This window comes from Taudactylus pleione, unplaced genomic scaffold, assembly GCF_031769625.1.
Source record: "Taudactylus pleione unplaced genomic scaffold, aTauple2 ptg000136l, whole genome shotgun sequence".
Classification (NCBI taxonomy): domain Eukaryota; kingdom Metazoa; phylum Chordata; class Amphibia; order Anura; family Myobatrachidae; genus Taudactylus; species Taudactylus pleione.
Genome location: NW_028284538.1, coordinates 347,522 through 491,700, shown reverse-complemented (window position 1 = coordinate 491,700; position 144,179 = coordinate 347,522). Strand labels below are relative to the sequence as shown.

Genomic DNA, 144,179 nt, shown 5'->3' with positions numbered 1-144,179 from the left:
TGGCACTGAGCATGTGCAGAACACCTAACAGTGGCCATCTTGGTAAAGGTCAGATGCTTCAAGAAATCAAACTTCATTGAGGTAGTGTATAGCGCACTCCATATACCAACTCTGGTGGAGAATAAGACCAAATGATTCCGGGGGCCGGCCTGAGGTTCCCCATCCCTGAAATAGAAAAGCAGAATCACATATCCCAATATAAAACGATATAGTTTATTATTATTATAACTAGGAGAAATTAAAATTATAATTTTATACTGTACGTACACTTTGTATATGATATATATTTTTCCCTCTGTGTAGTATCTGAGAGGTAATAATAACTTGACAACTCAGTGTCTGTGACAGCTGTAATATTATTCATTAAAATCCTATTTTAATATTTAGCATTAGAATTCTACATTTTGTAAAAATTATTATTTCGCGCACCGCAGATTCCTAAAAAGTGTTTTTTTTTAAAACTTAGGAGGCAAATTTATCAAATCTTGGAGAGAGATAAAGTGCCAACCAATCAACTTCTGTCATCAAACACAGCCTGGAAAATGACAGCTAGAAGCTGATTGGTTGATACTTTGGGGTCTATTTACTAAGCAGTGTTAGGAGACAGAGTGAAAAGTGATAAGTCAGTGATAAGGTGCCAGCCAATCAGCTCCCAACTGTCATTTTTCACACACAGCCTGTGAGATGGCAGTTGGGAGCTGATTGGCTGATACCTTATCACTTTTCACTCTGCCCCCTAACACTGCTTAGTAAATAGACCCCTTTATCTCCGAGCTTCGATAAATCCCCTCCCTAATTTCCCTCACACAAAGACCCCCATTTATTAATGATCGTAATTGCAATGCGTTCTGGGCATGACATTATCACCCACGATCGCATTGCAATATGCGATCATAGTGCCTGGATGTATGGCACGTGCAGGAATACGGGCTCTGAAAAGAGCCTGTCCCTGCGATTTGCGCAGAGAACTACCGGGGCTGCTGCGCATGCGCAATCCCGCTGACTGCACATGTACGTCGGCCACCATTGCCGGGGGCGGTTCTGGAGGAAAAATTACTATTAGACTACACCATAACCACCTGAAGAAAGTGCTCTGGAATACAGAAGTGTATTACATCTACAGCAATTTCCTACCACAATATACACTGAAACTGGGGCCACACTCGATTTTCGGAATGCTAAATAGGCTTTGAAATTCTATGATAACAAAAAATAACAGTGATCACTGAACGCTGTAGTGATATTAAGGGGGGTATAAAATTAGCCACAATAACCCATTTTTCGTCAAAAAGTTTTCACTTGTGAAAACTTTTCTCCAAAATTGGTTATCGTGCTATCCAATCAGCTGCGGTTTTCGCAGGTCCGAAGTCTTCCATAGCAATTATCGAGAATTAGTTTTCACCATCTCTGAGAAGGTGAAAACTTGTGCAAAATCCCCATTTTTGGACTAAAATGTCAGGACTTGGTGCAGAACCCCTGGGACACCCCCTTAATGACTAATTAGTCCAAAAAGTTTACGCCGGCTAATTGGATACCCCCTGAGTAGAGTGGCTACATGTCTATGCAAGACTAGTGCAATACTCTTTACCAGCTTAACAACTGACAGGAGGGATCCTGGTATTCCAAATTGCATATCCCTCTATAACTACTAATACCCCTTTCAGACTGATGACCCATAAAATACATGGGTTTATCAACCCGTGACTCTCCCGGGTCTTTTCTCCCTGACCCTAGAACAAAGCAGGGTCATGAACTCGGGACTTCAGCCCAGGTCGTTTGCATTCACAGTCACACATAGCAAAAAAAAGGGTCAATGCATGTTCACGTGAAAGGGTCTGCAAGCAAAAGCTTATACACTCAGGATTGTTTCCTATAAACTGCAGTGCTAATATAGTCTCTGTGTTGAAATACCAGTATATATGCTTGGAAACGTCCCTGGAAGCTGAGTGACCAGCTGGCAGTAGAAGAATGTGGAGAGGCAAAATAAAGTATGAGGTATTAGGTCATATTATGACTTAAATACGTAACCATGCAAGAATGTGGGATGTTTCCTTCTGAGGACATATCTATGTTGGAAATCTCTCACAGCTAGAAATGAAAAGGTTGGTTTATATATCCCACCAGTGGCAGATTATAACAGGGGCACATTGGGTGGCAGCTGAGGCAGTAAAGGACCCTAGTTCTGTGGGTTTCAGTTGATCTACAGTTAATATAACTGTTTTGTACAAAACTGGCAATTGTTTATACAGTTTATATTTGACTGTACCCTCACGTTTTGCCTTTGTGTGAGTGTGATAGTGTTATCTGAATGCTGTGGTATTGTAAAATAAAACTCAATATTCAATATATATATAATCAAGTATTATTATCACCCCCTCCCCTCATTCCATTGAACACAGCAGAAGCTCATCCTTCATCTTTAGAACAAGGTCTTAATGGGATTCGATACAGATCAAAAAGCTGAGATTACAGTCACCTGAGCTACTGTGACATCACAGGCCCCACCCCTGTGAATGAATCCACCAGTTCTGTAATACAAGACTGGCAATGTGTTGCCATGCATAATGAGCTTATGAAGTATGTTCCTCTTATTGGGCAAAATGTACTAAGTGGCAGGTTCTTAACCCCCAGCGGTTTGATGGTGGTTTGACGGCGGTTTCTAGATGACACCAAAACCGCTGACTAGTAATTTTAGCCCTAGCCCTGTTCTATTCTAAAATATGTTTTGACGGCAGTTTTGCAGCGGTTTTGCGGCAGTTTCACAGTGGGTTTGGCCTTGGTAAATCTGCAGATAGCAAAACCACCGACAAACCGTCAAGGTTTAGAATCCGCCATTTAGTAAATTTTGCCCAACAAGTCATAAGTTGTAAGGGATGAAACAGAGCACCATGAACATATTTAGTTATGCTCAGTATTACAAACCCTTTGACATAGATTCATTTTAAATCATGGCTTTACTTAAGCTGGCACCACATCTAAAGATTATCTGTCCAACCAGCCAACTAGTTGATTGGTTGGAATGAAAATCTGGTAAGGTATGAAAGCAAATGACAATCAGTAATTTGCTCCAAAATGCCAGAAAATGGACAAAAACTGTTGTTTGAACAAATTGTTTAGATCAAACATTTAACAAACTTGCCTGAACGACCATTTTCATCTGTTTTCTGGCATTTAGGAGCAAATTGCTGATCATCAGTTATTCCCATATGTTACCAGATTTTTATTCCAACCAATCAACTAGTTGGATGGTTGGACAGAAAATCTTTACGTGTGTATGCAGCCTAAAGCTGCATACACACACAACGATTTTGTTACCAACGATTTTATGAACGATTTTCTGTCAGTGTATCTGTCAGTTATCTGTCAGATTTTTTAAAGTGTAATGAACGATTGTTTTGAACTACAAACGATTTTTGCATATTCCCTTAATGAAAATCGTTCAGTTTTCAGTCTGAAAAACAAACGTGAACGTGCATGAACGATAATCGTTCACCATTTTACTCAGAAAGTGAACGATTTTTACAACGATTGAACGATAAACTATATCGTTAACGATAATCGTTTAAAAAAATCATTGTGTGTGTATGCAGCTTAACTCTTTAAGAATACTGATGCAATGTTTTTTTTATACACCTCACCTAACTTGTTAATCTATGATTGATGCAGCAATCATCATATGCTCAACCCATCATTATCCTGAGGTTACAGCTGTTCAGCTATGTTAAGGGGCCCTGTTATATCCCTTATTAAACCTTCGTACAATCCTGCCTATACCTTATAAATCCTGCCTATACCTTCTAGAATTGTCGCAATTTAGCGTAATGAGTCGCACAGTAAATAAATGCCTTCAGACTTTGAATGTGTTTCCAAAGCACAAAAAGTTATTATTCAAGAAAAGTACAGATAGTTGCACGCTGTGATCTAATATAATAAGCGCCCTTCTTGCACTTCTGCTCCACGGGAGGTTTCTGTCCTCCCTGAGCTCGCCTTGGAGCCAGAAGCGAGAGCCCGCTCGGGGTTCGCTCCCCATCATACAGACCCAAGGTACAGTTGTTATATACGCACGCGCTCTGGGCCCAGATACCGACATCAGCATTAGAAACCTCCGTCAACAGCACAGCAAGAAGACTCAAGACTGGGGTCAGAGAGCGCACATATATACTCTTACAGGAATTGGCAATACAATGGACATGAGCTGGTATTGTTTCATTGGTTCTTCTTCTTTGGTCTTCTGTTACGACATAGGCCCTCATTCAGAGCCGTACGCTCTGAGCAGAGCGCACGCTCTGAATGAGGGCCGGGCTCCATTTTCATGGAGCGTCCTCCTGGACGCTCGTATAGCTGTGGGTCACCACCCACAGGCTATACGAGCGTGCTTTGTGATGGCCGCGATGGTCGAGACCATCGCGACCATCGAAATTGCGAGCCGGAGCCTGCGGTTGAGGTTTTCAACCGCAAGCTCCGGAGTGATTTTGGCTCTATCAGAGCCAAAATCACTCCCACTGACATCACTAGTGATGTCAGTGGGCCGGCTTCTGACGGGAGGCGTTCCCGTGGGAACGCCCCCGTCAGGGAGGCACGCCCCCGGCACGCCCACCAAGGGGGGCGTGCTGTCAATCAACATTGACAGCACGCCCCCTTTGATCGGACACAACGAGCGAAGGACTTTCCTTCGCTCGTCGCGTCTGGCGCATGCGCACGACGGAGCTCCCTCCGTCGTGCGCATGCTCAGTCCATAACATCGACCCACTTGCGAGCGGACAGCCGCTCGCGAGTGGGTCTGAATCAGGCCCATAGTTCATTGTTCTGTTTGTACTTGAGAAGTTCAGCCTCCCAGTGGCTCTCTGTGTACTTTTTCCTGCCGCATAACTAAGCAATGAACACTTCATACATTGTACATTCTATCACCTAATTCCCTATAGTTCATAACTTGCAGATGCTTGTAGCAATTTCCCCACCGATAGAACCGGAGATCTGCAAATACACAGCGGATCAGAATGGCACCAAACATGATCTACTTATTATGTACTAAACCATAAATATCATATAACATGCACTTCACATCATTGCAAATATAAATAACACTTTGGTAAATAACCTTTATTAATGCAGAACCTTTTTTTATGTAATTGTGTAATATGTGAGCATTAGGAATATGAGGAAAGGACGCTAGTTAGTGCTGTGCGGGTATGCGTTCGTGTGTATGAAATAGCAACTGTATATATATCTCTATGAATTTCTTGGTTTTGACATTATTTGTCTGGATTTACAAAAATGACAGGCAATGGGGTTTACACAGATGATCAAACGATGTCTAATGAAATCACAAAGGCAAGGCTAATTCGTTTAAGCCTCAGACATAAATACACTGGTTTATTTAGCTTAAACCACATCAGATACTAACGGCCTACAATGGCTATCGATAGCTTAAATGCCTAACAATGGTTTCCTAATTCACTCTGTCTGAGTATATCAATGTCTGTATTGTGGTTCAATTTTCATAGGCATACTGTTCTGTGTTCAGAGCAAATTCTCACTGTATCTTTGTTTATTCTTCACTTGTCACAGACAAATCCACAAAACCTGTCTTGTCAACCCGAATGTTTAATGTAAGGATTTTATTTTAGTTATAGCTAAAAATGGCGTTTTGCGACTAGTTGTAAAATGGCGTCTAGTTTGCCATTCGCAAGATGGCATAGTGCAGATTCCCATTGTAAACAGATTCTGTCTTAGCCAATTATCTGGCTTCGACAGTCCACCCTTTGATAGCCAATCAAACGCTATCACAACCTATTTTGAATCTTTTTAGCCATGCATGAGAATATACCGTTTAATGTTATTATGGTATGACACAGTTTGGTCATTTGAACAATTAGATAATGCGTCTCAAGGAGGGTAAAACAACCCTTATACGCCATCTGCGGATCCTCAAGGGATCATTGGCAGGATGTGGGAACTCATCTTGCTTATAAGGGAAGTTTGGAAAGGGAGATTGGGACTGCGTTACCTAAGATGACTTAAAATAACATAAATGATATATTTATGCACAACCACACATATTCAGATTACATTGTCATACAGTACATTCTAACTCAGGATTGTAATACAGTTCTTCCTTAATACTGGTATCCATATCTCTTAACAATTTACTGTACTAAAATTGGTCAGACACTCCCCTGATTTGGTGTAACACTCCTCCTCTCGATTCCACTCCATTAACACCATCATCAGCTCCCATCTCCTCTATCTGTCCTCCATCACAGAAACCGGAGATCCCCAGACAAACCAAGATGATGGATACTCTGGAAGAAAAATACAAAAATGAACACAGCAGAACAATCCCTTGCTGCAACACTGATCTACAATTTTTTTTTTCAGCTCAGATATCTCACTGCCACCTTTTTAATCCTCCCGGAACAGGTTTGCAATTGCCAGATCCTCATTATCTGCCTCGACTCCGCCCTGTATCTCCACCGGTTGGTTAACCTTCCTGCAGTGAGTGGAATGGACCCAGGTATCTCTCTCGGCCACCTTCAAGGATGTGGTACTCGTCAACAACACCTGGTACGGACCTTCCCATCAATCTATCAGACAACCTGAGCGTAAAAAATTTCGGATCATAACAATTTCTCCAGGTTTGACATCATGACAGTTTGTCTCTGGCATATCGGGTGCCAATAATTTCAGTTTCTGCTGCTGCTGCTGCTGCTGCTGCTGCTGCTGCTGCTTCAACTGTTTACTGATTGTTATAAGATACTTTACAGTGACTTCGTTGTTACTTTTCAGGTCTTCCTGTGGACTTACAATTAAATGAGGTTGTCTACCAAACAGTATTTCAAAGGGGGACAGATTAAGAGGAGGCCTAGTAGTGGTTCTTATGCTATGTAGGACCAACGGTAGTGCTTCTGGCCATCCTAGTCCAGTTTCAGCCATGATCTTACTTCATTTATTTTTAATAGTGCCGTTCACGCTCTCCACCTTGGCACTGGCCTGGGATCGATATGGGGTGTGAAGTTTACTATTAATACCCATCAACTTACACATACTCTGGAAGACGTCACCGGTGAAATGGGTACCCCTATCACTTTCAATAATTCTGGGGATACCGTATCTGCGAACAAATTCATGTACAATCTTTTTAGCAGTAAACACAGCAGTATTAGTGGCAGCTGGATAGGCCTCTGCCCAATTAGAGAATACATATGTACAAACTAATACATACTTGAGATTCCTGCAGGGTGGTAATTGGATGAAATCAATTTGTATCATCTGGAAAGGTCCATCTGTCGGGGGGATGTGGGATGGCTAAGTTGGTATAGTTTTTCCAACATTCTTCCTTAAGCATGTCAAACAGGACATCACTCTCTTCTCATCCTCTCAGCTTGAGAAGAGAAGCCCGGTGCACACCAATATGCCCTGACCAACTTACACATACCTTGTTTTCCTAAGTGAGTCTGACCGTGTGCTGCCTCACCCAAGCTTGGGTAGTATGCCTTGGGTGCCATCGGCTTACCTTGTCCATCTCTCCAAAGTCCAGAGGACTCCTGTCCACATCCCTTCAACCTCCAGACTGCTTTCTCCTGGATGGAACACAAATTTTGCATCTCAATTAATTTAATCATGTCAATCGTTTGGAACATCATTATTTGTTCAATTGTTACATTCATTTTTAAACCTGCTGCCCATTTGGCAGCTTCGTCTGTCCTGTTGTTGCCCAGTGACACCGGATCTTCCTCACATGTATGGGCTTTACACTTAATTACTGCCACTGTTTTGGGCAGTTGAATTGCTTTTAGTAATCCTTTTATATGTCTGGAATGTGCAACTCGTGTGCCTGCTGCTGTCATAAAATGTCTCAGACGCCATAGAGCTCCGAAATCATGTACCACTCCGAACGCATACCTGGAGTCAGTGTAAATGTTAGCAGATTTGCCTGCTGCCAATTCACATGCTCTTCTTAGTGCTACTAACTCCGCCACCTGGGCTGAGTGAGGAGGACCAAAGGGTTCAGCTTCTATGATGTCCTTGTCATTTACAACAGCATAACCTGTACATAATTCGCCTGTGTCTGTTTGTCTATGACAACTCCCGTCCATGTAAAATGTCACATCCACATTCTCTAAAGGTGTGTCACGTATGTCAAGTCTTGCAGTAAAGGTCTGGTTCAGATATTCCATACAATCATGTGCATCACTATGTCCGCTGAACTCACTTTTTTCCGCCAGCAACTCGTCTCCCTCCACCCTTTGTGCATCACGTTGCACATATGGTAAATACGTTGCTGGGTTTAACATATTGCATTGTTTAATGGTGATGTTTGCAGGTGCTATTAGAGCTAGTTCCCATTTGGTGAATCTAGCTGAAGAGACGTGTCTGGTTTGGGCAGAGTTCAGCAGAGCAGATACAGAATGTGGAGTATAGACAATCATATCATGGCCCAATACCACGTCCTCACTTTTACTGACCAATAGAGCAGTTGCTGCTACACTTCTTAAACACGTTGGGAGTGATCTTGCCACAGTGTCCAATTGGGAACTGTAGTATGCTACGGGCCTACTGGCATCACCATGTTTTTGTGTGAGAACACCCGCTGCGCATCCATCAGCTTCCGTACAATATAAATAAAAAGGTTTCTCATAGTCAGGTATTCCCAATGCAGGAGCTTCTGTTAGACTATCCTTAAGATTAAGGAAAGCCTGCTCTGTTTCCTCTGTGTGTATGACACAATCGGGTTTTGAGGAAGAAATTAAGTCCTGTAAAGGCAAGGCCAAAATAGAGAAACCTGGGATACACATTCTGCAGTATCCACACATTCCCAAGAAGGTACGGATTTGCTGCTGGTTGCGTGGCAGTGTCATGTTTTGTATGGCTTGTATTCGATCAGTAGTTAGATGTCGTAACCCCTGGGTTAGACAATGTCCCAAGTATTTAACTCTGGATTGGCACGGCTGTAGTTTGTCCTTAGCAACCTTATGTCCTGTTTGCGAGAGATGAAGCAACAAAGTTTAGTATCATTTAAACATGACATAAACGAATCAGAACATAGCAATAAATCGTCTACATATTGTATTAGAACAGATCAATTGGCAGGTTGAAAAGATTGTAAATAGTCATGTAAGGCCTGGGAAAAGATACTGGGGCTGTCTATGAAACCTTGGGGTAATCGTGTCCAAGTATATTGTACACCCCTGTATGTAAAGACAAATAAGTACTGACAGTCAGGATGAAGAGGTACAGAGAAGAAAGCAGAACAGAGATCACTGACAGTGAAATGGGTTGCGTTTGGTGGGATCTGCATAAGAATGACAGCTGGATTTGGCACTACGGGAAATTGGCTCTCTACCACCTTATGAACCCCTCTAAGGTCTTGTACCAGCCTATAATCCCTCCCACCAGCCTTCTTTACTGGAAAAATGGGACTGTTGGCTATACTTGCTGTACGGACTAAAATTCCCTCCTTTAATAAACGCTCATTTATGGGATAAACCCCTAATTCTACCTCCTGTTTTAGTGGGTATTGGGGAATTTTTGGAACTTGCATACTGCTTTTTAGATTGACCATTACGGGAGATACGTTTGCCATTAATCCAGTGTCCTGTCCATCCTTAGTCCAAAGTGAATCTGGTATTTGGGATAACATTTGATCTACCTGAGATAGATTTTTACCTGTAACAGTAGAGTGAAATATTAGCCTTTGGGGAGTGTCCAATACATCTGTCACCTCATGTGCAAATCTCTCTGGGATATCTAAAAATACACCATCAGGGGTACAATATATGACACATCCCATCTTACATAACAAATCCCTTCCCAGTAGGTTAGTAGGAGCCGCTGCTGCCAGGAGAAAAGAATGTCTGGTATGCAATGGCCCGATAGTGACCTCTGTGGATTTTGTTAAAGGATAATGTTGCACTTTACCCATTACGCCCATTGCTGGTACTGTCTCGTTGGTTACCTGTAAATTAATGGGAGATTTTATCACTGACCTGGTCGCCCTTGTGTCTACAAGAAAAGGATATTTAGTACCAGCTACAGTACATCAACCATCATTACCGGTTCTTCCCTAGTACTTCCCGTTAACCTGACTATCTGTAGACTACAGGTATGACCTGACCCCTAGCGTTGACTCCCACTCTCCAATAAAGCATTAACGGCCACAATTGAAGCTGGTTGCTGTTGGACATTTGCTGGTCTCTGTGTATATCCCTTATGGGGATATCCAGGTACTCCCTGGTTAGGGGGTCCTACCCTCTTTGCTGTACAGTTCCTACTCACATGTCCTGGTTGGTTGCAATTAAAGCACTTTCGTGAGAGGGGTGGATGAAAGGATTGCTGTGTGGGTTGAGCAGGAGGGAAAGGTGGTGGGCATGGGTAAGGATATTGAGGGAGATATGGTGGTTGTGGATAGTATGGGAATTGTGGTTGTGTGTGATAAGTGGGGTAGGGATGTTTTTGCAGTGGTGTAGGATTAGTGAGGACGTGTAGCTGTGTAGGTGCAGGTGTGGGTGCAGGTGTGTCTGCTGGCTGTGATGTTACAGTCATTCCTTCTAGAGCTTGGATACTAACAGCCATTAGTTTCTCGCTCTGGGTCTCTCTCTTTTTAGAGATGTTCTTATCATGTTCAATAGCGGATTCTATGAGGGTGTCTACAGTGACTCCCCTCCAGCCAGGCCGTGAGGTCTGAACCCGGGTCTTTAGGTTCTCTTTAAGACCATCCATGAGTACAGTGACAATCATTCCCTGTGGTGAGTGCTATCTTTAATATCTTCTAACCCAGTGTACTGGGTGATAGCCTGCAGAGCACGGTTACAATAATCTTCTGCAGATTCACTCTCGTTCTGTTTTATGGTGAAAATTTTGCTCCAGTTAACTACTACTGGAAAATATACACCCAATTGAGTTACAATGCTGGAAATGTTACCTTGGTTAATTTCGTCTGTTAAGGGAACATCTCCATCCAATACACAATCCGTGATAAATTTTGTCACGTCAGTATTAAATGGAGTATACGGGAAAATTTCTGGACTGCACACCCTGAATATATATATTATATATAGTGGGAGGTGCTACCTGATGAGACTAATTGCAGGCACAAAAACAGACAAATCTCAGGTGCACAACTCCAAATTATTAATAATATATAAATGCAATTAAATTTTTGCAATCAATAGAGGTTTTTAGCATAATCTTGGCCAAGGTTATGGGCCTACCCACCATATCCAGGTAACCTCTGTAGGGTAGGTCCCTAACAAACTACGATTCAAATTCAGAGCGCAGGACACCCCCAAACTAGCCCAGCTAAGCCGCCCCAGGGCATCGCCATAGTGAGAAAAGTGCAGTGTGAAAGAGATAGTTAAGAGCAGCCACAGCTGCATATAAAGAATGAAAATTAAAAAGTGAAGTACATGTATAATAAACAAACAGTGAAGGGTTAAAGTGTGTTATAAAAGAAAAATGTGTTATAATGCGGTGCCCTGAAACAGATCAACCAAGGCAATTCAGGGTGACCCACGCCCCAAAAATCTATCTCTTTCACACTGCACTTTTCTCACTATGGCGGTGCCCTGGGGCGGCTTAGCTGGGCTAGTTTGGGGGTGTCCTGCGCTCTGGATTTGAATCGTAGTATGTTAGGGACCTACCCTACAGAGGATACCTGGATATGGTGGGTAGACCCGTAACCTTGGCCAAGATTATGCTAAAAACCTCTATTGGTCACGTCAGTATTGCATGGAAGACAAGCCCTTAACACCACTCGCCAATCTTTGTTGGTTGGCTCGTGAGAACTACCCAAATTTTTCAAAAATCTTTGACAATTGGCTAAGTCCTTTTTGGGATCAGGGAAATCATTCATTATGGAATTTAGCTCCGCTCTTGTCCAAGGACACTGCATTGCTACTTCCCTTGTGGGCACTACACTGTTTGCATTCGCATTCCCATTTGGAACAGTTATTGTCCGCATGGGATGCAGACCGGCCACACTGCTACTTTTGACCTTATTACCTGGCTGGAGGTTTAGTCTATTACTGCTACGTATAGGGTTAACAAATTCCTCTATGGGTGCAGTGGATGTTAACACTTCCTGTACTATCACTGATGAAGATGGCGGCACCACTTGTGCTTGCCGTGGTGGAGCATCTAATATGTGTACAACATGGGAAATGGCAGACATAACAACAGGTTCATCATCCACATCATAAACATTTTCCTTATGGTTACTTAAGAGAGGGTACAAATTACTTGTTACATTTTTATGGGTTTTTTCAACAACTGTACCTGCACCCCCATCCGCATAGGGCGGCGGTGGTACGCGTGAACCACTGGCAATACCTTCCACAACGCTACCTTGCTGCACGTGCGTGCCATCTCGCGGCTTGCACGCATTGCAATTTAGCGCTGCGGGTGTACTTTCCGGTAACGTGCTCGTGACGCTAGTTTGCGTCGCTTGCACACCTTTAAGCCACACATCTCCCTCATGCTGCCATAATTTTAAACATTCGTTATATTTTACTTTTTTCACTTGAGAATGCACCAGACTGATGTGATCTCGGACATTGTTCAATACATCCTTATCAAAGCTACCAATTCTGGGAAACGGTCTAACACTCTTCATCGTCATCTTAAACCATACATCACAGTACCTAATTGCATAAGCACCGTACTTAGTATGCATAATACGGCGTGCCAACCCAAGCGGTGCCTCCATTAGCAGCACATCATTGTCCACACAGGGGTCTTCAAACTTGGCCCTCCAGATGCTGTGGAACTACACATCCCAGCATGCACTGCACATAGTTTTAGCATGCTGTTATATCAAAAAGGTGGCAGTGCATGCTGGGATGTGTAGTTCCACAGCAGCTGGAGGGCCAAGTTTGAAGACCCCTGGTCTAACATCTCTACTGTTTGCATGGCTCCCATCCTGGGACAACCCCTACATTTTTCAATAAAGATTTAAACCAGTGAAAGACGCTCAAGACACTTTCACTTACCTGTGGACGTCTTTGAAAAAGGGCGTATCCACAAACCCTATAGTAGACCTCTAGACGCCTCCACTCACCTATGGAAGAAAAGCTGCTTCCACGGAGAAATCCTTTTTTGTTTTGACTACCTCTCAACTGCTAGGGGGTAATACTTACCCTTTGTTTTCCAGTTGATTTCATCCACCCTCTCATCAGTTCACAATCACAATTTAGCCAAAACTATGCGGTTCAATTACAGTGCTCAAATAAGCCTAACCGATTACTGAATACTGTAATCACACTGAGAGCCGAACCCTAACAAAAATGACAACCCATACACCTGCTCTGTGTATAGTAAATGGTATGCTGCTACCGAGTCACTGGGCCGCTCCTTACGCCTAGCACTTAAGGGTCCTACGATACCCTTAACATTTAGGAACCGTGTTACACCCTAAACAAATACTCACTGTTACACACTTCTTTCATGCGCAGAAAATACACGTTAACCCAGCTATTGGCAACACTTGAAAATGCAATTCAACGGCTTTGTTTAAAACACGTGGCAGCAAGACTGGAAATACGTATACGATATTGTGCGACTAGTCACATACACAATAAAGCGACTACTACACAACACGTATTATGACTCTTACGCTATAATGCGACTTAGCCACATACACAATAATGCGACTTCCCCTTTTAACACACAAAACAAAATACAAAGAAAAACCTATCGATGAAGGAAAACAAACTTTTTCCTCCCTCGTCCCCGGATTCTAATCAGCACTCCTTTTACACAATAACCGGCAGTGCACTCTCAGCAACAAAATGGTAACAGGCAACGGCTAAATGCGTCTCCTGTCATGGCGCCTCCACCCTTTTGCTGAGAGACAACTGACCGAGTGTTACCGTGTATCAGATAGTGTGATTCACTCAGCAGAGCCCCCAACTTTTATATCCCTTATTAAACCTTGGTACAATCCTGCCTATACCTTATAAATCCTGCCTATACCTTCTAGAATTGTCGCAATTTAGCGTAATGAGTCGCACAGTAAATAAATGCCTTCAGACTTTGAATGTGTTTCCAAAGCACAAAAAGTTATTATTCAAGAAAAGTACAGATAGTTACACGCTGTGATCTAATATAATAAGCGCAAATAAATCATACAGACCCAAGGTACAGTTGTTAAATACGCACGCGCTCTGGGCCCAGATACCGGCATCAGCATTAGAAACCTCCGTCAACAGCACAGCAAGAAGACTCAAGACTGGGGTCAGAGAGTGCACATATATACTCTTTCAGGAATTGGCAATACAATGGACATGAGCTGGTATTGTTTCATTGGTTCTTCTTCTTTGGTCTTCTGTTACGACATAGTTCATTGGTCTGTTTGTGTCACGGCCAGGGTATTTCAGCATGGCGCTAGGCGAGTGTTACCTGTGAGGTCATTGTGGCGCGGGCTGTCTGGTGGCGGAGCTGGTGTCTGGCGGGGGGCTTTGGCTGCACGCGTTGTTGTGCGGGCCTGTTGTCACTCTGCGCTGGTAAGGCCTGGCGGCGTCTCCATTCCGTTTGGCATGGGCGCTGCCATCTTGCCTTCTGGCCATGTGATGCGGCTGGCCAATCCTGGTGAGTCACATGTTCCCTCCAGCCAGTAACAGCACGGCATGGGGTATTTAGGAAGGGTTAGTGCCTTCCTTCTTTGCCAGTGCAACGTGTATCTCAGCCTAGCTGAGAGGGAGTTCTCTGTGCTTTCCTGTTCCTGTGAATCCGCTGTCTGCCAGTCTGCCTGTCAGCTCCTAGTTCCCACTGGACTACCCCGCTACCTCCATCACCCTTGCCCATACCTGAGTGCCTGAGCCTGCTGACATCCTGCACTTCAGTTCACTATCTGAAAACCTGGCTTGTTTATTTTCAGTTTCACTATCTGCAAACCTGGCTTGTTTATTTTCAGTTTCACTACCTGCACACCTGGACTGCTCTAATTGTTTCTACCTGGACATTAACCCTTTTGCTCCCACCACAGAACTCTTGTGCACATTTATATTTTCCTGGACTTTTATTTACTGCCACATTATATGTCCACTCGAGCACTTATTAAAAATCCTAGTTTTATTTACAAATCTGCTTCTGTGATCGCTCCTGCTACCACCCCGGGTCCACAAATAACCCAGAACGTAACAGTTTGCACTGGCCCCATGGAGCCGGCCACGGATCAGGAGTCAGGAGTGGATTTGTTCAGGTGCATTTCTGGTCGATTAGAAAATCTGGAAAACATGCAGCATCAGATGGCTAAATTTCTGCAAGAGATGTCCAAGCGACAGGATAGTTTGCAAACTTCCTTTTCTACCCCTGAAATACCAGCAACTACATCCGCATCAGCGTCTGGGAATACAGGAGGCAGATCATCTCCCCGCTTACGTCTTCCTTTACCAAATAAATTTGACGGCAATCCTAAACTCTGCCGAGGATTCCTAAATCAGTGTGACATACATTTTACCCTGCAGCCTGACAACTTTCCAACTGCAAGAACTAAAGTGGCTTATATAGTCTCTCTGTTATCCGGCCAGGCCTTGGAATGGGCTTCCCCACTCTGGGAGCGCTCAGATCCACTGCTGGCTAATTACGCAGGCTTTGTGTCATCCTTCAGGAGGATTTTCGATGAACCTGGGCGTACTGTATCAGCATCATCAAACATCATGACACTGAGGCAAGGGGTTCGTCCTGTCAGTCAATATGCCGTGCAATTTCAAATTTTAGCATCAGAGCTCAAATGGAATGAGGAAGCCCTCACCTCAGCCTTCTGGCATGGGTTGTCAGACCGACTAAAGGATGATCTAGTCACTCGAGAGCTTCCTACTAATCTGAACGACATGATTTCATTGTGTATCAAAGTTGACCTACGCTTCAGGGAACGTCAGGCTGAAAAAAACAGAACTGACCGGCAAAGGTCATTTACCCCCTCCATTTCTACCCGTCCCATTCCTTCTCCCACTGAAGAGGAGCCTATGCAGGTGAATCATACACACCTCTCCAAAGAAGAACGGCAGAGAAGAATGCAAAAGAACCTCTGTCTGTACTGCGGAGAGTCTGGTCACCTGCTGATCTCCTGTCCCCGTAAACCGGGAAATGCCAAATCCTAACTGACCCTGGAGACATCAAGTTAGGAGTTATGAACCCGTCTCCAAAAATTAAAGATTTCACGATTACCCTAGCCTTGGATCTTAAACCCTTTGTCTTTGCTACTGCTCTAATCGACTCAGGAGCAGCCGGAAATTTCATAACGTCTAGTTTCATTGATAAATTTCAGATACCTTGTTTGACTCTCAACCATGCTATCTCTCTGACCTCGATAGACGGACGCCCTCTGACTAACGGGATAGTCACCAAAGAGACTCAACCTGTATTGGTCCGAATTGGGGCACTTCATTCTGAGTCCTTAAAATTCCTGGTGATATCAGAGGCCTCTCAAGAAATTGTTCTTGGTCTACCCTGGTTACGTAAACATAATCCCAGGATTGATTGGAGTTCTATGCAGATTCTGTCATGGGGTATGGACTGTCAGAAATCCTGTCTTCCAAAAATTCGACCTGTGAGAAAGACTGTTTCATTAGTTTCTTCTGCCATTCCCAAGGAATATCAGATGTTTGCCGACGTTTTTTCTGAACAACAAGCAAATATCTTACCCCCTCATAGGGAGTGGGACTGTCCAATTGAATTGATACCTGATAAGATGCCACCTCGTGGTCGTACCTATCCGCTGTCCTTGCCTGAGACTCAAGCCATGACCGAGTACATCCGGGACAACCTGGCAAAGGGGTTCATCCGCCCCTCTACTTCACCTGCCGGAGCTGGGTTTTTCTTCGTTGGCAAGAAGGACGGTGGTCTAAGACCATGTATCGATTATCGAGGCCTTAATGACATTACTGTAAAAAATTGATACCCTCTTCCCCTGATTACTGAGTTGTTTGATAGGGTCAAGGGCTCTGTCATTTTTTCTAAATTAGATCTAAGAGGGGCTTACAACCTCATTCGTATCCGAGCTGGCGATGAATGGAAGACCGCTTTTAATACCAGAGATGGACATTTCGAGTATTTGGTAATGCCTTTTGGATTATGTAACGCCCCTGCTGTCTTTCAAAGTTTCGTTAATGAGATTTTCCGGGATCTGTTATATGTTTCGACTGTTGTCTATCTGGATGACATACTGATTTTTTCACCCTCTGTGGCTAAACATCAAGAACATGTTAAGGAGGTCCTGACCCGTTTGAGAGAAAACCACCTTTACTGCAAACTGGAGAAGTGCGTCTTTGGAGTGCCCAGTGTACCTTTTCTCGGCTATGTAATATCTGGCTCCAGTTTAGAAATGGACCCCAAGAAGGTACAAGCAATTCTGGTTTGGACCCGACCTCAGACACTGAAGGCCATCCAGAGATTGTTGGGCTTCGCCAATTATTATAGACGCTTCATTAAGGGATTTTCTACACTGCTGGCTCCCATTACAGCCTTGACCCGCAAAGGTGCTAATCCTGCCCAATGGTCACGTGAGGCAGAGTCTGCCTTACATCTTCTAAAACAGGCCTTCATCTCAGCACCAGTCCTTCGACAACCAGATCTGGACAGGCCTTTTTTGTTGGAAGTAGATGCATCATCTGAAGCTGTGGGAGCAGTCTTGTCTCAACGTTATGAGGACAACCGAGTCCATCCGTGTGGGCTCTTTTCTAAAAAATTCTCTCCTGCCGAAAGGAACTACGCCATAGGTGAGCAAGAACTACTAGCTGTAAAGTTGGCGTTGGAAGAATGGAGATATTTGCTAGAAGGCGCCAAGTTTCCATTTACTGTATTTACGGACCATAGAAATCTCCTATTTCTCAAAAACCTCCAATGTGTGAGTCCTCGTTTGGCCCGCTGGGCAATATTCTTTGCCAGGTTTCAGTTCACCCTGACCTTTCGGTCTGGAGCACTTAATCAGAAGGCTGATGCCCTATCGAGATCTCTCCTCTGTGATGATCAATCTGAAAATCAAAGCAATACCCCTGTCTTGGAATCAAGAGTTTTCGCCGCATTACAAATTCAGCCTCCTACGGGAAAATCATTTGTGGCCCCGGAATTAAGGAAGCAGCTTCTCACTTGGGCACATTCCTCTCGCTTCGCAGGGCACTCAGGCACTCGGAAGACCTTGGAGTTCCTGAAAAGACACTATTGGTGGCCTTCTATGAAGACAGACATAATGGAGTTTATCTCTTCCTGCTCCTCCTGTGCCCAGCATAAATCATCACGACAAGCTCCAGCTGGGGAATTGCTTCCATTACCTACTCCATCACGTCCATGGACGCATCTCTCCATGGATTTCGTCACAGACCTGCCAGTCTCTCAAGGTTTCAACACTATCTGGGTTGTAATAGACCGATTTTCTAAGATGGTCCACTATATACCGTTGAAGAAGTTACCTTCTGCCCCTGACCTGGCACAGTTGTTTGTCCAACACATATTTCGTCTACACGGCCTTCCTGCTGAAATTGTCTCTGACCGTGGTGTGCAGTTTACTGCAAAATTCTGGAGGGCTTTGTGTTCTGTTCTTCAAGTGAAGTTAAACTTTTCCACGGCCTACCATCCGCAAAGCAACGGCTCCATCGAGAGAGTTAGTCAAGATCTAGAGACTTTCTTAAGAATTTTTATGTCATCTTCCCAGGACAATTGGGCTGCCTTGCTGCCGTGGGCTGAGTTTGCACATAATGCTTCCTACCACTCGTCAACTAACCAAACGCCATTTCAGGTTGTATATGGCCTTCATCCTCGTGTTCCCGAATTCCGAAGCCTGCCTGTTTTCGATGTTCCGGCCGTGGAGGACACGGTGCGGAATTTTGCTGCCATCTGGACTCAAGTACGGTCTGATTTGTTGAAGGCATCCTCTCGCTATAAGACCCAGGCCGATAAGAAGCGTAGAATAGTTCCACGCATGCAAGTTGGAAGCCAGGTTTGGTTATCCACCCGGAATCTTCGTCTGAGGGTTCCTTCTATGAAATTTGCACCACGCTTCATCGGTCCCTTCTCCATAACAGAAGTCATTAATCCAGTGGCCTATCGTCTACAGTTACCCCCATTCCTAAAAATCCCTAATTCCTTCCATATTTCCTTATTGAAGCCCCTGGTCCTGGATAAATTCCATAGTGCTCTACCTGCTTCTCCTCGAGTCCAGACGGAGAGAGGAGTTGAGTTTGAGGTCGCCCATATCTTGGACTCTCGTCTACGCAGAGGTCATCTACAGTATTTGCTGGACTGGAAAGGTTACGGTCCAGAGGAACGTTGCTGGACCGATGCTCGTGATGTCCACGCTCCCACGCTCATCAGGAGATTCCATTCTGCCCATCCAGAGAAGCCTGGTGAGTGTCCTGAGGCCACCCCAAAAGGGGGGGGTACTGTCACGGCCAGGGTATTTCAGCATGGCGCTAGGCGAGTGTTACCTGTGAGGTCATTGTGGCGCGGGCTGTCTGGTGGCGGAGCTGGCGTCTGGCGGGGGGCTTTGGCTGCACGCGTTGTTGTGCGGGCCTGTTGTCACTCTGCGCTGGTAAGGCCTGGCGGCGTCCCCATTCCGTTTGGCATGGGCGCTGCCATCTTGCCTTCTGGCCATGTGATGCGGCTGGCCAATCCTGGTGAGTCACATGTTCCCTCCAGCCAGTAACAGCACGGCATGGGGTATTTAGGAAGGGTTAGTGCCTTCCTTCTTTGCCAGTGCAACGTGTATCTCAGCCTAGCTGAGAGGGAGTTCTCTGTGCTTTCCTGTTCCTGTGAATCCGCTGTCTGCCAGTCTGCCTGTCAGCTCCTAGCTCCCACTGGACTACCCCGCTACCTCCATCACCCTTGCCCATACCTGAGTGCCTGAGCCTGCTGACATCCTGCACTTCAGTTCACTATCTGAAAACCTGGCTTGTTTATTTTCAGTTTCACTATCTGCAAACCTGGCTTGTTTATTTTCAGTTTCACTACCTGCACACCTGGACTGCTCTAATTGTTTCTACCTGGACATTAACCCTTTTGCTCCCACCACAGAACTCTTGTGCACATTTATATTTTCCTGGACTTTTATTTACTGCCACATTATATGTCCACTCGAGCACTTATTAAAAATCCTAGTTTTATTTACAAATCTGCTTCTGTGATCGCTCCTGCTACCACCCCGGGTCCACAAATAACCCAGAACGTAACAGTTTGTACTTGAGAAGTTCAGCCTCCCAGTGGCTCTTTGTGTACTTTTTCCTGCCGCATAACTAAGCAAAGAACACTTCATACATTTTACATTCTATCACCTAATTCCCTATAGTTCATAACTTGCAGATGCTTGTAGCGATTTCCCCACCGATAGTACCGGAGATCTGCAAATACACAGCGGATCAGAATGGCACCAAACATTAGGAATATGAGGAAAGGACGCTAGTTAGCGCTGTGCGGGTATGCGTTCGTGTGTATGAAATAGCAACTGTATATATATATATATATATATATATATATATATATATATATATATATATATATATATATCTCTATGAATTTCTTGGTTTTGACATTATTTGTCTGGATTTACAAAAATGACAAGGCTAATTCGTTTAAGCCTCAGACATAAATACACTGGTTTATTTAGCTTAAACCACATCAGATACTAACGGCCTACAATGGCTATCGATAGCTTAAATGCCTAATTCACTCTGTCTGAGTATATCAATGTCTGTATTGTGGTTCAGTTTTCATAGGCATACTGTTCTGTGGCCCTGATTCAGAGCCGGACGCTCTGACAGAGCGCTCGCTCTGAATCAGGGCCGGGCTTTTTTTTTTTCGAGCGGCCTCCTGGCCGCTCGCATAGCTGTGGGTGACCACCCACAGCTATTGCGAGCGGCCATGATGATGGTCGCAATGGTCAAGACCATCGTGACCATCGGGCTTGCGATGAGACCCTTGTGGTAGGGTCTCATGGCCACAAGCCCCAGAGAGCTTTCCGCTCAAATTGAGCCAGAAGCTCTCCCACTGACATCGCTTGTGATGTCAGTGGGGCCGCCCCAAACGGTAGGCGTTCTCGTGGGAACGCCTCCGTTTGGGCAGCCACCCCCCCGGCCCGCACACCAAAGGGGGCAAGCTGTCACTCAACATCGACAGCTCGCCCCCTTTGTTGTGAGACCCGGAGCGACGGAGTGCGCATGTGCTCTGGGCTCAGCGCTCGCGACCGGGTCTGAATCAGGCCCTGTATTCAAAGCAAATGCTCACTGTATCTTTGTTTATTCTTCAATCACTTGTCACAGACAAATCCACAAAACCCGTCTTGTCAACCCTGAATGTTTAATGTAAGGATTTTATTTTAGTTATAGCTAAAAATGGTGTTTTTGAGACTAGTTGTAAAATGGCGTCTAGTTTGCCATTTGCAAGATGGCGTCGTGCAGATTCCAATTGTAAACAGATTCTGTCTTAGCCAATTATCTGGCTTCAACAGCCCATACACCAGTGATGGATTGCCGCGATGGTGCGTTCCTGCGATGCCGGGTTGGAGGAGTGGTAAATCCAACATGCTGGATTTCATAGATTTTCCAAACACGATCAAAATATAATCGTGATTTGCAAATTTGTGAAATTTAACATGTATACTTTCACAGATCCTCCGACAGATCGGAAAACATCGATGGCCACCAGTCAGCATTTTCGACCGGCAGATCAGCATTTCCGATCCCATCAGAGGATCGGACAATACGTCGCTTGATGCATGGGGGCATTCATTTGGATTTTATCTTTTATGTCAGAATAACTGAATCTATAGATGGGAAATTTAACTGGGTGCAATATGGTACAGAAAATCACAAAGGTGCCCAAATCTCATACCTATAGAAAATAACCATGTTGTATATAAAGCAGGAGTTTATTTGGGATGAAGTCAGGATACCGGCGGGCGCTATCCCGCCCGCCGATATCCTGACACTTACACCCCAACAGGGGACTAAAGATAGGCATCGAAAACCCGACTCCTATCATTAGCCCCACTACGGAATCCCGACACCCGGCATACTGAACAAAGGTATGCCGGGTGTCTTAGCGTCTAGCCACGGATGGGGGAGGGTTAGGCTTAGGCACCCCCCAGGAGGGTTAGGGTAGGGGAAGGGGGGGTTAGGCTTAGGCACCACTAGTGGGGGTAAGGGTTAGGCAGTCCCCCGGGAGGGTTTGGTTTAGGGTGCGGGGAGGGGGTGTTAGGTTTAGGGTGCGAGGAGGGGGGGTTAGGTTTAGGCACTAATGGGGGGAGGTTAGGGTTAGGCAACCCTAAGGGAGGGTTAGGGGGGGGAGAGGGGAGGGTTAGGGTACTTACTTCGAGCTGTCAGGATTTTGACCCGCCGGGCTGCCGCTGTCTGTGTTTGATCCAGCGGCTAAACAGCCACGGGCATTACATACCGAGTCCGTTTATTTCTGTTATTAACTTTTATATTATATCATGCCAACATATTACAAAGCACTTAACATGAAACGTTTACCCATGTGCCTCATTCTACAGGTTTGTTTTTAGTCTTTTAGTTTAAAACTACATTAAAATTACAGAAATCTGAGTCATCATGTACACCAGTGTTACTCAACCTCAACCTTCAAGTTTTCCCAAAAGGCCATGTGTTGAGGATTTCTATCTGTGGTAGCAGGTGAGATAATTACTGACCCAGGAAAATAGATGAACTCACATGCATGCATGTACAGCAGATCAGAATATGGGACGAACGACGCACAGGAGCGTGCAACCTATTGTTGTGATACGCATCGGAATGATATGTCGTCCAATATATTGCTTACTGTAGACCTGTTTCAGCAGTGCACGCTAATACACTGCTGAACGCAGATTCCCGATGTTTGGGAATCTGCGCAGGCACCAGACCCGTTCTGTCAGTGATGAACAGTCTGCTGCTGTTTGGGGGCGGGGAGGGGTCGGCTACAGCCTCTGTTACCTGAAACGGAAGCGTGTCACCACCATTGGGGGGGAGGGAACAGGCCAGGATCTCTGTTGGGTGACGGAGATTTCCTGGTCTCTTCCTCTAAACTGCGGCTGCCGGCTGTGAGACCCTATGGGTCACCGCAGCCGGCCAATGTTACGCAGATTAACCGATGCTGCGTTGAACAATTCACCTCGGATAAGTAATGCACAGGGGGTGTGATGCCTCCTGCTGCATTACCATATCTGCAAAGGATCGCAATTGCCTGAGTGCAGCTTTGCAATTACATTCCTTACAGAATTAGGCCCTGTGTATGCAGCATTACATTCACATTAGGAAGAAATAATCAACAGGTTAAATAAAAGGCAGATATTCTAGCAGGTATAATTGTGAAGATCGGATTACTGATCGGGTTTCTGAACTACTGTTGGCTTCCTGATGGCAAACAATGCAGTGCAGGTTACTATTACATTAGGATATGCAGCATTTGAAAACTCTTTTATTCCATGTGAAATGAAAGTCGGTCAATGTTAAAGAATGTTTATTAAAATCCAAAAAGCAACACTGGAGACTAGCAATCACACTGATGTACACGAGAGCTATCAAACCTGCATGTTATCTGAGTGTTTGCCACCCTAGACTCAGAGAGATTTTGATAACCATGAATATTGGCAACCTCGGAATATCAACTTTGTCAATGTTGCATCATTAAGTGGAGTGTGAGACCCAGTCCCTGCCAGCTCTGAGTCAGTACATAATTCTTTTTAGAGGCGGGATGAAAGTGCAGTTGAATTTGCACCCTCTCCACACTTTTGTCTCATCACAATATTTTTAGGTTACAAAATGATGAGTATTGATACTTTCCTAGGAATGTACGCCACATAATTTCTCCCCTTTGTACATACTGATGCTTCACCCCATTGCAGCCATAAGTCTATGCAATCCGGCAGAAACTGCATTTTATCCAAATCGAACTTACATTGTGTCCATGGGGTATATTTATGAATTGACGGCTTTTGCACTCCTTGGCAGGTTTGACCTTAAAGTGGCACTAATAATAAATGCAAAGAATGCCAGACTCTGCACTTAATATTAGTGCCACTTTAAATTTTGAGGTCAAACCAACAGAGAAGTGATGGCTTGCAAAAGTTGGTGGTCATGATTTGATGAGCTCCGCTTCTACTCACATCTAATCTGTTAAAATCAAGGCTGGAATAGAAAATTCCTAGTTGGAACATCCACTGATCTGCTACTTATTAAGTGTGCAGCTGTTAACTGTACATTTGGGCTTCATGGCCACTTTTTCCTGAGAGTGGAGAACTGCATGAGGCATACACGAGGGCCTTCATACTTCCATGCAGGGCCGAACTGGGAATAAAAATAGGCCCTGGCATTTAAAGAGCGCACAGGCCCAACTTGCAACAGCATCTGGCTCCTGGCATAGACTCCTCCCCTTACTATTACTGGCCCCTCCCACTTCTTAGTCTATGCTATTACAAATATAATTAATATTAGAACAACATACAAGTACACATCATTCTCTGTATTAAAAATGTAATATCTACAACAGAGCTCATCCTGCATTCAAACATGTGCCATAGTCAGACATTACTGGTGTAGGTCACACACAAAGAAAAGGGAAGGCATTTTCCCAAATGACCAATCCCTAGTAGTTGTACAGGATTAGATAGTGTTCACTACAGGAATATTTTAGAGCACAGGTGCTGAACGCAGAGGACACATCTGTGCACACCAAAGCAGAGCTGTACTACACATTTTAACAAAAGAGCGTTTGTGCCGCAACCCACAGGTGAAGCAGGGAGAGCGCGTGCCTCAGGCACGCGCAAAAAAATCCGGTTGTGGTCTCGCTGGGAAGGCGCGTAACCACATGGTAGTACCCTCAATTCAAATTATGCTACACAGTAGTGCCTATTATTGTCCTCTATTTCTATGGCACCATAAGTGTTCCACAGCACCTTACAAAGTACATAAACAAATAAGTGCACAAGAAACCAGTGACTTACAGTACAATACAATATAGGACAAGAATATGCTGCATTAGCGATCATAGCGCTCAAAATAAGCAGTAGGGAGTCTGCAATCAATTGTTAGAGCTCTTTTGAGGAGTAAGACGTAAAAGAAAGTATAAGGAGAAGCACATGAGGGAAGAGGGCCCTGCTCGTGAGAGTTTACAATCTAAAGACATTATTACGCCACACAGTAGTGCCCCTTATTCACACTAAGTCACACAGAAGTGCCCCTTTTTCACGTTATGTCACACAGTAGTGTCCCTTATTCACATTACACCACACAGTAGAGCCCATTCACGTTATGCCATGCAGTAGTAGTGCCCCTTATACATTATGCTACACAGTAATGCCCCTTATACATTATGACACACACACAATAATGCCCCTTATAACACATTATGCCATTCACAGTAATACCCTGGCATCTGCAGATGGCGTCTGTCAGCAGAGGTGTCCGAAGATGGCATCCAGTCCATCCAGTCAGCTTCTCGCCCGCCCTTGCCACGCTTTTCATCCATAGGCCGGCAGCGTCAGGACATCACCGCGGCCGCACGTGACACTCCAGTGCCGGGCAATCCTGCTGGCAGCTCGCAGGAGCTGTCAAAATGTCGTCCAGCCATTCCTCCAAGATTACTCCTGGGCCCGGAACCCCACCGCACATCTCATACCCGGCCGTGTCACTGGGGCAAGTAAGTTGTGGGGGCCCCATCAATAAAATTGCCAGGAAGAAGAAAGGGGTAAGGGAGAGAGGAGGGACAGGGAGAGAGAGAGAGAGAGAGAGAGAGAGAGGGACAGGGAGTGAGATATATAGGGGGCCTATTCATCGTCACTTAATTTTTACAAAAGCAGAGGAAAATGAAAATTTTCACCTGCAATTGTAGAAATTAGGTTTTTGGGCCAGTCATCAAAAAAGTAAAGCAAGAAATATCACAGACATCTCCTACTTACCTTCCTCTCTCGGAATGGCCCGCTGTCCCCATACGCTCTTGTGCGCATGCGTGACTGGTAGGTCACACATGCGCACTTGTCTCCTCTGATAGGAACAGTGAAACACTTTGGGGAGACAGCTGATCTTTGGATAAGCTGTCTCCGCGCTGGAGCAGTGATGAATTGCTGCGGCGCTCGCGTAGCGTTAGAATCTTAATTATCAGGGTCCGTTCGGACCCAAATAATTAACATCAAATAGACCTCTAAGAGAGGGAAAGGGGGGAGGGGGATAGAGAGAGAGGGAGGAAATGACAGGGAGGGAGACAAGGGTAATGGTGTGTACACACGTAGCTATTTAAAAGAACGATTTGAACGATAGCGATATCGTTACCATAATCTTTCAAATCGTTCTCTTAAATGGTCCCTACCAACTTACCGTCGACCAGCGATGCGCTGGCACATATGGACGATAGCGATATCGTCCATCGGGCGTGCATGCCGGTCAACTTGCTTGATTTTGAGCAAGTTACTATAGGGACCTGCGATCTACGATCGTGGATCGCTATAGTCGTCTGTGAGTTGGTGGTGTGCTGGATGATTGATATTGATCATCCAGCATACCAAGGAGGGTGCATAACGATCTGCCAGCGATATTGTTTCGCTGGCAGATCGCTACGTTACTGTTAATTTATGTGCTGCATTATACTATATACAGACCGCGTCCTGCAGAACAGTGTGGACAGAAACTCTATATTATGCATGCTACAGTGGTCAGTGTGGTGAAAAGGGATTGTGTGAGATAAGAAAAGGGGACTTGGTTGAAATAATTTAAACCTACTGGTTAAAATGTGGCACATTTATTTAAATCATTACTAATGCCCTGGCTGTGCATCATATGTATCAGAAAATAAATATTCCTGTAGCCATGTTATACATGGTACCAGCTGCATGAAACAAAAATAATGACATATAGGGATACAAAGCAAAAAGACAATTGTCAGTGCTTGTCAGCAACACTACACATCTGTGTGTATCTAGCAAAATGAAAACTTGAGGGATTTTGTGATGTAGGACCATAAGAGAGGGGGGAGAAAGTGAAAGAGGTGGAGAGAGACATAGAGCGAGATAAAGGAAGAGAGAGGTAGGGGGAAGGGAGGGGGACAGAGAGATAAGTGGAGGGAGTGAGGAAGAGAGAAAGATTGAGAGGGAGGAAAGGAGTGTGTGCAGGCTATCTCGATAGCACACTTACCAGCTTTTCGGGGGCAGGCACTTCGCGGCATTAGGCCCCGCCCCCTACTCACCCGCGAATCGCGGCATTTCATCAAGGGGGCGGGGCTTCCTCAGTCAGTTGCGGTCATTATTGGATGCTGCAGCCGGGAGGTTCGCTTATGATCTGGCCCTGATGTGGCCACACATAGGAACTGCCAGGCAGCTCTGCACCGTTGACAGCTGTCTAAAGGCCCCCATACACCTATGCGATTTCGGCACGATTACATAATTTTCGACTCGCCGTACGATCAAACTTGTAAGAAACGTGTGTATTTTTACTATGAAATGATCCGATGCGCGCTCCCGCTGTTCGTACAGTCGTCTCTTCTGATCATATGTGCAGCACATCTTGCCCGTCGTATCCGTATGAGGATCGTGCCGTTTATTTTGTTCATGCGATCCATCGTGTGGCATTTCAAGTCATTTCATTGACTGTTTCCCTGATGAGCCTGTGAGACAAAGGATAGATCTTACGACTGATCCTGTGCTAGAAAAACCACAAACATGCTGCAGGGACTGCCAGGGAGCTCCGGGAGAATCGTAGGGAAAACGTATCATTCATCTGATCTTATGCTGGTCGCTTAGGTGTATGGGCCCTATAACTAACATCCACCTGCCTGGGTGAGGCTTGGCATCATGACGTCATTACGCAATGACGCGGCCGCGCATTTCAGAGGGATGCGCCACCCGGGAGCTTGTGCTCTGTCAAATCGGCCCTTGTGGCCATCGGCACTTCTGGAATTTGCCAGAAGAGCCCGATGGCCAGTCCGGCCCTGCTTCCATGGCTTCTACACCTGATCTGGTGGAAATTTAACACAGCTGGGGACTTTTGATGCCTACCTCTTCTACCCTGAATATATCCTACACTGCCCTGCTAGTCTGCAGGGCTCTGTGAGCGGCACCATTGCTGCCCCACTGCTTTTGCTTCTGGCTAGTAGGATTCCATACAACCAGTATCGCTGCGGCAGTGCAGCCTATAGCGTCCTTTGTTTAGACGCTACAGACAGCACCCTGCCATAGTTACAGCTGCCCAGAGTGTCTTCAAGACTCTCCGGACACTGCCGCAGTTCCAGGTGCCGGCGGCCCCGCCTATTATGCGTGAAGTCATGACTTCAAACGCAAAGGGGGCGGGACTGGCACTGTTACGGCTCTGCTGGAAATCCCTGTGAAAGTGTGGACAGAGGATCCATTTTCTAATATGTTTACCTATTGCTCAAAAAAAGTTTGTCTGCCTAGGGATGGGCATTGGAAACCTATGGTTGGCAACCGTCGATGTTCTTGATTCAAAGGAAATGTTTTTTCCATTCAATGAGCTGTATCCATTTAGCTCCGAACATTGTTTGGGCGCTAAATGATCCCCGTGATAATCGAAAAGCGCTCACAAAGACCCTGCGCACGATTATGCACACGGCTCAGATCAGCAGTGACTGCTTTTCAGCTTCTGGTGCCAGGGTTCTCGCCCTTGAACATGGCTCTGGTAGAAGTCATGTCTACGTTGGGGATACAGCAGCTTACACCACTTGGACTCTCCTTGATTATTAGCAAGAATATGTTTTTCATCTCTACAAGATTTTATACTCATGTCCTAACAGTGTAAAAAGGAAGCTTTCCCCTCTTTGGGGTGAGTGAGGAGAGAAATATGGCACACATTTTTATGCCATTCACCATTATAAGCTCGCTTTCCACCATATCAGTCCGTCACTGCTATCAGTTCTTCTATTACACTGCTGCCATCTAGTGGCTAAACAGTAATACTCACAGAGAGCTTTGAGCTATATATATATATATATATATATATATATATATATATATAATCTATAGTGTTTGGCCATATTTATAATCACTTAATTTCTACAAAAGCAGTATGGGGACCTAAATTCATCAAGCTCCAAAAAATACAATATTTTCGGAGTTTGACTGTGGGAGCATTCGCCATTTTCAGATGGCGTTTGCTCCCGCACAGCCATGGGAAGGAGCAGGGCCGTACCTAGTGTAGTGCGGCCGGTGCCATCACACAGGGCACCACAGGTCAGGGGGTGCTGTTTGGGCCTGTCAAATTTCTGTTTATTATCATTCTCACTTGTAGCTTCCTCTTATTTCATTCCCAGCATCTCCTGGCCTCTTATATCTCTTCCCTTGCACTTCCCCATGAGGCCATTCCCCTTTTTTGGGTGCATCATGTCCCTTTGAAAAATGAGGGGGGCGCCAATGCTCTTTCTTTCACAGGGCACCAAAAAGTCTAGTTAAGGCTCTGGGAAGGAGCCCCGGGTTGCGAAGAGGGATACTTTAGGATCCCTTTGCCCCTGTCCGGCCTCCTTCCGCCAAACGCCGGGACTTTGGGCCTGATTCAGATCTGCTCGCAAGGGCTTGAGTGCTCGCAAGCGGGTCAATGGTGGGCTCTGCGCACACGCAGCGGCCGCACTGCGCGTTCGCAAGCCCCTGAGCGAGAGAGAAATTCTCTCGCTCCGTGGCTCACTACAAAAGGGGCAGCGAACGCCTGCCGTTTGTGGGCGGCCCCACTGACATCACCAGTGATGTCAGTGGGAGAGCTTCCGGCTCTATTAGAGCCGGAAGCTCTCTGGGGCTTGCGGCCACGAGACCCTACCACAAGAGTCTCATCGCGAGCCCCAATGGTCTTGACCATCGCGACCATCATCCTGGCCGCTCACACACACAAAAAAACGCCCTGATTCAGAGCGTCCGTCTCTGAATCAGGCCCTTTGTCTTTACATACAGTTTTCGTTAGGGCAAAGTGGCACTTTTGGTTGCCTATGAGAGTGTAGCCTCATAAGAAATGGTGTGGCCTCACACCACTACCCCCCCCCCCCCCCATTTCCATTACTCTGGGAGCAAGCCCATGCTGCTAGGCTGCCTCCATGCTCACCCCAAAGCACTGTTTAGATGTGTACGGCACCTGTTCGCCCGCTGCTCTGCACAGTTGGAAGAGTAACGTGAGAGAGTGCTCCCCCAACCCCACTCCCACATGGGACACTGCCAACCGCTGGTGGGACTGCGGGATAGAGCCAGAAAAACAGAAGTGTCTCACCAAAAGCGGGACGGTTGGGGGTATGTGGTTATCCAAGTGCCATCTTGTCTTGGCAACCATGTCTGGCAACTGGGCCATGCTGGGACTTGCTATTCACTAAAGACAAAGTGTTTCAAATATATTTTTAATCATTTATTACCTTCATACTCACTGGCATGGGGTATGAACAAGAGCCCTGGTGCTATAAGTATGGCTCATTATGCCAAGGAGAGAGGACACACATGCATTACTGTGTGACCGACTAGCCTGGAGAAACCAGCCTTGGTACCAGCTGGCCTGGTGCTGGTTTCAAACCATACGGGTACCCCGCCTGTGGTCTCACCAGCCCAGGCTGACAAAGCCAAGTGCTGACTATCCTAAAATCAGCAAAGACCCCCACATTGTTTTTTCTCTTGATTTTGGGGGTTCCTACACACATTTTTATTTAATTAAATTCCTTATTTTTCAACATATGTAGCGTCCATCTTTCCCCCTACACTGAATGATTATCGGCTGGTTGAGTTGGTTAAATGAAACCATTTTTGGACTTTTTTTTGTGTATTTCGGCAACCAGTCAAAAATTGTTTGCTCCCACATACTGCACAATTTCATTCAACTATTGTGTAATGTGTGCCCAGCTTCAGGCCTACAATGTGCAATTAGTATAGAGGAAACTACCTCTATTACCATCTAGCCACTAGATGGCAGCAAAGTATAATAGAAGAACTTGAGCAGTCAAGGATATGGAGGAAAGTGAACAAATAATGGTGTAGGAAAGGTATGGCTATAAATGTGTGCCAGAGACAAAATGTTTGAAATCTATTACCCTGGCATCAGGTATGGGGGAGAGCCCTGGTCCCAATAGCCAGGTGTTATGCCCAGGAGGTGGGGTCCACATGCATTTTTGCTGGCCCAACTCCCCTGTGGAAATAGCCCGGATGTCACTACCCTGAGGCTTGTATGGAGCCATAAAGGGGGGAGTGGGTGGCCACCACTGCAGGTACACACTACACTCTGTGGTTCCAAAACCCGATATTGGTTTTTCTGAAATCAGGGGGAACATGAATGTCGATTTTCATGATTTTAGGGTAACCAGCACTGGGCTAAAAGCACCAGTGTTGATTATAAAATGGAGTGGGACCCGCACATGTTTTTTTTTATGGATGTAGTTGACAATGCGGGGGTCGGAATGTCTGTGCTCAGAACACTAGCAGTCGGAATCCCTGGCAGTAAGTATTAGCTAATGGTACAGGGGTAGGGTTAGGCACTAGGGGAAAGGTTAGGGTTAAACTGCAGGAGCAGGGGGTTAGCATACCTCCCAACTGTTCTGCATTCAGCGGGACAGTCCCCGCAGTGGGGAGGGAGGGGAGTTGGGGAGAGCACATACCACTGCTCTGCATAGCAGTGGGTGTGGAGAAGGAGAACAGACGGTGTGTGTATGAGCACGGCATCTGTTCACCAGTGTAGGGAGAGCCTGGGGCTGCCCAGCATCTCGAAGAGTGCTGGGAATGCCCCCTATAGTGATATAAACGGGGTTTACGCTAGGCTTCGCCCCATTTTCAAGAGGCTTCGTCCCTTCCCACTAAGCCCCACCCCTTTCCGGATGCGCGCGCCTGCTGCACGCAAAGTGTTCCTCTTCAGGAAGTATAATAGTTGGAAGGTATGGGTTAGGGTTAGGCTGCAGGGGGGGTTAGGGTTAGGCTACGGAGGGAGGGTTAGGCTGCGGGAATGGTGGTTTAGGGGAGGGTTAGGCAACTTACCATTGGGCAACGGGATTCTGACTGTTGGGATGCCACTGTCTGTATTCTGACTGCCAGCATCCTGACCGCTGGGATCCTGTACCCAACCCTTATTATTATTTTTGCATGCAGAAATAGGCAGACACTTCTGTGACATAAGAAAATTGTACCGTTGGAGGAAAAGGTGTTTAGTCGGCTGGTCTGATGGAAACGTTGGATAGTGTAGGGATTAGGGAGCCACAATTTAGTTTTTCAATGGTTAGATAAATTGTTCGGTTGTTTAGTTGGTTGAAAAGTTGAATAATGTTTGGCCAGCTTTAGGCAGCATTTTAATACAAATTCTTTGCTTCCATTTTACTTAATAGTAACAGTTTGCAAGATGGGAGTTCTCCAGGGATAATTATCTCCTAAACCCACCCAACTATCTTTCAGGGCAAAGAGGTTAATCGGTAACTCTTTTTATCTGAGACCAGGTGTGTCACATGTAAATATACCTCATTGTTTTGATAACAAATGAACTAATCATCATCCCTCATGACCAGCCCAGTGAGCCGACTCCAACTACATATTGCTCATTCCCGAATTCTCCTCTGCAGAATGAACGATGATTCCAGCAAGGTCTTAGCATCTTAACACAATACAGACAGAACAGGGCTTCCCAGATCTCCAGTTGACAATTCTGGACAGTATGAAATCAACAAACCAGCAAGCAGAGAGAAGTTCAACACCACCAGGACAGTCCTGGTCACTATAATAGAGTCCCAGCAGGGTTATACTGACCCACAGGGTTACAGGGGAAATCCTTGGTGGCCCCCACTGCCTAAAGGGGTCAGGTTCCAGACTGTGCACTTTATTATACATCATTACTCTATTAGATGGTCAGTTACATGGTGGAGTAGGACCACTGATGGACATGGGTACTTGGTTTGCTTCTATAGAACCTAAACCAAGATTCGCCCTCCTCAAAGTGATTGTTTACGACACAACCCTCTCCAGTCCTCTTGTTGGCTGTGGGCTTTAACATAATTAACATAGTTCCTGCCAGCGACTGGAATGGCATTGTAGTTCTCCATTCATTCACTTACCAACAATGAGGTCATCCCAGTAAGAGCTTAGTTGATTCTATTATTTTTTTTATTTATTTTTTTTACAATTGCATGTATTTTGCCTTTACTAGACCTAATGCAGTTCTAATGTACAGTGCATTAATGTGGTATGTATAAAAAGGATCACCGTCATGTGCTTAATTATACATAGGTTTCATTATACTGCATTCCCAAGACTATGGTTTATTCACTATTGATGTTATTAATATGGTATATTATCATGCATGCACTATCAGTATTTAGTATTTACCATATATATTTATAAAAGGGCCCAGACCATGCACTCTCTAATGGTTAGCCAAGCCTTTAGGGTGGCTGACCGTACCCCTTAAGCACGGACCACTACCACTGTATTTTGCTGGTGGGTCCTTTATTCCCCAGTCCAACACTGAGCCTGAGGCTTACCTGAGAATGACATTCCACCACAAGGAATCACTGATGCACTCACAGAGATCTTCAACTAGCTGCTGGTGACAGATTCCTACAACCAAATATTGTTCGACAGTACACCCTGGGCTCTAAGGGATTCTTTGAGATATGATTTATTGCTTGCACTTTAAAAAAAAAAGCAATTCTACAGAAAGCAAGAATGCTCAAAATATTTAATATAATAGCCACAAAACATCATTGGCTGAGACCCTTAACAGAAGGAGTCACAAAATAAACAATTAAGTTCCGCTGAGGTTTCCTGTTTAGCATACAGGTTCTTTATGAGGATAAGATAGTTACTAAAAATAAAGTGTACAAAATGTGCAATAGCACCTCAACGTTCTTAGGACTTCATCAGGGTCAGGGGGAATAAAATAAAAAAAACTAGATAATTTTAGGGCAAGTGATGGCATCATTGTGGATATTGTTTATTGCGCATACACCAATTCATCCACACTAGCAGAGCAACATATCTGCTGGGTTTTACTGATGTAGTCACCTTTTCTCTAGGATCATTGACTCCTGCTCGTGTGGAATGATTTCCTCCCTTCTATGAAGAGGGTGGGTCAAGTATAAGATCTCCTTGCTCCAAAATCGGGATATACAGTACACAATAAACAATGTGAACGATATATCAATCCAATCTGCGCCATTATGAACTATCTTACGATAGATTGTATATTGTGCACCAAGCTTTAGACATGACACCCCTCAGAGATTAACAACTGGGATAAGGGACTGTTTCTGTAATGACCTTTTAAACAGGGCCCGCTACAGTTAATAGGGGCTTCCTGGTAGGACAAGATACTGCAGGACTTGTAGGTCATGTGATCGGGAAGTATAATTAACCATAACTCCTCCGAGGCCTAATAATAATGATTTAAATAACCACGACAATTAATTCATTAAACACACTTACAAAGCCCACCACAGTTGCATCATATATACACTAAAAACATGGGGTAACATTACTCTCAAGTAATGGAACAATGGCCCCTCTTTGGCCCTGGAGTTCTGGCGATCACTAAAGCTCTAGAAAAATATCTTGTTCCTAGTTCATACTCATAATACAGGGCTTCTTAGGGTCAGGGAAAAAGTTGCCCTTTGTTTTATTATATTCCTCCACAATTTTTAATCCTTGGTCCCCCATGGCTCAGCTGACCCTTAGCCACCATGTCTGCCCAAGACCACAGTTTGCTCAGCATTGCCCTGTTATGGAATCCATCAGTTCCCAACTCCTGGATCTACCACTGGGATTGCATGAGTGCAGGCATACAATTGTGGTTGGCACCCTTTACTGAGGTGCTGGTGATAAAAAAAAAAGACATGATCATCAGCTGTCATGGGGCAGTGAAGTGTTGGTGCTCTTGGGTATTGGGCCCATCTGGTGTGTTTTTAAATGGGATCTAGCAACTTGGTGAGGTCCAATTGGGTTAATAGCTGAATCAGTTGAGTCACCAAGTCCATGCTCCTCTTGGGACCTATTCCACACAATTGGGGTACATGTAGGTCCCCTACCTGCTACCACATACAACTGTTACACTAAAACCCTTGCTCTTGGTGCAATATAACTATTACTCTTTACTCCATACAATTACTCTTGATGTTTGCCAACTATTATAGACGATTTATTTGTGCAATTTCTATTTTGGTGGTTCCTATCACTGCATTGGCTAAGAAAGGAGTTGAACCTACTTCATGGTTCCCATCAGCCTTGCAAGCTTTCGCATCCCTCATAGAAGCGTTTGTGTCACCACAGTAATTACATCCATATGCTTTCTTTTACACAATATTTTCTGCCGTGTAGGAATCTGTAAACTCCTTGCAGTCAAGTGGGCATTTGACATGCCATGAATTAAATGCCATATATCGGATTGCTCTTTCAAGGTTCTTAATGACTCAGGAGCTAGCATAATAAGAACTCTGTGGGCCACATAACAAGATCTTAAAAGCACCCCCCCCCCCCCCAAGTTAAAAAAATAAATAAGTAAATTTGTTGGCACAGATACATAGTTTATTCATGTTATGCCACACAGACCCCATTCAGGTTATGCCACACGTCTCATTCAGGTTATGATACACAGACCCCATTCAGGCTATGCCACACAGACTCCATTCAGGTTATGCCACATGGCTCATTCAGGTTATGCCACACAGTAGTACCCTTTATACGCATTATGCCATGTGGTAGTAGTGCCACACAGTAATGCCCCTTACTCTACACAGTAATGCCCCTTACACATTATACCACACAGCAATGCCCTTTACAGATTATGGGGTCTATTTACTAAGCCTTGGATGGAGATAAAGCTAATGGAGATTGGATACAAACCAATCAGCTCCTAATTACCATGTCACTTGCTGTGTTTAAAAAATTAGTTAGGAGCTGGTTGGCTGGTAATTTATCTCCATCCACTTTATCTCCATCCAAGGCTTAGTAAATAGACTCCTATGCCACTCAGTAATAGTTGCTGATATAACACATTATTTCACACAGTAGTAGTGCTCCTTACACATTAGGCCCCCCAGCAACTCACCTCCTTGTGTCCCTCCAGCAGCCTCTCGCCTCCCTGTGTGCCACCAGCAACAGCTAGCAGGTGTGGATTTGGGGCCGGTTCACTAGCTAATTACAGCTGGCCCACTGGCAGGCAGTGGCAGACATGGACATACAGCGCCGGCACAATTTAAATCAGGAGCCGCCACTGCTGATTGGCTGCCAGTCTACGAGCTGTAATTGCCTCCAACCGGTGGCTCTGACTCTCCATGTCTGACTGCCAGGGCGCCAGCTGTAATCAGCTGGTGGACCAGCACCAAATCAACATCGCTGACACCCGGGCCCCAAATTGACGGCCCTGACTGGACCGGCCCACCTTGTGTGCGTTACTGGATGCAGAGGAAGAGGCAGCTCGGGCACCATAGCAACCGCACCCCTTGCACCCATGGTAGTTACACCACTGGTTGCATGCATGTTAGCAAACAGTGGGGTCCTTTTCAGGATGAATGGAATGGGGTCATAGGTGAGGACAATGTAAACAAATAAAGGCTGCAGGTGTACTTAAGGGTCCAGTCTTCAACCCGGGCAATGACAGGTATCCCAGCTAGTGAAATATAAAAGAATACAATGCGTCTTATTCTGAGTCACGCGCAAACCACACCCATTCAATATTCATGTAATTGAGTGATTATTTGCTATTGCACGTGTGAAAATTATTATAATAATAACTTGGATATCAGCAGCAAGAGCGATGAAGAATAAAGTAACACGCTGAGCATATGCGCTGATTCTCTGATAACTATGGGGATTATTGCCTATTTATTCTCAACGAGGTCCTGATTGGATTGACATTTATATGAAACATAACTTCTATAGAATCTGACTACTAATCAAATCTATTTTGTTCTTTATGCTTGATCCTCTTAGATATAGTTTAATTATATGAAATGCATGGCTAATTGTATACAAAATCTTTTTTAGCACGGTTCTCATTTTGGAGTTTATATGGGTCTATTTATCAGATAATATTTGCACAAATTCCCCTGAAAACACCCGCCATCCTCAGATTGTGTTAGTCCCTGTAGTCTATGAGTAACACTGTGCAGAAAATACCAGGTGTGGGTCCATTAGCAACAGTCCCTGGCAATGGCCGCCGCCGCACATGTACAGAAGCGCTGCGGGGTCACAATAGAGGAGTTAGGTGATCACTTCTTTCGGAAGCACTGTCCCAGCATGTGTATTTTATTTAATACATCCTTGCAAATTTTAATTTTCTCATTGCTGCAAATAACGGCAATAAGAAATAATTGACGGGTCTAGGACCCATTAATAAATATGCGCCATAATGTTTTATTAATTTTGTTGTATTGTGTTGACTGTGAAATGATTGTATGCTTTCCTGTATCTAGAAGAGATAGATGTTTGTACATACGCTATTGTCTTCTATTATCCTTTCATTACACCCTGCAGATAGGCCTGCCGTCAGTGAATGCTATTTACTCCCTGTATCAGTCAGAAATGACTACTAGGTAATATATGCTAACATTGTAGCAGTAGAAATGGAGAAGGGGGATGGCCAATGACCCTGGAGATAAGTGTTCTCTTTACTGGATGTTATGATTTACCCCTATCCAATCACTAATATCACATGTTAAGCAGGGAAATAAATATAGGTGGCTCTGGTGTGCACAATAAATCCGTGGTGATTTGGGAGGAGGTAGCGATGTTTGGGGGTGGGCTAGGACTTTTGAAGAACAATGCGGCATGACCACGACACTTTTTGCATGAGCACTGCAATAAAATAAATTTGTTCCTCCCTATCTCCTGGACAATGGTGACTAAAATCATTTTCGACACAGATTTGGTTCACACGTGTTTATTTGATAACAAAACAATTGTGTCACTTGTATGGTTTCCAGTTAGTGCCAATAATCACTGCTAACATTGGCTTTTGAAATTCTAATTTAATTAGGATTTGTTTTGTACAATAGAAAAAAATATATAATAGACAATATAAAAAAAAAGTAAAGTATATTGTGAGGTTCTGAATTTGTTGTGGACCCGGGGTGGTGATAGGAGCAGACACAGAAGCAGACTTAAATGAAAAAGTGGAGTTAGAAGACATGGGAATGGCAAATGAAAAAGTCGAGTTATAACACTAAAGTGCACTTGATAACTGTAGTGGGGGTTAATGGGAAGATGTCCAGATAGTGACGGGCAGGAACAGTCTAGTATACAAGTATGATGAGCTGTAACTAAATGCAGGTATGATGAGCTGTAATTAAATGCAGGTATGATGAGCTGTAACTAATGCAGGCAGAGGTAGTGAAGTCCAGCTGGGAGTGAAATGAAGCAAGGTGCAGGGAAACAGCAGGTTCAGGTACTCAGGCAGGTAAGAAGGTATATGGAGGGTGCAGGGTAAGTCCAGCAGGTTGGAGCAGGCAAGGTTCAGGCTAGGAGCGTATACAAGCAGGCAGATAAGGAACAGGTACTCTCTCTCAGCCGCAGTTGAGAAACACGTTGCACTGGCAAAGGAAGGAAGGCTCTGGACCTTCCTAAATACTCAGTGCCGCGCTGTGACTGGCTGGAATGAGCACATGGCCTACCAGGATTGGATGGCCACAGGCAAGATGGCGGGGCCCATGCCAACAGAACGGAAACACTGCCAGACCTCACCAGGCCTAGTGACAATGTGCCCGCACAGAACCACGCGCAGCCAATGCCCCCCGCCAAACACCAGCACCACTGCCAGAGACCCCCTGCCATAATGAACTCACAGGTAATACCCGGTGACTACCAAGCCGAGAAACCCTGGCCGTGACATATATGGGTTATGCTATCAAAAACTGCATTCCTCTCCATACCCTGATATTGGGGCAGATTTAGTTCATAAAACGATGGCATCATATCCAATACCCTCTTCATCCAGGACATCCGGCACCTTTTAGTATTTCCTGGGCAAAGTAAAAATATACAATCGGCCAGGGAACATCATTAACATTAAACACACTGCACATGAGGGGTCCATGTGAAAATGTAATATAAAATATTTTTATAAAAATAGCTGAACTTTTGTATTTCATTAGAATGAAGACAGCATTGTAAATTTCAGGACCTTTTTATTGAAGTTTAGTAGATTACATGCTCTCTGGACACATCAACTAAAGGCATACATGCCTACTCTCCCGATTTGGCCGGGAGCCTCCCGAAAATCGGGTGCCGCTCCCGGCCCCCCGGAAAAGTAGGCAGGTCTCCCGACTTCTCCAGTCCCCCCGCAATATAGCGCTAAACCCCCGCTGTGGAGGGGCTAATGATGCGATTCGCGTCATCATAACCCCGCCCCCTGCCTCGCAATGCCGGAAATATCGGCATTGTGTAGCGGGGGCGGAGCCTAGTTGACGCGATTGTGTGGCTCCGCCTCCAAACTCCGCCCCTAAACACTGGTAACGTGTCTGGGCACGCCCCTCTATACAGGCCCCGCCCCCTGCTAAACCGACCTGGCTGCTTCCTCCCGGAGGAAGCAGCCAGGATGTAGGCAAGTATGACTAAAGGATGAATCCTATTGATATCCTAGAATTCTAGCTACTGTACCAAAGTGCAATAGTTCAAATGCTACTTTCACGGGCGGTGCAAGGTTTCTGGGTGCCCTAGGCAACATTTCACCCACCGTCCCTGCTCCTTCCAATTCATACCATGCCACATATTAATGACACTAATTTATAATATGCCACACAGTAGAGCCCTAAAATCATACAGTGCCTCATAACCCTGCCCCAATTCATAATGTTATGTTCCACAAATCATTTTATGCCACATAGCTGTATCCCCAATTCATAATTATGCTTCTCATCAATGCCTCCAATACATTATATGCCACACATTTATGCTCCCAATACATAATATGCCACACATTTGTGCCCCCAATACATATGCCACACAACTGTGCAAGAATTATGCCACATAGCAATGAATTATGCCAAACAATGCCCCTAGTACATATGCCACACGTGCCACAAATTCTTTACATGCCATATATCTGTGCCCCAATACATTATGCCAACCATCCATGAACCAATATATTTATGCCACACATCTGTGACCAATATATGTCAGTACCCATTACCCTCCACATACACACTCACCCTGCCAGCACTCAGTATACCCACACACACATACACTAACTCAGTCAGTACTCAATAAAACCACCCCCACACACAGTAAACCAACCTGTCTGGGACTGAAAGAGACATCCTTTTATTTTTTGTGGACTAAGCGGCGCCCTCCAGTGGTCAGTGACCCTAGGCAGCCGCCTAAAGCTGCCTAATGGTAGCACCAGCCCTGGCTACTTTTATGTTGTGATTGATAAATACATTTTGCTGCTCAATACATGTCAAGTGTTTGTTTCTACATTGTACTCTAAACCTTTCTAATCATTTCTAATTAGGTGGACTTTGTGCACTGTACTAATTTAACACATCAATTACATTCCTATCTTATGCTTATGTAAAACAGTGGCCAATAGTAGGTTTGTAATGCAGACTAAACAAAATATAGATGGTATGCTCATACTTCACCCACTTGAGGTCCCAAGAATCTCTTGTGGCTCTATTGATATGCAATACAGTAGATTCTTTTGTGACCTACCTAGTTTCAGCCCAATAGTACTCACCCCATAATTGGAGTCAGGGGCGTTTTAGGAGAGGAGTGGACCTGTGTGCAGACTCCGTGCGCACCCTTTCCTCTCTCTGGTGGTGCTGCAGATTCTGGCTTAGTGCCAGAATCTACTGCACATGCGCGGGTCTCTGGGAAAATAGAGCTGCCGAACAGCAGTCAGGTAAGTATAAGGTTATATGAGTGCAGGGTGTGCAGTGTGGGCCCCCAGGGGCCCATGTGCACCGCACATCCTGCACCCAATATACTGTAGATACACCCGATTGGGGTTACAGAACATTGGCACACTGATACTTGGGTTACAGAATAACGGCACACTGACACCGGCCCTGCACTGCAGAGCAGCAGTCTGGAGACTACAGACATGTATGGATAGGGCTATATGGGTGCAGAGTGTGTGGTGTGGGCACCCAGGGGCCCGTGTGCACAGCACATCCTGCATCAATATAGATACACCCCTGATTGGGGTTTCAGAACAATGGCACACTGATACTTGGGTTCCAGAAAAATGGCACTCTGACACTTGGGATCCAGAACAATGGCACTCTGATACTTGGGTTCCAGAACAATGGCACACTGACACTTGGGGTTACAGAACAATGGCACACAGACACTTGGGGTTATAGACCAATAGCACACTGACACTTTGGGTTCTAGAACAATGGTACACTGACACTTGGTGTTACAGAACAATGGCACACTGACACTTGGGGTTCCAGAACAATGGCACACTGATACTTGGGGTTCCAGAACAATGGTACACTGACATTTGGGATTCCAGGACAATAGCACACTGAGACTTGGGTTCCAGAAAAATAACACACTGACACTTGGGGTTCCATAACTATGGCATACTGACACTTGGGGTTACAGAACAATAGCACACTGACACTTGGGGTTCCAGAGAAATGCTACATTGACACTTGGTTCCGAGAACAATGGCACACTAACACTTGGGGTTCCAGAATTATAGTACATTGACAGTTGGGGTTACTGAACAATGGCACATTAACAGCTGGGATTCCAATCAATAGCACACTGATGCTTAGGGTTGCAGAACAGTAGTACACTAATACTTGGGGTTACATAACAATGACACATTTGGGGTCAAACATGGTACACTTGGGGTTACAGAACAATGGTACACTAACACTTGGGGTTCCAGAGAAATGCTACATTGACACTTGGTTCCGAGAACAATGGCACACTAACACTTGGGGTTACAGAACAATGGCACACTGACACTTGGGGTTCCAGAACAATGGTACACTGACTCTTGGGGTTCCAGAACAATGGTACACTGACTCTTGACTTTGAGAACAACGGTACATTGACATTTGGGATTCCAGAACAACACCCTACTAACACTTAAGGTGAGTATCCACTAGCAGATAGCGGAACGACAGTACGATTACAACAATGCAATCATACAATCGTTCCTCTTCCCCTGCAGTGCCTACACCGAACGACATGTCATTCAGTGTAGGCACCCTCCCTCATCCCTGAACATGGTCAAACTGTCCTATTATCGTCAGATTGACCAGCATGTTCAGGCGATGATTGATGTAAAAAACGATCAGCGGGAGCACGCATCACTGGTCGTCTTCGACATTTTTATGCCCGATTTGTGTTCGACAATGATATCATTATCGCTCACTCTCATATTTTAATCCGCAAGTGGATATGCGGCATTAGGGTTACTGAACAATGGCACACTGACATTTGGGGTTCCAGAACTATATTACATTGACACTTGGGGTTACTGAACAATGGCACATTGACAGCTGAGATTCAAATCAATAGCACCCTGACACTTAGGGATACAGAGCAATAGTACACTGATACTTGGGGTTACATAACAATGACACATTTGGGGTCAACAATGGTACACTTGGAGTTCCAGAACAATGGTACACTGACACTTGGGGTTACAGCAATGACACACTGACACTTGGGGTTACAGCAATGACACACCGACACTTGGGGTTACAGAACAATGGCACACTGACACTTGGGGTTCCAGAACTATATTACATTGACACTTGGGGTTACTGAACAATGGCACATTGACAGCTGAGATTCCAATCAATAGCACACTGACACTTAAGGTGCCCACACACATAGCGACATTTTACACGATTTGGCTGATTTCAACGAATCGTGACGACGAATCGGGTAAAAAAAAGTACAAATTGTGAGTTTATACTCACAAGCACAATGCCGATGCGCGTCCCCGCTCGTCGTACATCGCATCTTCTGATCTGCCGTGCTGTAGGGCAGATTAGCCAATCTGGGATACAATGCATTGGATGCAAGATAGATCTTTAGTCAGATTGGACATTTTTAACTCCAAATCGTGATCAAGACGGCAAGGGAGCTCCCGTGAAAGTTCATGAGGAAATTGGCCATAAAATCGGATCGTGAGGACATCGGTATGTGTGTGGGCATATTTAGGGTTGCAGAACAATAGCACACTGACACTTGGGGATACAGCAATGGCACAGTGACACTTGGGGATACAGCAATGGCACAGTGACACTTGGGGTTACAGAACAATGACACACTGACACTTGGGGTTACAGCAATGACACACTGACACTTGGGGTTACAGCAATGACACACTGACACTTGGGGTTACAGAACAATGGCACATTGACACTTGGGGTTACAGAACAATGGCACAGTGACACTTGGGGTTACAGAACAATGGCACATTGACACTTGGGGATACAGCAATGGCACAGTGACACTTGGGGTTACAGAACAATGACACACTGACACTTGGGGTTACAGAACAATGGCACATTGACACTTGGGGTTACAGCAATGACACACTGACACTTGGGGTTACAGAACAATGGCACATTGACACTTGGGGTTACAGCAATGACACACTGACACTTGGGGTTACAGAACAATGGCACATTGACACTTGGGGATACAGCAATGGCACAGTGACACTTGGGGATACAAGACAATTATATACTGACATTTGGGTTCAAAAAAAGGTTGAGCAACACCTCATTTCCCAAATACTTTTTTGGAGGAATTGATCTGGTCCCCTAAACAGTCTCAATCAGTTAATAACTATAAATGTACTATCTCAGTTTCTGATACACTATGTATATGAAAGCTATCCCTTAAAACCCTAACAACTGATTCCCAAACAAAAAATGTCCAGCTGGTACTCTGAGGGGCTATCCATCCTTACCCATCTCTATTCCCTAGATTTCCTCCTTCTCTTTAACTAGCTACGAGAGTAATCTGATTTAGCGCCAAATGATTTTCATAATTACCTCCAAAATTAGGCATTTACCCCCATTCTGATGCAAAACAGACACATGAAAGGGTAATTCCAGAGGGGAAATAAAATTTTGGCGAAGACAATAAAATGCACATTTTTGGAATTGCCAACAGAAGCCGTTAACATGATCTCCACATTTCTACAGGGTTGGTGCTCCTCTACTTATATATGTCCTCCATCCCAAAACACAGCTGGCAGTGGCGTAAGGGGTGCGATTGCTATGGGGCCGACGGCTTAGCGGGGCCCTGCTGGCCCAGCAACTAACCTATTGCACCACACTGCACCTACTGTCCGTCCACTGTTACCCTCTTAAGCAGCTCTGCGGAGACAGATTCCAAAATGCTGATTAGCTAACGCCAGCTCCTCTATCATTCTCTTCAGAGACGCTGACATCAAGATGCTAACGTGATAATCATCACTCCACCAGCGCCGTTTATTAAAGCCTATATTAAAGCGCACTCCGTGCTGCCTCTTACTGTACCCTTTACTAGAGGAGCCCCAGTTCAGACTAGAGATAGCTAGTGAGTTAGTGTCTCAACACACTGGGCTCTATATACTACAATCCACATATTGAATGCGTATTGTAGTGTGATATTACCGAGTGAATTCGCATTGCGAATTCAGGCAATATCACAGGGATTAACTACAAATCCCTTGCAGGGACAGAGCTTGCGATAAAGCTCTGTCCCTGCAAATCCCCTTCGGAGCCTTATCACTGTATTTTCGCAAAAAATACTGTGATTAAGTGCCCGCGCATGCGCCGACCGGTCGCCGCTGCTACCCCCACGCTAAGCCCTGCCCCCGGCACTAAGCTCTCCCTTAATAGCACTTACCTGCATGCTCCGGGCCTCCGGTGATGTTCTCCATTCCTCCGGTCAGGTGATCTCCCATACTGCACTGGGACCCGATCACTTGATGACCGAGCAGCAGTGCACTATGGGAGACCAGTTGACCGGAGGAGAGTCATCACCGGAGGCCCGATCTCCGGTCCCTGGAATCAGGTAAGTGAATTTTTTTTTTATTTTTTTTACAGTAATCAGCTTGCGGTCTGTTTAGACCACACAGCTGATTACTGGGACCGACTCCCGGCTCTGCTCTCCCCGTTAGAGCGGAGCAGGAGTCCGGTAACTGGGGGAGACCCTGGATAACGCCACCTCCAGGTGGCGTTATTATCACAGGGCTTTCCCCGGTATTTTTTCACATTTTATTTTTAGTAACTCTGGTCGGATCACATTTCCCATTACAATTATGGGAAATGCGATCTGCTTTACTAAAAATAAGTGATACTTAGGGGTTGGAGTAGAATTTTATGAATTCTACTCCAATTGCCCTGTAATAACTATAGGTGATACTAAAATAACATGAAAAGGGTGTGAAAACACCCTTTTTCACATTATTTTAGTAAAAATGTTGATAAATAGAGCCCACTGACTCAAATCATTCAGATGTTTGAATGATTCGAGTCAATCAGCGTTTGGTGTGTCGAGACACCCACCTCTCTGTCAGTGGGAGCCTAAGTGAGTGGTAGCTCCGTCCCCTACACTGCTGATCCGACCTGATCATATTTCTCCACTGAGTCAGATCAGCAGTGTAGGGGGTGGAGCTGTCAGTGACTCACTGAGTCGTGCAGCTACTGCCAGGGCTCAGGGGAGTGCACTCACTTAGGAGTCAGTGCAGAAGCTTGAGCTGGGCTGCGGGAGGCGGAGCTGTCAGCGACTCACTGAGTACTGCCAGGGCTCGGGGGGAGTGCTCTGACTCAGGAGAGTCAGTGCAGAACCTTGAGCTGTAGTGCTGGGCGGAGCTGTCAGTGACTCACTCAGAGTCGCCGGCACCTCTGCTTCCTACAGCTCTAAAGAGCTGTGTCCTGAGCCACAACACTGAGTTGAGCCATGTGGCTCAAACTCAGTGCAGTGAATCATTCAGCCCATCCCTAGTTCAGAGCTGGCTGCTGGAGACTGCTGCTGAGGACTGTCCCCGCCCGGCTCTCCAACTTCCCAGAGCCCTCAAAGGAACTGTAGTTTCCCTCCCACCACTGGAGACCCCTTCCCCGCCTCCACTTCTCCCTGGGGATGCTGCCTTGGAGTCAGCAACTATTGCAGCCGTGGTGAATATGTCCTCTGTTAGTAATTGTCAGTGTGGTGGGTGTGGGGGGAGGGGACGGGACGGCAGTTAGAGGAGTGGTTCCAGGATGGGGCAGGGAAGGTAATCTACCCAGTGCAGCTTGGGGCACATACATTATGTATAGATGGGGGCACATATAGCTGGGGGTTGGATGGGTGTGTGATCAGTGAAATGCCTGGGTATAGCTGAGAGTACATACATAGGCAACTGTGTATATCTCCAGTCCTGGCACCACGTATCCACCTACCACCCCTCGCCCCATCCCTTTGCTACCCCAGATGCTGCCTTCAGACTGCTCTATTGCCCTTCATGGGCATCTGTCCCCATGTTACTGTTGCATTCCTTCGGTCTCTTGCTGCTCATCTAACCTATTACCATAGAACCTCCTGTAACCATTCCCCAGACCCCTGTAAATCTGATTTAATTCTAATACACAGCGTCCCTGCCTGCAGCACAGTACCATGGACCTTTCCCTTGGGTTCTGCCGCCCTGCTTTTTTAGGGTAATTATTTTGTAAAGTGGGGTTGGGCTAAAGGAAATTTTTCGCCCCAGACATCCATCATGCCTCTACCACCTCCCTCTTTGTCAAATGGTTTATCTGCCATGAATATGTCACTGATCGGGAGGCTAAAAACTGTTCAACCTAGTTTATCCCATGACCCAGCACTATTCAACTTGAATGAACTCTCCCTCAGTTGAACCATTTTAGCATTGCATGATTGTGCCATCTTCCATTTTACATTAACAATTGTGCACCTAGTGGTTGAAAGGATGCAAAATTGTGTCCTGCCTTGTCCTCTTGTCCTGTAAACCCTCCCCATTCTTTCTTTTCTGTACTCCTTCATTTCCAGAAAATATTGCAATAAGAATTAATGGAGGACAAAAAGTTGAGCACCACTATACTAGACCTCCATCCATTCACATAGCTATGATGATAATGATACCTATAGGCCAGATGGTCAAAAACTCGGTCCTCAAGGCACACAAACAATCCAGATTTAATCATCTCTGCTCAAGCATTGATATCCTTAAAACCTGGACTGTTAGGGTGCCTTGAGGGCCGAGTTTGGGAACCAGTGCTGTAGGCTATAAAATACAGTAAAAAATGTGTGTGTGTGTGTGTGTGTGTGTATATATATATATATATATATATATATACATATATATATATATATATATATATATACACACACACACACACTTTACAAATTTGAACTTTTCATTAATATAGCTCAAATATAGTGGTTCTAATTAGTGAGAACGGACATTTAAAAAAAATAAAACCTTTAAAGTAGAATGTTCAAGTAAAAATATATATTTTACATTGTCCAGGCAAAATAAGTTCAGCCAGTGCCATGCATATAAAATCATTTAACATAATAATCATTGTGTACATATAGTTTCCCTGTGTGCATAGTAAACATAAAAATAGACAGACTGCAACAACTAATTCTAGCAAGTAAACAAATCACACAGATACGAAGAAGCATTATAGAATGTGAAAAGATACACAGATTTACAGCCATAGCAAAAAGAACAACAAAATGATCAATCTCCATTATCTATGGTGCTGCAGGTGTTTATTTCCCATAATGCATCATTGGAACTGTAGGTCATCATCGGCTGGGAGAGTTGATACTTGTCATTCATAAGCAGGATATGTAAAGTGTGGTATGCGTACCCCTAGAGGTACCTCAGGAAAATTCTAGGGGTACTTCGAGCATGTTATTTTTCATTTAAAATAACAGTTTATTATACTGGTAAATATTAAAATATATACAAATCAAATTGGATGGGTTACTTTGTAAATATTTAAGTACACAAGAGCATGATTGGTATTTATACATATTGGTGGCTACATGGCGCGTGGAATAAACTGGCAAACATCAGGGAGTGACTGGTAATCATCTGCCGTTATAAGTGAGTAGGTGATGCGAGAAGCTTGTAAATGCTGAGCTAGAGATAGCCCAACCATCCATACATTCCTGCTCTGTTGTCTACATAGACGGCGGTCACTTTGGTTGCTTTTTCTTCTTCTTCTTCAGTGCATGTAGCCAGTTCAAAGAATGGCTGAAATAGACAACGAAAATGAATAAATAAGGAGATTAGTGTGGTTAAAAGACTGTATTGTACCTCTATGTAATGTTTGTCTGCTTTAGAGATGGCTATGATGCATATTGCATAACTAAAGAAATACCATCTACTGCTATATAAATTAATAATATACTTATTCCCAGTAGCTGCAAAATATATAGCAGAAACATACTTAAAAAGTTATATATTTATTAAAATTACAAATGCAAGAATTCTACACCATTAAACATAAGCTACAGTACAAGATGGCTCAATATAGAGGCTGAATAAATGTACATCTATATGAATAGGTGGGGCTGATAATGTATTGGAAATCGAGAGTGTGAATGAACCGACCAAATCCGCAGTGTAGGAGCACCGTCCACATAAGGAGTGAAGAAGGATACTTTAGACAGTCCACCACTAAATGATGTTAGTCCAATGTAGCTAAACTCACCAGGGATCAACAGTTGGTTGTTAAAAACCATTAGAGGTTATTTGATTTTCTAAACTCAAACTGCCCTTGTAGTCCTTTAGTTTCTAAACACTGACCCCGCCATAAAACCCCTTCAGTTAGATGTGCATGGAATTCTAGGATTGTTTCTAGAGAAAGAAAGTATATCTGCACACTCCAATAGATAACGAGTTACGGTCATATATGAGGCCCCATAATAATTAGCAACTAATAATGTTCAATTTATGGGGGTGCAGCTCTATTCCAACCAAGTTAGATATATTAAACAAAAGAGGCTAGGGGTTGTTAGAGAATCAATACATTAAAACTTGACTTTTATTAGTTATTATACAAAAAATTCCATTCACTGGGAATGGTACAGTGAAAATCTGAGGTAAAAAAATAATTTGTTAAACATAGTCAGGTGCATAAATATTGAGACATTGACAGAATTTTCATATTTTGGCCTCTATTCACCACCACAATGGCTTTGAAATGAAACAAACAAGATGTGCTTTAACTGCAGACTTTCAGATTTAATTTGAGGGTAATTACATCCAAATCAGGTGAATGGTGTAGGAATTACAACAGTTTCTATATATGCCTCACACTTTTTAAGGGGCCAAAAGTAATGGGACAAACTAAACAATCCTAAATCTAATTTTCACTTTTTAATACTTGTTGCAAATCCTTTGCAGGCAAATACAGCCTGAAGTCTGGAACGCATAGACATCACCAGACGCTGGGTTTCATCCCTGGTGATTCTCTGCCAGGCCTCTACTGCAAATGTCTTCAGTTCCTGCTTGTTCTTGGGGCATTTTCCCTTCAGTTTTGTCTTCATCAAGTGAAATGCATGCTCAATCACATTCAGGTCATGGGATTGACTTGGCCATTGCATAACATTCCACTTTTTAGCCTTAAAAAACTCTTTGGTTGCTTTTGCAGTATGTTTTGGGTCATTGTCCATCTGCACTGTGAAGCGCCGTCCAATGAGTTCTGAAGCATTTGACTGAATATGAGCATATAATATTGCCCGAAACACTTCAGAATTCATTCTGCTGCTTTTGTCAGCAGTCACATCATCCATAAATACAAGGGAACCAGTTCCATTGGCAGCCATACATGCCCACGCCATGACACTACCACCACCATGCTTCACTGATGAGGTGGTATGTTTTGGATCATGAGCAGTTCCTTTCCTTCCCCATACTCTTCTCTTCCCATCACTCTGGTACAAGTTGATCTTTGTCTCATCTGTCCATAGAATATTGTTCCAGAACTGTAATGGCTTTTTTAGATGTTGTTTGGCAAACTCTAATCTGGTCTTCCTGTTTTTGTGGCTCACCAATGGTTTACATCTTGTGGTGAACCCTCTATATTCACTCTTGTGAAGTCTTCTCTTGATTGTTGACTTTGACACATATACACCTACCTCCTGGAGAGTGTTCTTGATTTGGCCAACTGTTGTGAAGGGGTTTTTCTTCACCAGGGAAATAATTATTCTGTCATCCACCACAGTTGTTTTACGTGGTCTTCTGGATCTTTTGGTGTTGCTGAGGTCTCCGATGCATTTTTTCTTTTTAAGCATGTTTCAAACAGGTGATTTGGCCACACCTAATGTTTTTGCTATCTCTCTGATGGGTTTGTTTTGATTTTTCAGCCTAATGATGGCTTGCTTCACTGATAGTGACAGCTCTTTGGATCTCATATTGAGAGTCGACAGCAACTGATTCCAAATGCAAATGTCACACCTAGAATCAACTGCAGACCTTTTACCTGCTTAATTGATAATGAAATAACGAGGAAATAGACCACACCTGTCCATGAAATAGCTTTTGAGATGATAGTCCCATTACTTTTGGCCCCTTAAAAAGTGGGAGGCACATTTATACCCCTTTTCCACCTAAATTCCGGGTCTGACCCGGATTTGGAACAAAGTTCCTATCCAGATCAGACCCGGAATTTTGCCGGCGCCGACTCTGGATATTCCCGAGTCAGCGCCGCTCACACCGCAGTCGGGTCTGCATAGACCCGGCTTTTGCGGAGTGAAAGTGGTCGCTTGGAGATGACGTGGTGAATAGAGGCCAAAATATGAAAATTCTGTCAATGTCCCAATATTTCTGCACCTGACTGTACATATAGATTAGTGTATAAAGATAGAAAAATGTGAACAAATAGTGTATAAAAAAGCAGGGTCCACCATTTCAATTTCCCAGTACAGTATTATGAAAGCAATGTACTATGTTGAAGCGGAGCAAAATTATATGAAATATGTATATTCAATATATCTAATAACCTACATATAAATGGTCCTTGTTGGTCATAAAGCTAAATTAATAAAGGAATTCACTAATATTGGTGGTAATAATATCACATCTACTTGAGTGGCTTGTGAAATCTTCAGCAATAATGTCCTCCTTTAATATAAGGCATGACTGCTGGTTCAATCCTTTATAGGTCAGACAATCACATCACAATACTTATTATCTTTTGCTGTCCCATGTGTCACAATTTATTCACTTTATATAATACACATTGGTTTGTGAGCATAGAATAGCGTCACACTAATACTGCTGTATAATATCAGTTTTATTCTGACTGATCAATTCATATACATCTCACAAATCACTTTAAGCTGTGCTGGCATAAATAGTGTTGTTGCAATGTTAACATCATCCCTAATCAGGTAACGTTATTACCACAGCTCAGATAATCACAGATAGATAGTAATTATCTATATGTTTTTCTGGCAGATTTTATTATTATTGTTGTTACTTAGTATTTATAAGCACTCCTAAAAAATGAATGCATTAAATCACAGAATAAACTATATGTGCCTTACTGCAGCTTTCAGCAAGGCTCAAAAAGGAATCAATCTGTGTGGTAAATCACACTTCTATAAGTCACATTTAGCTGTCTCATGTGTCACAATTTATTCAGTTAATATAATACACATTGGTTTGTGAGCATAGAATAGCGTCACACTAATGCTGCTATATAATGTCAGTTTTATTCTGACTGATCAATTCCTATAAAGCTCACAAATCACTTTAAGCTGTGCTGCTAATAATTGTTACTGCAATGTTAACATTATCCCTACTCAAGTAGCATTATTACCACACCATATATTTATAGTATTATCACTTCTAATCTAGTACATGCATGATATATACATTTTCATGGGACCATGTGGTGGACCCACCGGAAACACCAACATGCACATTTCACTGTGTAAACAGCTTTATCAAGGCTGAACCAGATTGTCCCCCTCAGGTGCATATTTAACAGATATAGGCGACCAATCAAAATGCTTCTTCGGGTCACATGCATGTGGCAGCCAATGAGAGCCATAGTTCCAGCAAGCTGCATCAGAGATCACATGATCTACCTTAATACAACAGCTCATTCATGCCATTTGTAAACAAAACTCCAGATCACATTATCGGATCTCATCTCCTCCTAAAGAAGGAGAAGAACATACAAATACTATTATAACAAAATAAGTAGTGTCAGAATGATAAACTAGAACAAAATAATACATGTAATATAAAATAATATGATAATACTAAAGGAAACAGTTATAAAATAATAAACTCAATGACCATAATATCATGAAAAAATCCATCTCACAACCATTGGTTAATTGGGTAGTGACTCTATATTAAATCAACAATTAGATTATCCACTTGGAAAATTGTTTATTTATATATATGTGTATATATATATATATATATATATATATATATGTATATATGTTTAGATTTGATATAATGGGGGTTTTATTACCTCTGTCTACTTCAGGGTAAATAGGGTATTCACAGGATTCCTTGGGGTATAGGTGATGACGGCAGGCATCGGACACTACAGAGTTAATTTCCAGCCTCCCAGGATGCACCGGGGTCCCTCTTCTATACCCCGCCCCTGAGCCAAGGCAAATCAGTTTCGTAACAAGCCATAGGCCGGAGGAAGAGAACAAAGAGAGAGAAGAAAGTCTGAAACACACAAAAATCACATTCTCACCAGAAGGAGACGGAAAAACCGGTGACCAGATCAAAGCCCATCTGCAGTACAGGTGCGACAGGGCGGGAGTCCTGTGGAACCCTATGGACTTCGTAGAAATAGAGATAACAAAGGTAAGTTCTTACCATATCTCTTATTTTCTACTTCAGGGTCCATAGGGTATCCACAGGATACCTTGGGGATGTCCCAAAGCAGTATCCTTTAAGGGTGGGGACCCTCCTGTGCTGTAAGGAGAATCCGCGGCCCGAAGGAAGCATCCTGAGAGGCGAAGGTATCAAATGTATAATACCTCACAAAGGTATGGACAGAAGACCACGTGGCTGCCTTGCACAGCTGAACTGCAGAGGCACCACGGCGAGCTGCCCATGAAGGACCCACAGATCGAGTAGAGTGAGCTTTAAGAGAGGAGGTACAGACAGGCCCTCATGAATGTAAGCCTCAGAAATTGGCATGCGAATCCATCCTGCCAAAGTTTGCTTAGTGGCAGGCCAACCCTTCTTATGGAAACCATAGAGGACAAACAGAGAGTTCCGATTTCCTAAATTAACTGGTACGGTCAACATAAATCCTTAAGGCCTGTACCACATCAAAGGAGGCCTAACCAGCTGGTAGGTCTGGGGAATTGAAGGCTGGTACCATAATTTCCTCATTAATGTGGAAACTAATATCACCTTAGGTAGGAACCCAGGACGAGCACTGCCCTGTCCCTAAGAAAAATTAGAAATGGGGGGCGACATGAGAGAGCCCCCAAGTCTGACACTCTTCTGGCCGAAGCAATGGCCAGAAGAAACACAATCTTAGTTGTGAGCCATTTTAGATCCACTGAGCCAAGTGGTTCAAATGGCGGTCCTTGGATACCCTATTTACCCTGAAGTAGACAGAGGTAATAAAACCCCCATTATATCAAATCTAAACATATATACACACATATATATATATATATATATATATATATATATAAACAATTTGCCAAGTGAATAATCTAATTGTTGATTTAATATAGAGTCACTACCCAATTAACCAATGGTTGTGAGATGGATTTTTTTTCATGATATTATGGTCATTGAGTTTATTATTTTATAACTGTTTCCTTTAGTATTATTATATTATTATATATTACATGTATTATTCTGCTCTAGTTTATCATTCTGACACTACTTATTTTGTTATAATAGTATTTGTATGTTCTTCTCCTTCTTTAATAGATGAGATCTGATCATGTGATCTGGAGTTTTGTTTACAAATGGCATGAATGAGCTGTAGTATTAAGGTAGATCATGTGATCTCTGATGCAGCTAGCTGGAATTATGGCTCTTATTGGCTGCCACATGCATGTGACCCGAAGAAGCATTTTGATTGGTCGCCTATATCTGTTAAATATGCACCTGAGGGGCACAATTTGGTTCAGCCTTGATAAAGCTGTTTACACAGTGACATGTGCATGTTGGTGTTTCCAGTGGGTCTACCACATGGTCCCATGAAAATGTATATATCATGCATGTACTAGTTTAGAAGTGATAACACTATAAATATATGGTGTAGGGATAATGTTAACATTGCAGTAACATTTATTAGCAGCACAGCTTAAAGTGATTTATGAGCTTCATAGGAATTGATCAGTCAGAATAAAACTGATATTATACAGCAGTATTAGTGTGATGCACAAACCAATGTGTATTAAAGTGAATAAATTGTGACACATGAGACAGCAAAAGATAATAAGTATTGTGATGTGATTGTCTGACCTTTAAAGGATTGAACCAGCAGTCATGCCTTATATTAAAGGAGGACATTATTGCTGAAGATTTCACAAGCCACTCAAGTAGATGTGATATTATTACCACCAATATTAGTGAATTCCTTTATTAATTTAGCTTTATGACCAACAAGGAGCAATTATATGTAGGTTATTAGATATATTGAATGTACATATTTCATATAATTTTGCTCCGCTTCAACATACTGTAGTACATTTCTGTCATAATACTGGGAAACTGAAATGGTGGACCCTGCTTTTTTATACACTATTTGTTCACATTTTTCTATCTTTATACACTAATCTATATGTATGTTTATCAATTCAATAAATTTATATTTTACCTCTAATTTTCACTGTACCATTCCCAGTGAATGGAATTTTTAGTATAACTAATAAAATACCCCTAGCCTCTTTTGTTTAATATAGTCCTAGGATTGTGCAACCTTCTCTTTATGAAATTGGTAAAAAAAACTATATCTAACAAAGTAATACGTCTTGGGCCCCAATCCAAATCATAACCAGCAGAAGGCCTTTTAGCCTAGGCCGTGAAATGGTAGGGGAGGGGGGGGGGGGGGGGGGAGATAAAGAGTGTGGGGTCAGCTGAATTTCCACTAATCAGCATTGGCTTTACCAGTCTGGGTTGGTGGTGCTACAGCAGTCAGCAGACATGGTGTGAGGCCCCCTGACATATTGGTTTCTCTGCATTTTTGCAGTTTTGAGTTCATCCCATAGACAAAAAAATGCCACAATCCCTGTTTAGAAGGGTTCTGTATATTAAGTCAGCAGTGACCATGTGAGAATGTTTTCAGGTAATACATTGACATGTTCATCATGTTGACATTCACCATGTCGGCAGTGATGAAATATACCCCTAACAATACCCTAATGTCGGCAATTTGATTATGTCGACTTTTTGTCCATGTCAATATTTTAGCCATCTTGACATCATAACTGTCAACATTCTTGTGTCAACATAATGAATGCTGGCAGTATGCCGACATACCGTTTACTAAATTTCCCCACTTAGCCTCTAAATTTAACTTATATTGCTTCAGCAGAGTACCCGGACTCCTGATAAGGCAACAGCAGGAAGGAGGAAACCACCGGCACAAGCTTCATTCATACAAATATGACTGCAGCAATGCCAACACAGTAAATTGGAAGCAGCCACACTAACAGGAATCCCCCTACCAGCTGAATACCAGGGAAAAACTGCATAACCAGCAGTGGCAGCTCCAGAGGTGGGGCTGCACTGCAGTCCAAAATTCAAATAGGGAAGCCACACCAACTGCCAGTGATGATTGGCAGCGTTTAGGGTGGCAGTTGGTGTGGCTCCCCTCTTTGAATTTTGGACTGCGCTGCAGCCCCACCTCTGGAGCCGCCACTGGTAGCCAGTATGTTAATGATGCACACTTCATTAGCGCTTTAAAGTTTAAATAGCATTTGCAGCTGTCGTTGCTTGGAAGGCGCTGCGCCCATATCACACTAACTGCAGTGTGACTCAAGAGGCTATTGCAATAAAACTCAGCCTAGATTTTGACCACACTATCTGCTGATTTCTATGGGACACAAATATATATATATATATATATATATATATATATATATATATATAATGGACACTGGTCATTTGCTTTTTAAGGAATCACAGATATTTGGACATTTCCCATGTACATGCCAATGCAATGCGATTCACCCATTCCACTCCCATTTACAACTCTGATCTCATCTCCCTTCACTCCTCTGTCCGCCCTCTTCGTTCACTTAATGCACGCCGCCTTTCATGCCAATTGATTACTTCCTCCCACTCCCGCCTCCCCACCTTTGGAACTCCCTCCCTCTCCCCATCAGACTCTGCACCTCTCTACAATCATAAAAACGAGCTCTTAAAACCCACTACTTCACTAAAGCCTTCCAGCTCTCATCCTAACTTGCTGCTACATCTTCCTTCCTCCCCGCCTACCCCATCTGTGTCACTCCTCTTTGTCTGCCCCTCCCTTAAAGAATGTAAGCTCTTTCGAGCAGGGCCCACTACCCTCTTGTGCTTCTCCCTACTGTAATTTAATTTATCTTTTACTCCCCACTAGGGTAACTAACACTTGGCAGCTTATGTGGGTGCAAAGGTCGCTAATATAACAACGTTTATTATGCATGTCCGTGTCCTGCTTTGTATTTTATTGTAAGTCGCTGGTTACTTATTTGTTTATGTACTATGTAAGGCGCTGCGGAACCCTAATGGCGCCATATAAATCAATGATAATAATAATAATGTGATTGATTTACTCATTACAAAAGTTGGTTTACAATCCTCTTGAATCCATAACCATATCAACTACCGTTTGGTGCATGAATGCAATTTTATATATTTTCGTAGATATACTGTGACGTCATAGATTTTTATATTGTTTACATATTTTTTTATACTATGTACATCTATATGACTGCTTATAATTAATAAATGTTTACTGAAGTACATTGATATCATCAGAGCATTATATCGAGCTTTGCATTATGCATGGTCCATAAGGACACCATATTTTTATTATATAGACAAAAGAGGCAGACCATTGATTTAGATTTAATCTTTGATATCTTTATTCTTCTCTACTTAGCTATTATTTCTGCTTCCCTTTTATTCCATTATTGCACCAAGGGACATTTCATCATAAATATGGATTATGGGGGAGATGTATCAAACCTTGGAAAGGGATAAAATGGAGAGAGGTAAAGTACCAACCAATCAGGTTCTAACTGTCAGTGTTTGAACACAGTCTGTAAAATGGCAGTTAGAAGCTGATTGGTTGGTACTTTCTCTCTCTTCAAGATTTGATAAATCTCTCCCAAAGTCTAATGCGGTCTAACTTTTTACTGCCAGTGATTATATCTAATGGTGTATAATTCTTGTATATTTAACTTTAATTTAATAAATCTATCATATTTTTAGTAAACTTCTGTGATATTTTATATATTTCTTAAGAATATTTTGATTATTATATATCAGAAGTTGGAAGAACAGCCATTCTTCCTTTTCTATATGTGATCCCCTAGAGACCCCATAATCTCATGTGACAGCTGTACCCTTCCCCTTCCCCGTGCTAATCATTGTATATTTATTTTGCATGTACATTTAAATTCTTAAGTGCCAATGGTTTTTTTTTTTGCTTGTGCTCTTCGTATGATGCATATTACCTTGGAGAATCTGCTTTTTCTTTTCCAGGCGATCTTGGCTCTTCTGGATCTGGTTTGGCCGTCTCATCTTCAGGAGTTTTATTGCGACCTTTCAAGCGACCCTGTTACATAGTTACACAGTGTAAGTGGTAAAAGTGTAAGGTACAATATCACTGTGTCTAAGGGCAGCAGAGGAGGCTCTCTCCCTGCCGATATGTCATCATTATTTATTTATTTTCATGAAGAAATGAAGAAAGGTGATGTACAATGAACTAATGGTTTATTGGAGATTCAGATTGTAGACTGGTGGCTAAAGAATGTTTTGCGAAGGACAGACATGAGGATGGTGAGGGTTATGTGCCTAGAGACTCTACTGACGTACATTAGTTCCTGCGTCTGTCCTTTGAATCTAAAGCTTCATCTTTAAAATTCACGTCAGAGAGAAAATCAAAGTTAGAGCTAAATAGTTAACCACAGGCAGTGTGGGGGTCAAACCCACTAATACCATGTGTCAGTAATACTAGTTAATGTTTATTAAAGGACATTTTTCCTAATCTTATGTGTAGCTGGCAATGCTGCTGCTGGTATATACTGATTGCAGATGTATAGCTTCCTCTGTTCTTTGGTGCAAAGTCCAGCAGTGATATCTATAGTGATATGTTTATCTTATCTCAGAAGACTATTGTTAGCTTATACTAAGACTTCAGAAACCAACTACCAGAGGTGAAAATTCCAGTCATTGCAGCATTACACCTTACAGGACATGCCAAAGGACAAGTAGGGGAACAAGGGGTTATCCAGTAAATAGATTGCTGTAGATGTATGCTCTTCCTTATCTGTACTATAAGTAATCATCCCTGTGTTTTAGAAAAATGTTGTGTAATAAAAGTCTTCATTTACAACCAGAAACTACAAATACTAAGGGGTATATTTACTATTTATTTACTAAGGAGAGAGTTTTTAGAAGTGGAGATGTTGCCCATAGCAACCAATCAGATTCTACTTAACATTTGACTAGCACCTTCTAGAAGATAATAGCTAGAAGCTGATTAGTTGCTATGGGCAACATCTCCACTTCTAAAAACTCTCACTTTAGTAAATTTACCACTAAGGGTCCCATTATTGCTGGCTCCTGAAGCTACATAATACACAGAGGGCCTGATTCAGAGCGCTCGCAAGCGGGTCGATGGTGCCCTAGTGCGCATGCGCACGACGGAGGGAGCTCCGTCATGCGCATGCGCGAGAACTGAATAGCGACGGCCAAGCCGTCGCTATGGGTCTCGCACCAAAGGGGGCGTGCTGTCGATGGTGAGTGACAGCACGCCCCCTTTGGAGGGCGTGCCGGGGGCGTTGCTGCCCAGATGGAAGCGTTCCCATTGGAACGCCTACCGTCTGGGGCCGGCCCCACTGACATCACTAGTGAAGTTAGTGGGAGTGCTTTTGGCTCTGATAGAGCCAAAAGCACTCCTGGGCTTGCGGCAGCGAGACCCTACCGCAGGGTCTCATCGCAAGCCCGATGGTCGCGATGGTCATCGCGACCATCTTTTTGGCCGCTCGCATAAGCTGTGGGTGGTTACCTACAGCTATGCGAGCGGCCAGGAGGCCGCTCCAATATTAGGTAGGAGGGCCCTGATTCAGAGCGAGCGCTCTTGTTTAGGCCCAGAGCTCCAAGTCCTCCACAGTACCTCTAATAAGATTACTTTAAGTTCCTGACTTTTGCATGCTTTCTTGCAAATCTTAGTAAATGTATTGCTTTTTATTTTTAGCATCCTTCTTTAGTTTTTTAGCTATGTATTTATATCACCAGGAAGAGTTGTTTATTTTCGTTACCCAAACAGGGCACCGTTCTGCTGTGCCCACTGCATAACTGAGTACAGAAGTCAGCTCTGTGTCATGTACCACTGCAGCGAAAAATTCCGAAGATAAAAAGACAAACACAAGATCAAATAGCCAGAAGAAAGTTAGACATAGAAAAAGAATGTATATACTAAAACGTAAACTATACCAGCGCATCAGCAGGTTACTAAAGTAAACTAATGGAAAACTACTTTAAAGGAACTGCAGCCTCAAACATATTTAATAGTCACCTGTGCCTAGCACAAGCACATGTATGTGACATGTCAATGCAGATGGTAAACAAACTTTTGGATTTACTCTGCTACCTCTTTCCCTGCTCTGTATCATATTTTCGGTCAGTCCCACAACTGTCCACAAAGCCAATCATGTTACACATATAACCTGCCCAAAGCCCATGCTCTTAGCTATTGTGCTGTGAGAGGATTATCAATAAGATTGACAGGAGAGCTCTATGAGCAGATAAAGCCATTTTGGAGAGATGATATTAATGCTCATCCAATCTAAATTCTGAATAATAAGCACCAGCACAGTAACTATGACCTATAACAAAATATTTTCTATTGCATCCCATAATAATACAACAGACAATTACAAAGGGAAAATAAAAAAATGAGTAGTGGGGGCTTGAGTGCTGAGCCCGAGCGTGCCCCCCTACCTAGCGCCGGCGTTGGCAGTGTGCCAGATTCCTTCTCACTGAAATATCTTCTGAGGCAGTCTCAGTCACCACAGCAGGTAAGTATACTGCATGGATGCGGGGTGTTCGGAGTGGGCCCCATGGGCCCCTCTACACCTTTTATAGATATGCCACTAGCGCAAGATGCATGAGGATTTGCAAACGTGCATCTTCATGTGTTCGCTTTATGGGGGATGCACAGTCATAGTACTTCCTGTGCATCAGCCTCTAGGGGGCGTATTTACTAAAGGTGGATTTAAATCGATTTGAATTAATTTACAATCAATCAACATCGATGTTGTGTTTCTGGGGCTAAATCACACATTTACTAATACAAATCAAATACAAATCACAATTGTCTGTTAGTAAATGTGTGATGACATCGATGTTGATTGATTTTCATCGATTTTAAAATGATCAAAATCGACCTTTAGTAAATATACCCCTAAGTGTCTACAGTGTGGACTGGGAAATAAATATAAGAGAAAACTCCAACAGAAGGTTCTTACACCCATGTTGAGGTGAGTTTGTTTTTTTGCATAGTTAGGAAGAAATCTAGGTGGGGACAGTGCTGCTTTATGCAGTACTGAAGTCTATTAGTGTATTACTATTAGTTTTTCTTACAGACAGGTAGAAACAACTATATAACTTGTTACCTTCAGGATAGATGGTGATATTATGCCAGAGAATATGCCACCCTTTTTGGTGGAAGACTTCCTTGGCAAGGGGGAATTGTCCGGAGTACAGTCAGATGATGTTGGTTCTTTCTCCTCCTCATCAGAATCTTTCTCTGGGCAACATTTTGGATCTACAAAACAGCCGTATAGTCCAAATAAAAATGTGCAAGCGACTAAATTCTACCATGACATTTCTAAGAGTTGGTTTCAGCATATTATTAATTATTGTCCATGCTCACCTAGCCACAATATGCCATGCAGCGCAATACGCCTGGCGTGAAGTGAGCTGCCTGATCCCATGCAACTCTGCTAGAGTTAAGCCTCTTTTTTTTTATGGAAAGGATGCCCAGCACACTGTGCTGATCAGTTTGCTACTTGTATATCTGTGTGCGACTGTACACGGAACTTAGGGCCTGATTCAGAGCCGGACGCTCTGACAGAGCACTCGCTCTGAATCAGGGCCGGCCCTCTGGTTTTTTAGAGCGGCCTCCTGGCCACTCGCATAGCTGTGGGTGACCACCCACAGCTATAGCGAGCGGCCATGATGATGGTCGCGATGGTCAAGACCATAGCAACCATCGGAATTGTGGTAGGGTCTCGTTGCCGCAAGCCCCAGAGTGCTTTCGGCTCTAACAGAGCCGAAAGAACTCCCACTGACATCACTTGTGATGTTAGTGGGGCCGGCACCAGACGGTAGGCGTTCCCATGGGAATGCCTTCGTCTGGGCAGCCACGCCCCTGGCCCGCCCACCAAAGGGGGCGTGCTGTCACTCAACATCGACAGCACGCCCCCTTTGGTACGAGACCCGGAGCGCCGGATTGCCCGACGCTATCCGGGTCTCGCGCATGCGCACGACGGAGCCAGGTCCGTCGTACATGCACACTGGGCTACCATCAACCCGCTTGCGAGCGCATAGCGCGCACGAACGGGTCTGAATCAGGCCCTTAGCGTGGAAAAAAGAAAAGGGGAGAGATCAGTCCGGCGCTGTCATTAAGCAGCTAGTTCAGGTGGAGGGTGTCAACCTCCCAAGACAGAAAAATTGATATAGAAGAATGAACAGCGCTAATAAGCCTGGTGCTATAAACCATAAATAAATAATAATCTGAACTGATTAAACCATAATATAATACATGTGAAAATAGATACAGTATGACCTTCTAGCAAACAGTAAACATATACATATACGGCTTGGTTGAAAAAGCACCCCACAGGCATCGACTAGCACATAATTGGGACCTCATTTGGACATTTTCCGGACCAGCACCATCCACTCTCTCCGTCATACTATACGTTTTCCTTCGTCAACACGCCATTGCAGCAATCCCTGCATGTTCATCGAGTCGTGACTATCTACAAATAAGTCTGGTAAGTACTAACAAGCAGGATAATATCCTGGACTATTATATTGAGGCCGGTGACTATATTACTACTATGGACCATATTCAATTAGTTTTGCGTACGCGACAAAGTTTCGCATGCCGGACTTTTCGCCTACATTGCGTATATTAGCAGCGGAAATTTATCGTGCATGTTCCCGCGATTCGCCCTATTCAATTCCAAAAGATGCGAAAACGGCTACACGAGAAGTCAGAACAGGCGAAAAGTGGTGTCAGAATCAGAGAAATCAGCCTGAACCCCCCGAAAAGGTGCAGAAACATTGGGGATCAATGTAGTAGTGCCCAATTAGCCCTAACACAACAGTTTGGGGTACTTAAGTCCGCACAATTGCCACTAATTAGCGTTTTTGGTGAAGAATGGCATAAAGCAGTATTTTTTGGAGAGAATAAGTAGTCCTGTCAAATTTGGGGTACCTGAAAATGGGTGCTAGCATATTTTAATGTCTCTAAAGTGCAGTTTTAATAAATGCGAATTTACACCCTCATTAAAACACTTGCAATCCCAAAAACACTTGACCCCCTTCTTAGTGCACCCCCAGAACCTTATTTCGCTAGTGTGCGAACTTGTCTCCCCACTTTGTGCTTGTACTTTTTTGGGGTTTTCTTAAGTTTTTCTATGGAATTTTTTGACGCAGTTGTCCTTTTGGGGGCTGTCCCAAAGGTCCTGAGTGCATTGCACCCCAAAACAAACATTTTGCCCTTCTTTTCTCCTGCTATTCATAGGCAAATCTTTCTCGCCTATTACATTGCATTGACTTTCCGTGTACGCAAAAAGGGGATGTAATTGAATATGGAGATAAGTTTCCGCCTGGCGAAAAGTCGCAATCGGCGATACTTTTTCGTGGATCTCGGTTTTTCGCTTCTAATTGAATACGGCCCTATATGTGTTTTGCCATTTGAACAGATCTTGATTACATAATTTCATCAATTCAACATTCATTGACGTTTTATTACTATTGTTAATGTTTGGACTTATATTGTTTAAGTATCCAACTGAATCATGTTTTTAACCCTATCCTATGAATTTGCAGCAATAAATAGCTACTACTTTTTTCAACCAAGCCGTATCGAGTCATATATTTTATGTATATGTTTACTGTTTGCTAGAAGTTCATATCTCTTTTCACATGTATTATATTACGGCTTAATCAGTCCAGATTATTATTTATTTATGGGTTATAGCAACCAGGCTTATTAGTGCTGTTCATGCTTCTATATCAATTTAGTGTGGAAAAAAGTGCATTGTAACATTTCACATGCTGATAGAGAGACACATAGATATACAAGTGTTACATATCAAATTAATCAGCGCAGTCTGCTGGTGCATACTAGTCACATCACATTGTAATTTTCAGCAGAGTTTTAGGGACAAGACGCACCAAGAGTGGCTGTTTGGCGAGACTGCAGCAAAGACGAGTGAGGACACATCTCTATATCTTTTTTTATATGGCGCCATAAAGGCTCTGCAGCACTGTACATGGGGCATAGGGCTAAAACATACTATAGTGCATTAGTAAAAAATGGTACAGGCAAGAACACAACTTCACACACATACTAAAATACATTGCCCAGATTACTTAATGACATGGAGAATGCAGAGGGTGGTGCTTGTGAGAGTGTACAATCTAGAGAGGCTAGAGGGATGGATACCAAGAAGGTTAGAAGAGACGAGTTAGGGAATGAAGAGACTGGAGACTAGGATAAAGGTTCGTAGGCTTCAATGTAGAGATGAGGGCACGATTAAAGGCTGGAGGCAAATCTGAATGGGTGTAGGAGACCATTCCAGAGGTTGGGAGTGGCACAGAAGAAGTTGTGAAGGCAACAGTGGGAATATGTAATCAGGGAGGAGGGTGGAAGGAGGTCATTGACAGAGCAAACAGAGCGGGAAGGAGTGTGGGTGTAAATGAGGCTGGAGATGTAGGGAGGAGCAGAGTGACTGAGGGGTTTCTAGGAGAGTAAGTATGAATTACACTGAGTGGGACACAGAGCCAGTGAAATGGCTGGTAGGGGGGCAGCAGAGATAGAGCAACGAGAAAAAAAAATGAGGCAGACAGCAGAGGTATGGATAGACTGAAGAGAGGGGCAGGCCACAGAGGAGTAGAATACAGAAGTCTAGGTGATAGATGATGAGAGCCTGAATAAGAGTTTTAGTAGTTTCAAGGGTGAGAAAGAGCGTAGTCTTTAAAATATTACTGAGGTGGAAATGGAAGGATTGGTAGATGAACTGCATGTGGGGGAGGGGGAAGAGCAGAGTCAACCCAGACAATAGACTTGGAAACAGAGGAGAGGGAGATTTTCTTAACAGAGAGGAAGGAGCGGGAACCTTAGCAGACTGAAAGACAACAGCTACAGTTTTGGAAATATTGAGTTTCAGGAAGCATTGCGAAATCTAGGAAGACACAGCTGATAGACAAGAGGTGACAAGAAAGAGGGCTGGGAGGAAGAGATCTGGGGAAGAGGGGTGAATTTGGAATCATCGGCACAGAGGTGGTAATAGAGGAGAAAGTAACTGATATGTTAACTAAGGGAAGCGGTGTAGAGTAGGAAGACAAAGGAGACAAGGACAGAACATTGAGGGACCCCGACGTGAAGAGGAAGTGGAGGAGTGATGGGTGTAGAAACTGAGAAGGAGCGGTTGGACATGTAAGAGGCAAACTAAGAGAGTGCTGAGTCATGGAGCTCAAAGAAATGGAGGGCTCGTAGGAAGAGGGGATGTCAGCTGTGCTGAATGTTACTGTGGGTTCCAGAAGTATGACAAAAGAGAAGCGTTTTTTGTTTTGGACGTGAGGAGCTAGTCAGTGACTTTGGTGAGGGCAGTTTCGATTGTCCGAATGATGGACTCAGCGGTTGTTCACTACAAGCTGAAGGGGCTTAGAGGAATAATTAGAGGGGAAGGAGGGATCAAGGGTGGGTTTATTAAGGATGGAAGACAAGGGTATGTTTGAAGGATAAAGGGAAGAGGGATTGTAGGAAGCAGGCATTAGGATGGAGAGAAAATATGAGGATGGAGGTAAAGAGGTCAGGATGGATGGTGGAGAGTAGGGCACAAACTTAACACTAGAGACAGGAGAGAAGAGATCAATGTTGGCAGTCCTGGTGAGGAGAGTGGGGGAGAGGGAGCCTGAAGGACACAATTTTAAAGGCAAAGTGGGTGTCAAAGTCAAGAGCACTGAGGGAGTGAGTTGAGTCTACATAAAACTTTCCTGAGACATAATTACAGTAAAAGCTTTTTTTCTGCAAATTATTTCTTTATGGACATTTTACTATTTGAAAGAATTTCTCAGTGTACTGACTTAACACCAGTTCTATAATCGTAGGTTGGGGGTTGCTAAAGTTTTGTTCTAATTTTCCACATTTTTCCATACCTGTGGAATCCCGAAACATCCAGTATTCAGGGTCTTCTTCCTGAGAAGTGCCAGCTCCTGGTACGGGGATCTTACGACATCTCTTTTTACCTAGAGACGCTCTGCTCCTCATGCAAGAAGAATCTAAAACAACAGTACCCTGGGCAGAAAACAACAAACAAGATCAGTCAGAGTAGATGTCCTGAGAACAAGTATAAACTTAGAAATTACAGAGGATTTAAACCCAACAATAACCATTTTGTAGCAGGAACAATATCTCTTTCCTTGCTTCTGTAGAGGTCAATTGAAAAATACAAGCATAAAACCTACTCAGTTCAAATCTTATTATTCTTGGTTCTTGTAGGAATCTGATAATGTCATAGAGATGAAAGAGCAGCAGGTGGAGTATAACTAGAGAAACTTATGATGAGCATGATGGCGGCTACATCCCATTAAATTAATTGGCTAAGACTACATCATTAAAGAATTACATGTATTCAGTGTTGGACTTGCAGTCAATGCCCTAATATCTCCTGCCTAACTCTGGTCCTGGCCCTGTTCCAATAATGTGAAAAACAAGTTTGATTTATGAAGGTTGTTCCATGCAGAGAAGAGTTCACACCGCAATCTTCCCACACCAGTTTGACAGGATAATCACCCACTTAATTATTGTGTTCTACAGAGAGATTATACTCCTTCCACTATGAGACTCTCAGCCTGTGGCTTCCAGCTCGCATCCATTCCCGTCCTAACCTCATGGCGCTACCACTGACATAAGCAGCCCTGTCACCACATACACAAATACATGAGTGGCACGTCACTGCCTCCCAAAACAAGAACACAGTCAACTTCTGAAATACTCTGTACTGTTGTGAATGTTCCAATGGTTTTGCGCTTCAATAAGTACTGAAGGAAAACAGGAGAGAAAGAATTATAACAAAAAATACTCTAAGTAGGTGGCGTAATAAATGTAAGTAATATAGCATGCTGGTTGGTTCTGTACATGTGACTAATATGGCATCTGGGTCTCACTGGAGGATATCGCTTTGTGCTGAAGCAATCTGAGCTGCAGAAAATACTGTTGGCTAAATTGTCTCAATGGGATGCATTCACCATGTCGACATTAAAAATTACGACAGACAGTAAAATGTTGATATGTTCCCAATGTCAGCAATCTGCAGAATTTTGACATTAGGCTGCAGGGGAATTGTAAGGGTTAGGGTTCGGATTAAGGTTAGGGTTCAGCATGCTGTAACTCCGCATCAACTGACATCGCCGGAAGACACAGCTGCACCGCCAGAGCTTAACTGAGATAAGTGATTGCCACACCACCAGAACCCACTGTTTAGCCGACATTCTGACCATGTCAATATGTCATCATTGTCGACTTGGTCAACGCCGATATGCTGTATGTCAATATAAGGACCATGCCGAAATAACGAATGTCAGCATTATGAATGACATCGGACCCGTTACAACATATTGTTTGTAGCTCAGTGAAAAGTTTCAAGAAATGAGAAAAGTAAAAATAAAAAAACAACCTGAGTTCTGAATTGTCTAATTGTGGCATTCAGTAATGCATACCCAGCTAGAGTAGCCTTATGGTGTTTTCTACACTCGTGCTGAAGATTAGCAGAGAATTCATGTTAGTGGGAGCTCCTAACGTGTACAAGAAATATATATACAGTATGTCACTGTCAAATAACTGGAGAACTGCATAAAAGTCGCAATAAGTTTTCACCATCTCTGAGCATGTGAAAAGTTGTGCAAAACCCCTAAAGTGAAGTAAGGTAAAAATATCGGGACTTTGGGCCTGATTCAGAGCCGGACGCTATTTGCGCTCGCTCGTTCAGAAAAAGGGGCCGGCTATTTAAATTGAGCGCTCGCTCTTTGCGGTCTGTTGACGCCTCTATGTCTGTGCGAGCGAACGAAACATGCGCTCGCTATTTTGTAAAGACGCCCCCTGGCCGCTCGCATCCTACGTCATCTCCGCTATTTATTTGATTAATCGAGTACATCGAAAGGCGTCTGAACTGCTCGCAGTGCTTGTGGTAGGATTTTCCTACCGCAATCATGCGAACAGTTCAGGCTAAGAGACAACCAAGTGATGTGGTCGATGACGCTGCTTTGTTAATTATGCACACCCTTAAAACGCCTGTTTTGACCGTTTGGCACGCCTGCGTTCGGATCTTCACTCCCCGTTTTCAAGCACCTTCCCCTGTTACCACCCACAAACGCCTCATCCTGTCACTCAAATTAGCAGGCACTCGCTATTTTGCGAGCGCTCGATTTACGACCGCAATGACTGGTTAGCGCATGCGCATTACGACCCATACGCATGCGCAGTTGTGCGAACATCGCTCGGAGCAAACGAGCGGCCGCTTACGAGCGGCTCTGAATCAGGCCCTTTATCCAGAACTAGGCTTACCATACTATCCCTTTAAACCGGGCCCATCATGTTCCTGTGGCTGATTAAAACCAGGTGAAATGGAGCCTTGAAGTCAGCCATGCCCAGAACCTGTGTAATTCATGAGTGTCCCGGTTTAAAGGGATAGTATGGTAAGCCTATCCAGAACCCCTTGGGCACCCCCCTTAATGACTAATTAGGCAAAAACAAAAATTTACTTAGCTTAATTGGGCCATTAATGCCATGTTATTTTTGGGGTGAAAAACTAAAAAGTGTTGGAAATTGGCTTTACAGTAGTGGGACAGGTATTTTGTGGGGTTTTATGGATGTGCCAGGTGTTTTAAACATTGCAGGTGCAAGTGACAGGTGTATTTTGAAATTTTTTTAAAAGTGCCCTAAAATGACTTAAAAAAAAAAAACATACACCCATTTTTATTTACCCCTAATTTAACTACTACAGGTTGAGTCTCCCATATCCAAATATTCCGAAATACAGAATTTTTTTTGGCATGACTGAGATAATGAAACCTTTGATTTTTGGTTCAATGTACACAAACTTTGTCTAAGGCACAAATTATTAAAAATATTGTATAAAATTACCTTCAGGCTGTGTGTATAAGGTGTATATAACACATAATTAATTTCATTTCTGTACACAAACTTTGCTTTAGCCACAAAATTATTGAAACTATTGTATAAAATGACCTGCAGGCTGTGCGTATAAGGTGTATATAACACACAAGTGCATTCTGTGTGTACATTTGGGTCCAAATTCCCAATATATTTCATTATGATATGCAAAATATTCCAAAATACGGAATATTCCATTATCCAATATACCCCTGGTCCCAAGCATTTTGGATATGGGAGACTCAACCTGTACATACATTATGGCCACTAGCAGTCATTTAAAATATTAGCTTATATTAGTTTACCTTTTTTGGGGGTACAGGCTGTTTTCCCCATTTTCTCCTGTACTTTACGCCTGTCACCCCTGCAAAAATTATCGCACGAATGCGTCTTCCCCGTTTTTGCAATGGCCCGGTAAGCGGAGCATGCATACATAAAAGTTACATATTCGGGCAAATTGTGCGATAAGTTTATATCTGCGAAAACTTTTCACGGCTAATTGGATACCGACCATTGGCCCTCATTCAGAGCCGCTCGTAAGCGGCCGCTCGTTCGTTATGAGCGATGTTCGCTCATATGCGCATGCGTACGGATTTTTAATACGCATGCGCGAACCAGTCAGTACGGCCGAAAATCGTTTGTTCGCAAAATAGCGAATGCCTGCTACTTTGAGTGACAGGATGAGGCGTATGTGGGTGGTAACAGGGGAAGGTGCTTGAAAACGGGGAGTGTAATTCAGAACGCAGGCGTGCTTAAAGGTCAAAACTGGCGTTTTAAGGGTGTGCATAATTAATCCAGCAGCGTCATTGACCATGTCATTTGGTTTTTTTTAACTCAGAACTGCTCGCAAAATAGTGGTTGAAAAAACCAACCACAAGAATAGCGAGCAGTTCATACGCTGTTCGATGTACTCGATTAATCTAATAAATAGCGGACATGACGTATGGTGCGAACGGCCAGGGGGCGTATTTTTCAAAATTACGTTCGCATGTTTTGCTCGCTCGTTCAGACTTAGAGGCGTGAACAGACCGCAAAGTGCGAACGGTTCATTTGAATAGCCACCCCCTTTTTAGAAAACGAACGACCGCAAATAGCGAGCTGCTCTGAATGAGGGCCATAGAGTGATGGAAACTAGGAGATCCTAACAAGCCTTATTAGAAACACTGCTGCTTATATATGATCAGCACTCAGTGTCCGGCGATGATGTATTGCTCTTAGCTGGTAAAGTACCTGTGACATTTTCTACATAAGGTATTAACTTTATAGAGACTCTGGGCCTAATTCAGAGAATTCCATAATTCAATATTTCTGTACATCTCTGATATTTATAGATCTGTGCAAGCGCAGGAGCCACACACTGCTCTTGTGCAGATCTGTGCCTGCGATGTCACTCGCAGTGCCCCAAAAGCCGCAGTATGATTGACGCGGTGCTGGCGTTCAGGGGCAGCGGCAGGCAGCGTTACAGAAACGGACATCGACCCTGTCTTCAGATGCAGCAGCGGGTCACAGAAGTTGGCAGTGGGCGGCTTTATACTAATTTGCATATTTTAGCACCAGCAATCCCATCATGCAGCTGTAAATGACAAACCTATTGAAAAGTTTTTTTGACACTCAAGTTAGTTATTAGTAACCAGTCATCTCTGTAAAACAATGCAATCTGCTATGCACAGTGTCAACTCATTTTTCTTTCACCGAACAACTGCAGCTCTGCCGTGTACGATATATTATTTCAGCAATAACCAAGTTAAACATACAGTATAAACTTGTGCCAAATGTAATGTGTTAAAAAATAGTTAAATAATAGATTAATATTCTCCCACTTGTGGCAGAACTCTGTGTTCTCCAGCAGCTGTTCATTCAGCTTTACCATAAGATTTGCACTATGGGTATTTTCCACCAAGCTCTTATATGGCAGGTCTGGTGACCATTACCGTTGATGGCAGAGGAATTGTGGGAGTCCCAGACATGTGATAGCTACAACTTTGCCAATTGGAGAAAGGAGGGGGGAGATGATTACTGAAATAATTTGTACCCACTGGAGAGGGGACCGTACAGTAATTTGCACAGCCCATCTTGCATGGTTTCGCACTGTGCGTGCCCCAGAACCAAGAGTATGCAATTAAAAATGATACAGTGCTCTACGTATTTCAGTCGCAACTCCAATTGCGACTGAAGGGGTTTAATTGGGCTGTAAAGGGTCATTCTCAGACAGGGCATGTCAACAAAATTGCAGGCTATGAAGAGATGGACAGAAGAGTGAATACGTCTGTTTCCATGTGTATAATTTGCACCTGGTATAGGGCTGTGCACGTGTGCCCTAATCATGATGGCTATCAACCAAGCCTATGGACAGGGCCGGTATGACCCACAAGGATGCGCACAAATCTGGCCAACTTGCATACAACTCCGCATAAGACTCTTTTGCAGGAGTTCTTTAACAACTATGCTCTTATATAACTGTGATGAAACATTAATAGAAATTATACACAAGTTTGTTAATCTTTATATTTACAACTAAACATGTAAAAGGGGTCTAATAAGGTAAAACATACCTCCAGAAAATCAAAATTTTCTTCAACTGTGGGCTCCTCTGGTTGTGAGGCTGTCTCCTCAGCATCTTCAGTTTGGCCTCCATCTACTGTATGTAATTGTAATTTATGCTCATCTGATGTAATATCACTGTCCTTTGACTCTTCTAACTCAGTAAATCCATTTATGTTCCTTTCTAAATAAGTATCTTTGTCTTCTTGCTCCTCCCCTTGCGTCTCCTCGGACTCCGGTATATCTGACTCAGTATGGCTTTTGATTTCATCCAGTTTAGTATCTATATGCCTTGGCAGCTCTGATAGATCTTCTACAGGTTGAGGTCCTTCTGGATAAGAGTGGCCATGATGCGGCTCTTCCAACTGTGATTGTCTATGGTTTGGCTCCTCAGGCAGATTTTCTTTATGACCGGGCTCAGCCATTGCAGCATCTTTATAGGTTTGCTCCTCTGAATAACTGTGTTCTTGCTGCAGGTATTTATATGTGTGCTCTGCTTCAGCTGAGTGAATGGGTCTGTCATATTGCTCCACTGAAATGTTAGGAGCACTGTCCATCTCCTCTGTGGGCATTAGAATGTATTCATGCCCAGGGCATACTGCAATTGTATGTTTCTTCTCCTCTGGCATGTCATGTATCTGCTCTGCCTCCTTAGGCTGAGTAGTCTTATGCTGTGACTCCTCTGAATAAAGCTGTGACTCCTCTGTGTGCCGTAAATTTGCTGATTGTAGGAGATCTGGCTCCTCTAAATGTGCTCGCTTGCAAATTGGTTCTTCTGATGGCTGACATACTCTAACTGTCTCCTCTGATTCTACATACTTGAGAAGTGGTGCGTCAGCTTGTTTATAAATGCTTTCCTGCTCTTTAAATCTTTGATTTGGCTCATTTGATTGTACATAATGGTGAACTGGCTCTTCTGATTGCACATATCTGTGAACTGACTCCTCTGATTGTACATAATGATAAGTTGGCTCTTCTGATTGGTCATAACTGTGAATTGGCTCCTCTGATTGCACATCATGATGAGATTGCTCTTCTGATTGGTCATAACTGTGAATTGGCTCCTCTGATTGTACAAAATGATGAGCTGGCTTTTTTGATTGGTCATAACTGTGATGTGGCTCCTCTGATTGTACATAATGATGAACTGACTCCTCTGATAGGTCATAATTGTGATTTGGCTCCTCTGATTGTACATAATGATGAACTGGCTCCTCTGTTTGGTCATAACTGTAATTTGGCTCCTCTGATTGTACATAATGATGAACTGGCTCATGTGAGTGCACATAATAATGAGATTGCTCTTCTGATTGGTTATATCTGTGAACTGACTCCTCTGATTGGTCATATCTGTGAAATGGTTCCTCTGATTGTCCATATCTATAAATTGGCTCTTCTGGTTTTTCATAACTGTTCTCCATCTCCTCATGTCTATGAATTGGCCCCTCTGATTGTGCATATTGGTGAACTGACTCAACTGATTGTTCAAGTCTATGAATTGGCTCCTCTGATTCTACATACTGGTCATATGGCTCCTTTGATTGTGCGTCCCTGTGATCTGACTCTTCCGATTGTTCGTATCTATAAGCTGTTTCCTCTGAATGCCTATGAAATGTCTTTTCTAATTGGCTATGTGGGTGCTGTTGTTCCTCTGACTCGTTAGCTGCAAGATCTATTTTTTCTAATGCAATATTACTATCCTGCACCCTGTTTGACTCATACTTTTCTGATTCGGTCAGGTCATCCTGTGGCTTCTCTGAATGGCTGTGTATGACGTGTAACACGTCTGTTTCTGTAGAGCTGTGTTGTAGGTGTTCTGATTCAGCACTTGTTGCATGAGATTCCTTTGAATGAATATATACATCTTCTGGAAGCAGGCTATCATCTTCTTCTACGTGTGATTCCTTATACAGGTGTGGTGCCTTCTTTGTGTCTGCATGTTTGGACAAACCCGACAGAACCATTCTACTTGGATCATAAAGATGCACAGAAGATGAAAGGATATCCTTTCCAAATGTTGATCTAATAGGGTTGTAGGAAACAAACAAAAGATATAAGAAAGCATGTTCTACAAATATTACTTTTTAAAGAACATTTTTGCATATGTATGCAATGTATAATACAAATATATATATATATATATATATGTAACACCCTAAGTCTAGTTACACCTATTATAAGAGTTAGGTTCCTAGGTACAGTCTCCAGTCACTGTCATCAAACTGTGGCTCCACCCAGGAACACCTCCAGCTGCTGTTCCTCACTAAGAGAGGCAGGTCAGAAGGCTCTAATGGCTGCCAGTACTCAGTTCACTGAGCTCCCGGCACTCTCCAGCAGCTCCATCAGCGGCCCTCCGCAGCGCAGCTTCCCCTTCACAGCTCACCTACCAACTGCCGCCCAACTGTCAGTACAAGCCCCTCTGGTCACGGGGCACTGTTTGTCTATTGCATTGGAGGTCCAGTCTCTCCAGCCGCATGCCACCTCCTGAAGCTGGCTACATTATCCACTGTCACCAATGAATACACTCAAATGTCCAGCAACACATATATAAGGGTACACAACATGAGGTACTCCCAGGTTCTGGGGTACCACATACATATATATATATATATATATATATATATATACAGTCAGGTGCATAAATATTGGGACATTGACAGAATTTTCATATTTTGGCCTCTATTCACCACCACAATGGCTTTGAAATGAAACAAACAAGATGTGCTTTAACTGCAGACTTTCAGATGATTTAATTTGAGGGCCATTACATCCAAATCAGGTGAACGGTGTAGGAATTACAACGGTTTCTATATGTGCCTCCCACTTTTTAAGGGGTCAAAAGTAATAGGACAAACTAAACAATCCTAAATCTAACTTTCACTTTTTAATACTTTGTTGCAAATCCTTTGCAGGCAATTACAGCCTGAAGTCTCGAACGCATAGACATCACCAGACGCTGGGTTTCATCCATGGTGATGCTCTGCCAGGCCTCTACTGCAAATGTCTTCAGTTCCTGCTTGTTCTTGGGGCATTCTCCCTTCAGCTTTGTCTTCATCAAGTGAAATGCATGTTCAATCGGATTCAGGTCAGGGGATTGACTTGGCCATTGCATAACATTCCACTTTTTAGCCTTAAAAACTCTTTGGTTGCTTTTGCAGTATGCTTCGGGTCATTGTCCATCTGCACTGTGAAGCACCGTCCAATGAGTTCTGAAGCATTTGACTGAATATGAGCATATAATATTGCCTTAAACACTTCAGAATTCATTCTGCGGCTTTTGTCAGCAGTCACATCATCAATAAATACAAGGGAACCAGTTCCATTGGCAGCCATACATGCCCACGCCATGACACTACCACCACCATGCTTCACTGATGAGGTGGTATGTTTTGGATCATGACCAGTTCCTTTCCTTCTCCATACTCTTCTCTTCCCATCACTCTGGTACAAGTTGATCTTTGTCTCATCTGTCCATAGGATGTTGTACCAGAACTTTAATGGCTTTTTTAGATGTTGTTTGGCAAACTCTAAACTGGTCTTCCTGTTTTTGTGGCTCACCAATGGTTTACATCTTGTGGTGAACCCTCTATATTCATTCTTGTGAAGTCTTCTCTTGATTGCTGACTTTGACACATATACACCTACCTGCTGGAGAGTGTTCTTGATTTGGCCAACTGTTGTGAAGGGGTATGGCGCATGTGTCATTCCTTATTATATACTAATAATTCTTCTGTCATCCACCACAGTTGTTTTCCGTGGTCTTCCGGGTCTTTTGGTGTTGCTGAGCTCTCCGGTGCGTTCTTTCTTTTTAAGAATGTTCCAAACAGTTGATTTGGCCACACCTAATGTTTTTGCTATCTCTCTGATGGGTTTGTTTTGATTTTTCAGCCTAATGATGGCTTGCTTCACTGATAGTGACAGCTCTTTGGATCTCATATTGAGAGTCGACAGCAACTGATTCCAAATGCAAATGTCACACCTCGAATCAACTCCAGACCTTTTACCTGCTTAATTGATAATGAAATTACGAGAGAATAGTCCACACCTGTCTATGAAATAGCTTTTGAGTTGATAGTCCCATTACTTTTGGCCCCTTAAAAAGTGGGAGGCACATATAGAAACCGTTATATTTCCTACACCGTTCACCTGATTTGGATGTAATTACCCTCAAATTAAATCTGAAAGTCTGCAGTTAAACCACATCTTGTTTTATTTCATTTCAAATCCATTGTGGTGGTGAATAGAGGACAAAATATGAAAATTCTGTCAATGTCCCAATATTTATGCACCTGTCTGTATATATATATATATAATAAATATGAACAAATAAAACAAATCAAAAAATTTTTGAGAAGTTGTTATATGCATATATGGGTTTTACCTACTGTAAGCAGCAAGTTGAGGTCAGTAAGACAAGAGGTGGGCAGCACAGATGGTGTAATGGTTAGCATTACTGCCTCACAGCACTGCGGTCGTGGGTTCAATTCCCACCACGGCTAACTGTGTGGAGTTTGTATATTCTCCCAGTGCTTGTGTGGGTTTCCTCCTGGTACTCCGGTTTTCTCCCAGACTCCAAAAATATACTGGTAGGTCAATTAGCTCCCAACAAAAAGAAAAATTAACCCTAGTGTGTATGTGTGTGCGCATGTGATAGGGAATATATATTGTAAGCTCTTCTGGGGCATGGACTGATGTGAATGGCCAAATATTCTCTGTAAAGCACTGCGGAATATGTGTGAGCTATATAAATAACTGATAATAATAATTTCTAATATTCCTGATTATAGCAGCGCATGTGTCATTCCTTATTATATACTAATATTCCTAATGAAGCAGTGGCTGTTTATACAGATATTGTTAGGTTATTCTTATATGTTACTGTAACTTTTGTTACACTGTATATAACTTTTTTGCTGCCTTTTGAGTCACCTCACCTCTCCTACACGTGGCAGGCAGTACCTGGGAGTGCAGTTAGAGGACGGTGAGTGGAGGAGGCTTATTAATTGCTTCAAAATGTCTAAATGTATCAATCATGCTTGTACGTCATACTGATAGGGTTAATATGACTCTGGGCAGCTTACATAATATCTGGCCTTCATAATTTATATTTTGCTGGCAAGTAGGTGATATCATTCACACATCCTGAAACTGTCCAGCTCTCCTCCACTTTTGGAAGGAGGCATCTAATCTTCTATTTTAGGATTGATCTATTTCCCTTGATCTGACCCCCACTGTGGCACTATTGCAGAGTTACCTGACTGTTATAACTTTATATCATAGACAAGTTTTTAGCAATATCCTCATATCGGCATAAGTAGATAACGATCAGCTCTGGAAAACTCTGTGGCCCCTTGTCCATAGACTGCCCTTACTCTGTCTCCCCTTCTCCCCTTCCTCCCCTATCATAAAGTGGTTTACTTAGCAAGAATTTGTTACCAAAAAAGTTGTTTCTTTCTCTTAATGATTTGCTCTGCTAAACACACTACTTTAGTACGATTCATAATTTGGCTGTATTCATTTGCTGTTCTGTTCCTAGCCATTATTGAGTTTAGGCTTACTGGGCGTGTGTTTATTTGAAGCTTTATGTTTTGTTGTGCCACATGTTGTATGTTTACTGGTTTGTAACATATCTACTTGTGAGCTGGAGAGTTCAGCTGGCATGCATCACCAGCATATGAATAAATTGCTAGTTTAGCTGCTGCAATAGAGCTATGCAGCCAGCACTCTACAAAAGAGCTGACACTTAATACTGCAGCCAAGTTGTTACATTAATTCCATTTTATAGAGTAACAAGTAAAAAAAATCATCACCAATGAGTGAAATATCTTATTATAAATTGGGGATGTATTTTTTTAATCTATACTAATATAGTAAGAACGTTGTATCTGTCAGTTTGTTCCAAAATGGCGCAAAAACTACTGAACTGAGAGCCTAATTCAGCTTTCAAAATAGAGTAAGATATAGCATGTAACTGTGAACCAGAACAAACCATGGCAAGAGGTGCAAATACATACATTTTATTTTGCATGCAGGATAAATACTGTCTGCTTTTGCATGTAGTCCACAAATGCTGCACAGCTTTATTTTTACACTGCACTTTAGATGTCAGTTTGGACACCCCCCTCCCAAATCTAACTTTCTACACATTTTAAGTCTGCCCCACCTGCAGTGCAACATGGTTTTACCAAGATGATCAGTAACGTGCTATGGAACTCATTCAGAGCCGCTCGCAAGCTGCTCGATGATTGTGCACTGCGCATGTGCCGCGTCTCGCTTGCGCGTACGCGAGCCCCGCTAATTGACTGGAGTTCCAGTCGCTAGGGTCTCGCAACAAAACGGGGCTCGCAACAAAACGGGGCGGCTGTCGATGGTGAGTGACAGCTCGCCCCGTTTTGTGGGCGGGAAGAGGGGGGTGGTTGCCCAAAATTAAAGATTCAACACATGTCCTGCAAATATTAGATACATTTAATTGGAAAAACTTCTATCCCCCATGAGAAATGCTTGACCAGTATTTTTAATGCGTTAAAACTGGATCCCATGATGACTTTAGCAAAAATTACTTTTAGAAGAGTGTCTTGAATTTGTACTCAAACACAATTATTTTACCTTTCTAGATGCGTTTTATCTCCAGACTTGCGGTTGTGCGATGGGGACGATCTGCGCACCTAGTCTGGCGAATTTATACATGGGAGAGTGGGAAAAACAACATATATTGACATCTAACCCCTATCATGATAATATTATTTAATTTAAACGCTATATCGATGATATCTTAGTGATTTGGAGGGGTGATAAAGATAGCTTTGATGATTTTGTGAGGTGTTTGCATATTAATGATTTTAATCTTGGTTTTACATCAAATTTTAATAAGAAAGAAATTTAATTTTTAGACTTGGTTTTAACCATTGAAACATGTGCTCAGGGTAATAATGAGTTACAGACGAACACATTTTTTAAGAAGGTAGACTGCAATAGTTATAGTATAAAAATTCAGGTCCAGTGCGCTCTTAAATAGCCCTGACGAAGCCCGCATTCGATTGGACGGACAAAACGCGTTGGCCACGCCCCCTGTAAGGAATGCTACCCGGAAGAAGGTATCTGGCGGTGACACAGGCGTGCACGCTCACCGCCAGCTACACCCTACTCCTAGCAGCCGAAGAGAGCGACGATCCGGCTGCCATCACGGGACCCACCAAGGACGGGTCTCCAACTTTACCATCAAAGACTGACGGAGGCAACATCACATTCAGCAGACGGCAACACTGGTATCGGAGGTAGCAGGTGCGCGCACCGACTCATCCTTTCTACAGACTTTTCTGCAAGTTTACACCCTATCCACCCAGAGGGAGAATGAGGAAAAGACTTAGGGGGTCATTCAGACCCACTCGCGAGCGGCAGTACGCTCGCAAGTGGGTCGATGTTCCCCACTGCGCATGCGCACGACGAAGGGAGCTCCGTCGTGCGCATGTGCGAGACCCGGCGAGCAAAGGACTTTCCATCGCTCCAGGTCTCGCACCAAAGGGGGCGTGCTGTCGATGTTGATTGACAGCACGGCCCCTTTGGTGGGCGTTCCGGGGGCGTGCCTGCCAGACGGAGGCGTTCCTATGGGAACGCCTACCGTCTGAAGCCGGCCCCACTGACATCACTAGTGATGTCAGTGGGAGTGATTTTGGCTCTGATAGAGCCAAAATCACTCCTGGCCTTGCGGTTGAGAAACCCGACCACAGGGTTTCACTCGCAAGTCCGATGGTCGCGATGGTCAAGACCATCACGACCATCTTGTTGGACGCTCGTATATGCTGTGGGTGGTGACCCACAGCTATACGAGCGTCCAGGAGGACGCTCCATTTTAATGGAGGTGGGCTCTGATTCAGAGCGAGCGCTCTGGTCAGAGCGTCGGCTCTGAATCAGGACCTTAAGTCACACATTACCCCATTCTCCTCTATTTATAATTCATCCTTCTAACTTTCACTCATACCAAGACTTGACCACCTGTTATGCTGTAGGATTTTTTTGCAGCAATTTTTTTACTGCAATTTTAACAACATGAGTTCACAGCCTGCATAACTATTGTTTTTTTAATGTTTGTCTATATGATTTTAACGCATTTATGTAATTGAATATTATTGTCATGTATTAAGGCAGCTGGTAAGACAGCAGTCCTTTTTATTCCAATTAGTTTACTCAGTGTTGCACAACTCAATGCTGTACATATAATTTTGTACATATATAACTTTGTACTTTTATTATTATTTATAATTTTATTTTTATCTTCATTAATTAATAAATACATTTATTCCTATTTGCGCCTCACACGCATTATATTTATTAGACTGCAATAGTTATTTAGACTATCATAGCTGCCATCATAATAGATGGATGAAAAATTGACCTTTTTCACAGCTAGTAAGGTTGAGATGTAATTGTAGTTCCCTTGTTAAATTTAATGAACTTGCTGAAGTTTACAGGCAGAGATTTTTAGAAAAGGGCTATCCTGCTGCTATAATTAATGCTGCCATTGAAAGAGCCAGGACTTTAGAAAGAAAAAATCTAATTAGTTATAAAATAATACGAGTGTAGTGAAAAAGGATACAGAGAATACTAAATGTTCGTTCATTACTGAATTTAGGCCCTCATTCAGAGCCGTTCGCTATTTGCGTTCGTTCGTTCAAAAACAAGGGGTGGCTATTCAAATGATCCGTTCGCACATTGCAGTCTGTTCACACCTCTAAGTCTGAACGAGCGAGCAAAACATACGCTCGTTTATTTGTTAAAAACGCCCCCTGGCCGCTCGCACCATCATGTCCGCTATTTATTAGATTAATCGAGTACATCGAACAAGATATGAACTGCTCGCTATTCTTGTGGTTGGTTTTTTCAACCGCTATTTTGCGAGCAGTTCTGAGTTAAAAAAAAACAAGTGACGTGATCAATGACTCTGCTGTATAAATTATGCACACCCATAAAACGCCCGTTTTGACCTTTAAGCACGCCTGCGTTCTGATCTCCACTCCCCGTTTTCAAGCACCTTCCCCTGTTACCACCCACATACGCCTCATTCTGTCACTCAAAATAGCAGGCACTCGCTATATTGCGTACAAACGATTTTCAGCCGCACTGACTGGTTCGCGCATGCGTACTAAAAACCGTACACATGCGCAGATGTGCGAACATCGCTCGGAACGAGCGTACTGCCGCTAGCGAGTGGCTCTGAATGAGGGCCTTAGTTCTTCTAGTCAGGAGGTGTATAAAATTTTGAATAAATACTGGCACATTATAAGAATGGATTCAATTTTATCTACTATTATGCCAAAAAAACCTGACGTTTTTTTTACGAGAGCTCGTACTCTGAAATCTTTTTTATCCTCTAGTTTGCTTCCTAGGATTGTTGATAGGGGAACAAATGCATCTGGATCCTTCATGAAAACTGAGGGGTGTTTCACCTGTGGTAACTGCAAAGTATGTCCTCATGGTTAGAATAGACAAAAAACTTTCAATGCAGGAAAAGAATTTAAGGTCAAACATTTAATTACTTGTAACACCACATTTGTAATCTATTTACTAATATGTGGGTGTGGAAAATTGTATGTGGGTAAAGCAAAGAGAGTTTTAAAAATTAGGATATTAGAATATCTTAGGAATATAAAAAATGGTATAGAGAACCATAGTGTACCCAGGCATTTTAAAAAATGCCAAAGTAATAATCCAAAAGCGTAGAAATTTATGGGACTGGAACATATTCGACCAGATATGAAGGATGGTAATAGGGAAAACATAGTAGCCAAAAGAGAATCCTTTTGGATTATCACCTTAAATACTCTACACCCCAATGGGTTAAATGAGGGGTATGATATTACCCTGTTTTTAAGGGAATTAATTGTTTTACCTCTGTCCACTTGTTTATAATGGGACTGATTATTCCTTATTTGATGTAGTTTCTTTGGTTTATATATCGGTGTATGCTGTTTTAACACGTTTTTATTTTTTTATCTTTCAGATACATTGATTGTAGTATCCTGTTATAATTAGATAGCATATTTTTAATTCATTATATTTTTAATCATATATTTATATTTTGTAATGATGTAAATATGTTCATATATGTGCTGTAGAAGTTTGTTACTTTTTAAATGAACACTGTTGCAATCTGTGACAAGCAGTTAATTAATTTGTATAAGAAGATACACCTGCTTAATGGGAGCAAGAACTGCTATTTAAACCCTCTTCAGAATAATGCCAGCCAGCCTCCTGACGAAGTCAAAGGACGAAACATGTTGGGGCGTGGCCTGGCGTGACTCTCTGTTACTGCTTGACTGGCTGGATTAGAACCTGGAGACGTTCGGGTGAAACACCAGCCTTATTGTAATTTCACTGTTTATGCTTGCGGTGGTTTTAGACTGCCTACTTTGGTATGCAAACTGACCTGGAGTCTTTGTTTTTTATGTAATAAAACTTTTGTCTATATTTGATGCACGATGTGGTGCCCCATTTTTGTGCTCTTATATTTCAGTTCCCTTAGGAACGCCTGACGTTTGTTGGGCGATCCATCTGACATCACTATTGATGTCAGTAGTGGACTTCCTGCTCTATTAGAGCAGGCAGTCCACTCGGCCTTGCGGCAGCTAGACCCTACCCCAGGGTCTCGTCGCAAGGCTGATGGTCGCGATTATCGCGATGGTCTCCAGCTCGCTCACCCACAGCTTTGCGAGCGGCCGGAGACCAAAAGAAAAACACGCCCACAAACCCTGGGAGCGGCCGCCAGCAGCGAGCGGCTCTGAATCAAGGCCTATATCTTACTCTATTCCCAATGCTGAATCAGGCCCTGATTTTCATGAAAACCACATTATTGTATAGTTGAAACTCCTAGAAATAACCTGCACTTTGTTTCCTCTGTCTGTCAAGTTAACGCTAAGCAATTACAAAAGCAATCACAAAAACAAAATGTATTGACATCATCAATGTAAGAGATAGGTGTGGCACCATGCGCGCAGCTGGTAAGGGTTGGGAGGAGAGGTGCTTTGGGCCCACGGTCACTTGAATAGGATAGGTTACATAGCAGTCTGTGCACAGAGCACACAGTTACATTGGTGTGAGTGGTGGGTGAAGGTGCTGCTGGTCACTTAGCCACTCCCACTACAGAGTCCCTATACAAAGCAATACAACTAAAGCACCTCAAATAAAAAAATAGTTGGCAGAAGTGATTTCATCGTGGACGAATCTGCAGGCAACAGCCATTCAGAAATATTTATATTATAGATAAGGCAGAGGTAAAAGTATGTAGAATTAGGATACAAAACAAAAAAAGTCTAGGAGGAATTGAGTATTTCAGAAGTGAGACAACATGTGCAGTGATGTAGCCAGGGGGGAGCAATTGCACCCCCTGCTGAAATAGTGTTGAAAATGGTGCCTATCATATTAGGAACCCTCCAGGTGGAGAAGTTAGGGACGTGATAACACGAGAAGCAGTGTGGCCAGGTCACATTATACACAACTGCTACTATTGAATAAAACTGGTCCAACCAGACAGATATGCCCAGCTATATTGTTGCTGCTGCGAATTGCGAGACGCATAGCGTGAGGTGCGCACCCACAAGCGGATATGCGCACTGTGTACGGGTCCGCACCTCCATAGGAATGCATGGTGCGATAGCCGTGTGCGCCATAGTGTAACGTATGCAAGCGCGGGGAATCACATGGCATGATGCATGCACACGTTTGTGGCACGATCAGCCAAAATGTAACTGGGCGAATCCGTACTTTGGGCCTGATTCAGAGCCGTTCGCTATTTGTGGTCGTTCGTTCAAAAACAAGGGGTGGCTATTCAAATGATCCGTTCGCAAATTGCAGTCTGTTCCCACCTCTAAGTCTGAACAAGCGAGCAAAACATACGCTCGTTTATTTGATAAAAACGCCCCCTGGCCGCACGCACCATACGTCATGTCCGCTATTTATTAGATTAATCGAGTACATCGTACAGCGTATGAACTGCTCGCTATTCTGTGGTTGGTGTTTTCAACCGCTATTTTGCGAGCAGTTCTGAGTTAAAAAAAACCAAGTGACGTGGTCAATGACGCTGCTGTATTAATTATGCACTCCCTTAAAACGCCCGTTTTGACCTTTAAGCACGCCTGCGTTCGGATCTCCACTCCCCGTTTTCAAGCACCTTCCCCTGTTACCACCCACATATGCCTCATTCTGTCACTCAAAATAGCAGGCCCTCGCTATATTGCGTACCAACGATTTTCGGCCGCTCTGACTGGTTCGCGCATGCGTACTAAAAACCGTACGCATGCGCAGATGTGCGAACATCGCTCGGAACGAGCGTACTGCCGCTAGCGAGTGGCTCTGAATGAGGGCCTTTGGTCAAAAGCTTTCAATCAGTAAATAGGCCACATGGGCTATTGTCACATTGCCATCTATGGCGTCAATCCAATTAGGTGCGAGTTGTGATTTCCAAGTTTGTTTCATGACACTCACAGACTTCGCATGTATACGCGCACCTGAGAATTCTCCAATTAAATTAAAAATAAGGGGTTTGCGAATTGTCTGCCAAATGAGATGTGAGAGAAGTGCATGAAAAAGTGGGGTGACCGTCCTGACAATTTCATTTGCAGAATCATACAGTTGGTTGTTAGTGGACATAAGGAAAGTACTGGAGCTTTTTAAAGGGTGTTAAATGGCTGATTTGTTTTTTTGTTTTTTTTTAAAAGTAAAAAGAAAGCAAACTGTTTTCATTTACTTTCATAAAAAAAATAAAAAAGAGGAAAAAATGTAAAAATAAAAAGGTAGAAAAAGATTGTTTTGGGGTACTTTGAGGTGATTAATAAAATGTAAAAAAAAATAATAATAAACAAAAACCCTAATTAAATTTGGGGTGCAATAAAGCAACCAAAAAGTTGATTTGTAGGTAATTTGAGGCCATTTTTTAAACCCCAAAAAATGACATGCAGTTATTGGACCAATCAAGGGTGATTCAATTCAGCACGATGCTGAATAGCCCACGGGGGAGACTCCCGGGGCTATTTAATTCACTGCGCTGTTTGGTTGGACTTCTTCTCGCACCCCTTTGGAGATGTGAGGAGAAATCCGACTAAAGTGCCAGCGCTGTTTTACTACTTAGCACGGCGATGACTGCCGCATGGCCGGCACTTTAGTCGGAGAAAGCGCCAGGTTAAGTTGCAGGTGTATTCAATTTGGAGCAAAAAGCCGGAATCAGCAAAAAAGTTTCGCCAATGACGTCATTTCGCCAGGCGGAAAAGTATCGCCGTATTCAATTTGAAAGACTTTCCGCCTAGGCTGAAAGTCAATGCAATGTAATAGGCAAAAAAGTTTTGCCTATGAATAGCAGGCGGAAAAGTGAAGAATTGGGGTTTTGGGGTGCAACGTTGCGGGAACCCCCGTGCAGCCTTCAGACAGTCGGAGAAAGCGGCCAGCACTTTAGTCGGAGAAAGCAGCAGGTTAAGTTGCAGGTTAAGGCCTGTATTCAATTTGGACCGAAAAGCCGCAATCGGCGAAAAAGTTTCGCCAATGACATCATTTAGCCAGGCGGAAAAGTATCACCGTATTCAATTTGAAAGATTTTCCGCCTAGGCGGAAAGTCAATGCAATGTAATAGGCGAAAAAGTTTCGCCTATGAATGCAGGCGGAAAAAAGTACAGAATTGGGGTTTTGGGGTGCAACGTTGCGGGAACCCCCGTGCAGCCTTCAGACAGTCCCCCAAAGGTGAACTGCGTCAAAATAAAAAAACACTTAAGAACACCCCAAAACTCACTTGCATTTTGCGGGCGGAAAAAAAAAAAGTTGGGGGACAAAGTTAAAAACTAGCGAACTACACTCTATTTGGGTCCCCAAGTATGCCCCATGTGTTTTTTTCATTGCAGGTGCTTGCGGTAGGTGGATTTTTCATGATTTTTAAACTTCACTTTTGCAACTTTAAAATATGCTGGCCCCCATTTTCAAGTACCCCAAATTTGCTGGGATAAGTTATTTTCTGCAAAAAAAAATCCCGAATACTATTCTGCACCACTTATACAAAAACGCTATTTAGCAGCTATTGAGCCCGTTTAAAAACACCAAATACCTTCAGCAAGCCAAATTGGGGGTAACCATAGCTAATCCCCATGTCAGAGTATCTTTTGGGGGTGTCAGTCTGATTTCCCCAATTCTGACAGGACCAAGAGGTTCTGCATAGTGTCTAAACATTTTAACCTTAAACTAAAGATTTACCCTACCATCTCTCACCCTCAGGGAGGTGCGAACGGAAAAATGCGAGTTTACTCTGACTGGTTCAATGCGAGTTTCTAATTGGATTGCACTATGAATTTGCTGAGAAAACGGCAATTCGCAACTCGCACCTAATTCAATTGACCCCTATGAAGGATGTGTTATTTTATCTCAGTGGACCAAAATATTAACAATAAATTGAAGCAATCTGTTTGTTTATAATGACAACAGTATTAAAAAGCATGTGATCCTACCAGGGATTATAAAATTGTGAAGAATATGAAATGTAATACTTTTGTTTAGTGTGCCGTCTACTCTGGATATTGTGCTATATAAAAATGTGTTGTATGTAAAATAGCTTGCTGGGGAAATCTGTACATTTACTTGGACGGAAAACAGTATGAAGAGGATTAAGCAGACAGCTGTTCCCACCAATTAGTAACCCTGTAAAATAATCTTTACAATTTAATAATGAAATGGAAATAAGTGGAATGTCAGGTTTGACAAATAAAGCAATAAAATTACTTAAGGCGCTACAATTTATGGATCTCGGCCAGTAAATACTAGATCGTTTTTAATTAAATGCTGCTTATGTACTGTATGGGGTACATTTACTAAAGTGTTGATTTTTAGAAGTGGAGATGTTGCCCATAGAAACCAATCAAATTCTACTTAACATTTATTTAGCACCTTCTAGAAGATAATAGCTAGTATATGATTGGTTGCTATGGGCAACATCTCCACTTCTAAAAAAACGCACTTTAGTAAATATACCCCTGCGAGTCTAACTGTATAATGCTAACTAAATCAGCCTATGGGGTAAATGTAACAGCCGGATCAATGGAGGCATCGGTGAGTTTCCGGCCAGTTTGCCCAATGTTTAAAGGGGCGGTCATTTAAGATGCAAACCTAACCTTCTTTTACCTTTGAATGGTTGCCTTTTTAAAACATTGGGGAGTCTTGCCGGAAACTCACCAATGCCTGTATCACGCAGGCTATTACATTTACCCCTATGTGTTGTAAATTCAAGATGGAGAAGAAACTGCGCAATAAAGCAGAATAATAGAACAGGCCTATCAATAACTTCATGTCATAAATCATTACACACATACTTTACTGTACACAACACCTACAGGTGGAGGACATAAAACTATAAAAACAAATACTGCCTTTGAAAAACCTGTCTGACAGGGAAACGCGTCAGGCCTCCCACCTAAGGACTTATCCCCGTTCCATTGCTTTTGGAGTGCTCAATCTGCAAGTGACTACACAAGGTAGAGACTTATGTGACCAAAACCGGAGGACTACAAGTACAAGCCACATTTGGGATATCTATTAAAGCGACTTGACTACAGCCAAGGGATTGCACAGGCTGCACAATATTATTACCCTGCTGGATCTTTGGACATTCTCTCTTTACATAGCAGGTGGCACCGGTAACTGTATCCTACCTGCTATATCAAGCAATTTATTGGGGAACACGTCCTATTTGATGGTGGATAATTTATCTCATTTTTATATATGCATATTTATGCCAATCATTAGATGATATTTGATCGTATGTTGATTATTATAATTATCATGTGATTTATCTACGCATGCACCAGTTTTTTAGGTACTACAATAATTAAATAAATTAGATTTTATTGTGAAAGGTTACTCACACAGTCATTTTCTTCTTATTTAGAATATCAGCTATATATGCAAAATAAGATATGTGCCGTTATCTCTATGCATATAGATTCTTTTTACTAGAATAACAGAACAGGCCAATCAATAACTTCATGTCATAAATTATTACACACATTCTTTACTGTACACAGCACCTACAAGTGGAGAACATAAAACTATAAAAAAAAAAAAAAAACAACATGAAGTTTCTTATTAGGCCTGTATCACCTTACTGTGCCATTGCATCGCGTCTACGAGTGCAGGTAGGAAGAGCACCATTCTTCTACAAGAAAGTCACCCAATTAGCATCTGGTTGACTATGGCAGAAATCACTGTTCTAGTCTTTGCATGCCATGCCTGTCCCAGAACATGCTGGGATATCATTACTTCATTAAGGCTTGTAGGAAACTTGTGGAAACCCTTGCTTTCAATATGCCTGTTGTCCATCACTTACTCAGAAGTGGCTGTCACTCGCCATTAACATTAGCATGTATTTTGTGAATGTGAGGAGTGCTGCTACCCATCTTCAGCACTGTGAGGAGTGCTGCTACCCATCTTCAGCACTGTGAGGAGTGCTGCTACCCAACTTCAGCACTGTGAGGAGTGCTGCTACCCAACTTCAGCACTGTGAGGTGTGCTGCTACCCAACTTCAGCACTGTGAGGAGTGCTGCTACCCAACTTCAGCACTGTGAGGAGTGCTGCTACCCAACTTCAGCACTGTGAGGAGTGCTGCTACCCAACTTCAGCACTGTGAGGAGTGCTGCTACCCAACTTCAGCACTGTGAGGAGTGCTGCTACCCAACTTCAGCACTGTGAGGTGTGCTGCTACCCAACTTCAGCACTGTGAGGAGTGCTGCTACCCAACTTCAACACTGTGAGGTGTGCTGCTACCCAACTTCAGCACTGTGAGGTGTGCTGCTACCCAACTTCAGCACTGTGAGGAGTGCTGCTACCCAACTTCAGCACTGTGAGGAGTGCTGCTACCCAACTTCAGCACTGTGAGGAGTGCTGCTACCCAACTACAGCACTGTGAGGAGTGCTGCTACCCAACTTCAGCACTGTGAGGAGTGCTGCTACCCAACTTCAGCACTGTGAGGAGTTCTGCTACCCAACTTCAGCACTGTGAGGAGTTCTGCTACCCAACTTCAGCACTGTGAGGAGTTCTGCTACCCAACTTCAGCACTTTGAGGAGTGCTGCTACCCAACTTCAGCACTGTGAGGAGTGCTGCTACCCAACTTCAGCACTGTGAGGAGTGCTGCTACCCAACTTCAGCACTGTGAGGAGTGCTGCTACCCAACGTCAGCACTGTGAGGAGTGCTGCTACCCAACTTCAGCACTGTGAGGAGTTCTGCTACCCAACTTCAGCACTGTGAGGTGTGCTGCTACCCAACTTCAGCACTGTGAGGAGTGCTGCTACCCAACTTCAGCACTGTGAGGAGTGCTGCTACCCAACTTCAGCACTGTGAGGAGTGCTGCTACCCAACTTCAGCACTGTGAGGAGTTCTGCTACCCAACTTCAGCACTGTGAGGAGTGCTGCTACCCAACTTCAGCACTGTGAGGAGTTCTGCTACCCATAACCACTATACAGTATGTCTATTACACATGCTTTTAAACAAACTCGCATGGTGTTTACAGTATTTACTTTTATGTCACAAATCATACTTTAAATATTTCAATTTCACCTTACAATTTACCACTATGTATACTAAATATAGTACTGTGTGCATGTGACATACTCGTTTTTATGCTGCAATAAGCATTTTTGTTGTGATACCATGTATGTCTGCATTGTGCTTTGCACGACGCAATAAGTACTGTACATCGTGCTGTATCACAATGTGCACTGTTAAAATATTGGTTGAGTGAAACCAATTAGAGATACTGTAAGTTATTACCTGGATTCTGCAGTGGAATCAATTTGTTTGTGAGTTAATTCTGTTCCATGGGTCACATAATCCCCAGTTGGCATTCTAGCATCAGCTTCTCTCTCATTTAAGCTTTCATGCTCTTCCTCTACAATATCATCAGGTATTTTTGTGTTGATGTCTTGGTGGTCATCTGCAAAATACCCATATGAGCTCTCTGTGTGACAAAGGGGATCTCTGTCTGCTGGACTAACAGCTTTGATTTCCTCACACTCGGAGTCTGATCTATCATCGTCAGCCTGTCTTTCAATCTTCTTCTCTCCAGGCAGTACATAGCGTCCAGCGCTGCCAGTCAGGTCTGTAGGAGCTGTGCTTGTGTTATCTTCAGGCTGACTTTCTGTCACTTGTGTGCCTGCAGGACATGGAGCATTCTCTTTCACTGTCTCTTTCTGTACATTTGTTGCAGGTCCCTGTGAGGTCTGTATGATACAGGTAAAGGAATAATAACATTTGAAAACAATTAATTACATAAACATATGGACAAGCTTGACTATGGTCATGTACAGTAGTTGTTTTTCCATGTTACTAGACACTTGTTAATGCAACAAATAGTACTTACTAAAATCCTGCAGAGGGCACCAGTGTAATGGCGGGGTGCGGACAGGCGTAGGCTGTCTCTTATCTACGTTCAGTCACTCTTCTAATACCCATTACCTGTCACACATAGTAGTGGTGGGAGCCCATTCACTGCTGCTCTAATATGCAGGACAGCAGTGAATATAGGTGTGCACACAACCCTTAAACAGATTGTAGGATTGGCAGACACTGGCAGCCCTCTAGGTCAGCTCAGAGGGTGGTCTATGGCATTGGGAGTGTGCGTGTGGAGGGATGGGGATGTCATAGACACCTTAGCCAGAGCCTGTGCACACCTATGGCAGTGACTGAACATCTCTTTAAATGACCAGCTATTGGGACAGTGCAGTCCCAATCATGAGAGTCGGACAAAGCCTTTAAATCGGTACTACTACAAAATTTGGGACATTTTACATAACAAAATATTAAGAGTTTCCCAGACCTGCATGTATTGTAGCATGTCACATCATTGTACCAGCTGCGGTCATAGACAATGAATCCCGGCAAATATGAATTCATGAATAGGTAGCAATATAGCATTTATTAAAATGGCAAAGAATAAGTGGAACTGGAATATTTTATCACTGGAACATTGCATCTCTGAAGCAGCCCGTTCCACAGCAAAATTTGTCTCAGTAAATCTCAGTCACAACTATATACGTATAACAGTCCATGTGATTACTATTATATTGTGTCAATAAGAAATTATTGGTGGTATATATCACCATTGTATTGTAGGGACATGGGCAGAGGTGGATTTTCTCACCAGGGTATTGCCAAGATCCGCTGCCAGTCCGGATATGCGGGGACAATGTTCAGAAGGTACCCAGTACTATTTGTGATGTCAGTGGCACCAATTGTAGGCACATGTGGTTAGAGCTCGGTGCTCTAAACACTGTTCCGTTAAACACAGACTGGAAGCGGAATGCATTGAGCCAGACAAATTCTGGACATAAGGGTCATATGGCAAACAATAATAAAATAAAGTGATTGCTTATGCAATCATTTTACTTCTGGATTTCAGACCCAGCTAAGCTAATGCCCATGTGTGACCGTCAGGCCATGCATTATCCAGAAAGGCCTCTGAAGGGCATACAATCGGGAAACCGGCTGCCTTAATACCGACAGCCAGCTTCCAGACGATCCCGGCGATGGTGAAAGGGATGCTGGGGGCCGATCGAAGGGATGCTGGGGGCGGCGAGCGGGGGATTAGGTTTAGGGCACCCGGGGGGGACTTAGGGTTAGGCACCCCCCCGGGAGGGTTAGGCTAGGGCGAGGGAGGGTTAGGGTTAGGCACCCCCGGGGAGCACTTAGGGTTAGGCACCCCCCGGGGGACAGGTTTAGGCAGCGGGGAAGGGGGGGGGGAGTTAGGGTTAAGCAACTTAGAGTGGGGATTAGGGTTAGGCACTTTGTGGGGAGGTTAGGGGAACCCCCTAAGGAGGGTTAGGGTTAGGGGGTTAGGTTAGTTTAGACTTACCTTAGCGACGATCGTGATTTCCAGCGCTGTCGGGCTTCCGCTGTCGGGCTCTGCTCATCTGTCGGCCAGGCGCTGCCGGGAATCGAACCGCCGGCCATGCGGCCAGCATTATTTCATACCCAGAGCCGTAACTAGACTTTTTGGTGCCCTCTGCCAGAAAGAGCATTGGCACCCCCCTCATTTTTCAAAGGGACATAATGCACCCAAAAAAGGGCCATGGCCTCATGGGGAAGGGCCAGCGAAGAGATAGGAGAGGCCAGGAGATGCTGGGGATGAAATAAGAGGAAGCTACAAGCAAGAATGATAATAAACAGAAATTTGACAGACCCAAACAACGCCCCCTGACCTGTGGTGCCCTGTGCGATGGCACCGGCCGCACTACCCTAGCTATGGCCCTGTTCATACCGATTCACTCTGAAGGACTGTCTCGACGTTAGAAGTCCTGAGTAACTCGATGGTCATGCAGAATGGCCGAAGGAACTAAGGCCCTCATTCAGAGGCGGTCGGAGGATGCAAGCGGTCGCTCAGAAACTGGGCGGCCGCTTGCATCCTGACCGCCCGCCTCTGTTTCGGTTGTTAGGCTGTGGGTTTACACCCACAGCTCTAACGACCGCTCGGGTGATGGTCGCGATGGTCAGAGACCATCGCGACCATCGGGGCTTACGACGAGACCCTAGGGTAGGGTCTCACTTGTCGTAAGCCCCGGAGAGCTTCTGGCTCTGTCAGAGCCGGAAGCTCTCCACTGACATCACTAGTGATGTCAGTGGGGCCTCCCCCAAACGGTAGGCGTTCCCATGGGAACGCCTCCGTTTGGGCTGCCACCCCCCGGCCCGCCTTCCAAACGGGGCGAGCTGTCACTCAACATCGACAGCTCGCCCCCTTTGGAAAGAGACCCGCTACGACCGGCGCTGTCAATCTCACTGCAAATAAATAATCGCTGCGAGCGACTACAGTACTTTGACGCCTGCACAGATTGACGATAATCGGCCAACATTCCTTTGTAAAAATACCTGAGAAAAGAAACTTAACTGACCTGAAATTTTTATTCCAAAAAGCAAAAAGTGCATGCTGCACTAAGAGAGCAGAAAATGTGCATAAAACTAAAGGTTTGCATTTTTTTTCCCCATCATCAGAGAGCTATAATGGCATGGTGCAAATTTTTGCAAAGAGGAAAAAAAAAATTAGAAATGTAATTTTCCATGCATTTTATTTTTACAGCGCCATATTTCCCCTACTGGCAGATTTTGGAACTAAGGGCCAAATGTAATAGGGTGAGTTTAGAACATGTGAGAATTTAGCAGTAAACGCTCACACTAATACATTGGTCGAGTTGTATCTTCAAAATGGGAAAATATCTGGTTGAGAGTTTAAATTGGGAGAGATTTTCGAGTCTGAAAAACATGGGAGTTTGTATGTTTTCGGACTGTATTATATTGGCAGAGTTTAAATAGTGTGAAAAAATTTTTGTAAGCTCTCACCCTATTACATGGTCTTAAATATTTTTTTTCACAAAATTCTTTTCCCCGTGCCTTGAATAATATACTCACTAAGGGGCCTATGTATCAAAGCTGGGAGACAGATAAAATTGTGAGAGATAAAGTACTAACCAATCAGCTTCCAATTTACATTTTGCAAGCTGTGTTTAAAAAACGATAGTTAGGAGCTGATTGGTTAGCAATTTATTTGTTACAATTTTATCTCTCTCCCAGCTTTGATACATAGGCCCCTTAATTTGGTGGCATTCCACCTATTAGTTAGATCTACAGACAGTTCTGAATTGGGAAAGTTTAATTATGGCCACAATGTTTATATATTTGTATATATTTTACATATACTTTATGCACATATAGGGTTTAGGTCCTGTTTCAGATTAGTAGGTAAACCCAATGGGTTATTATGTACTAATACGATTGTTTGGGGTCAGCGCATGTGCAGAAAGGGTCCTTCGATCTTGCTGGGCCTCAGAAACGGGCTGCGTCACCATCATTTTCCGGGAGTCCCAATGCCAGAGTCTGTGTCGGTGAATGCAGATTTCCTGGCCTCACAAGCTTATCCAGACTGGCCGGTCCTTTCGCCGATGGTCGTGATGGTGAACTGATGCAGCGACTATGAACGATGCACTCAGTTCCTGATTCAGACCCGGTCGCAAGCGTTGAGCGCTCGCAACCGGGTCGATGTTTGCCCACTGGGCATGCGCACGACGGAGCCGGCTCCATCATGCGCATGCGTGAGACCCGGCTAGTGACGGGTGCTCCGTCGCTCCGGGTCTCGCACCAAAGGGGGCGAGCTGACGATGGTGAGTGACAGCTCGTCCCGTTTGGTGGGCGGGCCGGGGGGGGGTGGCCGGCCAAATGGAGGCGTTCCAACGGAACGCTTGCTGTTTGGGGGCGGCCCCACCAGTGATGTCAGTGGGAGAGCTTCCGGCTCTGTTAGAGCCGAAAGCTCTCTGGGGCTTGCGGCCACAAGACCCTACCACAAGGGTGTTGTCGCAAGCCCGATGGTCGCGATGGTCTTGACCATCGCGACCATCAATCTGGCCGCTCACTATAGCTGTGGGTGGTCACCCACAGCTATGCGAGCGGCCAGGATGCCGCTCCAAAAAATAAAAACGCCCGGATTCAGAGCGAGCGCTCTTTCAGAGCGTCCGTCTCTGATTCTGGCCCTCAGATCACAATTACTGACAGAAGGCGTCTGCTTCTATAGACGCATCCTGCAGCATTTCAATATTTGCTGGACGGTATTGCACAGCCGCTTCCTTGCAGCAATACCATCCACACCTTAAAGCAGATGAACTTAGCCTTCATGCGAGCGCCCTGTTACATCCCAGTTATGTGCAGTGAGCAAATACGAAACATTTGCTACACAAATGGACAAGCTTTCACTGCCTCTAATGATTTCAGGCATTGTCATACTGACTGGCCTATTCATCATTACTAAAAATTCTCTGGAGGTAATTAGATTTAGAACTCGCAGGGAGTTCTACCTAATTACCGGGGAATTCATCATTCCTCCTCCCCATAACTATCTATTCCGAAAAGCTGTAATTTTTGCGATGACAGCTTTTCGGGAAATAGATACTTTTCCCTCTCTACACTACCTTACCGCAGCTGGAATCAGTGCTGCCAGGCGCAGCAGTGATTAAAGCTGCGTTACATCTGTAAAAGCAGCGCATGCGCAGCACTGCCTACAGCTGCGGTAATTGTGTATCCCCCCCAACCCCCCACCCCCTCCACTCACCTCCCTGTCCCCTACTCACCTGGCCGCTGCAGCCACCTGTGGCACTGGCTGATGCTCTGACACTGTGTTCTCCCGGCAGAACACAGTAAAGTTTAGAAAAAAAAAATACTATATATATTTTTTTTCTAAACTTTACTGTGTTCTGCCGGGAGAACACGGTGTCAGAGCAGTCACCGGAGCCAGAGGAGGGACCAGGGAGCGCCGAAAGGAGCCGAGGAGGACCTGCCCAGCTGACAGCAGGTTAGTGTAACCCGCTGTACGCCACCTCAGAGTGGCATATAGTAACACTGTCAAGTTCCGAAAATACATAATTTTCTGCATTTTATGAATAGCATAATTTCCATATCCCCATACTAATGTACTAATGTATGGGGAGTGTGGAAATTAACGCAGGCGGACTTAACCAGGAGATATCAATGATATCACCTGTGCTAAATGTCTTCATGAATACTAAAATAACGTTAATTATGGAAAATGTCCTTAAAAACTTTATTTTAGTGTTGATGAATAGGCCCCTGAGACAGTTCTGCAATTTCACTTCACGGCTAGCACTGAATAGAATAGATACTGTAGGCAAAGAAGGAGACGCAAAACAATTAGAGGGATATATATAGGAAGTGTCAAAGCTGCACCCTATACTTCTTCTGGGTGTTTCTGTGTCCTCTGCTGTTTCATTTCCAACATTCAGATTCAGAAATTCCAGGCTCAGTGCTGAGACAGGATTTACATTTTCCACAAATAATGTATAGCTTTACATGGAACTGTTTAAGCTGTTATTAGGCATTGCAACATAAGACTTCATTTTTGCGGCTAAATCAAATGTCCCTGTCTGTCATGAAGAACAGTGTATCCAGGGGCGTAACTAGACCTAGCAACATTTTCACGGGGCCGCCCTACGTCCACCGTGACTCCACCCCCCTCCTCGACTTACCTCTGCACCGTGGTTGTCCTTCTTCAGCGTAGGCTGGCCAGGGCAGGTACATCTCCTCTCCCGGTCAGCTCCGTTTCTCTTCACTGACTAAGGGCTATTTCACACAGGCTGGCCAAAAAACAGGCAGAAGCCGGTCGGTTTGTTTCAGGCACTTGTGCCTTTCACATGGAACGGCTTTGAGACGTTTTAATGTTTTGTTTTTTTTCCCTTCATCTAGTGAGCATACACAGCAGCAGTAGCTGCAGTACAAGCCGGCCGGTGTGTGTGTAAGGAAACATTGGGGGAGATGTAAGAAGCTCCGAAGCAGTATCAGTGCACGTTATGTGCGCTGATACCGCTTCTACCCGATGTATGATCTGGGGTTTGACGATAGCCTGGGCCGTGTATGAACGGTCCGATCGCCTGACCGTTCGGCCCGCTGTAGCTGTCACTATCGACAGCTACAGCCTGGTGCTGCCCTATCTCCACAGCAGGGACAGCGTTGTCCCTGCTGCAGCGGCTGCCGGCTCCAGGCTGCACGTGGGATCTCGTGATACTTGCGAGATCCCGCGCATGCTCAGTGGAGCCGGCCAGGACTGAGACACAGCGCATCAGCGCTAGGCTGATGCGCTGCGGTCTCTAGTGGGGAGCACCAGAGGGGGGAGTTATCGCTTCCCCGTTCCAGCCAATGAGATGTTTATACATCTCATCAGGAGTGCTTCCTGCTTCGCCTCGGTAAGGAGGCGAATCAGGAAACGATATAGCGGCACGTTAAGTGCCGCTATAATGCATCTACCCCATTGTTTTCTATACTCCACTGACTCGCAGTGACGGCACGGGCACGTCCTTCTCAGTGGGTATTCCCGGCTGTAACACGGCGACCGTGCAGTGCCTGTGGCGTCTGAAAGGACCCACCCGCTTCCATGCATCACTAAAATTAACCCCCAGCAAAAAAAACGGACGTTTTTTTGCCGGACGGGAAAAACTGGCAGGTATGAAAAAGCCTCATGCTAGGAGGAGGTGGGGCAGGTACATCTCCGGTTCACGGCCACGCCTCCTCCCAGTATCAGTCAGTAAAGAGAGACAGAGACAGAGCCGACCGGGATGGCAGATGTACCTGCCCTGCGCAGCACACTGCTGAAGGAGGACGCAACCACGGTTTTCCTGGCAGCGTAGGTGCAGGGGGGCGGCCGGGTCCCGGAGACAGCCTGGACCCCATAGCAGTCGCACCCCCTGCACCTACGCTAGTTACGTTAGTGAGTGTATCAAAAGAGCTGACTAAGCAGACTAGAACACAATTACTGACGCTAGACAGCCCAGGGTCAAAACCAGTTCTTCTGAGTGATGTGTGAGAACTAGGAGTCTCTTATGTAGAGCGATCATTATCTGAACTCACATGTGGTGGCAGAATTCTGAGTATGCAGCTTTGTCAGTATCCAGTAAAATAATCAGGAGCCTCCTGTGATTTAACTCAAGAGAAACCAGTTTTTAAAGTTATACTTTGGCCTGCAGCTTCCCTACAGCAAAGTATCACATATTATTATTGACAGTATTCAGCTTTAGCATATAGTACAATTACAGAATAACATGGTTAAAACACCTTAAAACACATACAGGATAACTACACAGACGGGCTGATTCTGATTTGGGAGCAGAGTAATAAATAAAAAGTAACTTTGCACCTGGACAAACCATGTTGGGTGCCATAGGTGTATTTATAATGGGTGCAGGATGTGCGGTCTACATGGGCCCCTGGGTCCATGGGGGCCCCGCACCACACACCCTGCATCCTTAGTATACTTACATTGTGCCGGCAAGCGGGTACCTCCTCCTCCATGGTGCCATCCCAGTGACATCTATTGGAAGATGGCGCAGCGCAGTGAAAGCAAAGGCTCTGCCACTCTCCCGAATATCACTGAGAAAATGGTGCCAGGAAGGAGGAAGGACCCAATTGCCGGCACAAGGTTTGATGCGGGCTTAGAGGGGGGCCTTCGCTGCTCAGAAGAGGGGGCCCACTGCACACAAGGCCCCTTGGGCATTAATACGCCCCTGTGGGGTACATATATGATTTTTGTTTCATGCAGAATAAATACTGGCTGCATTGCATGTAGCCCACAAATACTGGGCATTTAACTCTGCCCCACCTGCAGTGCCTCATGGTTCCGCCATGGATTCAAAATGTATTTTCACTCAAGGTGGGTTTTTTTTTAGAATTGTGCCCAAATCTAGCCAAGAAGGTCACCTAAGAATAAGGTAATGCTTAATTTCCAACTCTCCTGGATTAGGACACACTTGTCTATGCTCTTGTAATGTCTAGGAGACATTTCAATTTCGGGGGACTCTCCCGAACTCCTTAAAGTGTATATCAGCCTCCTGGATTCCCAGAGAAATGGCCAGTCCTGGGATGCAATGACATGATTCACATAAGTATACCCCCCACACCCATCACCTGGGACATCCCTTCTGGCATTTCTCGGCAGGCTCAGGTAAAAAGTCGTCCGGTATGGATTAGGGTGCGAAAATGTGGGCAGCTACGATACTAGTCTGCTATATAAATAAATTAGAATTAAAATAACTTACCTGCACCCAGACCAGTGATCGGTTACCTGGTGAGTGACTTGGTGACCCGGTCATCTCATCGCTGTGACCCGGTCTTCTGATCTGTATATTGAGATGCTGTGCTGCATCCTCAGTTTACTGCATAAGATGATCGAGGCACAGCGATCAGATGACTGGGTCACCGAGGCGCTCACCAGGTCACCCATCATCTGAAGGAGATAAGTGTAAGGAGGAAAAGAGGGGGAGCCGGCAGCACGGAACCACTCTCAGGGTATTTTTTGTGATTATCTGACCCTGGAGCTGCTAAGCACATTGTTGCCCCACCTTTATGAACCGTACTGTATACTTTTCACAGGGGCACCTATATACTGTAAGTGTGCTTAGGTGTGCAGAGAGAAAACGCTGTAGAGGTTCACTATAAAAAAAGTGAAAACCATACCTGTAGACTTTTTAATGATACGGGAGATCGCAGAAGGGAAGATCCAGCAATGAAGTGTAATGGGCGTGGTGCAGTATATGGCACTATTGCTGGACCATCCCCCTGCAGCACAACGCAATGATTTATGGCACTGTGAAGCAGTGACAGGACCACGATGGCGCAAATCGCAGATAATCGCATCTTCATAAACCCGGTAGCTGGTCTACTCTCATGGGAAGTACCCTACAAAATTCGGAAGTCTCCCGGAGATTCTGATACAGTAAGAAGGTATGTGTAAAAATATGCATTAATCACATTTAATTTTCACATTTCTATTAAAATACTCTTCAATTTAACCTAAACTGTGACTCAATAAATCATGAGACATCTAGACAGCATGTGAAACGTTTGTGTGCTTGAAGATTTGTTTTACACATACACAACTTGTAGGTGCAGATTGCCTCCCACTACAAGTATCGGTCCAGGCACGGACCTTTGTCAAGACAAGACAGATCCTAGAATAAAAAGTGCTCTTTCTATCCTAGGATCTGTCTTTCGTGCCTGGACCGAAACGTCGACATCTTGTTTACACAGTATGTGACCACTATGAAATAAATGTTTGCGTGACTTTGAAGAAGACTGGTGAGTGCCCTCTTGTTACCCACAAACCTATATTTAGGCAACTTCTGGCAAGTTGGCCTTGAGACGTTGCACCCCAGCTGGAATCATTGGAGATTTTGAGAGTGCTGTTCTTATCGTTGGATTTTTTGGATTTTATATATATATATATATATATATATATATATATATATGTATAAAGAAAAATAAAGTAGCGAGGGCACTCACCATAATTAAGCAAAATTAAGTCCAGTTTATTCACATACCACCAGTGTCATATAGCTGTAAAGTCGGAAATCATCAGAGGACGGCGGTGGTGTGGAGGTCACCTCGAGTAACTATCTGGATCCAGCGTGGTACAGGGGTGTGCTTGTCCTAATAAGGGGACTGCCCCATTCAAGGACTCCGTCAGTTGCCCCTAGCCGCCATTTTGCCCCTAGCCGCCATGAGGTACCTGCAGGACTCCTCAACTTCCGGCAGCGGCAGCAAGCGGTCACTCAGGTCAGCGGTCAGGTGAGTGACCGCTTTCCGCCGCTGCCGGAAGTTGGAGTCCTGCAGGTACCTCATGGCGGCTAAGGGCAACTGACGGAGTCCTTGAATGGGGCAGTCCCCTCATTAGGACAAGCATACCCCCGTACCACGCTGGATCCAGATAGTTACTCGAGGTGACCTCCACACCACCGCCGTCCTCTGATGATTTCCGACTTTACAGCTATATGACACTGGTGGTATGTGAATAAACTGGACTTAATTTTGCTTAATTATGGTGAGTGCCCTCGCTACACATGCATGGACCCTGGATGCTCCATGTGGTTACATTGAGGTGCACCCCTTTGGGCTGACATTGGCTGCAGTGAGTGCAGACTATACTAGACTTACATATATATATATATAAGCCTCAGCATGAGCTGTTTCCCTAGGCTCCTGTTCTGAAAACACTTGACCATCGTGTATTGGACTGCTCTCCGCCCACTTCCTGGCTGCAGCCAATCCCCTGCAACCCAGTGGGGGTATATGAAGCATGGAAAACTACAGCACTTGTGCCTGTTTATTATGCTTGCAATCTAGTGTAGCTGTTCTTGGTTTCCTGACTCTGATGTTTGATCTTTTGGACTTTGAATCTTGGCATTCACAGGACCGACTCAGCTCTTATTGCCCTGGCGTTGTTCCTGGCCACCCACATCAGTTTCCTGACTGCTTATCTTTGTGTCAAACTTTGGGTTGTCTTTCATTATGGGGCATATGTATCAAAGCTTTATGTAAGATAAAATCATGAGATATATATCACCAACCAATCAGCTCCAAACTATCATTTCTTAAACACAGCCTGCAAAATGTAAGTTAGAAGCTGATTGGTTGGTGATATATATCTCACGATTTTATCTCACATCAAGCTTTCATACATATGCCCCTATGGCTCAGTTTAATCCTTCAGCTACCAGCAACAGGGATCCAACCCTGAGATTACATCACTTCAGGTGCTGAGCTGTATTCACCTTGACAATACTATGCTTGCCTACAGTACTTCTTGTTGTTCCACACTGGATGATTCCGGAGGGGAGGTCCAAAGTACTGGTGTGTGGGTTGCGATGACGATTTGACATTTGCTGCATCATGCAGTAGGGCTGGGGCTATAATGACATGATCAACTGCAAATTGCATCTCTATGGGGAAGTGGGCCAGATCCGTAAGGGTGGCACATTCTCTGAGAGTCTGTGGAACTCCCTGAACTTTGGGAGTCTCTCAGGGAGGAAAGTATGGCTAGTATAAACTTCTGCAATTCTGCAAATGTTGCTATTTTGCACTGTAAACCATTGCTGTTTGGCATAAATCTAGGTAAGGTGAAAAACTATGTCAAATAAACATGTATGTAATCTAAAATATGCTCATCACAAAATGTGTGGCAGTTGCAGGGTTTCCATGCAGCATTTGGATGGCAGTTGGGGGTAGTAATCTGTGCAAGATATGACTGGCTAATTGGGAGTCTATATTCTGTATATGGCTGTTGATATATCCATTTTGTAGCATAACAGTTATTTGAGCTTCTAAAGTGCTAAGCTGCCCCAACACCCCTCCACTACATAAAAACACCCGTGTATTGGTGCACACATCTGCTTCAAGCGCTTGAATCACTGTGTGCAGTTACATACGTTCACAACTCTTGCAAGATAGGACGGCAAGACAGCACTGCTATAAAGAGGGATGTGCGACCAGTGCCACCACCTAGGTCTCAAAGCCGGGAAAGCACTCCGCCACCCTATTCTACCTTGAATGGTGCCTACTGCAAAGAAGGAGCCCGGCAACCACGTTCCTGCACCCCATAACTCCACCAGTGATTGCGTATGTCATCATAACAGGTGTGCCGGGTTCCGGTACAGAGTATGCAGTAGCCCTGATACTTTTCTTTTCAAAATGTGTCTGTCCTACCGAAATCAGGTCACTTGGGAGGTGTGTGCTTGTCTCATACATGTAGGTGTGACAACAGGCAAGAAAGTTTTCTATAGGATTTTGATTGAGGATGCAATTCAGCTAGATACATTTCTAAGGTTTGGGGGTATATTTACTAAAGTGCAGGTTTTTAGAAGTGGAGATGTTGCCCATAGGAGCCAATCAGATTCTACTTAACATTTATCTAGTACCTTCTAGAATCTGATTGGTTGCTATGGGCAACATCTCCACTTCTAAAATTCCACACTTTAGTAAATATACCCATTGGTCCGAATCCTAGAATAGAGCAGCACATATACAGTGTGTACGTAAAAAATATCTTAGGCACAGCCTGAGTACAAATATACCTGAGAGGTGAGCTGGGTAGTGGCGTGTCACACCCAGTAGCGTTTGATCCGATTGTATGGTAATCTATTATGCTAATTCTGTCTGCAGGCATTAGCCTGCAATGGAACAATGTGTTTAGTTTCTCTGTCAACCACAAGAGGGTGCATGGGCGAATTAAGATAATTCTTATTGTATTATAGTCTTATACTTCATTTTAGCTTATACTGTATCATACTTGTCTCACACCCTCTTTCATACGTTTCCCATTATTTCTGTCATTTCTTTCCCACAACATAATTTGTGCTGGAATATTGGCTGCTAAGATTTTACTTTTATGTGTATTATTAAAGAATGAATTCAAACTCATGCTGCAACTAAAGCTCAGAGTTCAGAGGGATTTTATAGTTTACATATAACTTTATACAACCATAGATATCATCTGTATAATTAATATGTTCTCACATATCTAAAGCTGGCCATACAAGCTACAATTATCGGGGCGATCCGCCCAGGGGCGGATTTGGCTGAAAAACCAGCCCGGGAAATGTATGGAAGCAGCCCTAATGGGGGCAGGGTCTTTTGAGGCTGTGGCGTCTGTAGAGGGGGGCAGAACCCCTCCTCATATGGCCTGATTTGTTGCGTTGGACGCAGTTGCAGACTTTCTTGTGTCTTTTGCAGTTGGGTCTGCGACTTTATGCTAATTACGCTACAATGCCTTCCCTGGTGTATATATGTGCTTTTGAATAAGAAAGGACTAAGACGCCCATTGTCAGTGTCTACAGACACTGCAATTATGCTCTGTGCATCTTTAGACGCCACCGCCATCTTTAGACGACACGCCATTTAAACTTTCACCAGCCCTATGCTATATGCAGATCATCCGTCTGTGTACGGCCTCCAATGTGAGCAATACAGCGTCTCTATAGCCAACCCCTTGAAATCGTGCGCTCGTAAAACAGCGAGGGGCTGCTAATTTGAGTGACAGAATGTACCGTTTGTGGGTGATAACAGGGCTTGAAAACGGGGAGGAGAGATCCGAACACAGGCGTGCCTAACGGTCAAAAGGGCGTTTAATGGGAGTGCATAATTAGTAAAGGAGCGTCATCGACCACGTCACTTGGTTGTCTTTTAGCCTGAACTGCTCGCAGTGATAGCGGGAAGAAAATCCTACCACAAGCACTGCGAGTAGTTCAGATGTTCCCGATTAATCTAATAAATACCGGACATGACGTGTGATGCGAACGGCAAAGGGGCGTCTTTACAAAATAGTGAGCGCATTTTTCAGACGCTTGCTCAGACATAGAGGCGTCCACACACCACAAAGAGCGAGCGCTCAATTTAAATATCCGGCCCCTTTTTTAGAACGAGCGTCTGCAAATAGCGTCCGGCTCTGAATCAGGCCCACTGACTCCCTACGGCAAACAATAAAACACACTGACTCCCTACAGCAAACAATAAAACACACTGACTCCCTACAGCAAACAATAAAACACACTGCTAGGGCTGAGGCTGAGGGGGCTGATGGCGGGCGTCTAGGGCTGAGGCTGAGGGGGCTGACGGCGGGCGGCTAGGGCTGAGGCTGAGGGGGCTGACGGCGGGCGGCTAGGGCTGATCAAAAGGGATTTACCTTGAGGGAGAGGAGGACACTGCACAGCACAGTGATGTAGCCGGGAGCCTCCGGTTTGCGTTCCTGGAAGCGAGGCACCCTGCAGGCAGTGTCAACCAGCCCACCAGAGGGGTTCAAGGGACAGGCCCAGCGGGAACTTTCCTGCTTTCCCGGCAGCCCAAACCGCCCCTGGATCCGCCCGATATCCACGGATCGCCCCGATAATTGTAGCGTGTGTGCGGGCGACCGAGGGTTAAATATTGCTTGGTCTGACATGCCGGATTGTCCAGCATGCCAGTCTGATGCAATATTTAACAGGTAAACTGTTGGCCGCATCGGGCTGTGTATGCCCAGCCGCAGCCGACAGACAGACATTTCCTGTGTTCCTTTCCATGGAAGGAACAGGGAAATGTCTCCTCCCCCGGGGGTGGAGCGCAGATGTCTGCCGAATACACTGTGAGAGAAATCTCAGTGTGTGCCGCGGACATCTGCGGTTGGCAGGCTGCCAGATAAAATGTCTGTCGGTCTGACAGGCATTTTATCTGCACGTGTATACCCAGCTTTAGTAGACACAACTAATTACATACATTCAATATTTTCAATATTTTAAACAGTTCCTGCTATCTTAAAATGAAACCAAATTGGTTCATTTACAATATCATGTTTTTCTCCTAGTTAATAATGATTAAAAAGTGGTGCTCAACCTTTTTTTTTAGTTTCCTACAAGGGGTAAATTTACGAAGTGTCAGTTTATCAAAGCCGGCACCATTGGATGATTTTAAAACGGAAATAGGAATTCATGCTGAACAAGCCTGGCTTAGCATTAATTCCTATTGCCATTTTAAGACTGTTGGTTAAAGCCGCCGATGTCAGTATGGTATATTTCTGGGATCCCCAAAACAGGTGGCACTACGCATCCGGGGCCCTAAAAAATACTTTCCTACCCTTATGAAATCTGAAGGGGTTCTGCTGTTCTATGGACTCCAGGAAAACTTGCAACACATGCGCAGACCAAAAGGCAATAACTAGGGGTGTGCAACCGGTGCGGCCCCCCGAGCACAGGACTCTGTGGGCAGTACCGTCGCCGACTCATGGCCCTTGCTTCTGGCTAGCAGAGTGCCTGGAACAGCACCCTGAAGCCAGGATCACTACTGCAATGCTGCCTGGGTGCCCTTTAGATGCTCCAGACGGGCACCCTGAGGACGCTAGTTCAGTGCTGCACTTCCCCAATGCTTTCGGCCCTGCCCCCTCTGTGATGTAATGACATCATGAACGTGACATCATTATGTCGGGAGCTCAGGGGTCGGGCCGGCACAGGGTAAATCTTAGCCCTGTTACAGTGTTGCACATTTGCTGTTTTTGATGCATGAAAAGGGACCAGTGTGCATAATGAACTAATCCCTGTGAAGCACTGCATAATATGTTTGTAGACGCCGCATAAAAGTTAATTAATACATTCAGTGAAGAGCAGAATAAACAGTAAAAAATAGTTGGTCCCAATACAGCTGTGCTCTTACTAAACAACAATGCTATTGGTACAATATCCCCCAGTCCTGTTGTGATGCCCCATATATGTGTGCCCTCTGTTTCATTGTTAGGGGTCTATGTACTAAGCAGTGATAAGTGACAGAGTGAAAAGTGATAAGTGCCAGCCAATCAGCTCCCAACTGTAATTTTTCAAACACAGCCTGTGCGATGCCAGTTGGGAGCTGATTGGCTGGCACTTATCACAGACTTATCACTTTTCACTCTGTCACTTATCACTGCTTAGTACATAGACCCCTTAATGTTGGGACATACTACTGTGATGGACACAGCCCCTATCTGAGGTGTACTGTATATCGTGGATGTCATTAGCAACAGTGTACACTAGGGGCCTGTTTGGTGAGGGTGATAGGTCACCACACGCTGCAGCAGGAAAACCGTCTAACAATACTAACGGCCAACATCCGGCCGTTGGGTGGACTGGAGGAGGGTTGCTGGAGGAGAGTGCTGCTAGAGGTGACTCGGCGGAACGGAAGCGGTTGGCAGTATGATGCTGCTAACAGAGACCGGTTTGTGTCTAGAGACCCGCTACCTCCCGAACAACAATCAGTTAAAGGCGGGGCCGGTAGTGGGAGGGACCATCTCCATTCCGGGGTCAACAGGCGGCGAAGGACTTTCCCCGATGGTGGAGCAATAGAGCCGAGATAGCAGAGGAGACATGGAGGAGGTCTGTAATACCATCACACTGTGCCTAAACAACCATGCTACTGGCACAATATCCCCCAATCCTGTGCCTATTCTGGCTCTATAAGCTTAAGCTCTGTAGTGATATGAGTGATCGTACAGCCTGAACATCTGCTCACACAGATTATTTTAAAAGAAAACAACCAGGAACTATTAGTGACAGAAACACCAAAACACACTCTTTAATATTCTAAATGACAGAATAAATAAATGCTGTCATCCTCTGCATAGTTTTTTTCTTGTTTTTCATTCTGCCCGATCTCCGTTACTTCCAACATAAGTTATTTGTATCACTTACATCAGTATCACTATGAGTTTTTCATCTACTTTAATTTTACAAAGAGTACACCACAATTCCTGTTCTTTATCTATATGAGCCCAACTGCAAAGCCTGGACCATTGAGTCAATGGGGCATATTTACTAAAGTGTGGGTCTTTAGAAGTGGAGTTGTTGCCCATAGCAACCAATCAGATTATATTTACCACTTTTTTAGCACCTTATAGAAGATAATAGCTAGAATCTGATTGGTTGCTATGGGCAACATCACTACTTCTAAAAACCCGTACTTTAGTAAATATACCCCAATGAGTCAAGTGTTACTAATATATGCAATGGGGCTCTCAATGATAAATAGCCCTCCAAATTAGTCTACTCTTCACTAAGTCTACTGACAGTGCACTCTTCTCTGTGTGTTTGGTGAGTGGTTGTTACAAGCTGGTTATTATGTTGCTGCTTTATAAATAATGGACAATTACAATCTTTCAGGACTCTTACCTGCAGATGAGCTGACAAATCACCCTGCTCCTCCTTAGTCGATGTTCTTGTTTCTGTTTTCCCATGCTCATGGTATCTATATATTTCCTGAATCGCTGGTTCTACTGAATCACTAAGTGAAGAGTCCAATGTTTGCTGTGTTTCTCTTAAGCTTTCACTAGCCAGCTCATTCCCTTTAGGCACTGCAAACCGCACAGATGGTTTCAGAAGGTCTTTGGTCTTCGGGGTCAAATACTCTTCCTGTTGAGCAGTGGGCTCCACAGACTTGATCTCCGACTGTTGCACACTGGCAGCACCATGATTTTGTGAGTGTTCTGTATAATCTGTATCAATGTATTTCGGGTGAAGTTCACCAGTCATTTCTGTAAATCGCGGGGGATGGTCAAGAGCAATATGTGCGACTTGTTGATGATGGCCAGCATTCTCGTTCTCCACTTGATTTGGACTGGTTTCACCAGGATATGGTTTTAGTCCTGGCGTTGGACCTGTATATGATGTTGTAGACACTCCATTTTTGGTGGAATTAGGAATCTGTACGTTTTTAAATTCTTCAGATTCAATTAGAACATTTGGTTTATTTTGGGATTTCACAATAGTGACCTGAGTAACTTCTTCATCACTCTTACTCCCAAAGGATTGCCCGCTGATGTCTTGCTTATAATCATATTCTGAGGGCTGTTTACAAACTCCAACATCAAAATCAGATTGTGGGGAAACTACTTTCAAGGAGGAAGTATCATGGGATTTTTTAATTTCATTATATTCTGCTGGTTTCTCCAAACTTTTATGTATCCCAGAAGAACCTAATCCTGGAGAAACCACATCTTCAGAGTGACTTGTGGTTTCTGTGGGACTTGATTTTAGGTTTTGTGCCTCTACAGCAATATTTCCGTGTCCTAAGTCTGAGGTAATTCTGCCATTGCTGGCTGACTCTGGGGTTTCTTCCAAAGAAGTTGATTCTCTTGTTTTCAGATCTCTATGTTTACTTGCTAGACTGAAGCTGGGTTTCTGGGATGCTGACTCACTGAGAAAAGCCAAAATAAACAGAGGTGTTAAATATAGAGAGGCACAGATAGAAAACTAGAGGGAGATAAAACAAGAGGAAAGTACAGATAAGTAGGCAATTGCTGTAGTCTAGAATGGAGGTGGTAACCCTTGCTATCACATCTCTTGACTACCTACAGCCCACACGATGTTTAGTCAGGCATCATAAGTCAATAATGGGTGCACATGTCACGTCACTCCAAAGAGAGATGGCCCACACTGCTGAGTTCAAACTAGGGGATGGAAGGTTACCTGATCCTGTGTGACCCTACCATCCTACTAGTCAAAAGGATCTATTGTATTGGGCCCTTAAGTTATTTTTTTTATTAAAGCTATGGATGCAGACATAAGACAAAAGCCAGTAGCCAAAGGGCCAAGAGTTTCAAAATAAGGAAAATGCTATTAAAGTGTTCAAAGAGAGAGTAGAAAATACTTATCTCACCTCTCGTTGGCATCTTTGCTTTGATTCCATCTTTGTTCCCCCCACCCTCGAGTTGTCAGCATAAAAGGACTTTTGCCTTTCCAAACTGTCCCAGTCTGCAATGGCTTCAAAGAAGATGATAGTGGCTGGGTTACAACTTTGATTGCTAAATCTGAAGCTGTATTTTCCACTGGCGATAGACTACTCTCCTGATTCGCATCCTCTCCCACAGAGGATGACCATCTCCTCAAGGAGGTCCGTCTGGTTCCATAGGGTTGAGGTCCTGTGAGCTGAGAGATCTTAAGTGCCGAAGGGATATCAGACGTTGGAGAGCAGGGAGCATACGTCGGGGACAATAAAGGATTTTTAATTTCAGAGTTTGGACTTGGACACAAAATATCCTTGGGACGTGGAGGCACAATCGGTTTGGGTTTTATGGGAGGTTTTGCATGTTGAACACCTGGATGAAAAGAGACACAAAATAGAGCAATGTAGTGGCCATTGAATGTTGCAGCAACTAAACACACAAAAATGTTAAAACAATATTTGAAAAAGGTCAAAGGTCATTGATATTATAGTGCATTTTGTTTACATGAATTTAAGCATATACTAGCGGAATCTAGATTCCAACTACTGCATTCATTCATATTATGAGTTCACTATGAGAAAATCCCAGAGCACATGCTAAAGACATACAGAAAAGGATTGAGTGTACTTGTTTATCTTTGCCTGCTACACAGATCAATGATGAAAGCCAGCCTCATTCTGTTATATACTATTTGTGAATGGAAGGGGTGATATGTACCTCGTACACAAAAAATGATCTATGTGTATAAGCTTTGAAGGCTACATGTATCTGAAGGAGCAGCAGGAAGCTAGAGAATAGGAGCTGAACAATAAACAAAGGCATGAATAGCCACATTTGGCACCACAGACTTTGTGACTTAGCTATGCCAAGCAACTTTTTCTTAAAATATGCGTCTTAGGGGTCAATCCAATTAGCTGCGAAGGGTGCGAGTTGCCGTTGCCACCGCATTAAAGTGACGACAACGGCACCTCATCTTAGACCCCTCGCGGCCCCCTCCGAGCCTGAATTCGCACAATTTTGCCCGTAGTCCTATGGGGCCGCAAAAACTTCTGTGCGAGGTCAAGTGCGGCTGTTGTTGCCATGACTCGCGCCCGTGAGATTATCGCAGAAAACTGGATTGAGCCCTTAATCTGCTACTTTACAACAATATCTTTACAACAACAAAAAACTACTAATCCTAAGTATTTAGCACACTATGGCCCGTATTCAATTAGCTGCGAAAAGTCAAGCCGCAATGTTTTTGCCGCCTACTCCTGTTTTTAGGCGACACTTTTTCCTTGTGCGCTCTCGCTTATCTCCGTATTCAATTCCAAAAGATGCGGAAAGTTAAACAGTCGAAATCAGCGGAAAGCGAAACTGGCGAAAAGTACCTAAGATTTGGGGGAAATCAGTCTGTACCTCAGAAAAAGCTGCACTAACCCTACAAATCAATATAGTAGTGTTCTAATAGCACTAATAAAGGTGTTTTGTATTCTTTAAGTGCCAGAATTGACTGTTATATGCATATATGCAGTAGTGCTGAAAAATGATAGAAAGCAATTTCTTTCGGAAAAAGTAAGTAGATTAAATGTGAGGTACATGAAAATGGGTACTAGCATACTGTCTCTAAAGTGAAGAGTTAAAAAATCTCAAAAATACTCCTGCTGCAGCCTCGTGCAATCCTAAAAACACCTGTCCCATCCATATAGCCCCCCAAAGTACCAGGCCCCCCACTTTATACCCATTTTCCAACACTTTTTACCCCAAAAATTACATGTCATTTTTGGGGTCTTCTCAACTTTTTTTTTTTTTTTTACAGATTAGTCATTAGGGGGGCTGTCCAAAGGGTTCTAGACCAAATCTCCACCTTTGCATCCCAAAATATAGATTTAGCACTTCCAATTCACCCGCCTATACATGGAGTAAACTTTTCTCTTGGTTTTATATCGCTTAGACAAAAACTCCCGGGAATTGAATACGGAGATACTTTGAAAACAAGCGAAAAGTGCAAATCGGAGAAAACTTTTCTCCAAACGGCACTTTCGCAACTAATTGAATACGGCCCTATGATGCAACTTAGTACACTATTACAGCATTAAGATACAAAATTCAGGAAAAAGAACGTAATCTGGGTAAGAAGATGTCTTTCGCTTGTATGATTATAATTGCTGCGAACTGAAGACATTTTCAAATCTCTTTTCGTGCTCTCCGAATTCCACCCTTCTGAGCCATCAAAGAAAACACAAACTAACAAAACAACAAAGTGTCCTTACATGACCTTATTTGTGAGTAAGTAACTGTTTCAGGGACATATGGGAACCGTGCACGTTGCAGATTACTTTTCTTCAATGACAAACAGACCTGACAGACACTGGCTGACTGCATTAACTGGGCACAGTCACTCATGTACTGTATATGGCAGTGTCATTTTTACACTGGATCGATTTATATGTTATCTTGAGAAGTGGAAATGTCCACCAGGGGTGTCTGTTGGGTCATGGGAAAGATATGCATCCAGTTTTCTCCTGGAATCTGAGACAAGACCCTCCGGAGGTTAAGGGAACAGCCAGGAAGGTCAGTCTTTCTGTGGGATGCAGCTTGCACACTAATAATAATCATTGTGTCTCGTCTATCTAAATTAAACCTCAAACGATAAGTGATACAGTACATAAATTACATTAAAAGCTTCTATCAGATTTACAAAATCAACATTTGCTGAATACTATGAAAATAAACATTCTGAGACTTTGGGATGTATTTATTATATAGAAAAAAAAAATCCATTGAAAGTGGTGTTTTCTTTATGGAGATAAGGTTTTTCTCTATTTAAGAAGCCATCTGGCTGACGATGGCAATGAGCGTATGGCCGGTGATACAGTAGCTTCCTATTTAACAGCAGTAGTGCGTTTTGGGGAACGAATGGCATTGCCGCCCCCTCCCCGCCCACAAACGGCAGCAGACTGTCAATCACTGACAGTCTCTGTGCGGGATTGCAGACCTGCAGACAGGTCATGCGCCTGCGCAGACTCCCGATCTGTATAGTACGCTCGTCTTGGCTAACGTAGGAAAGCCGTCTCATGTCTGTACAAAGGGGACCAGGATTGGCAGGTGAAGTGCTAAGAGTCTACTTTCTTCTGACAGCCAGTATCAGTGGGAAGCTGAGCAACACTTGATATTCTATTGGTAAATTATTCAGCAACAGAAGATTTTCTTCAACTGCAAAAAGGGCTCCTATTGTCACAAATGATAGACAAATGTATCTGATATAAACTGGAACCAAGTCCATTATCCATGGGTTGAAACTGCAGCAGATGGGTCGCATGTAACTGCCACTCAAGCTACTGTACTTCAGGTCTTGCTCCCCTCCACAGTGTCTGCATCCAGCAGGGAGCTTTTTGAGCTCACTACTGCGTGCGTGATCGCAGGAAGTGAAGTGCAGAGGTTGTGGAGGAAGAAGAGACAGTGGCTGGTCAGCTGAGTAAAGAAAGTGACGGGAGGGGTGCTAGAAAATTTAGGGACCCCTTTAAAATTTTGCAATGTGGCCCTCAAAATTCTATTAGAGCTGTCCTGTATGCATTTATTTGGTTTGTTTATCAGTTATAGAAAACTTTACAACACAGAAGCACTATGCAAGGTTGACACTGCACAGCAACTAAAGGTGTATTAACAACCTACATTCTCCTTTATCTCCCATATCTACTTCTGTACCTAATCCTGTACCTACTCCTGTTCCTACTCCAATACCCTACTCTTGTACCTATTTGGTCATCAACTACTGTAGTTACCCCTGTTTACTCCTGTACCTACTGCTGTATCTTCTCCCATGCCTACTGCTGTATATTCTCCTGTACCTACTGCTGTATCTTCTCCCGTACCTACCGCTGTATCTTCTCCAGTATCTACGGCTGTATCTTCTCCTGTAGCTACTGCTGTATCTTCTCCAGTATCTACGGCTGTATCTTCTCCTGTAGCTACTGCTGCATCTTCTCCAGTATCTACGGCTGTATCTTCTCCTGTAGCTACTGCTGCATCTTCTCCAGTATCTACGGCTGCATCTTCTCCAGTATCTACAGCTGTATCTTCTCCTGTAGCTACTGCTGCATCTTCTCCATCTTCTCCAGTATATACGGCTGTATCTTCTCCTGTAGCTACTGCTGCATCTTCTCCAGTATCTACGGCTGTATCTTCTCCTGTAGCTACTGCTGTATCTTCTCCTGTACCTACTGCTGTATCTTCTCCTATACCTAATGCTGTATCTTCTCCTGTAACTACTGCTGTACCTTCTCCAACACTTACTAATGTACCTTTTCCTGTACCTACTGTTGTATCTTCTCCCGTATTTACTGCTGCATCTTCTCCCATACCTACTGCTGTATCTTCTCCCATACCTACTACTGTATCTTCTCCCATACCTACTGCTGTATCTTCTGCTGTACCTACACATGTGCATCCACCTGTTTAGAGGAATATCTTTAGCACCTAGTATAGTATACTAAGTATACAGTAGGGCAGGTGCAAGTGGGCACTAATGATTTCCAAGCTTACAATAAGTGCTGGTCACATCATAAGATGTATAGAATTCAGCATATGGACATATATACGCATTTTCCTGTGCATGCCATTTTACGCTCAATTTACTTCCTACTCGGCATCTGGCTCTAATAGGGCCCATTTATCATTGAATATTTGCGGAATAATGCCGAAAACGCCCATTTTCGGGGATTAACCACAAATATTTGATATCCCCCGGATGTGTTAAGGTGGGACCGCACCACTCCCTGCTGTGATCCCTCCATTCCTGCAGGCAGCCGCATCCCCCATAGGTTTATATGGGGGATGCGATGCTGCCAAATTTAGTAACATCAGGAATGCGATGCATTCCGATTACTGACCCCGCAGCCAATACCATCTGAAGATAATAATTAGCTGGCGTAGGGTTCCTCCAGAACCCTCTCAGGCAATGGCAGCCGTGTATGTGGAATCAGCATGACTGGGCATGCACAGCAGCCCTGGCACTGGCCAGCAGCTCTCCGGGCACACCTGCATGTCCCGGATGATACATCCGCCCGCTATGATGGCATATTGCTATGTGATCATGGCTCATGGTAATGTCATGTCCAGATCTCATTGCAATAGTGATCATTAATAAATGGGGGCCTAAATCTCTAAAATGTTGAATATTTGTGCACAAGCTAGACAACTGCAGTAACTACGATTGTCCTGCAGATCTAAGGCTGGCCATACACAGGTATGGCAAAACTGGATTCATCCAAGCTTGATGCCCATTCTGCAGGATGTAGTGTTCTGCACATTTCTGTTATGATTACCTCCAGTGGTCAGGTCATGTAAAATAAGTTGCATTTCTTTTTTATGCCTGCATAGATTATGTTTTTCTCTCTACTCTTTACACCACAGGTTCTCAAACTTGGTCCTCAGGACCCCAAACAGTGCATGTTTTCCAGGTCTCCTCACAGAATCACATGTGAAATAATTAGCTCCACATGTGGGTCTTTTAAAATGTGTCAGTGAGTAATGAATACACCTGTGCACTTGCTGGGCGACCTGGAAAACGTGACCTGTGTGGGGTCCTGAGGACCGAGTTTGAGAACCACTGCTTTACACCATATCAAAATAAACGTGAGAAGGTTTTCAGAGCAGAGCACTGTCTACCTACGTGTTTAGCTTCTGCTGTCTGGCATTCTCTGCCTCTGATGTCATTGCCCTGATGTGCGCATTTACTACTTATAGAGAGAGAATTCTTTTATAAAACAAAAATAAATGAAAGTAAACTCAACTTATAACATTGGTATAACTTCCTCTTAACTGATTTTAGTGTCTCCCTTATATTAATAGCAAAAGATCTGTCCAATTTTATAATGCACTATAATGGTACATTTCTGTACTCTTTTAATATACAGAGGAAATGTAAAAGCTGCTGATGATTTCATATTTGGATCAATATAAATGACTTGCGTAACCCAAAAAGCAGCTGCCCGAGCCTTGTTTCACATATGTTTGCAGTAACTATTGGGTGTTTTCATTCTAACACGTCCTTTTTCTGTTCTTGTTTTTTAACATGCACATTCTGCAATTTCTCATGTGGCCGCCATACCCCTGAACGGTTCCGTCTTGTCCAGGGCCTGATGTGTGCTGGAAGCTGACATGGTAGAGCTGGGAAGTGTCCCTGTCATCAAGAGAAAAGAACATGGCTTTAGTGAACGCTAACAACCACATTCCACCAAGTAAAATAACAACTGAAGTATAACAAAATGCTACAGTAAATTCTACACATTCTTCTTATGAACATGTTACATCGGAGTGTATATGTACCAATTCTTAACAAAAGAGCCAAGGTTCTATGAGTTAACAAAATAACAATTAATAAAATTAACAAATGAATACGAAACTGGGACTAGTGTTTTGTGATTTTTTTTTTTAACCAAAGTTAAAATAAACTGTACTTGCAAACAAACTTTGCGTTTGATGTGTGTTTTTATTTTACCAGCGTTTTCGAAATAATGGTTTCCAATGCATTGAAACACTTTGGGCCTGATTCATGAGGAATCGCAACTGTGATTACGCACAATCGGCCTATAGTTGTGTTCTCCACATGCATATGCATCGCAGTATGTGTGATCGCAGAGACTACGCAGAGTGATTGACAGGAACAGACGTTTGTGGGTGGCGACGGGTGGTGGTCGGCGGAACACAGGCGTGTTAGTGCGTTTCAGCGCCGTTACAGGGACGTGCATAAATTATTCACTGCGATGCCATACGCAGCCTGAGCTCTCACTGCGTACCGTAAGGTTAGCAATTTCTCAGTAAGGTCTGACCTTGTGCAAGTGTGCGTGAGGCTCCGATTGTACTCGATGTTACCGATGGTTTCGCAGTCTTGCTAAATATTACGGATGTGTGTAAGGTAAGGAGGGCGTCCCTATGTAGCCTGCGACGGCATACCGAACACAATGGATTAGCATATCTTCAGACTGCGAGCATAATCACTGCCATGATCGCAGTTGCTATCCGTAGGGAATCAGGGGCCTGATTCAGACCCACTCGCGAGCGGCTGTCCGCTCGCAAGTGGGTCGATGTTATGCACTGAGCATGCGCACGACGGAGGGAGCTCCGTCGTGCGCATGCGCCAGACGCGACGAGCGAAGGAAAGTCCTTCGCTCGTTGTGTCCGATCAAAGGGGGCGTGCTGTCGATGTTGATTGACAGCACGCCCCCTTTGGTGGGCGTGCCGGGGGCGTGCCTCCCTGACGGGGGCGTTCCCATGGGAACGCCTCCCGTCAGAAGCCGGCCCACTGACATCACTAGTGATGTCAGTGGGAGTGATTTTGGCTCTGATAGAGCCAAAATCACTCCGGAGCTTGCGGTTGAAAACCTCAACCGCAGGCTCCGGCTCGCAATTTCGATGGTCGCGATGGTCTCGACCATCGCGGCCATCACAAAGCACGCTCGTATAGCCTGTGGGTGGTGACCCACAGCTATACGAGCGTCCAGGAGGACGCTCCATGAAAATGGAGCCCGGCCCTCATTCAGAGCGTGCGCTCTGCTCAGAGCGTACGGCTCTGAATGAGGGCCCAGGTCCTTTATAAGTAGACAAGTAGTGTTCACAAAAATGAGAACACAACACCAGAAAAAAACACAAATTGCAATGATTTTTATTTGTTACATGCATGAAGAATTAACGTAAAAGGCAAAATTCAAATGCCACTGGGGGGTGTACCCTTAAGGGCCTGTTTATCAATCTGCAGTGATAAAGTGAAAGATCGCTTATTGCTGCAATGTATTAAAACAATACTCAGCTGCCAAGGCAATACTGGAGCGGTAAGGGTTAACGTACCACTTTGCCAGGCCAGTCTCTGCAGATATGCACTTGCGTGGCCAACGAGCCCGCTAGTGCCCCACAGTAACACTGATAGACCAGGATTGGGCTTTCAGGTTCATGAATACAAAAATAAAATAAAAAAAATTAGATACATTTTTATTTTTTAAATAACTTGAAAAACTGAGAACAATTATCAGTTTTAGAAAACCATTGAAACAGTTTTCAATTATTTTAACCTGCTAACACCAGCCTGAGATTATGCCGCCAGTTACCCTTTGCTGTATATGCCAAAGTGAGAAAATACCCGTTTTCGCCCTTTAATAAAATAGCCCATAATATCTTACTCCATTGAAATCATAGTTGGCAGCTCTTCTGTGGGAGGTCCTATAGAAGAGGTCCCAGAGACAATTATGGGGAGGAAGGTCCCAAGATTCACGTCATAACGGCACTGTCCACAGTGCAAAATGGAATGATTAACAATAGTTTGCAGTGGGGTCAGGGCTACAATAATGCAAATCGTGTCGTCACCTCTGGCCCAAACCAATGCAGAAGTGGATGGGTTGCGGGAGGGTTGTCTACTCCCCGAAATGTAAGTCTCCCAGACATTCTGGAAGAGTAGACAAGTATGACTGAATACAGAACACTGTGAAACAATAATTTACACCCAAAAGTGCAAATTACTTTGACTGACAATACATGTTCTCTCTGCCTCATACAGACTATATGTGAAACAAATGCACTGCCATGGTATCCCTAAGGTGCTGCAAGTCAGTACATCTTCATTTGCTTCCTCAGAGAAAACCATAACTTGATTATCCGGTTGCATCAAGATATGGGTTGGATTCTATTGCATAAAGAAAGTTTCGCAAACATATACAAATAATTAAACATATTATCCCCATGCTAAAATATCCAGTACATATTGCAAGGCTGGATTTGCTGTCTCCTCCACCCAGGCCCTTGTATCAATACCAGCCCAACTAAACCTGTTATGTAATCGTCCCATTCTAAATCTTAGGCTATTTACTCTTGTTTAAGTTGGAGTGAGAGGTTTACTGGAATTAGCTGCAAGGTGATCCGGTAAGAAAAGGAAACATACATTTCACAATGAAAGGTTTGATTAAGGGTTGGAGCAAATCCAGCTAATGGGGATAAATCAGCACCAGCAACCATCCATCACATGCAGGGAAAATACTAGCTGCTTTTGCATGCAGCAGATAAACACCAGACGGCTTTAATGTAACACTGCAATTTAGAGTTGTGCTAAGTAAGACGCACCCTCCTGCCGACTGTAAATTTGTCAACACATTTTAAATTTGCTAATAAACCTCAGCCTACACATCACAGGACAGTACATTCATCAGTTTGGTTCTGAAAACCATATATGATGTGCGGAGGTTTGCACGCCGTGTACAAAATCACTGCATGGTAAATCTTTCCCTGTGTTATTCATTAAAGGGCTGATTGGGAGCCACATACAAGTCTGTGCTGAAGACGGATCCTGCAATTATTGGCACTGCGTATGCTCTGTACCCGAGCATACACAAATGTCAGCAACTATGAGCGACTCATAGCGGCATGGCACTTGTGGCTGAGTGATTGCAACAGGGCAACATCTAGGCGCTTGCACGTAGGATAAATGCTCTGTGGGTTTGCGGGCTATTAAGAGTTGATCCTACAAAAGCCCCATTCGATTTAAGATGGATCTCTAACATCAGGTATAGGGCTGGTGCAAATGCGTGCTGATAGTGATATTGGGTATTATCACAGGTTGGATAGGAGCGATGATGCCACATAGACATGATCAGCGCTGAATACAGACGAAGATCCACATTTATTTCCCAAACCGCAATGTGACAGTATCTGCAGCTGGTGTGGCTCCCCTATCTGAATTTTGGACTGCGCTTTAGCCCCACCTCGGGAACCGCCCTGGCCCCAATGTCTTCGGTGGCGGCATCATAACAACTATAGTAAAGTTTTAGAATAACTTGTGTTTCAGAAACTTTCAGTATGATGTTCCTTTAAACGGGCTTCAGCAAGAACATAACTTACTAAATCATTACATGACATCACAAGCAAATAATAACATCTGGAAAAAATCTGTTTCCCAGCAGCCATCAGTCTGCAATTAACACAGAAGAATTTCTACTAAGCTAATGGCGAAATGACATTAACATATAGCACTTATACTTTACGATCCATCTTGAATGCAAGTATTCCTTTTAATACAGCAGTAAAAGATAAGACTATGTATTCTCATAGCTGGTAGTGAAGGCATTATCACCTACACCCCGTGCAGTTGCATTCATTGTCCTGGAATGTGCGGCTGTACAAGGGACTTGTGATTCACGAGCTGTGATTTTAGCTGTGTAAATGTTTTAGATGTGACTTTGTTGCAGCGAGCCTGGCACGGCACCATCTCTGTGTGTGTACAGGAGGAGCGTTGTCTATCTGTGTCATGATCTGTGCTCCATACAATGCTCCAAAGTACAATGCAATCCTCAAGGGAAATAAGAGGAGAAGCCAAGAATTGAGCAATAACTATTAGATGCCAAACAGAAACTGTGACAAGAACAGAGTCACGCCCGGATTTGCACCCACACAAACCCAACATTATCCATTCTCTGCAACTTAGCAGAACAAGCACCTAAAGACATAAATACAATAAAAAAACAAACATATAGAAATTGTTTTCTAACAAGAAGCATTTCACACCGTGTGCAGACACTGGGCCTGATTCAGAGCCGCTCGCAAGCGGGTCGATGGTGGGGCATTGCGCACGTGCGGCCACTACAAAAGGGGCAGCTGTCGATGTTGATCAACAGCTCACACCGTTTTGTAGGCGGGGAGGGGGGGTGGCTGGTCAAACGGAGGCATTCCTGAAGGAACGCCTGCCGTTTGTGGGCGGCCGAACTGACATCACGAGTGATGTCAGTAGTGAGCTTCCTGCTCTATTAGAGTCGGAAGCTCACTGGGGCTTGCGGCAGACGAGACCCTAACACAAGGGTCTTGTCACAAGCCCGATGGTCGCGGCCATCGCGACCATCACCTGGCCGCTCGCTAAAGCTGTGGGTGGTCACCCACAGCTTAGTGAGTGGCCAGGAGGCCGGGATATTTAAAACAAAGCGGTTGCCCTGATTCAGAGCAAACGCTCACTTTTTGCGAGCGGCTCTGAATCAGGCCCTCTGCGTGGGCCCCTCCTCTCTGCGGCGCAGTAGGCTCAGTCTGCTGCGCTTATGCAAATCTCTGGGAAAATAGCGGCCGGTGATTTCTGCTGCTGCAGCATTGATGCAGCAATCCGGAGAGGTTATCATATTTATATGGGTGAAGGCGGGACCCCATGGACCCATGTGCACCGCACACCACACACTCATTATTGTACACCAATGGTGTGAAAGCTAAAAAGTAGTGAGGATGAAGGGCTGGATTAAGGTGTGTGGCGGCCCCTACCAATGATATAGTAAAATGATATACTGGTGATATTGCAAGGTATAATGTGTAAACACACGGTAGTGCCCCAAGTTCACATTATGCCACAATGCCAACACACTGGTGATGTAGCTATGTATGGGGGCCCTTAGGCAACAGCCCCGGCCACCCTGTTCTATATACGGGATGTAGGCCGCCGGTCACAATCCCGACAGCAGAATGCCAGCTAGGGATTTATGATAGGCACCGAAATACCGACGCCTATCATTATCCCGATGCCGGAATCCAGAACGACGCGTGTCCGAATGAGGTAAATCCGGGGCGCCCGTCCCGTTAGTCGCGAGGGGGAGGGTTAGGTTTAGGGCAGTTAGCGGGGCTAGCATTAGGTTTTGTGAGGGGTGGGGGTTAGGGTTAGGCACCCTAGGGGGGGTTAGGGATAGGCACCCCTGGGGGGGGGGAGTTAGGATTAGGCTGCCAGCATTTCAATCCCATTCCCTTAATACAACATTGTGGGGACATAAGCATATATGACATTTAGTACTTTATATGCAGTATAATAATACAAAGATATATACAGTATATCTTCCAATGCCAAGCGTTGGAATGCCCTATTGGAACCTAACATTTAGAGGGAATCAGCAGGGTGAAATCACTGGAACAAAGGAACATAATAAAAATCACATTTACTGACACAAGCTGCAAGCAATAAAACATACTGTGTGCAAAGCACTAACCAACACACACTCATAAAACACGTGAAAGTCTCATGCAAGATTGAAAGGACTTCTATACATATGTATACTATATATTAGCAACCACATACAGTCTGGCATAAGTTGTTGAGAACAGAGTGGTACCTGCATCTGTGTCTGTCCTTCTGACTTGTTAGCCTGCAAATGTTTTCACAAGTAAAACAGCACAAGAGAGAGAAAGTCAGGACTCAGGAGTGACATTCCTCTCCAGTTACGCAGAGATAACCCCGCCCCCCTGTTGCTGCATATTCATATCCAAGTCATGAATATTCAGACTGCCTGTTGCATAATAATTGTTGATCCTTGCAATGCGGAAAGCAGAGATATAGACAAAAAAGGCAGTGCCCCAGACAGAACCAAAAAAAAGTGTTGCAGTACAATTTGACAATTTTTTTCCCAAAGCAGGAAGCAGAACTGAAGGATGAGTATTAAGACTGCCTGTGTCTCCTAACTAGGAGAGCTGTGGTTCTCGTTTCTTTTGGAAAATAATGTGCCTTGAAAAATATGTTATTTATCCAGTTTGCCTGACTATATACTCTACTGGATTTATTAAATGACCCTTAAAACTAAAGTATCAAATGCTATTTATATATGATTCATATAAAAGAGCTAACAGTAATTAAAATATACAATATATACCGTATGCGCCTGTTCACTGAGGGGCCCATTTATTAAGGATCACATTTTGCAATGCGATCAGGGCATGCAGTACCGTCCATGATCGCATTGCAAAATGCGATCATACCGGTCGAATGTATGACCCGGCACATGCAGGGAGACGGGCTCCGAAAAGAGCCCGGCCCATGTGGCCAGAGCGCATCCCGGTCTGCTGCGCATGCGCAGTCCCGAGGACTGCACATGAGCGGCGCCCATTGCCGGCGGAGGGATCTGGAAGATCCCTCCTCCGGCTGAAATGCAGTGAGTGCCCATAGGACACAGCGGCTAACGCTATCTTCAGATAGCGTTAGCTGCTGGGGCCAATATCGGGAATGCTTCGCATTCCCGATATTGATCCATTTAGCAGCATCGCATCCCCCATAGAAACCTATGGGGGAGGCGGCTGCCGGCGGCAATGGAGGGATTGCAGCAGGTATCGGAGATACCCGCTGCGGTCCCCTCCTTCATACATTCGGGGGATACTTAGTATTTGAGGTAAACCCCCGAAAACAGGTGTTTTCGGGGAATTTACCTCAAATGCACTTTGATAAATGGGCCCCTCAGTGCCATAGCTTCCAGTCAGCTGGATAGCAAATGTAAATACAATGTCATACACTGTAAATTCTGTATAGGAAGTTGGAACATATTAATAAGTGTGAATGCTGTTAGCAGCTCTTTTATACGGAATCGGTATGAATTACAGCTGACATGGCTGAAAATCCTGATCGTCCCAAGGTATTAACTAACCTAACCAACCCCCCTAACCCTCCTTTAGGGTGCCTAACCTTCCTCCCCAGTGCCTAGACCTAACCCCCCCTTCCCCGCCGCCTAAACCTAAGTGGGGGGGGTGCTTAACCCTAAGTCCCCCCCGGGGTGCCTAACCCTCCCTCCCCCTAGCCTAACCCTAACCTCCCCCCGGGAGCGCTAAACCTAACCCTCCCCCCACCCGCGCGGCTGTCCGCAGCGGCGCCCGGCATCCCATCGATTGGGATGCCGGGCGCCGGTCTCCCGGCATCGGTAAAATGGGCAGCACCACACACCCTGCTCCCAAAGTATATTTACTTCGCATCGGTAAGCAGGTCCTCCTCAAGGTCATCTTAAGACAGGAAGGGGCCCGTGTTCACTCCCCGTCCAAGGCCCCCTCCTCTCTCCCTGGCTGCTGTCAGCGAACTGACAGCAGCAGTAGACTCTGGGTACTAGAGTGTGCCCGGAGTCTACTGCGCATGCTCAGTTCACCGAGAAAATGTCATGGCAGCTATTTTCCTGGTGATTTCCTACTGCGCATGTGCAAAACGCAGAGAAAATGGCCGTGGCAGCCATTTTCCAGGCGTTTTCAGCAGCGCTACTCCGTGGGACATCGGAGAGGTAAGTTTGAAAAAAAAAAGTATGGGACACGTGTGCGCCGCACTCCCTGCACCCATTATAAATACGCCCCTGGTCCTCCGCGGCGCCATCTTCCCAGTGACATCTTCAGGAAGATGACGCTGCGCAGTGACAGCAAAGACTCTGGCACCGTGCCAGAGCCATTGGTCTCTAGTGTACATGCGCCATCTTAGCAAATGTCCCTCGGAAAATGGTGCCAGGGGGAGGAGGATGGACTCGCCTGCTGGAGCGAGGTTGGATTCCTGGTTGGCAGGGGCCGCTACTCAGATGACGGGGTCTGCTGCACAAGACCACCCACCCGACATTAATACGCCCATGGGCCAGCCTCCAAAATTCATGGACTTCAAGACACAATTTGCGCTGAATCGCATCATAGTGACTCCCCTCCCTCTCACTGCTGAATGCAACCAATTGAAGGTTTCTACAGTGGATGGCGAGGTTGTGGTGACATAATTTGTGGCTCCAGATCCCCTCTTGCCCCCACCTCCCACCACCAACTCCTCTCCAGTATCTTTTGGACATTATATGCAGCAATGTGTGTAATAGGATTAGTTAAATAAAAGCTATTGTTCCCAGTTATCAGTATTTTTTTTGCAAAATGTGGCTGTCTGTGTCCTTCATTAGATTACTAACAGAAAGGGACATGATTCTGAATAGGACACAATCTCAATATTCTCACAAATGGTCAATGTTTTTCAATTGTGCATGCGTATAAGATGCTAAAAAATCACACAGCACATGTGTCCTAAGGTGTGAGCGTACAGAGGCCCTGATTCAGAGCCGGACGCTTTGAAAGAGCGCTCGCTCTGAATCAGGGCATTTTTCTTTTTTGGGAGCGGCCACCTGGCCGCTCGCATAGCTGTGGGTGACTACCCACAGCTATTGCGAGCGGCCAGGATAATGGTCGTGATGGTCAAGACCAAAGACTATTGCGACCATCGGGCTTGCGACGAGACCCTTGTGGTGAGGTCTCGTGACCGCAAGCCCCAGAGAGCTTCTGGCTCTAATAGAGCCGGAAGCTCTCCCACTGACATCACTGGTGATGTCAGTGGGGCCGCCCACAAACGGCACGGGAACGCATGGGAACGCCTCCGTTTGTGAAGCCACCCCCTGCCACACCTACAAAATGGGGTGAGCTGTCGATAGCTGCCCCTTTTGTAGTGAGCCACGGAGCAAGTGCTTTTTGCGCTCACTCTGGGGCTCGCGCACGTGCGCGTGTGCACTGGGTCACCATCGACCCACTTGCGAGCGCTATGCACTTGTGAGCGGGTCTGAATCAGGTCCAAAGTCACAGGACTGATTGGGATGCATAGTCTCAGAAATGTATATTAAATGTATTGGGCAATCCTTGGTGTGACTACGAGATGCACTAAACGGAAAATGCGGTAAAAACCCCGTTTCCGGGGTTTTACCATATTTTCTGTATGCACTATTGTTCTGGCCGCCAGACTCCGATGCGGTGGGTTGCTGGCATTAACCTATAGAAGCCTATAGGCTTCTACTGCATTGCGCTGCTATGAGTGATCCGATCGGATCCCTCCCAGCATGCCCCGCAGCCGCTGCATCACTCTGCGCATGCGCAGATAGACTCCTGGGTCATAAATCCGGAAGTCCAGGGTGCAGCTGAGATCATTAAGAGCTGTCCTTTGCTGTACTGATCGCATATGTTAGTGCATATGCGATCAGTACAAATGTGGTGACTGGCGGTAAGTACTGCACTGTGTTAATACATCCTGCCCACTGTCTAATGGGTGTGTTATGGGAATGTAGCAGGTGTGCTGCAGAACTGGTTGCGAACTTAGGTGTGTATGTACTAAGCCAGGAAGAGAGATAAAGTGGATGGAGTTAAAGTACCAACCAATCTTAACTGTCATTCTTCAAACACAGCCTGTAAAGTGACAGTTAGGACCTGATTGGTTGGTACTTATCTCCATCCACTTTACCAATCTCCAAGGCTTAGTTCATAGACCCCTTAAACTGGGTACACACTGAGATGATGTTGGCACGATATGTAATTTCCAGACGAATCAGAACGATATGTCTGCCGCATCAGTCAGTGTGTACGGCCAATATGCGTGCTCCCGTGGCAGCTTGCAACTTTGTCCGTTTCGGCCATGCTGCACGTCTAAACGGACAATATCGCAAGCAAGTTGCAGGTAATGAAGGACGGAACGAGGTATCGTTCCGTCATTTAGTACCTCATTCTGATACCCAGTATTCAGTATGTACCCAGGATTCAATATGTAGTCCCATCAGGCTGACATATCGGCTGGGTGCACATCACTCAGTGTGTACCCAGTTATAGACGCTTTAGACTCATTGTCCATAATGATGGGTGCACTGACACATTCAGTCGGTGTCAGGTGAGGTAGAGGTGTTTAAAGAAAGAGAGGAAAATTGGTTGAAAAAGCATACCAGTGAAACGTGCGCGTCGGCGGCAGCTATCTGGCTACAATGTGTCATGTTTATTTGTTACTAATCTGCAACATAGGGTCTGATTCAGAGCCGGACGCTATTTGCGCTCGCTCTTTCAGAAAAAGGGGGTGGCTATTTAAATTAACCGTTCGCTCTTTGCGGTCTGTTGACGCCTCTATGTCTGAACGAGCGAACAAAACATGCGGTCGTTATTTTGAAAAATACGCCCCCTGGCCGCTCGCATCATACGTCATGTCCGCTATTTATTAGATTAATCGAGTACATCGAACAGCGTATAAACTGCTCGCTATTCTTGTGGTTGGTTTTTCCTACCGCAATCATGCGAGCAGTTCAGGCTAAAAGACACCCAAGTGACGTGGTTGATGACGCTGCTTTGTTAATTATGCTCACCCTTAAAACGCCCGTTTTGACCTTTAGGCACGCCTGCGTTCTGATTTCCACTCCCCGTTTTCAAGCACCTTCCCCTGTTACCACCCACAAACGCCTCATTCTGTCACTCAAATTAGCAGGCATTCGCTATTTTGCTAGCACACGATTTTCGGCCGCACTGACTGGTTTGCGCATGCGTATTACAACCCATATGCATGCACAGATGTGCGACCATCGCTCAGAACGAACGAGCGGCCGCTTACGAGCGGCTCTGAATGAAGCCCATAGTCTGCACTGTGAATCATACTGTTACCATTATGTATCCAGTACTAGTACTGACTGACACTGTCAGAATATCAATCCAGTAATCTTGAGACTTGCTGTGTTTAGATGAAGAGTTTATATTGAGTACTCATGCATTACTAAAAACCCGAATTATTAGGGATATAGCATATACAGAGTAAACAAGTGAGTCCCTCTGTTGTTTGATCTCATATGTGTATCAACATAAAATCCTTCTTGAAAATAATCAATAATTTTTTATATCATCTGTCAGTCGATAATTAGTGCATGCAGCATGATTTGCTTATCAATATTCAATACGTGACCTATGAGATTGTATGGGATACTTGGTATACTGACAGAGGTTGAAATACATATGGTACTATGATACTGAAATATTAATCCCACAGAACATATAATAACCTAATATTGGTAGTGCATGATCCAATATATACCACTCATATTATATGTGATATTTTCTGAATTATGACCAATTGGGAGAACTAACTGTGGTGAATTATTTATACAGTCTAATTTATGGACAGTGCATTTCAGAATTCATAAATACATTAGACACCATAAAACCAGATAGTTTTTTAATTTATTTTTATTTATTATTTTTTTTTATGTTTGAGCTCCAACACACATTTTTTTCACATCATTAGAAATCCCCTTTTTAGCTATATATTTCACTGATCTCCAACCTGAACCTAGTGATATGGTTCTGGTTTATTAATGTTATAAATTAATAAAAGTTACATTTTAGTTGTGCATTAGTGCGCCTGTCAGATACAACCGCCTTTCCTCTCTTTCTTTACATTTCTCGTAATGGTTGTCTAGGCAGCACCCCCTACTACAAAATCATTAATTTTAGGTAAAATCAGTGGGACTTGCTCTGGTACCCCTCTTGGAGAGTGAGTGGTTTAGCCTGATGGGCCCTTAAAGCATTGCAGAGGGCACAGACAGAGACTCAATGTCAGCAACCATAGATGACCAAAACAGGACATCCTCACCTGCCATATGGTGGCCTCACACCCTTTGGGCCTGCTGAGCATAGAAACATTGAAGGGCATAAGGTATCACAAAATGCTGACCATGCAGGTGGATGTCACCTGAGAAAGAAACATTGATGTTGTGTTGAGGCTGTATGGAGGGGTTTGTGGAGAATAGTAATCAGGAGTTGGTAGTCTGTCTCAACCAGTACTGGATGCTCACAGACTAACTTGTGAAACATTTAACAAAGACTAGAGCCAACAGTTATTTTTCTAGCTTAGCGTTACATGACTCAGTAAGGGCCCAGTAGTTCTAGGGATTCATGATAGGTGTGGAGATACCAACTCCTTACATAATCCCGACACCGGAATCCAGGATGACGCGGGCCCAAACGAGGTAAGTCCAAGGCACCCGTCCTCTTAGCGATGGGGGGGAGGGTTAGGTTTAGGGCACCCTGAGGGGACTTAGGGCTAGGCATCCCCCAGGTTGGGTTAGGGTTAGGCTAGGGGAAGGGGTGGTTAGGGTTAGGTGCCACCAGGTGGGAGGTTAGGGTTAGGCACCACCCGGGAGAGTTAGGTTTAGGGTGCGGGGAGGGGGTGATTAGGTTTAGGCACCCCTGGTTGGAGATTAGGGTTAGGCACTACGGGGGAGGTTAGGGTTAGGCACCCCTAAGGGAGGGTTAGGGGGGGAGAGGGAGGGGGAGGGTTAGGTTACTTACCTGCCACTGTCTGGATTTCCTCCCTTCTGGCAGACGCTGTTGGGATTTTAACAGCCTCCAGCATTTCAATCCCATTCCCTGCAAAACCAATGGGTTTGTTACTCTGTAGGCAGATGGCACCAAGACCATGCTGGGAAACATTGGAACATGCACATCAAAATATGAAAGTTCCAGGCTGGAAGTGAGCACAGCCTTAAGGCAAAAAATAGCAGCAGCATGGAAGCCCAACCAACACCATTCAACGTTGTTGTGCAAAAGCTAGCGAAGCAGGGCTGTGACCTCTCTGTAGTGTGACAGAAATGTTGGAAGGTAGTTGGTCATACCCAAAAAATGCTGCAGACTCATCTGTGGATGTAGGCATACTGTATGTTGGATAGTCTGTGTCTTAGCAGGATCCAGATGAAGATATGAAACATACAGGATCTCAGTGACTCAAAAAAAGACACTTGTCAGGGTGTAACTGCATGTTGAATTCACAAATTCTTTGGAGGACCTTGCGGAGGTGCAAGTTGTGTTCTTCCATGGTGGTACCCCAAATGAGAGGGTCATCCACAAAGATCTCTCCACAATGAGCTCACAAGGATATCCCTAAAAGAAATGTTCCATGCAATGCTGGAATACTTCACTGCCTGTGCATATGCTATAGGGCATTCAGAGGAAGGCGCACGTGCCCACAGGTGTTGTGAACATGGTGAGCATGGATTATTCCTTGTCTAATGTGATCTGCCAGAATCCACATTTGGCAACCAGAGTGGTAAATATCTTTGCAATTGGCATATCAGCTGTTACTTACTCCACAGTTCTGAGAGGGTGATGCGGCCTCATAAGCTTTGTTCAGATGCACAGGCTCGATGCAGTTGCGTACTGAACAATCTGTTATTACTGCAGCAAACATAGCTGACACCAACGGGGTGACTGGACCAATGAAGCCCAATGCTGTCATGCTATTACTTTGTCATTCATGGCGAAAGGCACACGCCTGGGAGCACTTAATGTGGGAGAAACAGTATCATCTACAGTAAACATGTGATATTTAAACTCTGGGTCATCCTGTTAAATGTCATGCATACCAGCACTTATTAACTACAGTTTTATGGTGACTGTCTGGCATACCGAAGAGCAGTTTTCTATTACTGTCTACTATATGAAACTGCAGCGGGAAATTTGTGGATTGCAGCATGGCTACGGTCTTGATAACCTGGCCACCATAAGCCATTAGATTCACAGTGTGAGAACAGTCAATGGGTGTTTGGGGTTTGTGTGTTGGAGGAGCTCATGTGACATGACGTTACACTTGGCACCAGTGTCATTTCTTTATTTTGATGGCATTATTTGTCTCCTTATCTATTATGATGGTAAATATTTCACCCTTTTTGGCCCAGAGGTCAAGACTCTCACATTGGAGACAGGTGTCTGATGCACGGTGTTGCTTCGCCAGAAAACACCCCAGAGATGTGCGGTGTTGCAATCGCAGCTACGACTATGCAAGCTGTGAAGGTGAGATCTTTGTAAAATAGCACCTTCCACTACCAGTACAGAGACGCTCACCGGACCGCAAACAGCACCACAACTGCGTACACATTTTCAGCACATACGCAAGTTCTCCAAGTATCAGCCATGTGAGCAGCGCTGGATTTAGGCTTTTGGGGGGCCCGGGGTACTTAAGACAGTGGGGCCCTAAAGTCTAAAATTCAAATTATGAGATGAGCGGGCCTGGTTCTCAAGGAACTGAGCCCACCCGAACTTCGGTGATCCGGGGGGATCCGAGACACAACTTGGATCTCCCCGGATCCCTACTGCACTGCCATCACCCCACACTGAGGACACCGCTCTCACCCCCGCTCTGCCAACACTGCCAGCACCCCCACACTGAGGACACTGCTGTCAACCCCACACCGCTGACACCCCCAGCACCCCCTCACTGTGGACACCGCTGGCACCCCAGCAATGCCGACACCACCAGCACCCTTGCAATGCTGACACCACCAGTATCCCTGCACTGAGGACACCACTGGCACCCCCGGGCTGCTCTGCTGACACTGCCAGCACCCTGCACTGAGGACACTGCCAGCACCTCCTGCACTGCCACCCCCCCCCCGTACTGAGGACACAATCTTCCCCCACTCCCCTCGCACTGCTAACACTGCTGGCACTCCCACATTGAGGACACCACCAACACCCCCATACTGTCAATACCTCCAGCAACTGCGCACTATACGCCACTGGCATTTTCGCACTGATGACACCGCCGGCATCCCCGCACTGCCGACACCGCTGTCACAGAAAGTGCAGTGGACACTGCCAGCTTGAGTCAGGTCATTCCCCTCATCAGGCTTTTGCAGAAGCAGCTGGAGAAAGTGAAGGAGGAGCTAAGACGGAGCGATTCCGCTCGGCATGTGGGACTTGTGGATGAAGCCCTTCATTCGCTTTGCCAGGATTCCAGGGTGGTCAATCTGCTGAAATCAGACCACTACATTTTGGCCACCGTGCTCGATCCTAGGTTTAAAGCCTATGTGGTGTCTCTCTTTCCAGCCGACACAAGCCTGCAGAGGTGCAAAGACCTGCTGGTGAAAACACTGTCAGCTGAAGCGGAACGTGACACGTCAACGGCTCCTTCTTTATTTTCTCCCGCAACTGGGGCTGCCAGGAAAAAACTTAGGTATCCTAAGCAACCTGCTGGCGGTGATGCAGGGCAGGCAGGACCAAGTTTGGACATCTGATCCGGACTGAAGGACCTGGCAACAATTTCTGACATGTCTACTGTCACTGCATATGATACTGTCACCATTGACAGAATGGTGGAGGATTACATCGGTGACAGCATCCAAGTAGGCATGTCAGACAGTCCGTACCTGTACTAGCAGGAAAAAGAGGCAATTTGGAGGCCCCTGTACAAACTGGCTCTATTTTACCTGAGTTGCCCCCCCCTCCAGTGTGTACTCCGAAAGAGTGTTTAGTGCAGCCGGGAACCTTGTCAGCGAAAGGCGTAGGAGGTTGCTTCCACAAAATGTGGAGAAGATGATGTTCATAAAAATGAATTATCAACTCTTCCAGGGAGACCAGCCTCCAGAACGTACAGAGAGACCTGTGGTGGTGGATTCCAGCGGGGACGAGTTAATACTCTGTGAGGATGAGGATGTACACAACACTGAAGAGGGTGAGGAATCGGTGGATGAGGAGGATGAGGACGACATCTTGTCTCCGTAGAGCCAGTTTGTCCAGGGACAGATTAATTGCCAGCTTGTTTTGTGGGGGCCCAAACGAACCAATCATTTCAGCCACAGTCGTGTGGCAGACCCTGGCGCTGAAATGATTGGTTTGTTAAAGTGTGCATGTCCTGTTTATACAACATAAGGGTGGGTGGGAGGGCCCAAGGACAATTACATCTTGCACCTCTTTTTTTTCTTTGCATTTGCATTATGTACAGTTTGAGACCTAGTTTTTCAAACTGCCATCCTGTCTGCCACTGCAGTGCCACTCCTAGATGGACCACGTGTTTGTGCCGCCCACTCGTATCGCTTAGCATAGTCATCCAGCTACCTCGGTGCAACCTTTTGGACATAAAAACACTATTGTGAGGTGTTCAGAATAGACTGGAAATGAGTGGAAATTAAGGTTATTGAGGTTAATAATAGCATAGGAGCAGAAAAACCCACAAATTCTGTGATTTAAGCTGTTTTTAAAAAAAAAATACAGATCCAAAACACAAAACCCAAAACACGGAAGGGTGATTTTGGCAAAACCAATCCAGATCCAAAACACGAAGAAACATCCAGATCCAAAACCAAAACACAAAACACGAAAAGTGGCAGGTGCACACCCCTAGTCTAAAGACGCCCACCAGTGGCGTAACTATGGAGGGTGCAGGGGGTGCGGTTGCTATGGGGCCCAGCGGCTTAAGGGGCCCGCCGGCCTAGCGATCGCACCCCCTGCACCCTCCATATGCCGGGCACCCGCTGAGATTGTTACCAGTGGATGCCCGGCTCCTAATCAAACCTCCGGCGGTAGCCGGAGAACGGAGCCCACTCCGTCTTCCGGGTCCCGCAGTGCACTATGGGAGTGACGTCATGATGTCACTCCCATAGTGCCGAGGAGCGGGCGCCGGGGCGGACGGCAGCTTCGCTTCACAGGAGCGGGGATAAAGGTAAGTGGGGTTTTTTTTGTGTGTGCGTGCACGCGCTCGGGGACAGGGGGGGGCATCTACTGGGATCTCACTACTGGGGGCAGCTACAGGGGGCTCACTACTGGGGGCATTACAGGGGGCAACTACAGGGGGCTCACTACTGAGGGCAGCTACAGGGGGCTCACTACTGGGATCTCGCTACTGGGATCTCGCTACTGGGGGCTCACTACTGGGCGCAGCTACAGGGGCTCACTACTGGGGGCTCACTACTGGGGGCAGCTACAAGGGGCTCACTACTGAGGGCAGCTACAGGGGGCTCACTACTGAGGGCAGCTACAGTGGGCTCACTACTGGGATCTCGCTACTGGGGGCTCACTACTGGGGGCAGCTACAAGGGGCTCACTACTGGGGGCAGTTACAGGGGCTCACTACTGGGGGCATTACAGGGGGCTCACTACTGGGGGCAGCTACAAGGGGCTCACTACTGGGGGCATTACAGGGGGCTCACTACTGGGGGCAACTACAAGGGGCTCACTACTGGGGGCATTACAGGGGGCTCATTACTGGGGCAACTACAGGGGGCGCACTGCGTAAGGGGCACCATTACAGTGGGCATTTAATGTTTTAGGGGAACCACTATGGTTATTGTGTAAGACCTAAGTTAGGGGGGCCCCTTAAAAATGTTGCTATGGGGCCCAAAAAGTTCTAGTTATGCCCCTGACGCCCACTTTCCTTTCTTAACACACGTCATCTCCAGGAAGTGTATGATTAATCGGTAGCATTGAGAGCCATCGGAGCTGCACGCAGTACTTGAGGTAGCCCCTACCCCACCGCAAGCACTGCGATCACTGCAGGCTGAAATACAACCAAGTGACGTGTACAATGACGCATTCATGCTAATTATGCACACCCATAAAACTCCGTTTTGACACCCTGACACACCTGCGTTCGCAGCATCACTCCCCTGTTCACAAGCACCCAAAAAACGGCACTATCTGTCACTCAAAGTAGCGCTCAGTCTTTGTGCTACGAGCGCACGATTCCTGATCGCAGTGACTGTCTCGCGCATGCGCACTGAAATGCATACACATGCGCAGACAGGTGACAATCGCCCATAGCAAGCGAACGCAGCTTAGCATCCGGGTATGAATCAGGCCCTGTATACGGCACTGTGGCCCAGATTCAGAGCCGGACGCTCTTTCAAAGCGCTCGCTCTGAATCAGGGCAGCTTTTTTCTATTTTTGAGCCGGCCTCCTGGCTGCTCGCTAAGCTGTGGGTGGCCACCCACAGGATTTGCGAGCGGTCAGGTGATGGTCGCGACCATCGGGCTTGCGACGAGACCCTTGTGGTAGGATCTCGTCTATTGCAAGCCCCAGTGGACTTCCTGCTCTAATAGAGCAGGAAGTCCACCTACTGACAACCTACTGAGTGATGTCAGTAGGGCCGCCCACAAATGGGAGGCGTTCCGTTTGTCCAGCCATCCCCCCTGCCCGCCTCCAAAACGGAGCGAGCTGTCAATCACAATCGACAGCCGCCCCGTTTTGGTGCGAGACCTGTAGCGACGGAGCGCCCGTCGCTGGCCGGGTCTTGCGCATGCGCACGCCGGAGGCGGCTCATGCGCATGGGGTAAACATCGATCCGCTTGCGAGCGGGTCTGAATCAGCCCCTGTATCCGACCCGCACTGTATGCAACTCGTACTGTATGTGACCCGCACTGTACCCTGCACTGTATCTGACCCGCACTGTTTCTGACCCGCAGGTATGGAATGCTGTTTTTATGGTTGGGGAGATTTTGGGGAACTGCTAAAAGGCTGATTGAACGGGGCTTTACATGTGCACAGAGTAGCACCTCCAGGCAGAGCCGGCCCTAGGTAATTTGGTGCCCTAGGCAAAATTTTGACTGGTGCCCCCTAGCAGATAATCCCATCAGCAATCTAAGTGTTTATATGTAGTTATATTGCTGGTGGATGGGATGCCAGCTGTCCATATACTGATGCAAGAATCCCTAACGTCCATACCTGGGTAAGTATGTTGTTTCCCCAGAATGGTGGGGTTCGATTTAGGAACTCCCGGGGGGAGATTAGGGATAGGTACCCCCCAGAGTGTATTAGGGTTAGGCTACGGGGATTAGGGTTAGGCACCACTGGGGGGAGTTTAGGGTTAGGCACCCCCTGGGAGGGTTAGGTTGGTTTAGGGTGCAGGAAAGGGGAGGTCAAGGTTAGGCACCACTAAGGGAGGGTTAGGGGGGGAGAGGGGGAGGGTACTTATCTCCTCTATCGGGATCTTCAGTGATCGAGCTTCCATCTGTTCAGCCGCCGGCATATCATACTGATCCCACATATATGTATATATATATATATATATATATATATAGATAGATATATAGTGTGTGTATATATGTATAGATATATAATGTATTTCTATACACATATACATGTACACACAGACACACAAATATATTGTACACATGTATATATAATGTGTGTATAATTATATACATATATAATGTATATATACATATATATTTATACATATATACATATGTACGGTATATATACACATATACATGTACACACAAATATATTGTACACATACACACACATCCTATAAATTACATAAATATATATATTATATATACATATATAGGTCCCAGTGCCTTAAAATTTAATTTGTAAAAAAATAAAAGCTGCCTGACTTACTTTTTCTAGCCGGCAGACTGCACAGCCACGTTCCTCTCTTCAGAGGACAAACGGCTTCTTTCCTCCCGCCCCTTCTTCCTGCAGCCTCCCAGTCACTGAGCCGCAGGCTGCACAAGCCATTGGACAGCTGAGCCGTCTCTCAGCTGCCCAGTACCTCTCTGCGGCGCCGGCGGGTGTGACTGTCAGGCAGGTGCGCTGCGCGACGTGTGTGCAGCGCTGGTGATTGGATCACTATAGAGATCCGATCTCTGGCGAGGGGCCCTCACAGGGGGGCCTGGGGGTACTTAACCACAGTGCTCCCCCAGCTCTGGGGGAAGGTGCAGCGGAGGGTTGGGGGGCATCGGCAGAGTCCTAGAATGCCCCTAGGCATTACAGTTGCCCCTAGGCATTTGCTTAGGCCCGGCTCTGCCTCAGGAATGAATACAGATTGGGCACTGAGACTAAGCATGTGCACTTGTGTAGGGGGCATTCATGTCTGCTGTTGCTATTTACACATGGTTTGGGGTTTCTTCGTTTGCTGCTTGTTAACTACGACTACTTGAGCAAGGATATTCCACGCACGATTTTTAGTAAATTTGTGTTGTATTGTTTTCTATTGAAAGTACTTGCGAGCTATTTTCATTGGTTATTGCTAATACATTACTAATTTGCTAAACATTTGTAAACAGAAATAACTGACGTGTGCTTGTGCCGCTGCTCTGTTGGTTGCTTAGTTTAGCCCACCAGCCTTTGTTATTGAGGTTAATAATACTGTAGGAACAAAAAAGGGCTCAAATAATGTGATTTTAGCTGTTTTTATACATTTTTGAAGAAAATACAGATCCAAAACCAAAACACACAAGGGCGGTTTTGCAAAACCAAATCCAGATCCAAAACCTTGAAGAAGATACTGATCCAAAACCAAAACACGTGGGTCGACGGCACATCCCTAATATATATAATACATTTTATATATATATATATAATTAAATATATATATATATCTATTATATATATAATGTGAAAATTCAGACGGCAATCAGAAACCCCCAGCAATAAGAACACTAACACAGCTAGTTAGATAAACGTTTCAGAGTGTGACCTCTTTTACCTGGGAGTGCCATCCAATTTTGCACATTACTGTACATTTTTTTATAGGAAAGGCACCTGGACATGCTGCATCATTTTATTATTATTATTATTATTATTATTATTATTATTATCGTTTATTTATATAAACAAATAGATTGATTTACAGTGACTTACAGTACAGTACAATACATTACAGGACATGGATAATATACATTGCTACATTCACGACCATAACACCCAGATAAGCAACAATGCAAAGCAACCAAGTGTTAGGTGCCCTGGTAGAGAGTAAGAAGTAGATGAAGGTATAGTAAGGAGATGCACAATAGGGTAGAGGGCCCTGCTCATAGGAGCTTACATTCTAAGGGGGAGGGACAGACAAACAGGGATGACACAGATGGGGTAGGCGGGGAGGAAGGAAGATGTAGCAGCAAGTTAAGATGAGAGCTGGAAGGCTTTGATGAAGTAGTGGGTCTTGAGAGCCTGTTTGAAGGATTGTAGAGAGGTGGAGAGTCTGATGGGAAGCGGGAGAGAGTTCCAAAGGTGGGGAGCAGTGCGGGCAAAATCTTGGAGGCGGCAGTGGGAGGAAGTAATCAGCTGGCATGAAAGGCGGCGTGCATTTGTTGAACGAAGAGGGCGGACAGGAGAGTGAAGGGAGATGAGAGCAGAGATGTAAGTGGGAGAGGAATGGCTGAAGGCTTTGTAAGTGAGCGTGAGAACCTTAAATTGGGTTCTAAAGGGGAAGGGGAGCCAGTGGAGGATTTGTAGGAGAGGGGAGGCAGATGCAGAGCGTTTTGAAAGGAAGATGAGCTGAGCTGCAACATTAAGGATAGACTGGAGAGGAGAGAGATGGGATTTGTGGAGGCCAGATAGGAGAAGGTTACAGTAGTCCAATCTGGAGATGACCAATGAGTGTATGAGGGTTTTAGTGGCATCCTGGGTGAGAAAGGGTCTAATCTTGGAAATATTTTTAAGATGAAAGCGACAGGACTGTGAGAGATTCTGGATATGTGGTTTGAAGGAGAGGGATGAGTCCAGGAAAAGACAGCGCACTTTGGGGCTAGAGGAGATAGTTGTGCTATCAATTGATAAAGAAATGGTGGGAAGTGTGGTTATGTAGGGGGGAGGGAAGATGATTAGCTCAGTCTTAGACATATTAAGTTTAAGAAATCGCTGGGACATCCAGGAAGAAATGGCAGAGACAGTTGGAGACAAGTGATGAGAGAGGTCAGGGGAGAAAAGGTAGATTTGAGTATCATCAGCATAGAGATGATATTGGAGGTCAAAAGAGCTGATGAGTTCACCTAGTGAGGATGTATAGAGTGAGAAAAGGAGAGGTCCAAGAACAGAACCTTGGGGAACACCCACTGTAAGAGGCTGTGGGGGAGAAGATGAGTCATGAGAGGAGACAGAGAAGGATCGGTCAGAGAGGTAGGAGGATAGCCAGGAGAGGGCAGTGTCACGCAGACCAAGGGAGTGAAGGATTTGCAGAAGGAGAGGGTGATCCACAGTGTCAAAAGCAGCAGAAAGGTCAAGGAGAATGAGCAGAGAGTAGTGGCCCTTGATTTAGCAGCAAGGAGGCCATTGCTGACTTTTGTGAGGGCAGTTTCAGTGGAGTGGAGAGAACGGAAGCCAGACTGAAAAGGGTCAAGGAGGGAATGAGAGGAAAGAAAGGTGGTAAGGCGCTTGAAAACAGCACGCTTAAGGAGCTTGGAAGCAAAAGGGAGGAGAGAGATGGGACGGTAGTTGGAGAGAGTGTTGGAATCAAGGGTTGTTTTTTTTAGTATGGGGGAGACAAGGGCATGTTTAAATACAGATGGGACAGTGCCTGATGATAGGGAGAGATTAAGGAGGTGGGCAAGATGGGAGCAGGCAGAAGGAGAGAGGTAGCAGAGGAGACATGAAGGGATAGGGTCAAGGGGGGAGGTGGAAGGGGGGGAGGACTGGATGAGGGACATGACTTCCTCTCCAGATACAGGGGAGAAGAAAGTTAGAGTCGGTAGAATTGAAGGAGAGGGTTGATCTGGGAAGAGAGGAGGTGGATAGCAGGGGGACTGGTGGGATATGATGTCCTGATGTATGGAGTCAATTTTAGATGTAAAGTAGGTAGCAAAATCAAGGGCAGAGAGCAAGGAGGGGAGGCGAGGAGGGGGTGGGCGGAGGAGGGAGTTAAAGGTGGTGAAGAGATGTTGGGGATTTGAGGACTGAGAGGAGATGAGGTTCTTGAAATATGACTGTTTAGAAAGGGAAAGGGCAGCACTGTAAGATGAGAGCATAAATTTGAAATGGAGAAAATCAGCCTTAGAGCGTGATCTTCTCCACTGTCGCTCGGCAGCTCGCGAACACTTTTGCAGGTATCTGGTGCATTTGGAATGCCAGGGTTGAGGTGTAAATCTGCGGGGGTGAATAGTGATCGCCGGAGCAACAGAGTCCAGAGCAGAAGTAAGGGAGGTATTGTATAGAGAAATGGCTTGTTCAGGGCAAGAGAGAGAGGATAGGGGAGAGAAGTGAGTCAAGCTGGGAAGAAAAAGAAACTGTGTCAATAGCATCAATGTTACGCTTAGTGATAGTGGCCATAGGAGGTAGAGGAAGGGAAGGAGAGAGGGATAGGTTAAAAGAGAGAAGGTGATGGTCTGAGAGGGGGAATGGGGAATTGGAGTAATCAGAAATATCACAACGGTGAGTGAAGACCAGGTCAAGCGAATGCCCACTCACATGGGAGGGTGAGGAGGTCCATTGGGAGAGACCAAATGAAGACATGAGGGTGAGGAGTTTGGAGGCAGAGGCTTCTGTGGGGATATCAATAGGAATATTGAAGTCACCTAGGATAATAGAGGGAAGGTCAGAGGAGAGAAAGCGAGGAAGCCAGGAAGCGAAGTTGTCAATGAATTTGGAAGGAGGGCCAGGGGGACGGTAAATAACAGCTACTCTAAGGTGAACTGGTTGGAAGAGGCGTATAGCATGAACCTCAAATGTAGAGAAAGTAAGAGATGGTTCAGGGGGTAGGAGTTGGTAGGAGTAACCGGGGGATAGAAGGACCCCTACCCCACCACCATGGCGACCCCCAGTCTGAGGGGTATGAGAGAAGATGAGGCCCCCAGGGGAGAGCGCAGCAGGGGAAGTGGTGTCAGAGGGTGAAATCCAGGTTTCAGTAATGGCTAGGAGATGCAAGTTTTTAGAGATGAAAAGGTCATGGGTGGGTACGAGTTTGTTACATACTGATCTGGCACAGGATAGAGGGAAAGTGTTTGTGGGAGAAATGTTAATTAGGTTTTTTGGGTTGCTGTAGCGAGAAGGTGATTTTGATATGGGTGGCCGAGATGAATGTAGTGGAGAGATTATGTGGGGACCAGTGCTGGGAAGGGAACCTGTAGGTGGTTGGCAGGGAGGGAGTTTAATATGATGGGGGTGGTATGGGGTGACATGGAGAGGAGGTTTGGAGGAAGGATTATCAGTGGGGTAGTAGGACAAAGGAGGGATAGAAGAGAATGAAAGTGTAGTAGTGGGAGAGGAGAGGGAGGACGGCAGACAGAGGAGGGGAGATAAAGGAAGGAGGAGGTGGAGGAGACAAGGGGGAAATGATATAGGAGGAAAAAGGGGGTAGAGCAGAGTATTAGGTAGACAGTGAGTGGAGGGGGAGGTACACATGATAATGGTGTGGAAGAGTTGGGTAGGGGTAGGAAAACTAGATGTAGGAATAAATGTATGAGTGCAGAGAAGCAAGTAATAGTACAATGGAGGAAAAAGTGCCTGCAAAATTTTCAAACTATTATTGAGCAGAGGAAAAGAGGAGAAATGGAATATTAAAGTAAACTGAATTAGAAGACAGATGACAGGCTAGGACAAGAAGAGAGGTGGGAAGATATTATTTCTAATACATATACTAAAATTGGCACTGAATACAGTAAGCTATGAGTTGTTTGTGAAACGAGCGAGTCAGTACAAATAATAGCAGGTGTAAGTTCTTATAGTGAGCAAACAGAGGCCAGTGAGGATTGTCCAGGTGATGAAGACAGCAGGTGCTTGTAGTGTAGATATCGTGAACTTACATTTCTTGATTATACTTTGTCGATATGTTCGTGTTAAAGAATAGTTTAAGGTTAGAGTGGTCTCCTTCAGTTTAACTTCGGTTTAATGCCGGTATAATGCCGAATTCGGTAAGAAATGCACTTTTACAAATTATGCACTTCGAATAATTATGCCCTACTCAGCCCAGGGGCCTTCAGCCTTGCTATGAACTTAAATAGTCAGTGCTTGCATGTGTATGCAATGAATCCAATCATCCCCTAATACCCTCCCACTAATATGGCTAGCAATAAATGTCCTAACATAAACAAACAGTGAATGCCACAAAGCAAAGAAGAACTAGGACTAGTAACCTATTCACTTTTCAAATAATTAAAAATTAGACGATCTGCAGCAATGAGGTTACCTAGTTTGCAGTCTACTTTTCAAATCATTTGAACCAAGGGAGTGCTGGGCAGTTTGGATATATTATCTATTATATAAATATCACTCAGAAGAATGTACACTCCTATTCCACTTAAGATCCAACTTTGAAGGTGCTTGATTCCTGCTATTGTCATAGCACTTTACTATGACCAAAAATAGGCCAATCAATATGCAGGGCACACTTCATTATTAGGGCCTCATTTATCAACGAGAAGTAACGCTCAAAACGAGGGATAAAACTCGCTGTGTATGATAACGGTGCTCCAGCCAATCAGCTCCCAGCTGTCATCTATTTGAAAAATGCCAGTTGGGAGCTGATTGGCTGGAGCACCATTTATCATACGCAGCGAGTGTCATCACCCATTGTGAATGATAAAACTCGTTGATAACTAAGGGCCTGATTCAGAGCCGGACGCTCTGAACGAGCGTCCGCTCTGAATCAGGGCGTTTTTCTTTTTTGGCGAGGCGGCCTCTTGGACGCTCGCATAGCTGTGGGTCACCACCCACAGCTTATGCGAGCGTCCATGATGATGGTCGCGATGGTCAAGACCATCGCAACCATCGGGCTTGCGACGAGACCCTTGCGGTAGGGTCTCGTTGCCGCAAGCCCTGGAGTGATTTTGGCTCTATCAGAGCCAAAATCACTCCCACTGACATCACTAGTGATGTCAGTGGGGCCGGACCCAGACAGTAGGCGTTCCCATGGGAACGCCTCCGTCTGGGCAGCCACGCCCCCGGCACGCCCACCAAAGGGGGCGTGCTGTCAATCACAATCGACAGCACGCCCCCTTTGGTGCGAGACCCATAACGATGGCTATCCCGTTGTTATTAGAGTCTCGCGCATGCGCACGACGGAGGCGCCTCTGTCGTGCGCATGCGCATTTGGGAAACATCGACCCACTTGCGAGTGCTCAGCTCTCGCGAGCGGGTCTGAATGAGACCCTAAGACCCTTAATATGCAACAAAATATTTACTTTTCTTCAACATCACTTCATAATGTCAGCAATAAAGATTTCCAGTTACTGCATTCTAGATAGAGCCCATCAATGTTATACAACACCAGAACACTTCCCAGTATCAGTGTTTAGTATTTTCTTTAATCATATTTCAAACAATCTCCAAAGCTGTTTCAACAAACATAGGCCCTCATTCAGAGCCGGATGCTCTTTCATTCAGAGCGCTCGCTCTGAATGAGGGCCGTCCTCCATAAAAATGGAGCGTCCTCCAGGACGCTCGTATAGCTGTGGGTCACCACCCACAGGCTATACGAGCGTGCAGGTTGATGGTCGCGATGGTCTTGACCATCGCGACCATCGCCACTGCGAGCCGGAGCCTGCGGTTGAGTTTCTCAACCGCAAGGCCCGGAGTGATGTCAGTGGGCCGGCTTCTGACGGTAGGCGTTCCCTTGGGAACGCCCCCGTCTGGGTGGCACACCCCCGGCACGCCCACCAAAGGGGGCGTGCTGTCAATCAAAATCGACAGCACGCCCCCTTTGATCAGACACAACGAGCGAAGGAAAGTCCTTCGCACGTTGCGTCTCGCGCATGCGCACGACGGAGCTCCCTCCGTCGTGCGCATGCTCAGTGCACACCATCGACCCACTTGCGATCGGACAGCCGTTCGCGAGTGGGTCTGAATCAGGCCCATAGTTCTCACAGCCAAATATACTAGCAACCCTTCTATAAAGGTTTTTGTCAAGTTGACATTACGGGCTCATAACAGCTCTCTTTCAAGACCACCATCATAGCTGCCAACAACGTGAAATGTAAACCCTTCGTACTACTCCCAGCAAGAGTGTGTGAATTTTGACCAAACTCGAACCTAACTGAATTCCCCCTTCATTTATAACAAGGGGATGGCAACTTCCACCAGTGTATCTATAATGGGTGCAGGGTGTGCGGGGAACATGGGCCCCGAACTGCACACCCTGCAGCCATAATATTACTTAACTCTCCGGAGTCCCACATTGGCGCAGGGTCCGGCGCTGTAAAACGACTGGAAAATTGCTGCTGCGCCCATTTTCCCATCGTTTGCGCATGCGCAATACAGGGAAAATGGCAGCCCCGACCATTGATACTTTAGCTTTAGTGGTCCTGTATGAGGTTCCCTGATCACAGCACTGACTTACACTGACGCAGTGTGTTTTCCTCACCGAAGAAGGGATCACATGATTGGATGGGTAGCGATCACACAGTGCTTACATCCATCATGTGCTGTTCTCTGGCCAGCTATGTCTTTTAATTCAATCTACTATTGAAGAGGATTCCACATTCACATGACTATAATTGAGTTAGAAATACACTCTTATTAGACCGAAGTAGTGATAGGGAGACTTACAGGCAATGCTCCTGGGAAAAGCATCAAATAAGCCGCTCCAAAAGCAGTATGGACCTCAGGAAAAAGCAATTTATATATCGGTTGTATGAGACATTGGGGCTGCAGCTGCGTCCTTTGCCACAGTCACATCTGTGTCTTTACTCGTATGCTAATGCTGCTACAAACTCCTTCCCTGGTGTAGATTCAGGTGTCCAAATGTGCAAGGAGTGAGACGCCCACTGTCAGCATCCCAGATCAGGGCCGGCTATTGGGGTGTTTGACCAGTGCGGACGAACAGGGGCGCTACCCCATAGAGGGTGCACCCCCTCCCAACATCCCGATTTCAGCGGGATAGCACTGTCCCGCTGTTCCACCCGTGGGCTGAAGTGTCCCGCGGGTGGTCAAATCGGGAGGTTGGGCACCCCCAACGCCGCAGCTGTGCGGCAGTGCTGGACCCTGGAGTAGCTAAATGGATGCTGCGCGCATGAACACGGCATCATTCAGTGCCGGAGAGGGCTGGGGGAAGCCCAGTTTAGTGACAGAGTGCTGGGCTCTCCTCCAGCCATGCAGACACGCCCCCAAACAACATCACTTAGAGGGCGTGACCTGTGGTAATTAGGCCATGCCCCCAATTCTGGCCACGCGCGAGTGAGGGGCGATGGGGACACAACCCCAGGAGCCGGCCCTGTCCCAAATGATGAGATACCACCTGGTGGGTGTGTCTTTAGACGTCAGCATCGGTTGTACCATCAAAACTTGTACTGGCCCCTTGGCAGATGCAGTTTCTCGGTCTGAGTATGGCCTCCTGTGTGTGTGGTTGCACGCAACTGCTTTCCCAGCAGATGCATCATCTCCGTGCATCTTGTAATAAAAACCCCTAATACCTCCTAGTCACTGTCCAGGAACACCCAATACATTTCAGATACCATGTGTCCAAATCTGTACTGCGCCTCTGTACGCTCATGCTTTAGGGAATTATTTATACTATTATTTTTTGTATGTAAAGTTCTGACACATTTAGACGATTTTTGCATGCTCAATAGGAGGCTTTATTTACTAAAACAGCACCCGCCAGCTGGGCCGCCATCAGGGGGGACTACCAAGTCCGTAGTTCTGGGCCTGGAGAAAGTGGGGGCCCGGGTGGCAGTGGTGCAGATATGCACCGGCAGCCAGGGAAAAACAGCGCTGACGCCGCCACGTCAAATATGGCACCGGCCATGAGCCAATCACAGCTTGTAGACCGGCAGCCAAACATATATGAAATGCCGCTAGCATTGTTTCTAGCTGGCTGCCGGTGCATGTCTGCACGCCCTGCTCTCCGGACCAGCTGAAGGTAGCCTGGTAAATACATAAGTCCTAGTGCAGCTAGCCTTTCACTGCACCCCCCCTTCCCTGCACCCTCCCCAAGTCCAGCCAGCCTTTCCTGTGGCTCTCCGTTACTCTAGCCTACCCTGCCCTTTGCCTCTTCCTACTCCAGCCTTCCCTGCCCTGTGCCTCTCCCCTACTCCAGCCAGCTTTCCTTCCCATGTTTCTCCCCCCTGTGTAGTGCATGTCTGAACTGTTTAAATGCCATTTCATGGGCGTGCATAAATTAGCCATTGCGATTTCCTTCGCAGCATGAGAGCTCTCAGCATGTCAGTAAAGATGATCTGTTTGCGGCTGGTCAGACTTACTCATGTTACCCTGGTTAAGGGTTAAAATAAGAACTGTACTTATAAATATATGTAATATTTATAAATGTACAATTTATGAGGTAAAATATATATATATGTTGTATATGTATAGTCACAATTCATGATATATGTATTTAATGTCATATCAATTTATGTGGTACTTTTTTATCTCTGTGGTGAGGATGTGCTACAGTGTGTTGGATGCACTGGAGTAAAAGGGGCGGAGTAATATAGGTGGGAGTGAATTGGTTCCTGTCAGGAAAAGAGGATCCAGTGAGAGGGAGGATATATAACAGCTGTTAGCAGCAGCTGACAGGCAGTCTGCTGATCCCTCCCTCTAGTGCCTGTCCTCCTGTGACCTGGGAAGCCAGTGAGCGGCGATGAGCTGCCAGGCGCAGGGGGGCAGAGCCGGAAAGGGAGCTGAGCTGGAGCAGCGGTACTCACCCTGCCGTGCCGGTGGCGTCGTGGGAGGTGGCCCCGGCGGCGGAGAGGATCAGTGGGACCCGCACTGGTCGGGGCATTCCCTGGTGGGAGGAGGCGGCTGGCTCAGACTGGAGGCCAGTGGTGGAAGGGAGACTGCCGGCATCATGGAGCAGGTGGCTACAGGCTGACCGGAGGCGGAGCCTGCAATAGCCGAAAGCAGTAGAGAGGTGCCAGTCATGTTCAGGAGGCGGAGCGGTGGCTGGGATCCAAATCGGACAGGGCAGCAGCAGCGCTGTGCTGGAGTGAGTAGCTGCTGCTCTTACACTCAGTAGGAAGCCCAAGCCTTCATCTAAGTCCCCAGACACAAGCAGATAGGTGGACTAGTCTGTACAAGGAGGGGGCACATGCAGCAGTAGTGCCGTCTGGCAAAAGTGTGTCCTGCGGCAGGTGAGTAACCTTGAAACAATCCACTCCCACAGATGCACCCTCAGTTTCCATATTAATACAGCTCAGTACAGTATACTGTACCTGTCTCAACTATATCAGCACCAGTTAGGATGTATTGAGGGGTATAGGGATGTCCACCCCTTTCCAGTAGTAGATTATTTTTTAGACTACTACAGTTGCGCAGTTATGTGGAGTTACATAATAATAGAGAGGAATATAGAAGACACGTGGCTCATTAAAAAAAAACTAAGGTAACCACTTCTAGAAATTCTCTGCTTTAGCAGGATTTTGGGGGAGTGAAGCAAGTAGCATTAATCCGGTTTGTTGATATTTAAGGACTGAGATCAGTTATCTACGGTATCACAACAGTATCTAAATATACAGAGCGGAAAAGACTGCAACTTCTGTCAGAGTAATTGCAGCTCTATTGGATAAAAATCTAAGACAGAAACAAACCATAAATTGCTGGAATATAACATTAGCCTTACTTAGGAAGAAATTCCATATAGTATCTATAGCACTGGCTCCCACTCCTACAAGACTCATTCATTTAATTTGTAAACTGATGATCTAATG

At 44.8% G+C, this 144,179-nt stretch overlaps 1 protein-coding gene across 1 annotated transcript; it reads right to left on the bottom strand.

The window, feature by feature from the left end:
- Positions 1-47,316: 47,316 nt before the first annotated feature.
- On the bottom strand, positions 47,317-119,732 carry CNOT12 (CCR4-NOT transcription complex subunit 12). Its single transcript, XM_088473470.1, has 10 exons — positions 119,667-119,732; positions 113,660-113,731; positions 107,502-107,940; positions 106,016-107,039; positions 88,809-89,257; positions 71,028-73,038; positions 65,460-65,598; positions 60,677-60,828; positions 57,512-57,612; positions 47,317-48,086 (listed from the first exon to the last, which is right to left on the bottom strand). Exons 2-10 carry the CDS (start codon positions 113,709-113,711, stop codon positions 48,029-48,031), a joined length of 4,425 nt encoding a protein of 1,474 aa, XP_088329596.1. The 5' UTR covers positions 113,712-113,731; positions 119,667-119,732; the 3' UTR covers positions 47,317-48,028.
- Positions 119,733-144,179: the final 24,447 nt, after the last annotated feature.

Coding starts and splice junctions, on each gene's coding strand:
- CNOT12 (XM_088473470.1), bottom strand. CDS start 113,711: ATGTCAGCTTCCAGCACACATCAGGCCCTGGACAAGACGGAACCGTTC. Junction 107,040..107,501: donor AGCAAAGATGCCAACGAGAG/GTGAGATAAGTA, acceptor GGCTTTTCTCAG/TGAGTCAGCATCCCAGAAAC. Junction 73,039..88,808: donor GATTCCACTGCAGAATCCAG/GTAATAACTTAC, acceptor CAACCCTATTAG/ATCAACATTTGGAAAGGATA.